The sequence below is a fragment of the Agelaius phoeniceus genome, chromosome 2 (genome assembly GCF_051311805.1).
Source record: "Agelaius phoeniceus isolate bAgePho1 chromosome 2, bAgePho1.hap1, whole genome shotgun sequence".
NCBI lineage: Eukaryota > Metazoa > Chordata > Aves > Passeriformes > Icteridae > Agelaius > Agelaius phoeniceus.
The window spans coordinates 90,075,890-90,187,875 of NC_135266.1; the positions used below are offsets into that span (position 1 = coordinate 90,075,890).

A 111,986-nucleotide genomic window follows, 5' to 3' on the forward strand; every position below is an offset into this window, starting at 1 on the left:
CACTCCTGTTTGAGTGAGGATGATGGTGGAGGAGCAGGTCTGACACCAGTGGGGCCCACACCTGTTGCCACAGCTGCCTGGGGCTGTGTCCTCACCCCAGGGCTTGTGGGCTGGAGGATTCCCCGGGCTCACAGGTGCTGCCTGGGCCTGTCTGTTGTCTGTCAGTAACAGCGTGGTGCTGGCGTGACTGACACACAGAAAACCCCTCCTCCAGCAGCAGCAGGCATCCCTCTAAGGGTCTTCACCACAGGGAGCCCTTCCCACAGCCAGTGCCCCTCTGTGCCTGTCCCCAGCAAGGCCAGCACACACAAACAAACCAGGACTGCAGCCAGTGACAGCTGTAGGACCTCAAGGCCTTTTTGACCTGCCACTAGCAGACAGACAGTGGAGTAACTTCTATAAACACAAGACTTCTGTGTACATATTTTAACAGCATTTTTTTTTCAGGACATTCTGTCATCTCTGCAACATGCTTTTAGTTCCATCTGAAATTTCCTGAGATTTTCACTCCCTCTTCTCATCTCCTTGAGCCAAAAAAAAAGGGGGTCATTTGGTGAGAAACAATCCCAATGGCTTTCTCAGAAGCATCTGCTTTCTGCACTCTGTGTGGCTAGGCAGTTCAAGGCTGGTTTGTTCTCCTAGGCAATTACTTTCTCATACCATTCCCAAACTTACCTTCTAGATCAACATACAGAAATTCTTCAGGCTCTGACTTCCAGATCTATTGGTATCCTGGGCTGCCCTTCTGATAAAATTAGTTCTGAATTATCCCACTGATTGTGCTGGTTTTACTTGTTTGTTAGCTTGTTATGGGAGAGGTGAAAGCTACAGGCTGACAGATAGATATGGGGAATCAGATATGTAGGTCTAGGGGTAGATATGTAGGGCACAGAGTGCCCAGGAAAGGCAAATGAGCATGGACAGAGAGGTTTCGCAGACAACAAAGAGCCAGCGCATTAAGGAAGGCTCATGGCAGCCAGGGAGGTTGGACACAGTGAAAATCAGCATTTCACATCCTAGCAGGAAAGAGAGAAATGTGAATTTGAACCAGAGAAGAGTGCCTCAGAAAAAATGTAGTCCAGCTTGCAAAAAATAACTCCCAACCCCAAAGTAATTTATTGTCGCTCAGGCAGATAAAAGAAGCGCATAAAATTGGTTCCACAAGAAGGTCAAATTAAGTACATGAACAAAATGCAAGCATATTATATATATGTGTGTGTGTATATATACACATATCTTCTGTTCAGCATCTCTCATTATAGAACTGAGGATCAATCATAGCCCCTCAGGGTTTCTTGTCTGGTCCATTGGCTCCTAGCCAGACAACCTCCCTCCATGGCGTTAGACTGGGGGAACGATGAAGGAATAAAGAATTTCATTAGAACAGGAGAATGGGAGATGGATTCACAGAGCACTGTGGGCTGCCAGGTGGTTATGTACAGGCAGAGACTTCATCAGTCCTTGTGATGTCAGTGCTGCAGTGTTACTTTCTCAGCCGGCTGCAAGAGAAAAGTACTACATGAGTACCACCCCCCACTTGTTTTTTGCATAGAGAATGACTGCCTGCCTCTGTGGCTGAGGATGCAAACAGTTACTTGAGCATCCACACGGATGCAGTTTAGGTTTCAGTTACACTGAGCTGCTTACTTGGCAAAGAGAGTTAGAGAACAACTGTATCAGCACTTGTACTGCACAGATTTATCTAGATTTTGATGTATCTGTACAGACTTTGTCCTCTCTTTATGGGGATCATTTTTTAACCTTGATAAAATGTAGGTGAAAACAAGGTGAAATCTCTGACACGTTATGCTCTTCACCACATATACATCCCAGCTATGATGGAGTATTTGCCAATAAACATTCTCACTGAATTCTTGGTGACAGTGAAAAAAAATTAGGTGAAACTCTCACAGTTTGCCAATGTCACTGGTGAAAATTAAGCAGAAGTCTGGTTCTGTACCCAAACATTCATTGAGCTTGTTCATGCAGCCATTTATACTTCCCTTCATGCTCCCCTTCCAGTGACAGAATGGCTGTCAGTGTTCCCAACTGCTGTTTCTGCTGCCTGATACCATATAAGCTTAAAGACATGGAAAAGGGTAGCTTCTCTGCTGAGAAATCCTTGCTCCCATGAAAAGGGTCATGACACAATGGTGTATTTCATTTCACATCACCCAAGGCCTTTAGGAAAGGGTACAAATCAGACTGTTCTGTGATTTTTTTTCCCCTCCTCTTTTGTTACTCCTGGAAGGTTATTGGCAATTTTCACCAAAAGCAGTCCAGCAATGCTCTAGCAGAGCTGGAATTAAATTATGAACATCATGGATTTTTAAAATTTATGTTTCATCTTTGTGCTTGGTTTTGTGCCTTCCACCTCCACAACCTTGATATCCAGATCTCAGATTCACTGTGGACCCTACCAAAGGACTTTGGGACTCCTGCTTGGGTTTGGCTAACATCTCTCACCACTAAGATAATTTGAGTGAAACAACTCTGCTCAAAAGTTTTCCAGCACGATGCTACCATGGGTGTGGGATTTAGCATAGCTCATAACTCTTAAGCAGGATTTAACATGAGTAAGAGCTGAAAATGCTGAAATGCAGCTGTACTGTTTCACCAAAGAGGCTCAAGTTCAGTTCCTCCCTGCTCAATCATCCAGCTCCTCTCTCTTGAAAGCAGTCTTTGCCCATTCTGGGTGCCCTCATTGTCACTTACTGTTGACACTGACATGTCTTGTTTTCCAGCAAGTGTTGTCTTGCTTGTGCCATCCTTTTTGCCCGTTGCTGCCAGGAGAGAAGGGACAAAGAACAATTGGATATTTTTATGCTTCAAATGCTTTCCTCTGAAGTGGTAGTAAAGTGCTGACATCTGCAGACTGCCCATCTCAAAAACTTGCCTTGAGTCTAAGGATTGACTCTTTGTCTGTCCTGCCCTGCACCCAGACAGGAAATCTGACTCCTCCTGTGGTTTGGAGAGCCAGTAATCTCCGCACCTTTCACAGGGACCGTGGCACTCACCCTTCTCCGCTGCCAGCTTACACCACTGATGATGCACAGGCACCCAAGGGCAAACGCCAATAAACTGCCTCCAATGCTTGCTCCAATTATCACATTGTTAATCCAAACAGAAGCTTCTTCTGTGGGACGATACAAATATTTAGACAGAGAAACAAATAGAATTTTATAGCTTTAGGGTCGGGGCAGGGATGTGATGCTAATTTCCATACCCACGTGGTAGTGAAAGCTGATCTTTTTGTCACCATCTTCTATGAGGTGACAGCTCCACAGCCCTGCAGTGCTGATGTTCACCTCCAACTTTACTTCACGCCGCTTTGAGTTCTTAATGTCCATCTTGGTGCCATTCGCAGGTTCCCAGCTCAAGTAGGCATTGGGTGCGAGTGGTCCAGAGACTTGGCAGGTCAGGGTCACACTGGCCCCTCTGGAGAGTGGCCCATCAGGGTTAGCTGAGACTGCAAAGGCAAGACAAGGACATGTGAGTGAGGGGATGGGGAGATGGGGCCATCCCCATGCTTTTGGGGCTTGCAGGTTTCTGTAGCTCCTCCTCTTCATGACCCACTTCTCTTCCTTCCTCTCACCTTTCATCACCACCAGCTCTGTCTTGCTCTGTGCATGTCTTCTTTCGTACTCCAGCTGGCACTGGTACTGGCCAGAGTGATTGAAATGGACTTTGGGGAGCTTCACTTGTATGGTACTTTCAGGTTTGCTTTCAGGTATCTCAAACAACAAGTTGTTGCTTTTTTTAGTCTCATGCAGCTGTCCTTCTGCTGTGATGCTGAAATTAAGCAGCTCATGAGATTCTACACCTTCCTGTTGTTTCCAATTCAGCTGTCCTGTGAAACCTTTTTTCCATTTTATCTTCTGGGAATTCAGGTCCCAGGACAAGATGACAGGACTATCAACAATTGCATACTTTCTTTCCAAATCTGGATTCTGAAAACCTGAATTTAGAAGAGACAAGGAATACAGAGGCAGGAAAAGTCATGGTTACGCTTCCCCATGTCTGCCTTCGATCCAGAGTGAGGCACGCTGCACTCAGTTTAAAAAGGACTTGGAGAAAAGCCATTACATCCTCCAGGAAGGTTAAACAGAGAAAGAATAAGACAGCAGAAAGATCCAAAGCTCCCAAGCACAGCAGAGCTAAGAAGAACAGACCCCGAGGAAAGGAGAATCTTCTCCTCACCAAGCCTGGAGAGAAAAATGAGTGCAAGAGTGAAACAGAGCTCAGGAAGCAGAACAAGCCCCAAGCTCGTTGCTGGAAGCCCTGGGAAGTCAACCCTAGGGCACCAGTGCTTGGAATGTGGAGATTAAAAGTTAAACTCATGAGCTGAAGGGAGCAGTGGTTCCCAAGCCTGTATGTGAGTTCCATTTCTGTTGTCACATACCTAACACCTTCACTGCAAAGGAGATGTTCTGATTAATCAATGGAGAGTCTGAATGGATCTGACACACCCAGGTCCCGCTGTCCATAGTTTTCAGTTTCTTTAAATTCACTTTGTATTTTTGACGGCTCCTGTTTTGTATTTCTGGTGTCACTCTGTTATTGTTACTGTCAAACAATGTGATGCTGAGATCGGGTAGAGGACTGGATGAATTTTGAGTTAAAATCAGCTCAGGGACTTCATTTTGCAGAAAATGCCCATCCAAAGAGATTGTCACTATAAAAAGAAAATGCACAGGCAGTAAGTAAGTTTGTCTTCCTGGAAGAGAGACACAAGTGTTACAGCAAAGAGAACATGGAGACACTGTGCTCTGGAGATGGAGGAGAAATGAACCGTGATAGCCCGGGACAGAAGAAATGCAGCTGGATAAAGAATCCCAGCAGAGAGGTCTCCCCAAGCTCTATGGTCCCCTCCCCTCCTGATGACCAAAAGCCCTACACTCACTCACAGTTAACGATGTGCAGCGAGGTGTGGGCTTGGTAAGTGCCGTATTCACAGGTGTAGATGCCGGCGTCGGAGAGCTTCAAATCCCTCACGCTCAGTTTGTATTGAGTCTTGATGTCAGACCGGCCAAAGATGAAAGATGGTTCTTTTGAAAAAATAGGCTTGGTTAGGAGGAAAGAGGTTTCTCAGCTGCGTGAAGGGAGAAGGGATAATGAATCGGAAGCCTTACTTCTCCAATATCTCTGATTATTTTCCATACGCCATAGAAGAGTATCAGAGTACTTCCATCTCACAACTGAGTACTGAGGTAATTGTGATTCAGGAAGTATGCCTGTGCAGTTCAGGGTCACCTCCCCTCCTGCAAGCCCAGTCTGGAATTCATTTTTGTGATCCATACTGGAGGTCAGGCCTGAAAGTCAATACCCATCCAAAAAAAGGCGTAAGTTTACTTTCTGAAGGGTGGCTCAGTAAACCCTTCCCAGCCCTCCAAAAATATGTTGATATTTTTCCTCCCTTTCCCAGACACTGAAATTATCCTCAATTTCTGAATTTGTCACTCCTTTATATCATCAATCAAGCAATCAATCAATTGAGTTCTTTTATTATTGGTTATTCTCTGGTTATTCTCTTTCACATACATTCAGAAAAAAAGGAAAATACCAATAGTTATGGTGGACTGACCACCATTCATAATTTTGAAATGTCAACAATTTTACTGAGACAACCTTTTTCCACTGGATAAGACTTAGTTATTCTACTGGTAGCAACTGAAGGACAGCATATGTCAGCCCTCCTTCACACACTTGATGCAGCACTGACAAATTTGCTCACACCTTCTTCCAGTTTTGCATGGATGAAGATTGAAAATACCAAAAAATGAAGAAATAATGTAAAAAAGAAAGAAAGAAGGCTGACCAAATGTCAGGTTCCTGTTCTTGGGAGGAGGGCTATGTGATAGTAAAAGAAATAGGTTGTATAAGGTTGAAGAAACATTAGGAGTTGTTTCTTGGGAGAATAATTTCCTTTCCTTCACTGTAAAGAAGGTTTCTGCAGGAGACCTTAAGAAAGAGATGCAGTTGCTAGAGGTAAGACTGGGAATAACAGGATTGTGATCTCCTGCCTCGCCGCTGGTAAGCTCTTAGAGATGCAAATCCCTGAGGTGACCTGAGTACTGAAGAGCTATAGAAGTGTAAAATTAAAAGTTTACATGAGTTTAATGTAGGGTCTGCCAGAAGTTACATCCCTCTAAGAGGTCACCTGCAACAGTACCCATACAGGTTTTTGGTAATTGCACATTGGACTACAAAAGTTTATTATTTTGTCTTTAATTGTGAAATTAGAAATGTTATTAATAAGAGTTGGTATCTTTTGCTTTTAATTTGGTTCTAGGATGCACAAAAGGTTTCCAATCTTTCCTCTGTGACCAGAGGAATCAAAGCTGAGTATCTGAGAATTGCAGGCTTGGCCTTATTCACTGTCTTTCCTTTCCTGGAAAATGAGCACTAAAAAATCCACCAAAGCTTGTAACATTACCAGTCAAGCTAAGCAAGCCAGTAGCATTCCATTTGCAAGGGCAAATCTGTGATGAGATTCTGAAGATCACATCACAGATGTGGTTACGCATCACAGATATGTTTTTGCCCAGACAGCTGGAGGCAATGTGGAGGGCATATTTTCCACTCTGCGTGGTGTGTATCCTGGTTCTCACAGGACCCCCACTCCCGCATCTCTGTGGGGCAGCTCCCCAAACCCTGGTTTTGGCTGGCAGGCTCAGCAGGTGGGCTGGGAACAACCTGAGTCCCAAAGCTAAACCATGTGAGGAAACTTATACAACACATCAGAAAGAGCCTAGAAATACACCGAGGGTTGTGAGGCTTGTGAAAAGGCTGTGAGAACCATGAGGGTTTGCTGGGCCCAGGACTCACCCAGATGCAGAAGCAGGAGGGCAGCACACGTGCAGCTCAGGGCTGTGCGACTCGACTCCATCACTGGGAATGCTCCTCCCCTCCCAGGAGAGCAGGGCTGGAAATGCTGCCACCGCCAAGGGATCTTATCCTGGAAGACCCAAATGCTCTGTTAATAATGTTTGATTATTCAGACCTGGATGGATGGGACTTGTTTCCCATTCAGCTCCCACCATCCTTCAGCACAGGAAAATGGAAGCTTATTGGGAAAGTCACCAGAGCCTTTTGTTTCAGCAAAGAATCCATCTGCAGCATGCCCCTGGAGTTTGGTAATAAACATTTCATTTTACTCATCCCTAGGTTTCTGGCATTCATCAGGCAGCAGCTGTTTATACTGCCAAGAGTTCTGTGCTTTTTTACTTCTCTATGGTGGGTTATCATCACTCTTGCAGAGATTAAAGCTAAACACATACAGGGCTGCATTAGCAAGAGCACAGCCAGCTATGCTGGAAGTAGAGTGAAGTAATTATTTCTCTCTCTTTGGCACACCTGAGGTCTCATCTAGGATACAGGGTATAGGTTTGGGCCCCCAGTACAAGAAGGGTGCCAACAAACTGTATGGAGTTCAGTGGAGGGCTGGTGACATGGTGAGGAAGTTGGAGCACCTGACATACAGGGAGAGGCAGAAAACTGGGCTTGACAGGGAGAAGGGAGCCAAAGTGGGTTCTAATTTCAGTTTCCCATCATCTAATGGATATTACCTAGAAGAGTAAGTCACATTTTCTCAGATGTGCACAGGTGAGGAGCAGGAGGCAGCAGCCATATGTTGAGCAGGGAAATGTTGACTAGATAGAAGGAAAACTTTCTTCCCACTGAAGGTGGTTCAGCAATGGAATAGATGCCAAGTGATTCCACGCAATCTCCACCATTGGAGATGCTCAGAAGTTGCCTTGTCAAGCCCTGAGCAACATGTTGTAGTTTTAGAGTCAACTCAGCTCTGAGTAGGAGAACCAACTGGAGACCTCCCAATGTCACTTGCCATCTAAATATTTCCGTGTAATTTTGTGATTCTACGATTACAGCCATGTATTATTAGTATTTTTCTTCAGGTTTGGGTTTGTTTTTTTTTTAACTTCTTACCTTAAAAATCTCAATAACCAGCAAGTCTAATTTGGAAAGACCTGCTTGGATTCTTAGGACTATTCAATGAAAAGTATGGGGAGAAGGGAGGAATGAGGTCCACAAGAAGAAGTTGCATTAATGGTAGCAAAACCTTAAGTGGGAACTGGAAGCTAATGGTCATGCTAAGGTGAGTTATCAAATTAGATGCAGTTTCTGACTGTAGCAAAGGCCAAGTGCTGGTAAGAGCTACAGCTGGGTGGGGTGACAAGGTGAAGGGGACCATGGCTGCTGGTGCAAGGACACTACTGAGCTCTCCATCCCTAAACAAGGCATAAACCACAGACGGGAAGCCAAGCAGCTGAAATGCCCTGGGGAGTGAGCAAGCCAGTGAGATGACCTCACTTCTCTGGAAGCAGGTAGTCCCCATGTCAGGCGTGTGACAGACTGAAGGCTGGAGTCTTAATGGGATTAGACTCAAAAGAAATGCATTAATAATTTTCTACAGTATTTATATGTACGATGTGCAATATTAAGTGTAATATATTCTATTAGAGGATAATTTAATACTGAAATTAATTTAATGATCAGAGCATGTGAAGCTATCAAAGAGTAGATGAAAACATCAGCACTACATTTAAATGGAGATCAGGTCAGTACAACATCTGACATCCAGACCAATGTGCAGACATGCACAGATGAAAAATATGTGTGCAAGAGGGAGACAGCAGCCATATGCACCATCATAAGAGAAACAGGTGGCAAAGACACAGTCAGAGGAGACTTGTGGCTTGCCTCGTGCAAAACAAAAAACCCACCCCAGGCCAGGAAATATTTGCATGAGCTGTTTTCTGCGAAAATTGTAAAACAAAGGAGCGAGTGCGGATGATTGGAGATCACTCCTAACAAGATGCAGAGGCAGTGATGAAGCAGTTTGCTGGGTTAAGCTACAGAATAAAGAAAGGGGCACTAACAAGGCATCTGTATGCATCTCACTCCGAAGGAACATCCATAACTGAGAACTGGCACGGGGCCCTGAGTAAGATCCATTCCTGAGGTGACAGGAGGAACCTCATCCCTGCTGTGAAATCTTGCATCACCTGTTCCTGTGGGAAGAAAAAGTCAGCCCCCACTCTAAAGTAGTATCTGTGAATTAACAGTTCAGTGATGGGTTTCAAATTTTTTAAGTCATTAAACTTTATATAAAACCTGAAGGTAATGGAACAAGTAAAAATTAATGAAATCGCTGAGTCACACCTCATAATTTTGTTTTGACTGGGAATCTCTATTCTCCTGTCATATGGCTTCAGTTTATTCTTTGTCTTCTTGCTTCCTGGTTATTGAGCAAAACCACACAACCAGAGCACTGTGGGACTGGTGAACTGCTGACCTTGTGCATCTTGGTAGATGCAGATTGATGCATCTTTGTTCTTCTGGTTTTTTTTCTTGGTTTCACATCTTCTGCATTCCCATTTTGTTCACACTAATCTTTGTATTTCTGTGGCAGATCTCCACAGTGTGATGTTACCACCTACATGCTACAAATCAGTGGGGAAAATGGGTTGCCTTCAGCTAGGATTTCTTTTACACACTTTCCTTCTCTCCCTGCTTATTTCTACTTCTCATGCATGCCACTTCCTATTCCCCCCTGCCTTTCTATCTCCTTCTGCATCCCTCCAGGCCAGATCCCAGGCAAGGCTGCTCCGGAGTTTACAGATCTCAGAGAGCGAGGCTCCACTGTGTTAAGCGAGCAAGCTGCTCTCATTAGCGGATGCTCGTAGCAGACCCACAGCCTCCTTACAGGCAGCCCAGCTGCATCTTACGGTGGTACTCATAAATTAAGCGGTGTCACAGAATGTCCCCAGGCACTGGAACATACTCATCAGTCCTGTTAAATTGCTAGTACATTTCCTGACACATTTTTGGCCGGGGACAACTCTCCCTCTCCCGAGCAACTCTTGGGATGCATTTAGGTGTTAGCATGGGCCAGGGACCTCTCCCATTAGGTGGCTGGCATGTGGCCAGTTCATTTTGGAGGTTAAGTGAGTTTAATAGCCCAGACCATCTCATGCCAGCTGGCCTCTGTGCCAGAAACAGTCCAGGCATACTTGATTTATTAGCACATCTAGCAACGGAGGAGCAGGGCTCCCTCCCAAGTGAACATTGATTTCCTTTTCATTTTAACTTCCCCCTCTTATTAAACTGGTTTAATTTCCTTCTTGACTTATTTTAATGATCCTTGCTTCTCTGAGGTATAGGAAAAGGAGAGCTGAGGTAGTGAGTGAGCTTGCTTCAGAGAATGATGCCTGCAGGACCAAGTCATGCCTGGAGAACATCTGCTTGAGAGCAGGGCTGGCAGCCCATCAGTACTGAACCCCAGTGGGTGATGGCTACAGAGACGTGTCCACAGGCTGGCACTGGCATGACACAGGAGGAAACTTAAATTAAAAAAACTCCAACAAATAAAACTCGGCAACAGCTCCTGGTGCAGAGCAGGACATCTCCTTTTCTCTGTGTTTTCCTGTGTCTCTTTCTTGCAGTGTGGTTTTGGTTTCTCCTCTCGCTGTTGTTTGTGGCTATGCTTTTGATCTGGCAGCAGCTCGTTGTGTCAGGGTTGGGGGCCCCCAGCCCTCCCTCCCTCCCCACAGGGCTCCACACCTCAGCTTCCGCTGCGGCATTTCCCCTGTGCTGCCTGCCCGGCCAGGGCTCAGGGATGCAGCTGCGCCTTGCCCTGCTCGAGAGTTAGCCTCAGCTGTGGGGCTCTGGGCTAAAGGGCTTCACCTCTCTTCTTCTCAGTTTAAAAATCTGAACCAAAGCTGACTTGGCTCTTTTACCAAATAGTGGTTTCTTTGAATTTACTCCTTGACGTTAAAGCAAACGTCAGGCGAGCAGCGGGCAGGGTAAGAGACAAAGTGCAATGAAAATAACCAGCAGAGAGCAAAATTATGACAGCAGTGAAGGTCATTTCACAGTCCCTACTGTCCCCCTGGACTGTTTGACCCTCCCTCCATTTCCTCCTGAGCATCTCTGCTCATCCAAGAGCAGATGCCACCCTCCCATTGGAGCTCCTGGGAGAGGAAGGCACCGGATCAGGATCCATGGGTCACACAAGTTAAAGCCTAGTACTTAGAAAAGCAGGAATTGAACCTACACTAGAGGAATCAAAACCCTCCATACTTCCTTTATATTATTTCTAGTAGGGTCAGCTAAACAAGCTATCGGGCCCATATCCCAAAAATGATGGTTCAACTCCTTCCCCTGCTTATGAACGCCCAGGAAAAACTAATCTTTATTGCTAGCTTACTCCTAGGAACAGCCATTACTATCTCAAGTAACCACTGAATTACGGCCTGGACCAGCCTTGAAATCAACACACTCGCCATCCTGCCATTAATCTCAAAATCCCACCATCCATGGGCCATTGAAGCCGCCACTAAATCCTCCCCAGGAGAGGTCCCACCATCAGGACAAGGAGGGTGCTGAAGTCACTGTGTCAGCACCAGCTGAGCTCCCCTCAGCCATGAGGTACCCCATGCCCAGTGACATGCCTGGAACCACGTGGAGGCCGCAAGAAGTGGCTCCATCTCCACAGCCCAGGCTGCTCCCTTCTGGCCAGAGGGGAAGCAAAGACCTGCCAAAATCACCAGAGGCTGTGACTAATCAAGGCACTGTGAGGCACTCTGAAATCAGCTCCTTCATCAGCCTTCCCAGCCTTGTATGTGCTTGGGATGACATTTGGGTATCATCCCTCCTTAATTTTGCTCTGGTGAATACAGAGTCCCCACGAGAGGCTGTGACAGATCAGGTGGCACCGTCCCTGGGCACTCAAGAACCTCTAGTGGGGATGAGGTGGATGCTCAGTTTGGATGAGCCAAGCCTTGCTGTGCTGCAGGCAGACATGTTTGTGAGACACTGGGGAGGACAAAGGAAAAGCCAAGGGAGACCTCATCACAGCCTTTCAGTACTTAAAGGGATCTTATAAAAAAGAGGAAGAGTGACTTTTTAGATGATCAGATAGTGGTAAGAGAAGGAAGAACAGTCTTAAACTGAAAGAGGGTTGGTTTAGATCAAATGATCAAATGTGTTATGAAGAAATCTTTTACTCAGAGACTGATGAGGCACTGGAACAGGTTGCCCGGAGAAGCTGTGGCTGCTCCATCCCTGGAAGCATTCAAGGCCAGGCTGGATGGGGCTTTGAGTGACCTGGCCTAGTGGAGGGTGTCCCTGCCTGCGCAGGGGTGTTGGAACGAGATGTTTTCTAAAGGTCCCTTCCAACCCAAGCCATCCTGTGATCCTATGATTCCAACCTGCACCAGGGAGTGTTGAGTTCATAGTGGAGAACACTGAGCAGTAACCTGAGCTCAACCCTCATGTGGAGGAATATCTGAGGTGGGTGACGGAGGCTGAGCAGGATATGCCACCTGAAAGTTGAAAAATTCAACCAGAAATTAAACTCCTGCTTTCAACAGCACAGCAGCCCATGTGAGGGGGAAGCAAATCACTTTTCTGTTGTCCTGAAATTGCAAGGATCCCTCTTTTTCCAAGAAATCCTGCTCACTCAGCCCTGAGCTAATGGATCAGGCTGCATTGGCAGCTAGTGTCAGGCAGTGAGCCAGTCAGCCTGGATTAGCAGAACAGACCCCTCCAGTCTCAGCACGTACAGATGTAAGTAGACATCCTTACTTAGCTAGAGACTGGCATCTTCTTATTTTTGCAGGCTTTTTTTAGAATAAAGTTCCCCTTCCTGCAGGGTACGTGGAGAAGGTGATAGCAAGTGGCAGCTGGTAGAGGGCTGCTTCCCAATGCATTTGCAGCCCTTGGGGATGTGCAGTCACCAGTGACAGGCCCTCATATAGGACATATTTCCCTATATATGGGTTTAAAAGATCCATGAGATCCCCAGGCTCTGAGCTTTTTGTAACTCCCTTTTTTTATGCCCCTTTCAGCGAAAATTCCAGGGAGTCAAACAGTTTTTAGTTAAAATTAAAAGGCCTTGGAGAATTGCAGAGCCAGAAGTATTATCAACTCAAAGGTTCAAGATGGTTTTACAACAGACCTTTAAGTGGGGCAAAACCAATCCATCCGTGCCGAAACAGCAACTTGAACGCAGTAATAAAGTTCATAGCATTAAAAAACCCGAAAACAGGCTGGCATTTTAGCAGAAGAAAGAGTTTCCTTACCTCTTTTCTCTCAGCCTCTGTGTTTCTGTCTCCTTGTGTTTGTCACCTGCCGTAGTTGATCTCACCCAACTACAGCTGAAACAAAAGAGGAACGAAGTTGATGTTCACGAGCAGATGTAGGGCTGGCCTTGATGTCTCCTCCTCTCCAGCCAGAACGACAGCAGCAAGGTCTTACTGCCCGTCCGGGCTCTGCCGACACCCGCCAACTCCTCTGAGCAGATGGTGATTTTCCAGAGGCACGTGATTTCCACTCTGGGTGTGGGCAGAAATGGACCTGAGCGGAAGGCGAGCCATGGCAGCGTTGGGGAGGATGAGTGTGCGGAACAGAGAGAGCCTATTGGCCGTGGGGCAGCTGATGGAGGCCCTGACGGGGCTGAAACCTCAACATGGATGGCTGGGAGCTGGTTGTGCTCTGCTGAGGAGGAAAGCTGACAAACAACAGGTTAGCTGAGCAGATCCACACCCAGCGCACGCCTCCCGCACTCTGCAAGAGCCATCTGAGCTCCATTTCCCAGCCTGTCTCCTGCACCACCACTAAGAGGAGGCACCTCTGAGGCTGACCCCAGCCCCACCTGTCTGTGGAGTTCGTCTGAGATTTAGGGTGAGATGAGAGAATATTTTCTTTATAGCAGTGGTGGCTTTTCCTTGGCTGTCGGCCAGCACCCACCCAGCTGCTCTCTCATTCCCCCTCCTCAGCAAGGCAGAGGGATAAGATGTGAAAAACCTTCTCAGGTCAGGATAAGGACAAGGAGATCTCCCCCCAGCTACCGTCATGGGCAAAACCGACTTAATTTGGGGAAAGGTTAATTTAATTTTTGGCAAATTAAAAACAAACAAATAGATTTATGGCTAATTAAAAACAAACAAACATAGTGATCAATTTTTAAAAAACCCAACAACTTTAAACAGCTTCTCCCACATCTCTTTTCTCCTCAGGCTGAACTTCACACCTGACTCTTCTACCCCTCCTTCCTCCCCCAAAGTGTCACAGGGGACAGGTCATAGAAGTCGTAGTCAGTTCATAGCACTTCATCTCTGCTGCTTCTTCCTGCTTATGTTGTTCTTCTGCTGCACTGTGGGGTCCTTCAATAAATGCTCTGATGTGGATTCCTCCCATGGACTGCAGTTCTTCATATTGAACTTGACATTAGAAAGACCTTTTTTACAGTGAAAACAATCAGTCACCAGAACAACCTCCCCAGGGACGTGACAGAGTTGCCATTGTTGGAGGCTTTCAGGGTGTGATTGGGTAGGGTGCTAGATAATCTCATCCGGGACCCCACTGTGAGTCCTCCATAGGCCACAGCTTCTGCCAGAAAACCTACTCCAGTGCAGACTCTCCATGGGCTGCCAGGGAATCTTGGCTCTGGCACCTGGAGCACTTCTTGCCCCTCCTTCTCCCCTGATCTTGGTGTCTGCAGGGCTGTTTCTCCCACATATTGTCCTTCCTGTCTCCCACAGGTGCTGTGCACAGCTTTTTTCCCTTTGTTAAACACACTGTCACAAAGGTGCCACCAGCATCACTGATGAGCTCAGCCTTGGTCTGCAGTGGGTCTGCTCTGGGGCCGTCTGGAGGTGGCTCTGACGGACATGGGGCAGCTCCTCACGTCTCACAGAAGCCGCTGATGCTGCCCCTCCAGTACCAAAACCTCGCCCTGTAAAGCCAGTGTAAGGTTACTCTTCAGTAACCTGTACCAACCTGCACCACTACTGAATCTCAGCAGTTTCCCTTCTCTGTGGGGTGGAGGAGGGGGCTTTTGTGGTTTCCCACCCACATTTGGTCTCTCTCTCTCTCTGAATCCCAGCCTCAGCCAAGGTGGCGGAAACCCACTGAGCCCCAGACATGGCTGAGATTTCATCTCTGCGCCACCCACTCTCCTCCTTTTGGCAGTGACTTGCCCCTTTGTGTGAGGATGGGGCTGAGAGGTGCAACCTCACAGGCTCTGGGGGCAGCAGGACAGACAGCCACGGCAGCGAGGCTCACAATGTGCCACCAGCTGTGACAGGAACAGCTGTGACCAGACCTCCAGTGCAAGGGCTTCTCCATTGATTGGGACTTTGGAGAAAGATGATGTCCTGCTTCAGAGAGGAAGGCATCTGCACGAGACAGGAACTTCCCAGTGTGGGATACAAACTGGGATGGGATGGGATGGGATGGGATGCAATGCAATGCAATGCAATGCAATGGGCACTCTGCTAGTGTCCAGAACTTGGGAATGTCCTTTTCTGAGACACTCTGAGCTGTCTGGCAAGAACCTGACATATCCCATCAGCATCTTCAAAACTCTCTCACATGTGTCAAATAGAAATGTCCTTTTGGTCCCCAGCTGCCAGAGAGGGGATGTCCTGGGAAAAAAAAACAGCGTTAAGAAAACTCAGGTTGGGATTGTAAGGCTTTGGCATCTCAGTGCTTGGGGATCTGAGGCATTGAGCTGATGCTTCAGTTTGTACAGATTCTGGCTCGCGTTTTGTCTCCCCAGCACGCTGTAATGCAGAAACACTGGCTTGTTTTTAAACAGTTGGTTTATGTCACTGCAAATATCTACCAGAAATAGCACTCCCTGAAGGGGTAAAGCTTGCAAAATGCACTTGAACTTGCTGCAGAGTTGCAAGGAGAAGCAGGGCTGTGGTCTGAGGTGACAAAGCCTCAGGCCTGTGACGTTGCGAGAATGCCTGTTCTGGATCCACTGTCACCCTAGGGTGGGGATCCATCTCTTGGAGCTGCTGCAGTTGTGTGGGGAACAGGTGCCTCTGGGACCAAGGGTCACAGCGTGCAGTGACGTGTTTGTATCTCTTTCATCCAAGCATCTCAAAGCACTTTGCAAGCATTAATTAAACATCAGAATCCAGAAGGGATGAATAATATTAGCCAGTCAGTCTCTCTTCTGAATGTAATATTCCTCATAAATATTTAAGTGGTTTTTAGGTTCTTGGCAAGTCTGGTTCTCACCTCGCTGGGGCAGTTGCTGTACTGCACCCCTGGGGAAAGGGGGCTCATCCAGCATCACACAGTGACCCCCGAGCACAGCGAGAACAGCCTGAGCACTGCACACAGCTCTGCCCCCACCAATCAGGGGCTGTCATGTTTCCCTGCTTTATCCCTTGCAGAGACACTCTGCGCTGTCTCTCTTTGCTCTAATCCCATCACCAGCAATATTTTTGCAAGCTCGTGTTGGAGAGAAACAGATCCTCTCAGCGGAGAGGAGCAGCTTCCAGGCTGTGCTGGGTGATGATCACAGTCTGCAGAGACACTGAGGGTCTCCAAGGAAGTGAGAGATAAAGGGAGAAAAGGGCCTCAGAAATCAGATGTTGAGAAAGACCTTTTAACTGGCTTCACTGGAAAGCCAAGATGCCTCCAGAGATCACCTCCTTAAAAACCAAGTTCCCTGCACATCATGGGGGCTCTCAGTGTGCCTCTGTAGACTGAAAGATGAAAGATACCCAGATGTGTTGGAAAATTAGTGATTGCCAAGTGGTACTAGAGAGAAGGAAGGACAAGTGTTTGATGCAGCATAAAAGCCAGATCTTGAGGCACCTGACTATCAGCAGCTTCAAAGGCCAGGAGCGTTCTCTTTGCAACAGAATAGCTGACACCTGGTGAGCCTCTCGTGGGGCATTTCTGGTGCCTGATGTGGGAGCTAGAAACAACAAGCTGGCTGCTGAGGGGGCCAGTGATTCACCCCAACACAGCTGTGTTCCTCAGAAATGGGGAAAACTGGGGAGAGACACCTGTCTGCAGGAACTTGGAAGCCTGAACTGGGAAGAAAGGGCTCTCTAAGCAGATATCATAAAGGTTCATGTGCTGATCACAGTGGAAAATCGGGAACCCTCCAGAAAGGTCCTTCATGAGCAAGGGGGTCCCCTGTATTTAGTCAGGAGGGGTGGAGCCTTATGGAGCAAGACGAGCCAGGTGTGCTGGGAAATTAGGGACTGCTTGGAGGGCACTGACAGAGGAATCAAGATTGCAACCTGCAGAAATGTGTCACCAAAAGTGACAGAGGGTAAAGCAAGCCTAACCAAGACCAAGCCCATGTTAAGGACATGTGAGAAATGCAACAGGCAGGAGGGGGGTGGCTGGAGGAGTTTTTAGGAACCTGTATAGGATGCATATCGCTTTACTATCTCACTATTGCTGGCCTTGGCAGAAGCGAGGGGCAGAAGGTGGTGGCAGGGGTTGTTCGGATGCGCAGCTGGAGGTGTTTCAGCAGCGCAGAATCCCGCGCACAGTGCACTAGATGGCGGCATTGGCTCGGGACAAGGAGCTGGGAGGGACCGCGGAGCAGCCGCGGTGTCCCCGCAGAGCTCTGCCCGCCCTGCGAGCCCGAGGAATCACAGAGGGGTTTGTGTTGGAAGAAACCTGAAAGATTCCTTCTGAAAGATCATCCACTCCGACATCCTGCCGTGGGCAGAGACACCTTCCAATAGACCAGGATCCTTGAACACTGCCAGGGATGGGGCATCCACAGCTTCTCTGGGCAACCTGTGCCAGTGCCTCTCCACCCTCACAGCACAGAATTTCTTCCTAATATCTCATTTGAGATTTTGAAGGGCTGGGGAGTGCCTGAGCACAGGGTCCTAACTGAGCTCCTGACAGCCCCCAAACTCGTTAGGGAGTTTGCTGGTGTGTTCTCCTTGGTCCAAAACCTGTGTCATTTTACATACAAAAGGGGCAATGCTGACCTGGTGACAAGAAAGAAGACACACAGTGCTTGTAAAAGAAGAGGAACCTCAGTAAGAATGAGAATTACCAAATCCTTGCAAAATCTGCCCTTGTGTGTGACTTCCTGTGTTTCTGGGCTCCAGGAGTGTCCTATGTCCTCCTGCCATGGGACCCTCTGAGACCCCTCTGTTCAGGTGGGAGCGACCCCCTTTTCAGAGCACATCATATGACAGCTCTTGGAGGGAGAGGCATTGAACTGGCAGGCCAGAGGGATGGAAACCTAGGAGAGAAACTCTTGGGCATGATGGAATCCACAAGTATGAAAAGACTGTCCCAGATGCTTTGGAACTTAGTGGGAGGCACAAGATGCACTACCCACAACAACAGCATTCCCATAAGGAGCTTGGTTTGACAGTTTGGCCTTTAGAAGGCAAAAGGAAAACCCTACATATTTTGGGTTTATTCATCAGGGTTGAAACAACAGAAGCAGAGTAATAAGTCATAGATTTTTTTGGATTGGTGCTGATATTGTTCCAATAAATTTGCCAAGCAAATATAAAACTCAGTATGCCTTAGTAGCCTACATAATTTGATATCTGGTTTTAACATTTTATTGTTTTTAAAAGGCTGTGCAGAATGCACAAAGACCACAATAGATCTATTTTTCTTGTTGCTCTTTTGTCAGATTATGCTATTTGCTAGAATTTAGCCTCTCACTGTAAATCCCTCAGAAGTCTGGGTTGCAGAACATCTGGACCTAGTTATGATTTTTTCTAATGATGCTGATCTTTCTTACTGAAAAAAGATTAGTTTGGGATTAAAGGTTGTCTTCCAATTCCTTTTGGAGGAGTCCTACGCAAAGGAATCTGCATGTGTAACGCTTTCTTTGCATTACTTAAGCCCTCCTCTCTGCTAAAAGGGAATCCACTGGATTTCCTATGTTTTTTAAAAGTTTCCATCCACTGTGCAATGAGTTTTTGTGGCAAGGTCTAGATAGTTGGGGAGCTACAGAGTTGGCTTCTGTGAGAAGCTGCCAGAATCTTCCCCCATGTCTGACACAGCCAATGCCAGCTGGCTCCAAGACACTGATGGCCAAGGCTGAGCCACCAGTGATGGTGGTAGAGCCTCTAGGACAACATGGTCAAGTGGGATGAAAAGAACATGAACAACTTCAGCCAGAGAGAGGAGTGAGAATATGTGGTAGGAACAGCCCTGCAGACACCAAGGTTGGTGCAGGAGGAAGGGCAGGAGTGCTCCAGGTGCAGAGCACAGATTCCCCTGCAGACACCAAGGTTGGTGCAGGAGGAAGGGCAGGAGGTGCTCCAGGTGCCAGAACACAGATTCCCCTGCAGACACCAAGGCTGGTGCAGAAGGAAGGGCAGGAGTGCTCCAGGTGCCAGAGCACAGATTCCCCTGCAGCCCCATGGTGCAGGCAGGACACTCCTGCAGCCCATGGAGGTCCATGGTGGAGCAGAGATGCACCTGCAGCCCATGGAGAACCTCAGGCTGAAGCAGGTGGATGCCTGATGGAGACTGTGACCCCATGGGAAGCCCACACCAGAGCAGAGTCTTGGTTGGACTTGTGGCCCTGTGGAGAGAGAAGCCCACGCTGGAGCAGGTTTGCTGGTGGGACTGGTGACCCCAGAGGGAACCCATGCTGGAGCAGTTTGTGAAAAACTGCAGCCTATGGGATGGACTCAAATTTGAGAAGTTAATAGAGGGCTCTCTCCTGTGGGAGGAACCCCACACTGGAGCAGGGGAGAGTGAGGAGTCCTTCCTCTGAGGAGGAAGGAGTGCCAGAGATAACACCTGATGAAGTGATTGCAACCCCCATTCTCTGTCTCCCTGTGCTGCTGTGGGGAAGAAGGTACAGAAAATTGGGAGTGAAGTTAAGCCTTGGAAGAATGGAGTGGTGGGATGGAGGTCCTTTAAGATTTGAGTTTATTTTCTCAATATCCTGCTTGGATTTGATTTAATTTAATTGGTAATAAATTCAGATAATTTCCCCATGGTGAGTCTGTTTTGATGTGATGATAATCAGTGAGAGGTCTCTCCCTGTCCTTATCTGGACCAATGAGCCTCTTGTTATACTTTCTGCCTCCCATCCAGTTAGAGAAAGGAGTGATGGACCCAGCCAGGTCAAATGACCACATTCTGGTATGTTGAAAATATTTTTTTTTCTATTTGAGTTTTGCACCTGTGGCTGTATCCTTATGGAAAAGCATCAGGTCTCTTTCTGTCATATGTCATTTGCTTTATTTCCTGTTTCTATTTATTGACACAACTTGAAACAGGTTTCCAAATTTGTTTGCTTTATTGTGCAGACTCTTGGTCCTTCCACCTCAACTCCACCGACTTGCCTTGTGCCATCTTGATTTGGAAATATTTTCCTATATATAGGAATAGTTTCTAGGAAGGAAAACTTAAACTGCATAAATACTTCCAGGCTTTTTCTCACTGTAACTGCACCATGTCAGGCATCTGCCCATCATGACAGGCACAGTGAACAGCTGGCTACAAGCTCAGTGTTGTTCAACTTCTTCCAGAGAGGCAGACAAAACACGGAAGGGCTGGATGGAAGTGATGCAGAGAAAGGCTCTGTGTCTCATGTAAACCAGCACTGCTCCCCTGCTGGGCTGCTGCCTCCTCTTCCAGAGCAAAGGGCCCGAGCAGAGCTGACTGTGCACAGAGCTGGGCCTGCCCAAACTGTCAGAGAGAATGTCCCAAAATCTGGGATTTGTACCTGAAAGGCAGTGAGTCAGGAGGGGATGGGGAAATAACAAAAAAGGGGCTGTGATAAAATGTGGTAAAATAATGGCCATCCAAGGTAGGATAGATTTGGGAGTCCCTCTTTTCCCAGCCTTTGTGATGGGAGAAAAGAAAATGGTGAAAGTGGAAAGCTTTTAGTTCAAAATGGAGAGAGGAACCATTTTCACACAGTGAATAAGCAGATCTGAGGATGGATTGCCAGAGGAACTCAGAGAGTACAAGGAAACAGGGAGGTTTAAAGAGAGACCAGGCACACATCTGAGCAATGAGAACATCCAGGCTGGTCACAGGCAGTGCTGAAAGTGGTACCCACAGGAGGAGAGAGCATCCCATTGTGTGTGAGAAGAGAGAGCAAACCACTGTCAGGCACTGAGAGAATATGATGTGATCCTGGTGGATATTGGATTGCCCCTCAGCCCCACAGGGGTTAACCAGCCTTTTCTCTACCTCCAAAGCATCTGGCAGACAGAGGTGATTGAGCTAGACAGATCACTCCTACCTGAAAAAAAAATGGCAGCATTATCATTTGCCCAGGAAGATGCTGGTACCACGCTGGACTGTCTTGCCTTTTGTTGGTTCTGCTCCAGGGTCTGACTGAAATTGCATGGGATGGCTGAAGCAGACAAATCTACCTCACAGCTCTGCTGCACTTCTCTAGCATTCAGTGGAGAAAGAGGTGTCATTTTCTTGCCTTTTGTTGGTTCTGCTCCAGGGTCTGACTGAAATTGCATGGGATGGCTGAAGCAGACAAATGTACCTCACAGCTCTGCTGCACTTCTCTAGCATTCAGTGGAGAAAGAGGTGTCATTTTCAGTAAAATACATGGATAGCTGAGTAGCTAAAGAGCTGAGAAGTCCAGATATGCTTCCTGGAGTGGGCTACTTGTGAGTAGCTACTTGGGGTGTTGCTGTGCTTCCTGCAGTCTAAGGACACCCGAGTGCATTCACTACCTGAGTGCCTGAACCTTTTGGGGAGGGAAGGTGGGACCCACACAGTAAGAAGGTCTATTCATGTGCCTGCTGAAATAATAAAAAGCTGTTCTGGCTGTGGTGACGTTCCCTCAAGTCAAGAGAATCTTCCATCCTGAGCAGGGAGCAGCCTCAGCGTGGGGCCCATATGGGAGAAATCCCATGTGTGACTCTCATTATTAAGTGTTTCTTCTGGAGCTGCATTCAGTACCACAGTCCTCCATGGCTGCTCAGAGGGGACATGAAGAGCATTCTGTGACTGCATGAAACCTAAACACATTGAAGGTCTTGAGAGGTGGGGCCTGGCAGACTCATGCTTACATTGCTAAGTACGTCCTTAAAGGAGCCATAATGTCGCTTGTGGATCTTTCAGGAAAATGTGAGGACTAAAGGAATAAATGAATGAATGAACAAGGACAGTCAGATGGGAGAAAAAAAAGAAAAGAAGGCTCTGAAATGCAGCAAAAAGGAAAGACTGAACCTGTGATTCTTCCTTCTCTAGTGGCATTTAATTTCCCCTTCCTCACTGTGAAAATGTCAGAAACGAACAGGAACTTCAGTAAAACAGAACTGAAAGAGAAAGAGAAGGCAGCAAAAGCCTTAGAAATGGCTTCACACAGGCAGAGGTACACCCAGTTCTGTCAAATAGGCACGTTCCTCCACAAGCACACACAGGGGTCAGTGGGCTTTTTCATCACATGAATTTATTTTAAGTTCTAAAATGATTTTCTAATAAGTTAAAATGCTCAAAATGTGCAACAGGGCAGTGAGCTGGGCAGTGCAGGGAGAGGGAGAGGAGAAGAGAGTCAGTATGGGGGAAAAACATTGTCAGACTGCAGGGGAGATGGATTCCAGCCATGTCCTCCATCCAGGTGTTCCACCAGAGAAAGCCTGAGAGAGAGGCCATGAAGGAGGGGCAAAGAGTGGGACAGACATGTGGCACTGAAGCAGGCAGTAGCTGCTGGCTCAAATACTCCCAACAGCTCCCAAGCATCTCTGCTGCTGGCCACCTGACTGCAGTGGTGAGTCTGCCTCGCCCTGGCTGCAGCTTCCAGCCCCTCTGCAGGTACAGAGCTCCCAAGGTCCCCAGCATTGCTCATGCCATCCCTAGCCCCTCCTGCAGAGAGGGGTCTGCACGGTGCCCATCTCTCTCTCTCTGTGTGTGGCACACAGAGTTTCACCCTGCCATGCAGACCGGCCCCGATGCCCTGCATCCATCAGCACTCCGTTTGCTGGATCTTCCCTTTCTGCTTTTCCTCCATGGGCTTCCATGGCACACTGGCTGCAAACATCCCTTCCAGTGCTGGGAAGGCAGGAGCCTGTGCCTGAAAGGGAAGCAAGAGGCTACATCAGACATGGGAGAGAGACTGAATGGCACAGGTCTGGGCTTCTCCCTGCCATGGAAGACAATCCTACTGCTTGCAACCAGAAGGCTCCCATTCCCTGCCAGAGCCAGGGAAGGGGACATGCATGACTCTCTGAGACATGCAATTCCTTCTGGGGAAGGCTGGCTCAGCACAATCCTCTGTGGTGTGATGGGCATAAGGAATAACAAAGACAGGACCTGGCTAAGGGAGAGCAATCACTGATCTGGGCAATGGTCAGGCCACTGTCAGGTTTGATGTATCTCAGATTGTACAACACCTTTTTGGAGAGGTAATAAAGGCATGAAGGCTTGTGCAAAATGAGATAAGAACAAATTAGAGAGAGAACCACTATCACAAGTGAAAAAGAGGTCGATCTCAGGGCTCCTGATAGCTGTATAGGGTTACACACAGACAGTACAGCAAGAAGGATGAGATTAGTTAGAGAATGGCATGGTAGGTGTGATCTCAGCTAAGAGGAAGGGACTGGGGTTTGCTGACAGGTTTCTGCCAGACTGAAGGGAAATGAAAAGCACAAGTCTTCAAAGACCAGTCATTATTGGCACAGAGAGTGTGAAAGTGCTAATGAGTTAGGCAGCTGATAAAGTTGAGGAGCCTCATTTGGAAGAAAGAGGATGAGAATATCATGCAAGACACAGATATTTTAGGAGAAGGCAGCACTAACCTGTGACAGGATCAATGAAATGCAACAGTACTGATCAGACATTGATAGGATCAGGGGATTGGAATGGGAATTCCTAATGTGTGGGCAACAGCCCATCGGGTGTGCACGATACACCCCTGGGAGCATCCAGTTTCCAACCAGGGCAGGAACAGCAAATGCAGTCTCAGAGGATGCCAGCAGAGAGAGAGAGAGAACCAGAGAAGAGCTGATATCTCTGCTCCAGGAACCACCTCATCTGCCCTCTGAGGGAGGGTGAGCCCGGCGGGGAGCCCGTGCAGGGAAGGGTGTGAATCACAGAACCAGAGGGTGGCTGGGGTTGGAAGGACCTTTGGAGATGATCCAGTCCTGCTAAAGCAGGGCCATCCAGAGCTGGCTGAGGAACACCCATGGATAGAGGAGCTCTGCTGCCCCACGGGAGCCTGGCTTGCTCAGCACAGCAGGGCCATGGGGGCAGATGCAAATGCTTTGGGGTGCTGAATATCCTGGTGGGATGGGAGCTGTTTAAGCAAACAGCTAGACACCCATTTCCTGCTAGCTGAGGCTTTACAGGTGCACTGTCAAGGGGTTCCAGTCTAAGGTTTTGGGCCAGAAAGGTTGGTTCTGATCACCTTGCCCTGGACTTGCACTCTTTAGAGAGTCTCACAGAAAGTGTAAATTTCTGCCTCATATTATCCTTTACCATCAGTGCTGATTAAGGATGGATGACAAAGAACCTGTCACGAGCTGCTCTTGCACTACCCACAGTGGTTTCTTTAAAATTTCCATCTTGCTTCTTTTGTGATGCTGCCTGCCTTCAGTCTCCAGCCACTGGGACTTACTAAGACTTTTCATCAATTTTGTCACATCCCTCATGTTCAGCTTGAGGCAGTTTCAAGGCTCCCAGCTCTTTCACCAGGGTAAGCTCTTCCAAACTCATCTCACTCTCATCGCCCAGCCCTTTCCCCACCAGAATTGTCATCATGGGCCCTTTCCACACGGCTAAGTAGGAGGCAGCTGCATTAGCTACTCCCTTGTTGCAAAAGGAAACCCTGAAGGATGATTTTGCCACGTTATTAATTTGCAGAGCAATAATATGAAAACTTCAGAGAAACAGTCTGACTTGTTTGCACAGTTTTTTCCAGTGACGTGCTGGGGAGGGATTAGTCCTGGTCTGGTCTTGGGGGATCATAGAGGGAAGGTACAAGGCAGAGTTTTCAGAGGACAAGATACTGGAAGAAGCTGAGCAAATGAAGGGCATTAAGTTACAGGAAGCTGAGAGCTGAGGTGTGAGGGCTGAGCCAGAAACAGCAGCCCTGCATCAATATCTGTGTCTGGGCACCAGCAGGCATTGGTACAGAACAGGAGATGGTTACATTAAGGCATCCAGCTAAGGAATGAGAGAGAGGACATCTACAAAAGCCTGGCAACTGACCCTCCTCTACTACAGCATGGCTTGATCTCTGGGGGAATAAACATGAGGCTTTTCAAAGCTTAGGAGGTTTTCTTCCTTCTCTGAGGTGTCTGAGCTGCCCCTAAGGAATGCTGTGGTTAGCCAGACCTGCCAATGCCCAGGTACAATGTGCCAATGCCACAGCTTTCCCAGTGTGTCCATGAACCATCAGCAGGCTCCTCCAGCCCCACATCTCCTCTGGCCACTGTGTCCCCAGAACCTTTCACTGCTGTCTCTGGAGTAATCTAGGGAAGGTCAAAAAAGGGTGGATGTACAGGAGAGATAACAGAAGTGGGGTGATGGACACTTACCCTTTTTTGTAGGGCCAGAGCCACAACACAAACGGCAAGCAGGAAGAGGAGGGTGAGTGCGAGCCCAAATGTAATCTGCCCACTAAAGATGGAGGGAGCGCTGGAGACCTGGGCACCTGTGAGGAGGAATCACAGTCAGGAAGGAAGGGATGGTTGATTTTGCACCAAGGAAGGGGTGGGACTGCACAGCAACAGGCAAAATATGAAAGAGGTAGGTGGGGAACTGGAAGGAGCAGCATGAGGAACTGGTGAAAGATAAGAAGATGGGATCCAAGTGGTCCAAGGGGAGAAGGACAGGATGAGGTTGAGAGAGGAAAGGGCACCAGAGAGCTAAGCAGGGTGAGGAGAAGAAGAGGTTGTTTGCAGAGCCATGGGGGACAGTACCTGTGATCTGCAGGTCATACTCCACTGCTCCCAGTCTGCCTTCTGGGCCATACACGCTGCATTCCCAGGTGCCCATGTCCTTTTGTGACACTTGGGGTATTTCCAAGGTCGGTCCTATCCGGGAGCTGTGGCCCTCCAAGCCACGCGGAGTAGCCACAGCCAGCTTGCTCTTAGTGGGGGCTGAGTCAAGGTGTGTCCACTGGAAACGCTCATGTCCCTGGGAGTGCGTGAGGCTGCAGATGAGCAGCAAACGATTCCCCTCAGAAACTGGTCCTTGGATGCTCGGAGTCACTGTGCCAAAGGGAAAAAAGCAACCTCAGGAAAGCCTACAGGCATGTCCACATCTCTTCCTCGTCCATTCTTCTGCTATTACATCTTTTCTTTATTACTTCCTCTAAATGATTTTCTTTGTCTTTCTCATTCTTAAGAGGAATAATCAAGTCACCCAGGAAAGCCCCCCATTCCAGCAGAGTCCAATGCAGTGCAGTGCCCTGAACAGAGATCTTGCTTCCTGCCCCCAGGGTGGGAACCCATGACCAGGAGCTACCCATGCTCACTGCACAGACATGTGGGGATGTTTGTCTGCAGAGAGGGACCCCAGTCTCTCCTCTCACCTGTCAGCAGGGCCAAGGTCACGTCCCTGCTGATTGTCCCGTGTCCCACCGAGACAGCGCAGCGGTACTGCCCTGCATCGCCCGGCCCCACCACGGGGAGATGCAGGGGGAAACTTCTGCTGCTCAGGTTCTGGGAGATGCCCCTGTCTTCCAAATGTCCTCCTGCAAGATGGCTCCAGTGGGCTGCCACCACCCTCATCCCAAAGGCCCTGGGAAGGTAGCTCAGACTGCACGGTAGATCAGCTGCAGAGCCAGCTGCTGCATAGACCACAGGGTTGGTTGGGCCATCAAAACCTGAGCCAGGGAAAGAAGGCAATGTGGGGTGGTGCCTGGAAAGAGCTTCTCAGGGAGGTGACTAACCTGGGAAGTGAGGAAAGGTGGGAGCTGGGGCCATGGGGGTCAGTCAGTCACATCAAACGGATCAGGTTAGGGATTCTGGGGTATCAACACACAGGCTGAGCTCACCTAGAACTTGCAGGTTGAAGGTGGCAGAAATGATCTCTTTATCAGAGTACCGAAGCTGGCAGCGCCAGGAGCCCGCGTCGCTCATGGCTGGATGGAGGATGGAGAGAGTCCCAGACGAGGAGCAGAAGGTCCTGGAGGTGGGGCCCAGGTGCTCCTTGTGGAACCAGCATGTCTCCACAAGGCTGGCCCGGTGGCTGGAGTTGCAGCTCATCAAGAGCAGTTCACTTTCTATCACAGGGTTGGGTGGACTGAGGGTCACTGCAAAAAGAAGGGTTTGGGTTGGGGGTGAGCTAAGGTCATAGGGGAGCCACCAAAGCAGCCCTTTGTGTCTGTGCTGCCCTAACTTTATCCCTTAGGCAGCTCTCCCTGCAGAGCTGAGGGCAGACAGCAGCAAACTGCCCTTTCCAGAGGGTGCTGCCTGTGCCAAACACGGCCCTGCCAAACACGGCATCCCCACCCTATCCACCTTTACAACCTCCCCTGCCCTAAAATCACCATTCCCCAGGTTTTCCATCCTCTCCTACCTGTGATCACCCCCAGCTCCACATGGCAGCTGTGCACCTCTGTCCTGTATTTCACCTGTGCCTCGTAGAGCCCCACGTCCTCTCTCCGGACGGGGACAATCCGCAGGGAGAAGTTGCCATTGCGTAAGGCGGAGTCCTGGAGCGACACCCGGGGCTTCATGCGCTGGGCTGTCTTCTGCAGGCCCGAGTAGCCAACCTCCAGCACCACGTGGGGCTCCTGGTGCACGCTGCAAGCAGGACAAGGGAGCAGCTCATGCCAGAGGCAAACATGAGATCAAGGGAGGGGGCAGGTAGAAGGGAATATGGGGAAGGAAGGAATATGGGCAAGGAGGGAATATGGGAAAGGAGAAAAGGGGCTCAAAGAGCCTCCAGCCCCCCCATTCCCCCAGAAGGACTTCGTGTCTCTTGTGGCCCTGGCATACCTTCCCCCATGCCTCTTCCACAGCACAGATATCTTGTCAGGCAGTGGCTTTGAGCTCTCCCTTGTCTTTCTGGGGCTCAAGTGGCAGGGCAGCACAGCTGAACTCCCCTCTCTGACCCACACTTTCTGCTCCCTGCTTCTCCCCTCCGATAATCCTGGTAGGATGTGGCCAGCTGTAACAAGATGGAGAGTTGAGCAGAGAGTGGGATTCAGTATTATCCCACTCTGGGGTGGGGATGCCATCTTTGCCAGGCTGGGTTAGGATACAGCATGATATCTGGCCACCTTCTGTGGAGTTGGAAGGGCAGAATTTTTCCCTTCCAGCCTTTGCAGGGATCAAGTAACACTCAGACTCAGATTTCTGAGCTACTCTGCCCTCCCCAATATTTTCAGCCCCTCTTACCAGTGAAAGGCAGCAGAGTGAAGATGAGGAACAGCAGCAGGGACACCAGCCTCATGGTGGCATCCAGGAGAGGGGCTGCTTCTCACTCAGCTCTGTGCTTAAGGAGGTCCAAAGCTTGAAGAAATCAGCAAAGATGAGGCATGGGCAAAGAAGGTTGTCAGAAAGGGTGGGTGAGCATAGGGGTCAGTGGGATGTGCTTGCTCTCATGCTCTCTCTCCCCCTCTGATCAAAGCATTTCCCTCAATGCCTTTATAGTGCAGGTGGGCAGCGAGTTTCCTCGTATCACTGAGAGGATGCGTCACGACCAAGAAAGCGGCAGGAGCCCGGGGCACGTGAGGGCAGAGAGGGAGGGACCAGAGACACTGCTCTAAGCATCTTTTAGTGGAAATTCTTTGGGTCGCTGTTGTTTTTCTTACACGTTTCGCTTCTATATAGCCAGTGGAAAAAGTGTAGAAGACACTTCCCAGCAAGTACCCTTCATGTTTTTCTTTCATCTCTTGCCTTTTTTGGTTTGATCTTCCCGTCTCTTACAGATTCTCTCTAATTCTTTCAGGGCTTTTGAGAACATGGTCGTCTTTTTTTCTGCTGTTCTTTCTTTTGTTGGTTTTCTTATTATTATAAAATTTTTTTCCTCCTTCTTTAATCTTTCCAATGTGCTGACTTCTTGGCTTTTTCTCATTGGTCAGTTCACAGGCAGCATGAGGAAAGGCTAATGCTCCATGCTAAGCTCCAACAAGGATATATGTGACCCATCAATCTAGAGTCCAGGGATAGCATGGGACACACCTGAGGTGGTCCAAGGAGACAGAGGGGAGAATCCAGAGGGAAAAAATAAGCACTGAAAAGATGAGCTGCATGCTGTGGCACTCTGAGGAGTGTGAGGAAGGAAGCCTTTTGCTCCAGCAGCTTTGGGGGAAACCCACTCGAGCTCATGTGCTGAGGGGGCTCATCCTGGCCCTGATGCAGCTGCTGACCTTTGCACAGGCCAATACATTTCCATCCATGTGCCTCATCCTGGGCCCCCTTTTTGTCTCAGAGAACCCCCATTGTTGTGGTTCACAGTTTCCAGCTACCCACTGGCTCTGACTCTTTCAGATTATCAGCCCTTTGTGATGAGTGTCAGACAGCCAAGCCCCTCGGTGGCTCATCCACCAAGGGCTTGGGCTTTTTCTGAGGCTGAGGGAAGGGAGGTGACTCATAGTGGCTGCTCTTGACTGTAGAAGGAATTCTTATTTGCTCTCTGGTTTTCCTCAGCTGTGTGGTGGAGGTGGAGGATAAAAGAGAGCCAGCGCTTTGCTTCCCCTCAGCAGAGCTCTGTTGTAGGGACAGCTCTCAGGTCTTTCATCCCACGTGGCTCCTGAGCCTCCTGAGTAGTGGGACTGGTGTTCAGGTGTGGCCTTGCATGCCTCCATGGCCCTGAGGGCAGCTCTGCAGTGGCCCTTCATGCCCTCTTGTGTGACACTGCCCAGGGGATTGCATGAGAGAAGAGGAGACAAGTGAAGATGGGGGAGAACTTGTGACAGTTGTCAGGAGGTGTTTTTTCCTCCTGTTCAAGAAAAACAGTTTGTGGTGACCAGTTCAGGCAGAAAACATCAAGTTCTCTTTCCCTTGAATCAGCAGCGCAAGAATGGTGTGAGTGTGTGGGTGCAGATGAGAGAGAGAGAGAGAAATTTAGGGGGGGGGGGGAGGGGAAGCTGAACTGTGGTGGGGAGACACGTAGGGCTCCACAGTCCAGCAGCCTCTGCTCCCCTTCTCCTGGATTTTTTCAGGGGACACACCAAGCTCACTGCTCTCCCCTTCATTTCAGCCCTCCCTGCACTCGTAGCCTTGGCACCCTGGCACTGCCCCACTCTCGCCCCCCAGACCATCCTTAGTGAAATCTGTACTCTGGGAAAAGCTTGTCTCTTGTAAGGACCAGCAAAGGAGAGGATGTGCCTCCATCCCGACAGGCGGTCCCAAGGGACTGATGGACAGCCCTGGAAAATGATGGGCATTGCCTGGCACTGGGGGGACATCTGTGGCTCATTGTGCTGAGTGAGCACGTTGTGAAATGAAGGTTTTGGAGGCACTTTTTTACTCAGCACCAGGCTATCTTTAGCAGACATACGGTGACGTTTCTGCCTAACGACCCACTTTAAATGCTGACTCCTCGAGTGGCATTTTCGTCATCTCCCAGAACAGGACCCCGGCGCAGAGATAACAGTGACCGGAGGAACATCAGCATGGGAACCTCTTCCCAGAAGTGCCCGTGGGGGTCCCCTGGGCAGAGAGGCTGCCAGGCACCTGTGGGACTCTGCAGAGCCATGGGAAATGACAGGCAGGCTACACAGGAGTGCCAGGAGCAGGGGGACGGGAGCCCAGTGCACCAAATGCTCCTTCAGGAGCAGTGCCAGGCATTAGGAGCTCCAGCCAGGTGTGCCCAGAGCAGATCTCGGAGCTTTAGCTGGTCAGAGTGACCCCGAGATACGTTAGAAAGTCTCTTTTCCCAGCCTGGCAGTCGAAGGAGTCAGAACTCTTCAGTTCTCATTCTCAAGGTTGTTTATTGTATCTTATCTATAAAATTCTTTCTCCTGACCTGCTGAGGTCTGCTCAGCAGGACAGACAAAAGGCTCTGCCTGCCCCAGGGCAGTGCTATCTTTTTATACTAAAAACTATGTGTACACTATTTACAATTACTTTCCAATACCTATCACCCATGTTAGACAGTGAACTTCTACTCTAAACCAATCTAAAAGTGCCAACATCACAGCAGAAGATGGAGGCCAAGAAGAAGGAGAAAGGCTGGACACTCCCAGATTCCTCCATCTTGCCCCCTGAACCTCCATTCTAAGAACCCCCAAAAATCTATTTTTCACCCTGTGACAAACTAATTATTATTCTACTTAGACTTTCATGGCTTGCAGATCTTCATATAAGGTTGGTAATTTGCTCCATGGGTCATAATCAAAGTCACAGGCATCTTGGGCTCTGTGCCAGGGTCTCTGAGCCCCCTGTCAGGGGTCCTGGCAATCCAGGACAGCCAGAGGGATGTCCTGAATTCCACCGAGCAGACACCTTGTGCACAACCTTAATACATGGCTTTTCTTGTCTGTCTTGGCATGTCTCACAGATGCAAACCACCCTGACCAAGAAAAGGAGGAGTAGAAAACACTGTTCTGAAGTATCATCGAGTTAGTGTTGCTGAAGGAATTTTTGGTCGTGCTTCCAGATTGCTGTGATACCATATTTTCCTCTGAGACGTTTCACCTTCTCCTTTTGGTCCTTGCAGCATCAAGTGTGAAGCTGGTCACAATCTTCTGCTTTATGCTGACTTTGTGAGGTGCTGCAGAATTTATTTGCACGCTATAGCTGATCTAAGGAGCCACGCCGTGGCTTGTAGCCTGGGTTATCAGCTGGCCTGGGTGTTCCTGAGATAGAGCACCCTGCAGAAGGAGCTTGTGTAAAACATCCTGACTGCTGTTTGCCCAGTGCAAAAGCAAACACAGCAAGCAAAAACAAGTTACTTACTAATAAGAGATAACTAATAACTCCATGGCAAGGAACTGTAAACAGAAAGCAGCCACACCTGGGGAAACAGAAGGGAAAGTCTGGCAGGGACGTGGTGTGAGCAAGAGCTGCCGGGCAGGTTGGTACTCAACAGGCGCCTGCACAGGCAGCAGGGTTCCAGGGATCAGGCTGGGATTAACTGCAAGACTTCTGGCACTGCCTGGGAAGCTTAGGGGGCTAAAAGACATCTGAGGTCAGCTGCAGAGGGGAAGGAGTGGAGCTGCCCCTCTCTGGGCACTCAGGACAGATGCAGTGGTCCCCAAGCCACCACCCTGCTGCAGCGGGGCCAGGCAGCAGGACACTGAAACAGAAAGAGGCAGTGCTCACATCTTTGCAGTGCCCACGTCTTTGCAGGCTTTGTGTGAAATGCAGAGTGTGGAAACATATCAAAATAGCACCCCTGGGGTAGAGGGGCACTGAAATAGCACCCCTGGGGTAGAGGGATGCAAGCCACTCTATCCACACAGAGAGCCACGGTGGTTTCCACCCAGGCACCAACCCGAGATGCGTTCTGTGTATGAAATTAACTTGAGGGTGGGCACAAACTTCCTTTTTTGAGGGAGGAAGTGGCTGCCCCAGTCTTCCTTCTGTCCCTCTGTGATTCCTGGAAGCAGTAAATTATTCCCCTAGGGGTGGGATATACCACATGTCAGAGAGATCCACTCATCCGGGGTGAGGGTGCCAAAAAGGAGTGAGGAGGATTGGAAAGGAGAAAGTTCACATCCCTCAGCAGATCTGGGTGAAACCAAAATGTGCCCCTGCAAAGTTTTTGGAATAAGAAGAGTGACTGGGTGACTGACTGGGAGGCTCTTCTGAAAAGGGGTTTTTTCAGCTTTTTAGAGGGTTTGCTGGATGGGCAGTGCCTGAGTCACCACAGGTCTCTGCTGTGGTGCTGAAGAGAGTCTAGCAGTGGCCTGCTTCCCAGAATCCCACAGGAACACCTCTAGGAAAGCATAGCTTTATGGGGTTTTTGGACAAATCTGCAGCCTCTTTCTGCAGTGCTATAGGGCAAGCACCCTTTGTATGACAATCCTCAGTAGACAGCTGAATATCCCACAGAAACCTGAATTAGAAAGTCAGGAACAGCACTGGGAGGTGCTGGCTGAAGCCATGGGCTGCATTTCTGCTACAAAATAAAAACAACTGGTGATTTAATTACTGAAGAGAATCTGCAGCACTCATGGGCATGTTTGGCAGCTGGCAACTTGTATCTGGCCAGCATTCGTTGTGGAGAAGTGTGAAACTATTCTCTTTCAAAAGACCCCTCCTGCAGGAAAGATGGGATGCTGCAGGATCCCCTTCAGTTGTCCAAAATTACCTGTGGAGATGGTGAGGGCTCATCAGTACCTTGGCCAGTATCTAGTTAAGTGATGTCTTTGATGGCACAGCCCCTGTGTTTTGCAACACAGAGGGTGAGGTAGATTAACTACAAAAATCCATGCAGCAGGCTGGGTTACATTTTGACTCATCTGTCATTGCAGCATTCATGCTTTTAATGCAATGGAAAAACATGCAATAGCCTCCCAAACATCCCAGGGCTGCAGTAGGTTTTCTCAAGGGCAAAGAGGTACCCAGGAGCTCAACATGTAGTGGCAAGGTGGTGTCAGGACAGGCTCTGAGGCTGATGCTGGACAAGCAGTGAAACCAGAGCACCCAGATTGCCCCAACAGACTGCAAAACATCCCCTTAGGTGTGGCTTCTTTGCCTTTCAGTCTCTTCACAGTTTTGCAGGGAGACTGTACAACTGCTTTTCCTGGAGATTTTTTGGCCTGTGGGGCCTCCAGAACAGATGTGGCTTGTGTCTGCTGGCCCTAAGACCCAGCAGCAGATCTGGGGGAACAATAAATTTCTCCTGAAGCCAAGAGAGAAAGTTTGATCCACAAATTTCAGGCTCATATCCCCACTGCTGCTGTTTCTCTCAACTGAGAGTATAGAATTCCCTCAGAGAAAAATCACCACAAAAGGATGTGCCTTCTGCTCCTGGGGCTCAGATCCTTTCTGTGCCCTGCTCTGGGCAGTACCATGGGCCTCTCCAACACAGAAGAGGCTCCTTGGTCATGTCTCAGATGCTGCTGCTCAGGGCACAGAGGGGTCTGGCTCTGGGCTTAGCTCCATGTGTGTCCTGAGGAGCTGTGAAAAGTAGATGTGATCCATGTGCTGTGTTTTCATGGTGCATGGTGGCAGGAGAACAGGAGCTCATGGTGCACTGCATCTCTGGAAGCTGCAGGCAAACTTTCATAAATAGTGAATATGTTGTTTCTTTCTTAGTGGGAAAGCTAGATATGGAAAGTGTAGGGTAACTAAAGGAGCATGTGATGCTATGAGAAATCATTTGCAGAAGAGTACAGCCACGGGGAAGGTTGCTGTGGGTGATGGCACAGCAAGGAAGAGCACAGCAGTGCTCCAGAATAGTCCTGAAGAGAACAAAGTCTCTGATTTGGTGATCCCCAGCAATTTGGCTCTGAACAAAAAATTGCTAGGGAAGGAGATGGTGCATTTTTAAACTCAAAGGGCTCGTTGTAAATCAAAATGGATTTATTCCTTTATAGTTTAGTTTTCAGCTGGATCAATTCTCTGCTGCTCATCAGTGTTGACAAAAGAGAGGCAGCAGGAGAGATGAAAGGGAGGATGGGATTGCCCCTCTCTGCAGCACCACACATTTGTGCTGGGTTAACAGGATGGTGTGCCAGACTGCAATTCAGAGGGTGCTGGCAGCTGAGCTGTTCTTTCAATTTCCTCTCCACTTGGCCCCTCATGGCAGGTAGCACCCTGTATACTTCTGTAGGATATCTCCTACTGCCCCACTAAGAAAAAGGTCCACAAACCCAAACAAACCCTCCTGTTTGTTAGCCACAGCATCACCGGGAGATTCAGGGAAGGCACCTCTGGGTCCCCACTCCACCCCTCTGCTCCCAGCAGGGCGATTCTCAGACTAGACTGGGTTGCTCAGGGCCTGGCCCAGGTGAATCCTGAACACCTCCAATTGTGGATAATCACTGCTTGCTGAGCTCTTGCCTGTAGCACTGCCAAGAGACCTGGCTGGCTCTGAGTACCCCTGTATGCTGGGAGAGGACTGGCACTAATAGGACAGGCTTTCCTGGTGTAAGGGCTGGCCCTTACTCACCCTCAGAGGAGGCTGGGACCAAAGAGTTGGAACTATGAATGGACTTGAAAATTCCCAGGGAGGGGTGGGGTCTCCTGTGTCACTATGAGAGATCTGGGCTCCCAAAATGGAGAGCAAAGTGAATATTAGAAAGTTGGTCACTGAGGTGCAACTGAGGAGTAAACATGGGTTTAAGCTTGACCTTTTTTTTTTTTGTGCCATTTATAATTTTTCCTGGTTCTAAGAAGTTTCTGTTTGCAGACATGAGATCCCATTCTCTAGAAGAAGAACACTCTGAGCAACATTCTCTCCCCTGTGACAGGTTTCTCTGCCAGGTTTTCCTCTGAAAGCCCCAAAAGACCCAAGGACTCTCTTTAGCTGCACAGCGTGTGAGAGAGTAGAAGATAAAACAGCTAATGCTTTTGTGGCCTGTGTAAATACTTCAGACCCTTTGCTGAGGAGATGAAAGTGTCCTGGAAATTCAGACTACGTGAGCTTCCAGTGCTAGGCTGCACAGGATTTGTTCAACATCCAAATGCCCATGGATGTCTTATACTGCCAAGACATGGTGAGGAGGCTTCAGAGCCCTGCAGGTGAGACTGTCTCTGCTGGCAGGGTGCATCTATTTGGCAAGGTTCAGGGGAAGCCACTGCCTCCGAAGACCCCTGGTAAAGTCACACTTAGAATTCAAACATAAGGTTCTGTGTTGAGGAACAAAGTATGTGGATCACACTTCCAGAAGAGAATACAGAATCCTGGGGAGACAAGACTCCAGGGAGGGAGATGGATGATAACATGCTGTATAAAATGGGATCTCAGAGAGTGAACAGATTGTGTTACCTCTGTTTACAGCACAAGTTACTGGAATGTGTCCATATTTCGAAAAAGGATGTGGAGAAATGGAAAAGGGTTTAGAAGATTGGTACAAAAAAAAAATCTCACTTGAGAGCCTGGGGATCTTGCTTTGAAACGAATGAACTCGAGGTGTTTGGTTTCTTCTGCCTAATCTGAAGAAAACAGTGGTGAACTCAGGCAGCAACTTTACTGCAAACAAAACAAAATTAATGTTATGTGTCACAAAGACTGTATAATTCTTGTTAGATAATGATGTGGAGGCCAGGAGTACAAATGAGTTCAAATACAGATTGGGTTATTTGTGGAGGATCAGTTCCTCTCTGGCTTTCAAATATGCTGACCTGGTATGAGTGGCAGCTGAGGATGTCCCTGACTCTTGCACAATCCATCTTTGATATTTTTTTCCCATGAGCAGAAGATGTGAGCAAGAGGCAGGCTCTCCACTCCAGCAGAGGAACACACAGATGACCAGAAGCTCTAAATTGAACCCCAAAATCTGCCTGGAAAGGAGGTCCAGGAGGTGAGGAGGTTTCTCACAGAAAGGGACTAACATGGGAAGAACTCTTGTCGTGGCCTCTTCACCACCTGCAGATGGTGAAGCACCATGTTAACATTGAACATGGTCAGTGGCATCCCCTTGCTCAGCTCCAGGATATGGGACTCTGCAGGATTAAGGAAATTGAGCCAGACAATCACCACCATAAGAATAAATCAGTATCTACTCAGATTTCTCCAGGATTTTCCCTTACTCACAGCCCTGACTGGAAGGGCTCCCAAAGAGTTGGTGTGTGCCCTTTTCAAGACTCAGAAGTAAAAGCCAGTTTGTCTTGCTCTGCAAGAAAACTCCAGTGGAGGGAAACTGTGGATGAGCATGACTGCTGAGCTGAGGCTCACAAGGCACAGGGAAAAGGAAGGAAAAAGCTCCTGGACTCAGATGAAGTGAGGTGGTGGTGGCATGTGGGTGTGGGGACTTTCCTCTGAGTTTGGCAGGGACTGCCTGTTTTTTCCCTAGCTACAGGTGCTCAGAGGGCTCATTTGTTCCAGCCCTGAAGGAGATACAGGGTTTCTATGTTTTCTTTTATTTTTTTTCAATTGCTATAATTTTCTTCTGTGTGTTGCTTATTAAGTCAAAATAAAAGTCACTCTGAAGGACTGCTAACCCCAAGGGCTCTGTGTGTCCCCTGTCTGAACTGTAAAACTAGATCAGCTTGTGCAGAGGAGGAAATACAGGCAAAATGGTCCAGCCATGAGCCAAGGTAAAGTTTAGAAGCCTTAATAATGGAAAAGGAGGCTACAGTCATACTGGCACAAGTGTAGTTATTCAAAAGGGGAAAAAAAAAATAAACCAAGCCAAGAGCAACAGCATTTCCTGGTCTGTGAAAAACAAATATTTGGGGTCAGTATAAAAAAAACCAGGAGTCCTCAAAGTGAAGTGGCATACTCATTCAAGGGTCAGAAGATGATCTGGAAACCTTCCCAGGTTCTTGAGGGTGGGATTCCACCTTACAGGTGTTTTCATGAGGAAACAGATCCAAGAGATGCTCTTCCAAGCTTGCCTTCCTGTCTCAGTGCCACAGGGAATGACAGCCCCTGGCTACATATTCACTGCTCCTGGCACAATGTCTGATAATATGGTCCTTCACGGGGTTCTAGGACAGACCAATGAAAAATTTTGGTTTAAAAGGAGGAGGAGGAAAAAAATGTGAGTGTGTAACTAGAATAGGGAATAACTAAAATTACTCCCATGGCATATTCCTACAGATTGGGCACAGCTGAGTGGATGATAAACTGTGCTGAGGGTGGAAAGGACAGAGAACTTTAAAAATTCTATTGCTGCCATGTAGAACTGAAGCTGTGGACAGTGGGAAAACCAGGCCCTACCTCCAAAGGGTGGGACAGTCAAATCCAATGCTCTGCCCAGGGGATCCAATAAGGGAAGGAACACTTCTGGGAAAGGGTCCAAAATCCATATGTGCCTTTCTAGTGGAGGTCCCTTGGGCTTACCTTGAACTGTCTATAGGCAAAGGACTGTGCCTTCTGGAGCCAGAGGGACACCTGTGTGCCTTCAAACCCTCCTGGGGACAGCAGCCAGGACCAGTCTGACCGTGAGTGACCACACAGGGACCTCTCAGCTCTCCAGCTTCACCGCTGCTGAGTGAGCAGAGCCATTCCAGCTCCAGCCCGCCCCGTGCCGGCATTTCGGGTTCAGGGACACGGGGACGAAGCCTGCTCCGGTCGCGCACTCAGGGACACGCCGGGCTGGGTGCCACCAGGGGGCCCTTGGCAGGAGGGAAAGCTGCGCTGCAAGGGCTCCAGCCGTGCCTCTCCTGGGATAAATCTGTCCCAGAGGAGCAAGAAAAGCAACATGAGGTGAGCCCTCCACGCTGAGAGGTCTGAGCCGTGTTTGGGTGTGCTGCTTGCTCTCCCAGGGTGCTGCTCTGCTTCAGCACACACAGAGGGTTTGGGAAAAGAGATTGGGGCTCAGCCTTTGTGCCCCGAGTTCAGGCAGAAGGACTTGGTCCTGCTGGAGGTCACCCCGGAGCCCTCAGGGATAAGAACATGTGCAGCACTAAGTGTTGTGCCGTGCAGCAGCTGGGACACCACAGGTGTCACCTCTCTGTCCCAACCCCATGGCTCCCCGTCCTCCTTCCTGTCTGCAGCCTGGGATCCCATCTGTGGGCTTTTCACACTTGGAAGGAAAAGCATAAACAGCCCTGGGGGATACTGGGAACACCCAGAGGGATCCTGCCACAGATTTGAGATTTGATCTGGAGTCAGGATTTGATCTGCAAGCCCTTTAAAGCATAGAGATACTGAGGCAGAAGAGGATCCTCTCCCAGCGAGGAACTAGAGTCCGCATGGCACACCATTAGCAATGCCACAGCAGAATGCTTATTTCCACAGCTATGGAAAGGGATTCACAGACCCTGAAGCAGTCTGTATTTTCTTTAGTTATGAGCAAAACCTCCTGACTCATTTGAATTACAAGGCTGGCTTTTCCAAACATCCCCACTGAATCTTCTGTGAAATTTACCTTGTGAAGAAACATCAAATTCCCAGCTCAAATCTGGATCCATATTTACCATGCTGCTGTCCTGGAAGCTCAGGAGGTTTGTTGGAGCCATATTCAACAGCTTCAGCTCTTTTCAAAACTGGATCTGACACAGGAAAATATTTATAAGTACCAAGAAACTTCTCAAAAGAAAACAGCAACCTGGTATAAGTTTTCTGGTGTGCTGATGGACAAGCCTACCTGAGGTCATGCTGGGCCTGTGCTGGGAAGTGCTGTCCAGCAAAGACCTTTTTGTGCTGCCCAAGGATGCTTCAGGCAAGGGGCTTTGAAAGTTTGCATTACAAATTGTGCAGCCTAGTAAATGCATCCTAAAATGCTGCATGAACTGTTGTAAGACCAGGGAAAGTCTAAGCCATGACCCTACCTCAGCTGCCAGCGAGGTATTGGCAGACGCAGGTAATCACAGGGCTCTGGAAACCAGCTAGTTTTGCTTAATCTTGCACCTTTTACTGGTTGCAGGATCTTCTGTCGTGGATGCAGGGAGCCCTGGTAACATTTTGTACTTAGGGACAAGATCCTTCACTGCAGGACATGTAGCAAACACCCTGCTGACATGACCCCACTGCGTGGCTGAAGGGACTGAACTGAGAATAAAGCACCTTGTACCCAGACAGGACACTGGAGAGGCTGACCTGGATGCTTTGAGATGCAGAGTTTAAGATACTTGGTAGAGAATGGGAGCAATAAATGTAATTTCAAAAAGCACCAGAGGTGTATAGAATGTGCAGCTCCTCCAGCCCCCTGGTGACAAGCAGCATCAGTCAGATGTCACCCACAGCACACACAGGAGTTGTGTGCTCTTCTGAGGCAGGAAAGCACCTTCTGTGTCTGATAGGATATATCTCCCTCAAAAGCAAAGCTGTGCTTGGTGGCACCACGCTGGCTGGGCCCATGTTGTGTGGCTGAGATCCTTGAACACTTAGAAACCTTAGGTCTCTCCTCACCCCTGTGACTGTCCAGGCTTTGCTAAAACCATAAAAGCTCACCAGGAAATAGTACTGGGTTTGCATGGCAAGGTTTTAGTCATGGAGGGGCTCCATGGGGTGGTTTCTGTGAGAAATTGCGTGTGATGAACTGGCTGCAAATCCCTGCACTGCTGGAGGGGAGGAGATGGAGAAAACTGGGAGTGAAACTGAGCCCAGGAAGAAAGGAGGGGTGAGAGGAAGATGTTTTAAGATTTGGCTTTATTTTCTCATCATCTTGTTCTGATCTGATTATTAATGAATTAAATTAAATTTTCCCCAAGTCAGGCCTGGTTTGCCTGTGACAGTAATTGGTGAATGATCTCTCCCTATCCTTATCTTGACCCATGGACCTTCCTTGATGTGAGCCTTTACTGTATCTTCTATCCCCCATCCTGTTGAGGAGGGGAGCATTAGAGCAGCTTTGGTGGACTTCTGGGGTCCAGCTGGGGTCATCTCAGCACAGAAGGACACCCCAAATTCACCCACTGATGAGACATCTGCAATCTGTCCTGAGCCTGAGCCCACACATGCAAACACAGACTCCTTCCCTGAGACAGCAGACTGGAGCAGCCACGAGCATGGCTGTCTTTGACTCTGTGTCTGAAATAAGGGAGAGAGGTGGGAGGGAAAAGTACACGGGCTTCCCAAGGATCTGGGAAGGCGAGCGCTTCCAGCTTCCCATATGGCATTTGGGACCTGGCAGAGCAATGTGTCCCCTAACCAGAGGGACTAAAGAACCCCTGATCCCAGGGGGAGAGGAGGAATGATTGGTCTTCACTGGTTTTTTAAAGCTAGTGCAACAAGGTGATTGTGGACTTTCCTGAAGCAAGAAGGGTTTTCCTCCCCGGCCAGCAGTGCTGGAGGGCTCACTTTTTCCACGTCTGAAGGAGGGTTCACGACTCTGCCCGTGTGATGGTTTTGATTATTCCACTCTTGTATCATCTGTTGAGATAAAACTGGTGTGAAAGACAAAGAAGCTGGGCAGAGAGGATCATTTGCCTAAGGGGAAATGAGAAGGTGATAGCTATAAGATACAAAGAGCATTTATTTCTGGGCTCAGCACTTCAAAATATCTTCAGACTCAGCTCACATTTTCAATGGCAGGCCTCTATTTCTTCATGTATCACAGAAATTGGTAGGTGGAAAGGGACATCTCAAGATCCCCAACTCTCTTGGTCACATCAGAGCTGATTCCAGAGCTACAGCTGGTTTTATTCACCCAACAAGGCAGCATTGTTGGTCACCTGCAGCAGCCAGAGCTGTCCCCATAGGTTTGGCACCCCTTTCACAACCACAGCAGCCCTCAGGAGGTTTGCTCATCACTCTGGTGGGCCCAGGTCCCACCTGTCCAGTGACCCCTGCCGAGGAACAAGGGATTCACTCACTCATCCAAGCTAGGACAGGGACCCAGCTAAGACCTCCTCACAGGGGGCTCTACCTGCTCTCTGCACTGGTGCCAGCGTTTGCTTTTCCAGACCACACCAAAGGGCCATCAGAAGCAGAAATTGTCAGTCTAGAGGGAAGTTAGCAGAGCCTGCAAGAGCACGACAGCGACACCTCCACAATTCCCTCAAAGCAAGCAGACCTGGAGGAGGAGGAGGAGGAGGAAGAAGGAAATCTCCGGCGCTGCTTGGCTGGCAGGAGCAGATCTGCTGTGAGCTCGCAGCAGGTTCCATGGGAAGCAAGGAGGGGACAGCTGAGGGAGTTCTGCCCCCAGCTGATGAGGTTAACAGATGGCCACAGGAATTAAATGAAATGAGCGGAGAATTAGCACAGGGACGAGGAAGGCGAATAAGGCCCCGAAAAGGCTTCATAATTTCTGAGGAATCACTGGTGAACACAGGCTTTGTTCTTACCCTGCTGACACCAGCACCACACGACTGATCTCATTGTGGAAGAAGAATCAGGCTGAAAGATGGACAAACCTGCAGGCTCGGACACAAACCAAGCACACAGGCAGGCTGGAAATGAGGCACAGTGCAAAGCCCTGCATCCTCAACTCTTACTGGAAACCTGTGCCACTGTTTGCTGGGCTCACTCTGTCAGCCAAAATACTACTGGATTCAGCATGGATCTTTGCAGATCTACAGGAAAGGAACAAACTGTGTGATTTTCCACTGTGTTATCTGTAGCCCTCACCTCAAGTCAGAGATGATGCCCTGCAGGTCACCAACATGAAAAAAACCCAAAGCAGATATTTTTCTGTTTCTGTATCTCTAGCTGTATCTTCTAACTATCCACAGACAATGACAAAGGTGTTCAATAAAAATGAGTTAGGCGGAAGAAATAGTAGAAACTGGGGAGCCAAGGGGCCCATAGAGACATGGAGAAGCTGTCTGGCAGCCCTTTGTCACTTCCCTCTGTCCTGCAATATTTCCCTCAGAGGAAAGGAAGGGTGGCTGCTCACATTGCTAGTGCTGGCCTAACAATAAGCTGCTGCCCCACTTCCTTCTGGATGACTGCCTGGATAGAGCCAGTGGTACTGCTGTTGCATCCATATAGGAAGCAGAGATGGAATTATGCTTCCATAACTTCTCATTAGCAAGCACATTTTTCACTACCCCCAGCCAGGCGCTGCACGGGTGGTGGGGAGGAAGTATGAAAACTCTAATCTGCCTGTGCAGAGATGCTATCACCCACTGATAATTCGGCTTCAGCACTGAGCAGTAAAAGCTGGCTACCAAGCAGAAAGTTTGGGGAAGTCCTGAGGACTTGCCCAAATCTGGAGCAGAGACTAGAATCTGTAATTTTTTTTTAAATGGAAGGACGCTGGGCATACCAAATGGCACCAGCGCGGCTCCGAGGTACGCAGGGGCTGGAGCAGCCCATGGATACCAGGCGGTGCGGGTCCCTCCTGGGCTGGAGCAGCCCACGGATCCCGGCGGGAGCAGGGAGGGGCGGTGCGGGTCTCTCCCGGGCTGGAGCAGCCCAAGGATCCCGGCGGGAGCAGGCAGGGGCGGTGCGGGTCACTCCGGGGCTGGAGCAGCCCATGGATCCCATGGATCCCGGCGGGAGCAGGCAGGGGCGGTGCGGGTCTCTCCCGGGCTGGAGCAGCCCATGGATCCCGGCGGGAGCAGGCAGGGGCGGTGCGGGTCTCTCCCGGGCTGGAGCAGCCCATGGATCCCGGCGGGAGCAGGCAGGGGCGGTGCGGGTCACTCCCGGGCTGGAGCTGCTCTCGGACCGCCGTTCCCGGGGCAGGGAGCCCCCGCTGGCCGCGGCTCCAGGGCCGGCAGCTCCACCGGGAGCGGGCTGCGGGATGCAGGGTGACCCCCCGGGCAGCGGAGCTTGGCAGCAGCTCTGTCCCTCTGCCCAGCCCCGCACCGGGAGAGAATGCCGCGGATGCTCTGCCCCTCTGGAGACGAGCGAGTGTTGTCGCTCCCAGAGGCGACCCGCCGCCGCAGCCGGAGCAGCACAAAGCCGCTGACGCCGACACAAAAGTTGGGATTATTTACAGCTCCCGGTGGCTCCTTGCGCGGCTGCCAAAGCGCGGGTTCAAAGAGAAGAAACACGAACGGCAGCTTTAAAGGTCTGCTCAGATAAAAAGACAAACGCTTGACAGCTCTCCCCAAGGCAGGCGGTGGGACAAAAGCGAAGCTGCCGCCTCTCGGAGCGCTCCCGGCCGCTGCGGCTGGAGCCGGGTGAGTCACGCCTGGAGGCCGCCAGGGCAGGGGCCACGGGCAGCAGGGCCGGCCTGCAGCCAGCAGCCACAGCCTGCTTCCCTTCCCAAACCCCTTCTGCCCAGCAGCACTTTCAAGAGACTCAGGACAGCCCCGGAGCCTCGTCCTGCGTTTGTGCCGTGCCCTCGCTGTGGCCCCAACAAGGGGCCCCTAAACACCCAACACACGCCCCTTGATCACCCTCCGGCTCCCCTCTCCACCCACTGCCGGGCTGGCCACCCCCTCTGCCCACAACTCCCACCGAGCCCTGCAGGATGTGAACGCACAGCCATGCACACCAGCAGTTTGAAACATTTTTAAACGCTTTTATTTACAGTGCTTGTTGAAAACAATATATATATTTATATCTATCATCCTCGTGATGTCTGTGCCATAGAAAACGCTGTGGCTATACTGCCTTTAATTTACAAAAAATGGTCACAAGAAAAATCTGAAGGGAAAAAATGGAAATCAAAGTTTGGTCCCCAATTGTGTCTCTCTTGATTTGTTTTAAAAAAGCCTCCAAATTAAAAAAATACACAGCTCAGATGAAATTCATATATAAAAGCAACCCTTATCTTCCGAAAAATTCACGAGGGCCAGCTTGCTGTCATGTAAACTTGGAAAAAAAAAAGAAAAGCTTAAAATAAATCCTGTCTCCATGTGTTGCTTAATACAACCATTATTTGCTTGTAATATTCTTTGTCTCTCAGGGTTCAGCGGGAAAGCTGCAGGATGAGAAGAGGCCTGGGGCTGGGGAATGCACCATGAGATCTGTGCCTGCACCTCCTGGCTCAGGGAGGAGCTCTGGCAGCAGGGCCGGGGGGGCGGGAGCTCTCAAGAACCTCACACCAGTGACAAAAACAGGAGGGCAGGTGACAAGGGGACAGGTGACAAGGGGATGGGAGGGGCTTTGCCACGTGAAGCGCCTGGCGAGGTTGTGTGCCCAGGAAACTATGAGATTCTTGAGGGAAGAGGAGCACTGGGAAGCAGGGTGCAGTGAAGGGATGCAGGGACAGGGATCATTCAGCTGGGGAATGATACCATGGACAGGCCAGGTCTTTGGGTGAGAAGGGAACTGCTGTCTTCCCCGTCTGAGAGCATTTCTAATCTTTCCTCATCTGAGATTGTGTGAAGCCAGAGGCTAACGGGCAGTGCAAGCACAGGCTGGAATGGAGGAAGAGAGATGGACGGAACAGGGGAGATGGGAGGGGAGGATTCAAGCTGAAGAGCCGTTTTCTGTCTTCTGTCTCTTTGGATCCACTTCATCCTGCATCAGCCACAGAGAGGAAAAAGAAGGAGTTACCATCAAACAGTCAGCACCCCAAGGTACATAATTTCTCCACAGAATTGTTAACTGCTGCTCTCTTTCCTCCATATGGAAATCTCTGTTAGGCCCACCCCAAATCCACTCCCCTCTAAAGCACCCTGGAGTGCCTGACACAGCTGTTCTGTTGGTCGTGGTTAAGATGTGGACAGTTCCATCCAGAGGGACACCATGCCCATGCTGTTACTTCCAGGAGGTGTAAGAAACCGAGGCTCACACCACTCCAGACAGACCTCAGGGTCTGCCCTTAATGTGGAAGATCAGACCCTTCAGTCACCACACCCTTACAAGTCCACCTCCCGGCCTGAAGCCCTGAAGACACAGGTAGTTCAGAGGTCAATGCCAAGCGCAACCTCAGCACCTCGACTCTCTCACTTTCTCAGCACCACAACTGCTGGTGCAAGGACCTGGATCCTACAAGGAGCATCCACCAATGATTTACAATCCCCTCACCACATCAGATTTGTTTACCCATCTGCTCCTGAAGCAGTGAGACCCAAAGCCTATCTGAGATTCTCAGCAGCAGCATCCACATGGATTTGCTCAACAAACAGCAAGTAGCCCCATTCCCTCTCCCCTCCATTATTCTCACACTACTGCTCACCTCCTCCTCCTCTGCAGATCGTTTCTCTGCGTGGCCATCCTGCTCCTGCCCATTCTCATCTGCTTCTAAGCACAAGCAAGAAAGGAAAATCAGGGTTAAACTGAAGCAGCATTTAATCTCACAGTCAAGAGGGATCAGAGAGAGAATTTCCCTCCACAATCCTCTATTCCTCTGCAGCCTCCTATTCCTTCAACTTTCCCTACCTTCATCCTCATCACCACCTTCTTCTTCATCCACATCATCAGGATTCTCTTCATCATCCTCGTCAGCTCCGTTCTCCTCATCCTGAATGAAACAAACTGGTCAGAGCAGAAACTGGTGCCAGGATGACATTTCCACGTGCTCTTTGCTACAAGCACAACAAGTTCCAGAGCTCCAGCCACTCCAGGTATGCATTTGAGTGCATTGTTGCCCTGACACCGTTATTCCCACCACCCTTGCTGTACACTCCTCCCAACCAGCCTTCCTTCACAAAGCCAATCCTTCCAGTCCATCCCCAACAACACGAAGCTCCTTGTCTTACATCCCGATGAGCTGCTGCCATCCCTCCCAACAACCACAGCATCCCTCTGATTACAGGCTAATGACTTAGCCGAGGCTCATGGTACATCTGCTTCCAGATCCCTCCCAACCTCCATCAATCTGTGCCTTTCCTCACTGCTCCTCCCCTCACCTTCTCCAACACATGCTCCTTGCGCACCTCAGGATACCCCAGTGGGCGCAGGACCACATCTCCCGTGCCACATTCTCCCACTTGTGCTCCATTCCCTTCTTTGACCTTTTTTCTCCCCCATGGGCCGTGCTGACTACACCATGTCCTTCAAGGCCCATTCTCCACAATTATCCAAGAGCTCACTCTACCTCTTATGCTGGATCTCTCTTTGCCTGCTCTCTTTCTTCATCTCCCATATTCCCTTCCTATTCGCTACCCACAGCGAGCACAAAAACCTCCCCGACGTCACCAAATCCGTCCCTCAGAAGAGCCTCACCTCTACTATCTCCTTCTTCTTTTCTTTGTGGACTGCTTTCTCTTCGAGTTTTTCCTTCTTTTCTTTCCTTTCCTAGATATGAAACGAGGTGCGGGGGGGAAGGGGGGAGGGAAAACCAACAACATTCCGGCGGTCAGCGGCAATAAAAGAATAAAGGACGAGGATGCCTAGACAAAGAAGGCTCGGAGGAGAGGCGGCATAGCGGGAGAGGAGAAGACATATTAGGCGTTAAATCCGCCCGCCTGACAAAGGAAAACAGCACAGCGAACGCGCGTCACAGCTACTTTTAGCCCGCACACGCGTGTGGAAACCAGAAGTGGCACGGAAGAGTTTTAACGATTTATTACCAAAAAAAAAAAAAAAAAAAGGCAACCTTGCCCGTAGGATCGAGGCGTTTCCGGACCTCTCTCTCTCCATCTCTCCATTCCACCCCTCCCTCCTCCTTCCCCCGCCACCCGAGGGCCCGCGCTTTGCTTTGTGTCCACACAACTTTCCCCCTGCTCCGCCGTGACACCGCTTCCCGCCGGCCCCCCCCTTCCCTCCCGCCGACCCCGCTCCGATCGCAGCCGAGCGGAGCCGAACCCAGCGCGCGCTCGCGCCGCCCGGCCAATGGGGGGCGGGGGCGGGGCGGGGGGCGCGAGGGCCCTCGGGGCCCCCCCCCGCCCCGCCCCCGCCCCCCATTGGCCGGGCGGCGCGCGCGAAGGGGCCGCGCGCGCCCCCCGCCGCCAGGGCACCTCACGGAGCCCTCGCGCCCCCCCTCCCCCGCCCCCCCCCGCCGAGCCCGCTCCCTCCCCTCCCCTCCCGCCGGGAGCGCCGCCGGTTGCGAGGGTGGGAAGAGGGGAGCGGGAGGGGAGGGAGGTGTCTCACCTTAGCGCTCAGCTCCGCCGGTGCCTCCTCAACGCGTTTTTCCGACATCCTGGCCCCCTGGTTGCGAAGGGAAGAGGCCGGTGGGAACTGTGCGAGGGAGGGAGGGCGAGAGCGAGAAGGGGTCAGCGACAAAGTCCCAGCGGTCCGCAGACGGCGGCAGGATCCCGCCCCGGGGGCCAAAGTACCAGGGTCTCCCGCGGTGGGGGGATCCGCCGGGGCAGGGGATTTATACAGCGCCGGTGACGAGGGAAGGAGGGACCTGGGGAGGGAGGAGAGAGGGACGGGAGGCGGAGGAGGGAGGGGAGAGGGACGGGCCGCTAGAACAATGTGCGCTCAGCTGCGGCCGCCCGGCAGCGGGGGCGCACCGCGGGTCCCCGCAAGGCGCCGCACGGCCCCGTCGAGGCCAGCCGAAAGCCCCGCTCCGCTCCGCGGTGCTGCGGCTCCGACGGGAAGTGTCCGGGGAGGGGAAGGGAGCCGAGCCCTCTGCCCGCAGCACGCCCGGGGAGCCGCCCGTACAGGCTGGCTGGCTCTCCAGGAGAAATCCGGGGGAGGCGAGAAGCGGCGCTGCGGGGCCGTGTGGGAGGGCAGCGCTGGCGACACGCGGCCTCCTGCCTGGAATTTTCCACTCCAGCTGCCCGCCCTTCCTCCGCTGGAAGCGCTCCCGGCGGCGGGGCTCCTCCCGCCCCTCCCCTTCTCCCCCCCGCCTGCCCGCCCAGCGCCGGGCGCTTTTCCCGCGCTCTGAGCGTGGCGGAGGGAGTGGGCGGGGCCTCGGGCAGGGGTAGGTGGTGCTTCGCGGAGGGAGTGGGCGGGGCAGCCGGCGGCGGCGGGGGGGCGGATTAGCGATCGCATCCCCCGGTCCCCATATAAGGAGGGGCTGGGGCCGGGACGCCTGATTGGGCCATTCAAATGAGCTGTCTGCCTGGCAACAGGTTTCCTATTGGCTAGGGCGGCGGGCAGTGGGGCGGGGGTGCGGGGCCCTTTGGCGCAGTGCGAGGCGGGAGGGGCCGCTGGCACGTGGGGCAGCGGAAGGCGCGCGAGGGCGCGGGAATTGTCCCGGTGGGCTCGGCTCCGCCGCGCCCGGCACCGACTTCCCGCTCCCGGGCACCGGCCGGGCAGCGCACGGCGGACTACACTGACCCCTGTCGCCCGCCTCGGGCCCGGAGTCCGGCAGACGTTCTGCCGGGGCCTCTCTCCGGGCTGGGAAGGATCATCTCCCGACTCCGGGTCTCTCTTTAGCCAAAGGTCCTTCCTGGGGAACCGCAGGTGGTGACTTGAAACTGCAGGGATTTGTTGCTAATGAAACAGATGTTCCTGTAGCCGCTCTTCAGGCCTTTGGTTATCAGCTTGAGCAGACTGGGATGACTAAATTCCCTTCACCTTTCCCAGAGGGTTTATATTGTCCCGCTCTTCGTCACAGGCTCATACAAAAGAAAAAAGAAAATAAATCTGCACAAATTTGCAGGCCTACCTACATACAGAACTGAGCGTGTACAGATGTACGTGTGAAAAATGCCAATCACTTGTTTTTAAAAGTTTAATAGTAATAAAATGGTTATAAAAATAGCAATACAATTAGAGTAATAATAATTTGGACAATTTGAATTAGGACAATATGAGACAATAGAGACAAAGAGTTACGGACGTCCGGGTACTCCGGGTACCTTTTTCTGGGCAGCACGACACACGTTAACAGAGGATTAACCCTTAAAAACAATAGCCTGTTGCATATTCATACACCTCATACATGATGCATAAATTCCATTCAAATACGGGATTCTGTCTGGTCATGGTCAACTTCTTCCTCTGAATCCTAACAGTGCCTTCGAGGCAGGAAGAAGTTCGTTTCTTCTGATAAGAGGGCAATAAATTCTTTTTCTCTGAAAGATTTAGGTGTCCTGTGGCTGCTATCTCAGTGTAAGTCCTTTCTTTACAAAAAAAAGTATCTTACATAGCATAGTTTCTATTTTAACATTTTTAATAGCCTAAAACTATATTTAACACACTACTTAAGAGAATTAATACAGCATTACTTTCTAACACAACACATATAATATTCATTTTAATATTTGCGAAAAGCCAATCATTAAATATGCACTTTTCACATACACATGTACGCAGTCATTCTCACAGGTGCAAGGCAAGGTTATTAACGCATCTGGTTGGAAAATGTATTGAGGTGCACAAGCCCTTCTTGTCCTCCAGATACAAACTCAGCCTCTGTGCAAAGTCAGGATTTAGAGCTGATGCTCTTGAGTTTAATCAAATGTGTCTCAGTTAGAGCATTTAACAGCAAAAGCCATTGGTATTCCTGGAACACAGCACACTGAGTACATATCTCCTGAAGGAAAGTATGAAAGAGATTGGATAAATTGTGATCTGTGTGACAGGGAGGTAGAAGGTCCCCACCTTGCCATCTCGTCTCCTCCACAGCTACAGCTGCTTCTCTCATGATCTGACTAATTGACGTTCTTCCCGGCTACACACAGCGCAGAGTGCCTGCCCCAAAAACAGTCCTGTAACTCTAGACACACACACATCTAGACTAGTACCAAAATAAACCAAATTATGAAAATGCATGAACTAATTTTTTTCCCCCTACTGTTTCACAAAACCCATCTGGCCAATTTCTCAGGTCTAGCTGCTATCAGCATTCCAGCCCTGGTTTGGCTCAAGTACCCCTCTTTCATCCTTCTCTTTTGCATGAAGAAAATCTTAATTTCTAGATATACACCTAAAAATAGGACCCTAAATAATCCATATAGTGGCCAGATGTTGTTCCTCTCCGCTTCTGTTTGTCACAAGGTGTGTGGTTCATTGCTCTGCTGTTTTCCTCACCGATCCAGGATTTTTTTTCCAGGATCCTTTTCCTTTACACACTCAACCACTGAACACACAAAATTGCATTGACACATATCCCTTGGCAAAGACATCTTCACATTAATGCACAAACAGGCCTTGACACAACATCCTAGAGGGGAGAAAGCAAAGGATTATGTTCAGAGATGTTCCCGTGCCCAAAGCTCCGTGTTGACACAGACTGCGCACCCACGGATGCAAACAGACAAACACCTGTTTGTGCAAGGGGAGCTTGTTTCCAGCAACCTGTGGGATGGAGCTGTGGGGTCAGCACTGCAAGCTGGCATGGCAGCAGCGAGCTCTCCTTTCCTGCCCAGCACCTGCAGTCTGCAACCTCACATTGTCCCTTCCATGCTCCCCACCCCATCCCCTTTGCAATTTTTCCCTCACCCGCTGCTTCTTGGTATTTGTCTCCTACCTGTGTTCTTGGCAGCACTCTTCCCATGGCCCTCTCCCTGGCTTCTCTTTGTGACATCCTGTATCTTATGTACAAAATTCATCTCACATCCCCTCCTTTGTTTTTCTCATGTCCCATTTTGCCCTGCATGGTTGTATCAACTATGCTTTTCCCCTTAAATCCAACGTGAAATTCTTCTTTGTGAAATTCTTGCCTGTTTCTGCATTCTGACTCTTCCTGCCCTTTGGATCCCGGTGGTGAGATTCCCTGGGCTTCTAGTGTGCAGCTGCTTCCCTCAAGCCCTGAGGGTATCCACTGACTGTCTCACCTAGCTCTTCCCTGTGGCTCCTGCTCCTCCACCTGATCTGTGCCACTCTGCATTTCGCCTGCCAGATCGATCTGCAGCTTTCCTCTGCTCCTCTCTCCCATCTGTGCTCTCCCCTTTGTTGCAAAGGCAAGTACACTCATTGTGCGCTCTGCAGATGCCAGTCCCTGCTCAGTGTGTTCTCTAGTCTTTGTCTGCAGTTGCTTTGCCAGCTCAGCAGAATATATTCCATCCTTTTCGGGGACTGAGATCCTTAGACAAAATGAGGGAGGTGCAGAAGTTACATGACAGATCATTGTGTGGAACAGACACTGTCCGTGTCTGCCTGCAGCGCAGACAACAATGGGAATGTCATTTTCTCCGTCCACTGTCACAATTTCAGTGCTGTACCCTGTTTGTGCTTGGTGTTTATGTGGGTGTGCGCGTGTGTTTAGGTGCAGTACATACCTGTTTGGGTACGGAGGGGATATTTTCCCTCTGTTACATTCTCTTACTGCTGTGAGTGTGGAAAGCATGGTACTTTTCTACTGAGGCGTGCACTGAGCTCGCCAGCGTGTGCCATCATACGTGAGCACGTGGCTGAGATGTGTTTGGGCTTTCATGCGTGGTATCTATTCTTCTGCTCCCAGCAAATGCGGGGTGAATGCACCTAGAAGCAATTATTTATGCATTTTGGTCTATTACCTTGCTAGTCATGTCACTGTGTTCTGATGGGGGCAGACAGGATGGTGACTTTTGTGTTTATTTTGAAGGCTGAACTACCTAACTGCGAGCCATTTTCTGAGCAAAAGCAAAACACAATAACTGGGTATTTTAAGAATTATATTTACTGAGCTAACTCCTAAGTGGTTCCAAACCACTTCCAAACTGTTTGCTGAATAACAAAAGAGCAGGAGGATGTGAATTTGCATTAAATTTTCTTAGATTTACATAAATACAAAATATCTGTCCTTTCACTCACAGCAAAAGTAGCAAAATCTCAGTGTGCAGAGGGAATGTGTTTGAATGCATTTATGTATTTAACCCACGCTGTTCATCTTGCTGTACTGTGTCCATTAAAAATCCCGGTAGATAATCCGCTTTGTTCTTCTTTCACGATGCCCTATACCGAATTTAAGAGGAAATACCCAAGAATTCGACCACGGGCCAACTTTTCATTGGGAAATGGCTTCCTGAGAGGCAGCATATTTAAATAAGCCCTGCAGGAGGGCTGGGAAACAGGGTAGGTAGGTAACAAGGAGAAGAAGCAAAAGGAGGAGAAGGGAATGACGAGGGGTGACACAGCCTGTCAGAAGACTAGAAAGAGGAGGGATGTTTTCAATCGTGATTTTTTGTGAGCCTCTCTTTGCTAACGCAGCACAGATGGAGGTCGTGGTTCTCGCTCACAGTGTGACAGACACACTCTTAACACGAGCAAAATATTCTGAAAGTAATCGCAAGCTGCAGCCACCACAAGCTGGCTGCAGCCTCCCAAATACGAATTTTCACATTTGAGGATCAAATCAGAGCTGTCCTTCACTCAGGGTGCCCTTCATTGAGGTCAGAGTTGCTTGTTGGGTGAGGATTACGTAAGAGGCACAGACGAAGGGAGCCAATGAGGAGGTGGCTGTGGGCAGCTCTGGCTTCTGCTAACGAGGATTTCTTTGTCTTGAGGCGGCCACGGGGCCCCCGCAGCTGTTTCTGCCTTCCCGGCCCAAATGCTGGGTCCGTGCCGGCAGCAGGTACAAGGCTCGGTGTCCCACCCTGCCTTTATTTGCCTTCCCCACTCGGGATGACGCTCGGTTCGCTTTCCGGGCCGGCCGTGCCGCCGGGGGGGCCGCGGGCGAGGCGGGGCGGGGGCAGCGGCGGCGTTCATCGCTTCCCGCTCTGCCCTTCGCTCGCCTCCTGCCCTTCCCCCGCCCCCAGCACAACCTGGGCAGCTCCAAGGGGAAGAAGAGAGAGAAAGGAAGCGGAGAGACATAATGGTTTTGATTCACGGTGAAAAGAGGAGCGGCCTGACTGGAGAGTGCGAGAGGAGCAAGATGGGAGCCTTGCTTCTCTTTCACATCCCAATGGCCATCCCCTTGGAGCACATCGGGCATAACGCGGTGAGTGCTGGGCAGAAACCTTTCCTAGGAACACTGCAGCCGCAGATCCTGCATTCCTCAGACCTTGTCCACATTCCACGAAAAGGTTGCCGTTCTAATTCCTCCTTCCAGGGTTTCGCGCAGCGTTTGCCACCAGCGTGACTCTCTGCAAGCAAGGCTCCCTCGAGGTTTGCTGAACTGGCAATGGCCCCGGAAATGCAGCCTTTGGTAAGGTGTCCATCAGGGGTAAGGAGTGCCTGTAAGGCTGCAGAAATACCCAGGGAGAGGCACAGCCTCAGCCCCCAGTCTCACAAACCCAGCCCTTGGGTTGCACTTGCAGAGGAGCAGCATTAGGGACAGAAAAGGGATCTGCAGAGCAGTGTTTGTTCCAGACTCTTTTCTGTTCCTTTCCCCTCTATGTTTGAAGGCAGCAATGCCTGACTTATAATTTGGAAAAACTGAGAGAGCCCTACCATCTCTGGGACATTGCAGGAGTGGGAGGATCACTGGTATCCAGGGGACAGCAATTTATTTTATCCCAGATCTGGGGAAAAGAAGAAAGAAAGAAAAAAAAGAAAACTGAAAGAGATGTTTACATTCTGCCCTAGAAGATCTTTACCTCCCTTTGCATCCTGACACTGGAGGTCAACTCCACACTCCAATCAAACACCAAGAGCACCTCAGAGCAAAAAGGAAAACACACCAGACAGGAAAGGCTTTCCAGACTGGAGGTCTCTGAAGGATGGTTCAGGTTTGCAGAAGCAGCATCAGAGAGGTTGAGGCAGTGCCAACAAGGGCTTTGTGTGAACTTCAGCACTCACGGATGAGCTCTGAGCTGGTGACAGGAGCTGTTTCAGCAGCTCACTTGTGAACAACCTCCCTCCAAGAGGTTTGGCCCTGCTTAACCCGTGCCCTGCCCATAGGACTTGTGTCCACCTCATGATCCTGCACCATTGTGCTGCCGACAGTTCCCCTATTGTGGATGTTTTGGTTTCAGCCTCTGCAGAATGCAATTACTGTGCACAGAAGGGACTTCTGAAGAGCCTTCTGCATGCACAAAGGCAGGGGCCCTCCCGTGAGAGGTTTCTTTCTCAATACCAAGCAGTTCTGAGACCTGCTGGAGCAAGAAGTATTGCCAAGTCCTCTATGCATTCTACACGTGAACCATGCTACTGGGTCATTTTCCTCTGTCAGACTCCAAAATCCAAGGACATGGCTCCTGCCACAACTCAGAAGCTCAATTTCTCAACCACTTCTTGCAACCTGCTATTTCCAGTCCTCTGGCACGGGTCCAGCCTGGCTCCTGCACACGGTGGGCCGGATGCAAGAGTCAACAGTAAGCAGCACTGAGGAAGCGTGCCCTGGGCTGGAGCTGGGATGAGTCACTACTCCCTTCCCTGTAATCCAGTGGGGCTGAAGGCAGCCAGCATTCCCCAGACATGGTGACAGAGGTGCCATCCCCCAGCTTTCTGGGGATTCCCCACCACTGTTGTGGGTGCACACAAATACCTACTCTTTGCCTGTGATTCCCAGTGGCTGTCCAGGATCAGTGAAGACCCACAGCTGGCTCACAAAGTATCCTGCCTGCTTCCACCAGCAGAGCACTGCGTGCACTCGCTGTCCATGTGCTCAGCGCGGCCCAGCAGCTCTGTGGGTGCCTCCTACATGCCCATGCCGTGCAGGAAGCCTGGATGATAAGTGCTGCCTCTGCAGCAGCTGGGCAACGCTGTGGACTCTGGCCGGGAACCAGCTGGCCACAAGCCACAGGGGTTACTACAGAATCACAGAATATTCTGAGTTGGAAGGGACCCATCAGGATCCTGGAGTCCAGCTCCTGGCCCTGCACAGGACCATTACCAAGGGTCACACCATGTGCCTGAGTGTGCTGTCCAAACACATCTTGAACTCTGTCAGGCTTGGTGCTGTGGCTACTTTCCTGGGGAGCCCGTTCCAGTGCCCAGCTACTCCCTGGGTGAAAACCTTTGCCTGATATCCAGCCTAGACCTCCCCTTACACAGCTTCAGGCCATTCCCACGGGTCCTGTCACTGGTCCGCCGAGAGAAGGGATCAGTGCCTGCCCCCGCGCTGCCCCTGCTGGGGAAGCTGTGCGAGCGATGGGGCCTGCCCGGTACCTCTGTTACCATCCATTGCCGTTCCCATTCCCGTTCCCATTCCTATTCCCATTCCCGGGCTGCCCGGCAGGAGCTGCGGCCTGGGGGCGCTGCCCGCGGGGGCCGCCAGGGGACGCTGTGCCGGCGGCCCCGCCCCGCCCGCGCCCTCCCCCGGGGCGGGCGCGCATGCGCGGCGCAGGCGGGGCGGGGGCAGCGCGGTCCGGGGCGCGATGGGCGCGGAGGCGTGAGCGGCCCGGGGGCTCGGGCTGCGCCGAACCGGGACCGCCGACACCGGCAGGCACGGCGAGGTACGGGCGGGCCGGGAGCGGGGGCGGGGGCGGGGGGGGAGCGCTGCCATCACCTGCCCGGGCTAGCGGGGCGGGGCGGGGCGGGGCGGGGGCCGGCTCCGGCGCTCCGCCCCTGCCCGCCCTCAGGCCGGCTGCGCTCACCGCCCTGTCCCCTCCGCAGAGGCCGCCCCCGAGCGAGGGAAGCATGTTCCGGCTGATGAGGGATGGCGAGCCGGAGGACCCCATGTTTGCCATGTGAGTCGGGGCGGGCATCCTGCGGGGGGAGCGGGAGGGAGGGCTGCGGCACGGATGGTCCCCGGGGAGGCGTGCGCTGCTCCCGCGTCCCACCGGGCGGGCAGAGGCCGGGCGGGCCCCGGGAGCGCCGCGGCGGCGCGGCTGGCTGGGCACAAACACGCACATCCTCCGGAGGGACAGCGCCGCGAGGAACAGGGGTCGCGTCCGTCTCGTTCCTGCGATATTGGAGCGTGGTCTTGGAGCGAAGCGCAATAAAGTAGGCCAAAAGGCATCGCAGCTGTCTGAGAGGAAGAGAGGGCTGGAATAATAACTAATCTTTTTCTTTGCGCAAGGATTTTTTTTTCATTATGCAAAGTAGGGTTGCAGTTGAGATAGATAAAATCTGCTGCTCTGTCCAGTGTTTGTTGCTGTTCTGCACAGGAAGTCATTAATGGAGCTGGAGAAGGCTGCTGAAACAGTTGTCAAGTTGTGAGGAACAAAGTAAAGAGAAAACAACGAGTAGTTTTGAAACACGAGTATTGAAATCTAACAAAGGTCCCAAGAACTCTTCCTGGGATTCCTTTCACTGAATGTTTTTGTTTCCATCCTCAGTACAGAAATTGGATGCTATTGATAAATTTTGGCAGTGACACTAAGTTGGCAGCCCTTGCCAAAGTGGATAAGGAATAGAGTGTAGTACAGGAAGAATTTGATTATGTTAGACAAGACACTACTAGAAATTTGGTGAAATTTATGTATGTAGAAGAATAGTCAATTTTTTGCTTATGACATCAATAGTAAGCCAGAATTTTATGAGCTTTGAGGAGATTAGCAGGAGAGGAGACCTTGATGTCCCAGTTACTCACCGAATGACAGCGTGGTCTCATTAACATGGCAGGTATGAGTCTAGCTTTTATTATGGGAAGCATTTCCAGTAGAGACAGAAAAGTATTGGTTTTAAGTAGTGGGTCCTTCTGTCATCTCAGGAATAGCCTGTGCTATTAATGCTGAAGAGGGATAATTGCAGGCTCCAGGATGTGCAGGAAAAAAGCTATGGTATTTCCTAGAAGTTTCTTATTGTGGCCACCCCATTCTGTGACTCTTTATCCTTACCCTCCTTTTCTCCTCTTGCTTCACCAACCTGTGTGAGTGCGTGCAGCCCTCAAAGTGGAGGCTGCAAAAGAAAGGAAAACCAGTTTGGGATCCCAGTCATTGTCCCCTTTCTCCCTCAAATCTGGAAAAGCTGTATGTGGTCTCAAACCCCGGGGGGGCAGAGGGGTGTCAGGCCATGCAGTCCAGTGTTTGTGTCTGTGTACATGGAGGGGTGAGAGGATGATATGCAGGATCTCCTGCTCCCTGATCCATTAAGTGTAGCCAGGCAGGTCTTTGTGCACCTCCCTACAAAAGGTGTTAGAGCAGTGAGGTTCTGGAGTAGCCTTGGCCACACTCAGTTCCAGAGCAGTACTGAAGCAGGACACCAACCTGCTTCTGAGCAGACAGAAATTAGTACCTGAGAGGGCTTCTGTGCTATGAAACCTTCTCTCACAAGAAATGTGATGGGATCCAGAGATCCCTTCCAGCCCCAGTAATCACCATGGACAACACAGACCTCTCAGGATTCTGAATTTTCAGCTTGGGAAGGGACGCGCGGTTGTGTAAGAATAACACAGAGCTGGGAGGAGCGGATTAGATGGGGCTTTGTCCTGACCCTTGTTCTCTGCACCTCTCCCAAAGGGATCCTTTTGCCATGCACCGGCAGCACATGAACCGCATGCTGTCCGGGAGTTTCGGGTTCGGGCCGCTCCTTGGCATCACCGACGGCACCACCCCTGGCGCTCGCCAGGCTGGCCGCAGGATGCAGGTAACACAGGGGCTGAGTGCAGCCCAGAATCTCTCACACTCATCTCTGTTTCTGTCTCCCACCCTTCCTGGGCTGGGCACCCCCTCTCCTCCACACCGCTGGTTTTATCACTGCCTAAATCTCCTAGGCAGTGGTGTTCTGGTCCTCCTCTTTGTTCCACCTGTATTAAGGTGTTGAATGCAACTGTGTTCTAGGTTGGACGGGAGGAAGGGAATAAATATATGTTGTTTATCAAGGATGTGAATTCATACAATGGGGAGAAATTTAGGAGCATCACCTCGTGTCTGGTTCATTATGGGTGATATGGCTCGAACCCCCAGGAATCCGTAGGGTGCTTTTTTTGAGCTGTTTGTAGAGCCTGAGTGTTCCCAGTTCTGTTTCTGAGAAGGATTACTGTGTTCTGATGGGGATCTAGTGTTTGGCTGCTGCAAAGTCATTCTCTGTTCTGTTTTTCTGTTCTCCTGGCAGGCAGGAGCTGTTTCACCCTTTGGGATGCTCGGCATGGTAAGTTTTCTGTTTTTCTGGGTCAGATTAGAGGCTTTCCAAGTAGTGGCTCCATACTGAGATTCATCAGCGCTGTGTGCAACCAGTGCTAAAATGTAGCCATCTGTGAGCATGACCAGCTATCCTAGCAGGTAGGGAGGATGGGAATGTCTGAGGAGACCAGGATGAGCTTTAGATTTATAGTAAATGGAATAGGGAAGAAGGTATTGAACTGAAACTGGAAGCATCTGGTTTCTCCTGGATCTCTCATTGAGTTGTTTTATTACTTCAGGCCTTTACCTTGTTTCCCCTCTAATGTTTTAATCCTGTCTGTGAGCTCTGTGTGTATGGGGAGGTTGTATTTGTACCTTGACCAGAGAAAAGTCATAAAGCTGTTATAGTACAATATTTCATGGGAATTGGGACAGTTAATATCTGGGAAGAGCAGGTAGTCCCTTAATAACCTCATATGTCTGAAAAGAAGCTGCAGATCTGGAGGTAATGGAGGAGCTGTGAGGATGTGAGGAAAGGACTTGGCCATCAGTAGGCAGAGGGGATTATTGCACCTCCTTTGCCAGTGGAGGAGGCTGGAGAAGCCAGCAGAATTCTTCAGGTGAACAGGGCTGGAATGAGAATGGCTGTGTGTACGTGAGAGCACCGCGCTCGGAGCGTGCTGATCTCCATCTTCCTCCAAAATAACACAGTGGAAATAGGTTATTCCAGATCCAGCAGCTTCAGAGCTGTCTTGCTCTGCACAATTGCCTCAATGAAAGAGACTCCAGTGTCCCGGAATTTTTGTAGCTCAGAGGAGGATTAATAAGACTACAAACACATAGACTTCAAAGCATAATAACATTGTGTGTGAGTACTGCTCTGCTGGAAACGAGAACAAGAGGCTACTCGAGGAAACAAAAAAAAAAGAAATCAGCAAGTTTGAGCTGACATTGTAATTTTGTTTACATATTGCACAATTAACCTGTGAGACCTGCTGGCCCAGGGTGTTACTGCAGCATTCAGGTTTACAGGATGGAAAAGGCAGGTGTTTGTAAGGCAAAGTAAGCAAATTTGTTGTTATGCTAGAAAGAAAACAATCAGTGGAAATTTTCTTATGATCACTGTTAGTGCACATGCTGAGATTTCTTCTCCTAACTTTGCTGAGTCCCCAAGCTCACAAACCCCAGTGCATTGGCAGTTGGATCCAAACTAAAAGAACAGCCTTTGCCAGAACATGGGCAATGCAACTTGAGAGAATGGAGAGAGCAACAACCCCAAATTCTGTTTTGGTTTTGTTTTCTGTGCTACTGAAAGAATGTGAAAAAAAAAAAAATCAAGGTTCTTCTTCTTAGGCAGCAGGTTCTTTTGCAGACAGTTTGTTGTTCTTTCCCCATGTCTCTTCCCAGACTGACTACTCTTGTGCTCTCTTTTCCTTTTTATCAGGCGGGTGGCTTTATAGATATGTTTGGGATGATGAACGACATGATTGGAAACATGGTAAGAACCCTCCATGACCCGTTCTGTATTGAGGGGAGTGCTGAGGATGCTTCTGCCATCCCATCTCTTATCTTACTGTGCTGCTTGGGATGGACTGAGCCACACCTGCCAAGGCTATAAGCTTTGCTTCATCACTGGGAGTCAGTGACAGAGCTTGTTCCCGAGTGCAGGGAGAGGAGAGGGGTGAGGAAGGAAGTGTGTGGGTGGACATGTTTAGCAAGAAATAAGTATTAATTTAACAGGAAGGTGTATTCTCCAGAAAAAGAGACCCATGGGGATTATGTTCATCCTATTGTAACTTCTTACTTCGTTGTAGAGCAGGAACTAAATGCCATCTCTTCTTCCCTCCCATCCCTTCTTTCCACCATTCCCCATTCCTTCTTGCAGGAGCATATGACAAATGGTGCTAACTGCCAGACATTTACCTCCTCAACTGTCATCTCTTATTCCAACCTGGGGGATGGACCCAAGGTCTATCAGGAGACCTCAGAGATGCGTTCAGCACCTGGCGGGGTAAGGAGGAGGCTGCTGGCTTTGCTCTGAGAGGGAGGCTTCGTTTGGTGGCTTTGTGGGTGGCCACCTACAGCACTTTGGCTCCTCAGTCAGCTGCAGTTCAAGGAGCACATTGTGCTCTTGTGACTCACTGAACCGTGCCAAGGGCCCCTGGGAGGAAATGGGAAGAGCTGGCAGTGGGGAATCCATTCTTCCCTCTTTGTAACGTTGTGTCTGACATCCTGGGAGGGGTGGCAGTGCAAATTGCCTGAAATACTGGAGGCAGGAATCAGGGTGCCTTAGGGGGCCAGGAAAAGGAATGAAAATGCTGATTCTACATGGGAACCTGCCCCCAGATCCGTGAGACAAGACGAACTGTAAGGGACTCGGACAGTGGCTTGGAGCAGATGTCCATCGGACACCACATCAGGGAGAGGGCCCACATCATGCAGCGCTCGCGGAACCATCGCACAGGTGACCAGGAGGAGAGGCAGGACTACATCAACATGGACGAAAGTGAGTAGTGCCCGTGTCCTCCTCCTCCTGCCAGCCAAGCCGGGTGCTGCCTCCCCCCCTGAGCCGGGTGTGTCCCTGGCAGGTGACGCGGCCGCGTTTGACGACGAGTGGCGGCGAGAGACGTCGCGGTTCCGGCCGCAGCGGGGCCTGGATTACCGGCGCCACGACGGCAGCGGAGGCCGGCGGGCTGAAGGGACTCGTCTGGCCATCCAGGGCCCCGAGGATTCTCCCTCCAGACAGTCCCGCCGGTACGACTGGTGAACTCGGAGCAGACCTGGTGGGGGGTGCGGCGTGGCCACCCCCAAACCTGCCTACGCGCTCTTGTAAGTCTTAACAAGTTCCCTCCTTGTCTTCTGCTGTGTGGTTGCCTCTTACAGCCATAGGGTTATTTTTTTTTTTCTTTGCCCTAATCTTTCATTATTTTGAAGTTTCAGTTGCAAAGGGATTTTCCCGCTTTGAGAGAGCAGGGGAAGGTGTGAATGTGGAGAAGATGGAAGCTGTTTAAGTTTAGCTTTGTCATGAACAAAAGACCTGTGGTGTCAGCCTTAACTGATGGCTGGAATAGTGTGATGTGATGTAGGATTGCAGTCTGTGGAGTGTTTATATTGTCATTGTATAGAACTTAGAGACCATTTGCTGTCCATCCAGTTTGAAATATAAGTAAGTGCAGGTGTCTGCTCTCCTGTGCTTTGAATAGGGCTCACTAGGATGTGAACTAGTGCTTGAAAAGGGACATTTTCCCCTTTTTTGATGTCTACACATCAGGTTTAAACATGTCTTTATCTGTCTTCTGCTTTCTAGGCACCACTTATTATGTTTATGTCTTCTATTCCCTTTCCTCCCAGGTACAGACAGTGAAACTCTGAAGCCCCTTCAAAGCACCACTTGGACCCTCCTCAAATTTAGTATTAACCTCCCTCCCACTTAAGAATTGAAACAAAGCAACTAATCTTCTGCATTGCTCTATTTCACCCCATTTGGGTGCTGCAGTGGGGCATGGGGAATCTCACTGATGTGCAAGGAACACATTAATTGCCCATTCCCTCTCTGCTGTCCCTTGGCTCTGTTCTTTCTGCCAGTAGTGCTGGGCATGAGGAGCTGCCACCTTGCCTCTTCCATCCTTTCCACTCTTTCTGTGCTGGGTTGGGCTGGTTCTGAAGTTTGTGTTTAGTCCCCTGTGAAAGGAATATGAGGGAATTCTGCTCGAACCTCCTGTCAGTCCCCTCACCAGGACAGAGGCTTCGATTCCCCTGCTGCTCCTTGGTGCATCTGTGGAGAAGCAGAAGGATGTGTGCATTGGAGAAGGGAGGAGCAGAACAAAAGCTGGATCAGCCTGTGGGCCCCCCGACCCCTCTTCAGTCAGCTCCCCCACTTTTTTAATTTGTGAAACTTGTAACTAGATGTTTACTGAATAAAGAAATAAACTGTAAAGAATTGGTGGATCAGTCTTTACCTTCAGCTGACCTAACTGTGCCTGCTGTGGAATTAAGGAACCTCTTTCACATCCTTGGAAAATTGCTGAGGAGAAACTTGGTGTGAAATTCTCAGGCTTTTTCTTATAGAAAATAGCCTAACAGCCTTCCCATGTAGTCACAGAGTGAGATGATGCTCAATATGGAAATTGTGAAAGAAGACCCAAGAACTCACCATTTGCAAAAAATGCCCTCTAATTGCTGTAGTTTTGCTGTGCACTCAAGGGAAATTGGTTGGTCTTTCTTGCTGCCTGGTAAGCTGTGCAGCCCTGAATTGGGCCTCTGGGCTTCCTGCACAGACAAGGAATATTTCCATTATTTTCTTATTATATCACTGCAACCCTGGCTGACGGTATGAATGACCTTTCCTTAACTTCTTCAGTATTAGGTGAAAATTGAGAGGCATGAGGAATTTAGGACCAGGGAAGGTCTCCTGGGTTCTTGGCCAATTTTGTGCACTGGCACACACTCTTACACAAACCTTTTCATCAGTTTATTTGGAACAGAAGGCAGGAAATCAATTAATGACTTACACTTGGAAGTGGTGTGCTGCAATCTTGTGGTGTGTCCCTCTGTTGTACATGTGGGCCCTAACAGAGACACACCTTGCTGGGGACTGACTGTCCTGCCCTGAGAAAAGGATGAAGCATCCTCTGGAAGCTCAGGGCAGAGTTTGCAGTGTCCCACCCTTCAAGGAAGTGCAGAACAGAGCCATGCCTGGAGCCCACTTCCCCGTGCCGTTTTGTCCCATGGGAAACCCCAGTAGGAGTCATTGAATAGTTTGGTTTGGAAGGGATTTCAAAGACAGCAGCCTGCTGTCCCTGGCAGTGGAGTGACTTTCTGGAGGTGTCACAGTCAAAGCAAGCCCTGAAGAGAGCAAGGCTGAAGGAGCAGCTACACAGAAAAAAGCAGGGCTTGGGAGAGGTTTCGTGGAAGTCATCTTGGGGTTGCCAGATTGTGAAAGAAGGGACTGCAACAACAGCAGCCCTCATCTCTGGCACTCTTGAGCCAGCAAGATGTGGCAGCTGGTGCTTTGATCCAGTGAAGAACCAGCTGAGCTCAGAAAGGTGCTCACAGGATGGAGATGGTGGCAGTAACCAGCTGCCGGATCCTGGCCAGGTTTTGAGGTGATGTCTGAGATGGAGAACAGATGTTGCATTAATAAGCAGAGAGGACTCCATTTCTTCATGCAGAAAAGCCAAATCTTTATTGTATAGGTCATATTTTATATGGATTTATTGTATAGGTCATATTTTATAGGATTATCAGGAGGCAGTGTGTCAGATCTTAGTGGTGGAGAATACATTCACATTTAGTTCATTGGTCAGTACATGGTATTTTGCATGTCTATCAAACTTTATAGTTACTTTACATATTTTTTTCTCCTGATTCTCATGAGACAGATCTTATTGTTTATGCAGGTGCTAGTTGTTTTTCACTCAAGAATAAGTTGTTGTGTTAACGAGCTCTCATACCAAGATTGTTTTCACATGGGAACTTGCAAATTACTTAGCTGCACTTAGAAGAAATTACAGGCTAGCTATTAATTTAACAGAGCAGGCTTGATTTTATGAGGCCTTTCTTTTATAATTCTTCTACCTGTCTACAACAACAGGAAGGTGGCCATGGTGGTGGTGGGGATTAACATTGACCTTTGATCGTGAGGATCCATTCCTCTTTGGGCATGGATTTCCTAATCTTGATCTAATCCCAAATCCCTTTATCTGGATTCAGCCTTTGCTCCCTGTTGGGTGCTGTCCTGATTACAGATTTAGGTAGGACCCTTGCGTGCTCTTCCACTCGGCAGTGGGAGGGTGATTACCTGGCTGCTGAGCCTTGCTGAGTGCTGCACAGTCATTCCCAAGGTCTCAGCCTCCTCCAGGGCCAGCAGGGCACTGGTGGCCTGGGAATATGGGAAAGCGCTTCAGTGAGAGGAGAACTTTGTGTTAAGGCAGGAGCCCAGGGGAGAGTTTTAGAGATCCCAAACCAGAAGTAGGGGAAGTATATTGAGAGGGTGAGCCCTTTGCCTGTGCCAGGCTGACATGGTACCTGCACTTCCACCGGCTTCAGAAAGCAGGAGGGTTTTCTCCAAAGGAGGGAACATACCTACCTGAAGTTACTTTTTTCCTATGAGTTACAGTTTCAAGTGAAATGTTTTGCCCTTAAAAACAATCTACCTCCTGTATCAGGGCACAGGAAAGGCTGGGATGAGACTCTTCCATTTCTGCAATATCTCTGACACCTGTGCCAGCAAGCTGGAGAAAGAGAAGGCTGGATGTTCTCAACACAAAAATCAAACAGTATTTCTTTCAGATGGGCAGGACGTGGTTCCAAGTCATCCTTATCCATCCAAGGGAGACAAAATCCCTTCTTGCTCCTTCTCCCATAGCTGTCACCTCCAAATTGGATGAATTGAAGCACCAAATCGGGGCAGTTCAGTGGTACTACTGCATCTTCCTCAGTAGGACACCTGAAGTGAGACAGAGGGAAGGGGAGGTGGGTAGAATGAGGTGAAAATAGGCTGGAAACACTAATGGGAAGATGGATAGTATAACCTTGGATGAGAATGCACTAGCTACACACAAATAAACCAGAAACTTAGGTGGTTTTGTTGTTGTATATTCAGTTTTCCATAATTGAAAATATATCTTGAAAATAAAACCCATTAGGGCTAGTGGAAACTTTGTCCTTACATGTTTTTGTGGGTAGCCCTGAAGTTCTGTGCATCTTTCACTCTACTTTTTGAGGTATTGTAAAATACTGGGGGAATTGTAGAATACTGGGGAGAAAGAAGTCTGGGAAAGTTAACCTGGTGTCAATACTTGTAAATAAAAAATTAGATTATACCCACACCTGTAAACCAGGCAAACTGACATTAAATCAAGATGAGATGCAAAATACATTAAATTAAAAAATAAGCATTTATGTTTCAGTGTTTATAATATGTGATCTCACTTCTCAAAATTATTCCTGTCCAAAAACTGTGATAATTTCTGATTAAATTATGGGTTGGGTTAACAAAGGCACTACAGCAACTCAGAGTCAGAGGTTGCAACAGCACAAGGCATTTTATCTGGCCACACAAGACTGTGTTCTGAAGTAAAACAAGTTAGTAATTATTAAAACAACAAAAAGGCCAATATTATAAATTTTAGTTCACTGATAGATTTCAAGTAATGAGGGGGAAAAGAGAGTGTAGAATATGAAATTATTTCCAGTAGGATGTTGTTGTGAAACTAATGCTCATTAGTAACTTGATTAATGATCTGAAAGAAGGTATTAAACCAGTGCTGATGAAGCTTTCAGAGGATCCAAAGAACAATGAAAGTAATAAATGTTGGAAAAAGATGAGATGTACTGAACAGTCAGTAACTATTGGTGTGTTTATTTATAAACTGTAGGTATTTTTGGCTGCACTGAATGCAGAAAAGACATTCACCCAGGGACATAAACATAGTCTGTGCTCTTTCAAGATGGAGAACTCCAAAAGGAATTGGGATTGGAAGACAACCAAGGAAATGAATGGTACTTGCATAATTCTTTCTCTGTGCAGATGGGTTACACTGGGATGCATTAGCATGTGTTCACCAAGCACAGAGGTAAAAATTCTCCCCTCTGAAGAATCACAGAATGGTTTGGGTTGGAGGGGACCTTAAAGATCATCCATTTCCAGCCCCCCTGCCATGGGCAGGGACACCTTCCTCTAGAACAGGTGGCTTAGAGCTCCATCCAACCTGGCCTTGGACACTGCCAGGGATGGAGCATCCACAGCTTCTCTGGGCAACCTGTGCCAGTGCTTCACCATCGTCACAGTGAAGGATTTCATCCCCATATCCAGCACAAACATACTCTCTTTCACTTTGAAGCCATCCCCCTTCTCCTGTCACTACATGCCTTGTAAATAGTCTTTCTTCATCTTTCTTGTAGGATCCCTTCAGGTACTGGAAAGCTGCAATTAGGTCACCCCAAAACCTTCTCTTCTCCAGACTGAACAATTCAAATTCTCTTTAATTTTCTCAGCCTTTCTTTATAGGAGAGGTGCTCCATCCCTCTGATCAATTTGGTATATCAGAGTAGTGAACCAGTTGTGGGAAATCTGGGTATTGGACACTAAAAATGAAACCAAAGAAGACTCAAGAAGGGTGAAACAAGGATGACTTGAAGCCTGGAAACACTGCCCAGCACTACAGGTTAACGTGAACTGAACTCCTGTGTCTGAGTTCACTCCACTGGAGCACAGGCTGGCATTACCTAAACGGTAACGAGGTTTCTGACAGCAGAGGGCTCTTCAGCCCAGCAGGAAACCTGCAGCGACCTCACCATGGAACTGGGAATGAATGCAGACCTTGTCAGAGCAGTAGAGCACACCTCTGTTTCCCAGCTCCCCTTACTCCAAACCCCAAAAAGAATTTGGGGAGTGGGCACAGGAACGGGGCGAGGGAATTCTTGGCCACTTGAGAAGCCAAGCAATGGGATTATACCAGTCCCTTTGGGCTTCAAAAATCTGTGAGTAGGAGAGGGAAACAGACTGACACAGGGCTAGACTGATGGGAAAGGTGGGAAGGGCAAAAAGAGACCTCTTGACTTGACAAGGGCTTCAAAGCAGGTGGGACCACAAAGAGCTGCAGGAAACAGACGTCTCTCTGGGCACAATGGTTTGCTCAGGAAACAAACAGGCACTGCCATGGAGCTGGAATGTAAAATCCTACAGGCTCCAGTGCTGGAGAACAAAAGGATTTAAAATAGACCTCAATCCAGTGTATAACTTAAAACTGACTTGTTTGATTTGCAGTATTTTTTTACTTTCCATAACACTCTAAAAAATGGACTTGATTTTATATTTCAGCCCTGTCTTAAATGTAACTAGGATTTTTTTCCCTCCTGGGAATTTTCCTTTTTAAAGACAACACTTCAAAAACTGTTTCCATGGGGAAACTTCACTTTGGTTATTATTACTTCCACCATCTCCTCACATCTGGATGGCTTTTTAAATCCTGAGGGCACTTAATACAAACTTAGCGTGGGGGGAAAAGGTAATAAAAGGAAGGGAAATAGAACAGACACTACCTGTCTCCAGCTGCTGGTGATGTAATGTCCAGAGGTAAGCTGGGAGATTAGACACTAGCCTAACCATTTCCATCCCTTACTAATGACAGAAAAGGAGAACAAAGATTGCAAAAGAATAAATGCTTGAGTAAATAAATAAAACCCAGCAACATTGCCAGATTGGATGAGGGTATCATACAGGAGGACATAGGTGGCCTTGAAGGTGTCAGTAACACCAAAAGGGCTAAAGTTTGTAGCACAGAGTGAAAGGGAAAAGGACCATAGGGCCTAAAATCAAGATTTTGGCTATAAAATGGAACTTCTTTGATTATAACCATCAGAAAAGAAGAAGGACTCTGGATGACCAGAGGAGAAGACATGCAATCCAGGAGGCATTTCTGGTAGCTATAGGTGTGTGTTACTGTGCCTGTGAGAGATGCTGATCACACTCCACCTATGGAAGAGAACTGTGCTCATTTCTAGCCAAGAAAGCCTAAATTGAAGTGCAGGTAAGAGAGCACTTTTGCACTCTATTTGAAGAGCAAGTAAGAGAGTAAGGAGAGCTCACAGTGCATGAGGGGGCTGATTTGGTTAGTTAAGCAAAGTGAAGTCTGTCCTCAAGGGAAATAAACACCAGGGAGGAAGAACAGCTTCAGCTAGAGCCAGGCTGGCACAGGCACAAGAGAATATCAACTAGCTGTGAATTCACTTAAGCTGGAAATTAAAAAACTTTAAACCACTACAGCAGTAGGGTTCTGGGGCAGCCTGCCAAGGGCACCAGTGGGGACTATAAAATTTACCAGTTTGGGATTGGCACCTGAGAAGCTTTTGCAAAGGATTGTGAGACCACAGTGGTGAGAGATCACACTCGGTCACCAGGAGCCTCCTTGCATTTGCTCCCACCAAAGAGATCATCCATCTTCCCACATCCTGAAACCAATGCTAAATGCTTCAGAGGCAGATACAGGCAAAGCCTCCCCAGAAACATTTTCTCCTGATCTGAAGGGGCTGGGGCTTTACTTGTCCTCAGAACAGGAGGGTGCAAGGCAGTTTTTAACATGTGCACAAGTGCTACAGGAATTCTGAACATTCTTGCTACTGTAAAAGGGTCACAGCTCTCGAATCCAGCTGACATTTTGCTGCCTATTGAATTCATCACAACAGGAATATAATTGCACACTGCACAAAGAATTTTTGCAAATGAACTCTTTTCCTTGGCAGGAGAAGAGCCTGCCACCAGCAGAGGAGCCGGACAATAGTCCAGCCTAGTTCCACACTGGATCAAGAGGGGTGCTCCTGGAAAACTGCAGAAGATGAGAGAAAAGCACCCAAAAGATGGGGTGCCTGTGGAACCAGCAGAGAAAACAGGTGGTTTTCATATGAGTATCTCAGTTAAGCAGTGACTAGTACTAGGAAAAGGGATGAGGAAAGAAGAGCCCTGCAGGTGGGAACACAGACAGGCTCCCATGGAGAGGATGGCAAAAAGGGAAAGGGGTCACAGAAGGAAAATGAGCAGCTATTCCAGGGCATACAAAGGAGACAAGAAGGATGTCAGAGATCTGAGAGACACATTTGCAGCAGCTGACATGAGCTGTGAGATTCTTCTGACTACTCTACCTTGCTCTGCCTCAGAATCTTGCAGAGGCAGGGCCCCATCCCAGGAGGGATGGCTCAGCTGTGGCAAGCAGCAGGCACAGCCCTCAGTGGCTGCTGTTAGGGGGGTCTTTGTACAAAGGTACAGCCCCACAGGCAGCAGAGGGGGACACACATCATCTGTGCCAGCTCTCCCCACAGCCCAGACTGTGGGCACCCACCTGGCACAAAGGGTCTTCAGGGGAGCACCCTGGTGGAGGAGAGGCAAGGCATCCCATCCCTGCATGGAGCTCTGGGGACCACACAGATGTATGATCACCCTGCAGACCAGCAGATGCCATCTGGCTGGCATGGCCACAGCCTCTGCAGCACCACTCCTAGCTGGCACCAGGAGCTTACAGGAGGATGGATGCAGGTGATGGGCACATGTCCTGCTGCTGGGCAGGGCTGCCATCCTCTCTGCTGCCCCAGACAGGCCTGGGGGAAAACCTGCTGTCCATCCAGAGATGTGCCCCCCAGCCAGTGCCAGTGGTGCAAAGGAGGCTTGGTAATGTGTAACAGTACTTGGGTCCACACCAGCCCATCATTCTTCAGGGACCAAAGCACCCTGCCAAAGGTCTCCTCTGGAGAACAGAGGCAAGGGCAGCCTCAGCAACCCCAGTAAAGAAAATATAGACTCCTTCTGAGCCCACAAGGACCATCTCTAACTCCAGAGGTACCTCGGCCAGAGCAGTGCAGGATGGGGAGTACCTTAGAGAAGTCCTGCAGGGTGTCTGCCCAGCTGTGACACTTCTCCCCACCCTCCAGGTATGGCTGGGCACTGCTGCAGAAGCCAAGCTGCTGGCAGCAGCTGCCCAGCACCTTCACCACCTTCAAGAAGGGGAGCAGCAAGCTCCCCAGAGGAAACTGTATTCCAAGAATGCAATAATTACCAACATTAACACCAATCCCTGGTTACCTCTTGCCACGGGGCAGCTGGAGGTGGCTGCCAAAAGTTGGACATCAGTGATAGAGCAGTTCAGGTCCTCTCCTACCTCCTCCCTTTTCTGAACCCATGTGAAAGCCCCATGCAGGTACTCAAAGAGGGTTTGCAATGAATCACTGTGCAAGAGCTGTTAGACTTTCTGTGCTGGGGATGGCAGATCTCCTGCTCCTCATTTTGGGATGGACATTTCTCTGTACCCTCTTCTACAGCCCCCTAAACCTGATTCCTTTGCAGGGCTTAATGTGTCCAGATATTTCTGTTCTTCTCTACTCAGGTCTTTTCTTTGGAAAAAAATGGGTTAAAACATAAAGACATTTTAAAATGAAAACTTATAATGCTCAGTACTTACCTCACTCTTGCCATCTTCAAAGTGATTTATAAATGTTAACTAATTAATTAATCTTCACATCTTCTCCAACTGAAATTCAGAGTCACGGCTGAAGCGAGCAGAAAAACAGAACCTGTGGTTTTCAGGTGAAGGGCAAAGGCAAACCTATGCTCCTGCCCTCTGTTTGCCATCCAGCAAGGCAATTTGCAGCAATACTTTCATTCTGCACTGCAACCCTCTCATTTATTTTTCAGTCCTACCAAAGGTCTGAAGTAATCTTATGTGCTACCTCCAGGTTTCCTTTTCTTAATGGAGGTCTTAAAAGGTGCTTCCTTTGAAAAGTAAACAAAATGGAAGACTTTCAGAGCTGTGTTTAATCCCAAACTCTCCTAAAATCCATAGCACAGGCAGCCTTGAGAGGGGGATACAGGCAAACGGGAAGGGGGAGCAAAGCCAGTATATGGCAAATGCTGCTCCCAGAGGATGAGCTGACCCTGGGACATGGTGAGGAGGCCATGGCTGTCAAATAACAAAGTTATGGCACAAGGACAGAGCCAGGCTTGTGCCAGCTGGGACTGAGCCGTGAGGATCCAAGTCTGGGGCTTCAGTACAGCCTGGAGTGGTGAGCCCCACCAGTCCCACGCTGGTCCACACACTGTCTGCTGCCACCCACATGGGAATTGGTGCTCCTAAGGCTGATGGCAGTGAGTGGCACAGAGCTCGGGCACTGCCCTGCCCGGCCTTTGCTGCACAGGGCGTCACACAAGCACTGTCACACACAACCAGCCTGCAACTCTCAGTGCTGCCTTCCAACTCCACTCCTGGGCTCTGCAGCCTGGATTTAAACTGGATTCAGGGCATTGAAACAGAACCTTTGTGTCTAAAAGCCACAGTTTGGTTAAAGATAGCAAAGCCCAACAGACCAGAGAGGAGATGAGACATTCGGGGCAAGGAGCTGTTACAGCTGCTCCTCCTGAGCAGCAGTTTCTTGTGGGACACAAATATCCTCCTGCAGTACTGGTAACTTCAGCTCTCCCTGGAGGTGACACTGCTCCAGCCCAGCTCCCGCTGGACGCCAGCCAGTGGCTGTTAGGACATGTGCTGTGTCCGGCTGCTCAGCTCCATCCAAGCCCATTCTCATCACACCCCAATGGCTTTGCAAGCAGCAAATCCTTCAAAGGGTGTGAGGTGCCAGACATCTGGCAGGTGCTTGACAGTATCTCCTCAGCTCCAGAGCAGCCCTTCCCAGGGAGCTGAAGATCCGATACATATGGACATTTTTGTTCCTGCAGACAATCACAAACGCAGCGAGTGCCGTGCCTCTGCTCCCTGACAGAGACAGATGAAGGTGATGTGATGCAGAAGGAAAAAGGCTCAGGTGATTTAAACAAAAGCTGGAAGCTTTGTCACAATCCCTCCCAACAATTTATGGAGTACAGGATTCATCAGGGAGACTCCCAAATTTGTCAGGCCTCTCTAGGTGGGCATACACAACCCAGGCCCAGCTATCCCCTCGTGCTCCAGCAGCCAGATCTGTGTCTCCCATCTGGACAACTTTGTACCAAAACTCTCCCACTTGGCACTTCTGGGCCAGGCAACTACAGCCAAGGTGCTCGATGCCTCGTGCAACAGAAGGGGGGAAGGTGTGGGGCTGCCTGAGCTCTTGGGAGACGCCAGCCAGTGAGAGCCATCACCCCAGGAGAGCTGGCATATCCTGTCCCCACCAGAGCCAGCTGGTATGCCCAGCCCTGCGACCACACACAGAGGAGCAAACAAAGCTGCTGGGAAGTTTTAGGAGTTCATGGCTTCGGGTGACAGGGCTTTCCCACTGACAGTCAGGGCTGTATTACAGCAGCCTGGAATTAGCAAAGCAGGGATATTGCATTGAACCTGCATTTTGTGGGGTTTGAGATCTGAGATGGCACCTTGTTACCACCGAAACAGGCACAGACTCACCCCCCTCCCTTCACACCTACATTGCCTTGGCTCCAGCTCTCACCTGTCTGCACAGGGAGCTGACCCAGGAGAAAACCCACCCCAGCCAGTGAACCCAACAAGGCCCCATAGAGACAAAACTTCCAGTTTCCCTTCACTGGATTATTTTTTTCCATGGTTTGCTCACACACAGGAACACAGGTTCAGGGAATCAAATTTTAGTCTTGGCACAAGGCACAGAACCAAGCGGGGGTGGGAGTCATGGTGTCAATTTACATTTACATCAGCTACATGTCATGGAGAGGCAGTGTGACACTGACACCCGTCTGACTCGGCTCCAAGCCAGCCTCGAGGAGGCATCCTTTGAAGAATCTGAGTTAGGTTTTTTCCTGGGCATCTCACAGGAGTCACTTTCACTGATTTGGATTTTTTTTTTCCAACCAGACATCACCACCACCCGAGAACAGCTTGTGCAGCATCTATCCTGTGAGAACTCACACATGTGGGCATTGACTCTGTTACCTCCACCTGTCAGGCAAGTCCCGGGATCACAAGACACACAGTATTGACACAAATAAGGACTTTTTCTTCAGTCTCTGCACTTTCCTCTGAGACTACCTGAAAATCACCTTTTGAAGAGTCTAGAGGAAAATCAACCACACAAGGAACACTTTAAATAAGATTTATGATTCATTTCTGTTTTATGGACTCTCATCCCAACAGAGATACTACCTTTGAGAAGGGAACCTTTGAGAGGATATTCCACCCCAAAATGGGACAAAGGCTCTTAATGTCACAACTTATTTTGGAACCTCAAGAACTGGTGTACAATGCAAAGAGATGCCACCCACAGGAGCGCAGGTTTGTATAGATATGTCCATAGATCTATATTTTTATTGTTTTCTATATATTTATAATATATTTATATATTTTTTAAAAGAATCCCTTCAAAAACTACCCTCCCACCTAGCAAAACAAAGATTAAACAATCAAAGACAGTGTCCTGGAGCAAAGTATCCCAGGGGGTCTCATGGAGCCAGAACAACTGCTGCGCCCCAGCACCCTCTTCCCAAGCTTTTTGATGCCCTGGGGGTGCCAAGGTGACTTTCACACCTTTATGGCTCCTGAAATTGGCCTGTCAAAAGACAGGGAGAGAGAAAGAGAGAAACACGTGGCCGTGGCGACGGGGGCTTGAGCGGTTGGGGAAACAGTAATGCGTACAACCTGAAGCTCAGAGTGTGAAATGCTGCGATGAAAAGGAGGGAGACGCTGCCTGCAAGGTCGGGAAAGGAGAAAGAAAAGAGAACAAACATGCAAGAGAGTTAGCTGGCAAGATGGATCTCGGAGAAGAGCTCAGAAGCATCACACTTGGGAACCCTGCTACCCCTCCATCCCCCAAATCTCTTCCTCTCACCCTCCCAGTTGTGAAGAGAGATCCAGCTAGTTTGACTTAGACCAAATCTTCGTGCTGCCCCGGAGCCTGCGGGCACAGGGAAAAAAAAAGAAAAATAAAAGTTCAAAGTGGTTCATATCTCACTTCCCTAAGTGCACAGAGAAAAAAGTGCACTGATGTTCCCCCACACACTGCTCACCCCTTGGCTTTGGAGGTTTTCTTGCTCGCCTGGCGCTGGTTGGTGCCAGGGGCCGGCTCCCGGAGCTCCGTGAGGTGCTGCTCTGGGTCCTGGGACGTGGCTGCTGCAGCGGCTGCTGTCGTCACTTTAATGGTCTTCTTCAGGTTTGCCACCTGCAACAGCAGCAAAGCAAGAGCCAATGGGTTTCCCAAAGCTGGAGATTTTTTGGCTATTTCTTTCTAAAGAAATAGAAAGATTGCAAGCTCCCATCAAGCAAAAGAGCCAACATCTGTCCAGGCCCCTGCACTGCAGAGGAGTATTAAGCTGATTTAGGACTCTTCTTCAGGCACAAGTCCCTGGGGGGTCTGGCCTGGGGAGAAGGCAATGCCTCACTTCAGCAAAGACTGTAACAACCACAGCATAGTGGCTCTAGCTATTTTAAGGCAGGGGCCTTTGGCTGCTCCCTGCTGCAGGCACTCACCTCGCTCTCGATCTGCTGCTTCAGGGCCAGCTGCTGCTCCTTGTGCTGGTTGGCCCGGCTGACCTGCTCCTCAATGCCCGACAGCACAACCTCACAGCCCTGGCACCTGGAGAGGAGACACACCACTGAACAGGCCAGGGAATTGGCACGGCACAGACACAAACGTGACAGACAGCAGATTTCAACTCCAAAAACACTGGGAAGTGACAGCTATGCCAGGCAGGGAAGATACAGGGGCAGGAATCTGATGTAATAACGCAGGAATTATGTCATTATCTGGGAGGGGGACACGTAACAAAGCCATGCTGGGTTAAGAACTACAGATAAACACTCAGGAAGCCTCCTGCCAGCAGCCAGCGCTGTGCAAAGGCTGCTGCGTCCCCATCACCCCTCCAGACACAAACAGGAAATTATTTTTGGAAAATTACTTTCCATTGGAGTATGGGAAAGGGGATCGAGTAGGTCACCTCCCAACGCCACCCACCCTTAGCAACACACAAATGATCAGGGAAGCCACCGGCTACTCCTGCAATCTTTTTGGGGTGTTAGTACTGGGGGCTTCCTCCTCACCACTCCTGCAATGTGCGGGTGATGGTGCTAAGCTCCTCCCTCCGGATGTCCCTCCCAATGCTGTAATCCACCTCCAGGCGCTGGTTCCGTTGATCCAAGCTCCCGCGCAGCACATCTGCATACACAGCCTCAATCACCAGGTCCTCCAGCTGCCGCACATTCTTCAGCTGCAACTGCTCCAGCAGCACTGAGTAGGGGATGCACTGTGGAAACATGATGGTAACTAGCACCAGACAATCCCAGTGGGAGGAGAATTCAGGAAAAACAGGGCCACTACCTTGATCTTGGCAGCCAGAGTGACGACTGACAGGTGCCTCAGTTTGTTCTTCTGGGCCTCTGTCAAGGGAGGGAGGTTTGCTGCTTCAGCTGTCGTCAGGGGAAAGAATGGGATATTAGAATTTATGCCTCGTTTCCCAGTTCTGCACAGAAGCATCTGTACCACACCCGTCTCTTAAGACGTCTGCACACCAATCCCCCAAGTGGTGCTTCGTCTTGCCAAGCCATCCCCATCAATTCTCAGCTCAAAAGACCTTTTCTGGGCAGCCTTTCTTCCTGCCACCCTCAACTCAGCCTTTCGAGCTGTCCCATGGTTATTTATGCGGGTCTGCCCATCCCAATGGATATCCAAGTCTCTCCCCAGCCCCTCACAAACGCCTCTGTCACGATGCTCTTTGCCAGGTGGCAAATGGCAGCATCAATCTCCGCCAGGTACCCCGCTAATCTGGGGCCCAAAGCACAACCGGGCGTGTGTCGGGCCGGGGGCTCAGCCCTGGCTGCACGGGGGTGCTGCCGGGGGAGGGAGGCCCCTGCGCCCCGGCTCCCCGCGCGTTTCCCGCCCCGCGGGATCCCCACCCCCGGGCCGGGGGGCTCGGGGCCCGGCCTCACCCAGGTAATCCGCGTAGGTGCCATAGGCGAAGATGGTGAGGAGGCGGAACACGGGGGAGAACTCGCTGTCGGCCAGCTGCGGGGACACAGGGTCAGGCGGCGCCGCCGGGCCGCGGGCAGGGCCGGGCCGGGCCCGGCGGGGCCGCGGGGCGGGCGGCTCTCACCTCGCGGACGGCGGGCATGTCCAGCAGCTCCCCGAACACGTAGATGCCCGGGGCCTCCAGCACCTGGTGGATCAGGCTGGCGAGCGCGGCGCCGCGGGCCGCCTTGGCCAGCAGCAGGAACTGCTCCTGGCTCTGCCCCGTCACCTTGCCCTCGGCCGCCATGGCGGGGCCCGGCCCGGCCCGCCCGGCCGTTCGCTCGCCCCCCGCAGCCCCGGCCCGGCCGCTCCCGGCCGGCCCCGCGCAGCCGCCCCACACCGCCGGCGCACGGCGGCCGCTTCCGCGTGTGACGCGCACCCGCCGCCCATTGGCGGAGCCGGCGGCTTGTCCCGCCCCCACCGCTTCCCCATTGGCCGGGCCGGGCGCCGCGCGGCGGCGCAGTCCCGCCGCCAGGGCGCCCCCCGCTGGCGGGGCTGAGCGCTGCCGGCCGCGGCGGCGCCTCGTTCCTCCGCCGCATCCTCCGGCTAGCCCGGGCCATTCCCGGCCGGCCCGGGCCACTCCCAGTCTCCCTTGTCACCCTGCCATGGCAGCGTTCATGTCCCCGGGCCAGCACAGGCTGCGGTCTGCCTGGGCACACAGCGGCCACCGGCTGGTCTCTAGCCTTGGCCCTGCTGGTCCCAGGCACCAGCCAGCCCTCAGCTCCTTTCTGCACTGTTCTCATGCCCTGCCCTGCTCACCAGCAGCGTCTGCTCACTGCTCTCTTATTTTTCATGACCCATCCTCTGTCGAAACTCCCCCAGTGAGATGTGTCCCAACAAGGCAATCAATGCCAGATGAACATCCATGTATTTATGGGTCTTGCCAGTCTGGTGAATATCTGCTCTTCATCCCTACACCTGGAAATGTTCAAGGCCGGGATTGATGGTGCTCTGAGCAGCGTGGTCTAATAGCACACCTCCCTGCCTCCAGCAGGGGTGTTGGAACAAGATGATTTTTAAGGTCCCTTCCAACCCAAACCATTCTGTGATTCTATGATTAATGTTGAAATAACTGGTGAGAAAACAGATGCACTACTATATGGCACGGTGTTTTTCACATCTCAATGATCTATTCTATAAGCACCACACCAGAATTAAAAGAGGTGCATGGAATACCTTGTGTGTGCCCACACATTGCTCTCGTTTTTGCTTTCACACCATTAAGATCTCACTATTTTGGGGATATGTAAATGTAAAAAATCTTATGTTGCAAATCACCATACTTATGTATTTAAGCTGTGCATTTCTTAAATCCCTGCATGCCTCCCCTCCTCTACTGCATTAATTTTTACCAAAAAAATGACTTTACTATCTGCTGAATCATTAACCATCGCACTTGTCAAGAAATGCATCCCTGATGCAGGCAGGGTATGGCCATAAAAAGATAGTTTAAACGCTCCACAAGGATAGAAATGTTTCTAGTGCACCTTAAGTACCTCTTGGTGGGTGTATGAGTTACAGCAATGCGGTCATTGCTGAGGGCACGCTTCCCTGTGCCAGGTGAGAGAGAATAGAGACTGGGGGTCATCTGGGGAAAAAAACACCCACACCTTCAGAGCTCTTCTCATCTTGTATAAATCACACAGTGGGCAGAGGTGAGTTGTGAGGGGACTGGGAGGAGTGCAGTCAGCGTGCATTTCAATAAGCAGTATTAAGCTGTTTGGCCAAGAGTTTCCAGTGCATCACCAATTTCCTCATGGCTGGCTCCTTCAGAAACCCACAATGATTTTCCATGAAAGAAAAAGAGGCTACAAATTGATGGGAGCCCGATACAGTCTATGCACGTAGCATGGGTTTAAGATGTTAAAATCTTAGAGCCATCAGGGCAAGTTTGCACTCCAGCACATGATTGCCAGCAAGAGATTTGGGCTTCAGCTGGATCAGTTTAGCACATATTAAAGGCAGTTGACTTGTGCTTTGCCAGACTTCTGTAAGTGCAACATCTTGAAATAAATGTAACATCTTGAAGTCTTCATCTGGGTAAAGTCTACGTTTGTTAAGGTTTTACTTGCCAGTATCAACAACTCTCTTCTCTTGCTTTGACTCTAGTTCTTGTCACACAGCTGCTGTGGCTGAGTCATGGAGAAGGCTCCTTTGGGGTACAGTTCTGCTCCAAACACAATTTCAGAGCTAGAAAACATAACCCATGGCTGCCTTGGGGAGTTGGATCGTTGTCTCCCAAGCTCATTTGTACAGCTCAGGGTCATCCTCTTCAGTCCCTAAGGCTCCTTTAGTGTTTGGTCTCCTCCTCAATGAGGCTACTGACAGAAGGAGGGAACAGTGAGGAGAGCCATGGTCAGTGTGAAAAACTGAACCTGTAACATTAATGCTCGTGCCATGAAGATTATGTGGACATCCCTTTAAACTAATTCCAGGCATAAGGAGCAAAACAGGTCTGAGTGCTGGGCCAGAGAAGCAAACGTGTGCCCTGAGAGGGGAGGGCACCCAAAAACCTTCAGTCCTGCTCTTGTAGGGCACATTTTCATTTATGTGAACCATTTTCATTTATCTGACCATTTTAGCTTTGAGATGTCGCAGTCTCCTTTACCTCAAAAATCTGAACCTGAGCAAAGAAACTTCTCTGATCATCTTCCACTGGTAACTGAGCATGGGCACAGTAAATGAGCTCTCCCAGGAAAGTGCCTCACACCCAGTGGCTCAGGGCATTGTTGGAAGCTACCCTAGGTCCTCAATGAACAGAGCAGTAAGGAGCATTTCCTATGCTCCAGTCGGTAAAATGGGACCAAGACACATTTTACCCAACAGGCATTTCTTCAGGAAGATCATGATGACCCAGGGAAGCAGGAAAGTCTATCTGTATTCTCAGAGCCAGCAATATTTGGCTTCTCCATGCAGCAGGATGAAAGGAGAGGCAGGGCAGGTAATGTTGGCTGAGAGCTGTGAAGGCAGGTTACAGGGCAATATTGACAAGGGCACCATCTCCTCCCTGCTTTTCCCTCCCTGTTTCTGTATTTAGCCTTGATTCACCGTAGCCTCACACCTGCTGTCTTCACTTACACCAGTGCAGGGTGCATTCAAATCAGGTTCAAACGTAACCCTGCTGATTTGTAGTGTTTTATTACTCTCTTCCCCACCCCCTTGCCGGCTCCTTCCATCTCAGTTTTATCTCTCTATTGATCTGTTTCTCTCACACTCTCTGACACGCTTGCTGCCTTTCATTATTAGTTAGATAAAGCCTGGCAGCCTGAGCATCCTAGATTACATGATGCTCTCTCTGTCTCCTCCTCCACTTTGGCCCCAATTCCTATGGCCTGTGTGCTGGGTCCCCATATTTTTGTCTGCTTCTTTTTTATCCTGCATCAAGGGCAAAGACCAGAAGGTCCTTTAAGTGACTCAGATCCTGCGCTCTCCAAATGAGAAGGTCATCGTCTTCATGAGTGCAAAAGTCACGGGTAACATCTCCACAACTTAGCAAAACTTTGGCCTCATCCCTAGATTGGAGTGCTGGGTGTTGAAATTAAATCCCAGCCTCCTAGAGGCAGTAACTTCTGTGCTTTTGCTTTCCTCACAAAGCAAACACCTATCTTTATGGTCACAGGGAAACTGTGAAATGTGATTTTCATGTAACCAAAAGAGCCGAAAGTAGGAGGCGAAGAGTGCAGATGAAAGCAAGTCTGTACGACATTTCATAATTTTAAGATAAATCTTGTGACATGGAGACGTTCTGTGTTGTTATTTCGGAATGTTTGGGATTTCTGATCCTAGCTGTAACCACCCCCTAGCATCATCCCTCTCTTCTGATCTCGCTCTGATCTTTACAGAAAGAAACCTCCAATCTCTTTGTGCTACAGATCCACTTTCTTTCCTCTCTGCTCCCTGTCCCACTTTAAAGCTGTAGAGCTGTACGGGCTCATTCTGGGTTCTTCCTTTCTTTACCACCACAGAATCCAAATAACTTGTCAAAATGCTGAAGACATTTTTTTTCACCAGTCCCTCTCCAAACATAGCAGAGTCACATCTCATGAGACGATTTTTCACAACTGTGTGTAACACGGACTCTGAGACAAAAACACTGTAAGGACAAGGGAGGCTGGCATGACTCTCTTGGATACCAACATGATACAGAAGGCTTTTAACCCTTTAGTTTGTACTGGGCGAATGCACACAGGGGTTACACTTAAAATCAGCCCAGTATCAGCTGCTTGAGGGTAGCTGCATGATAATTCTTCCTCTGATCTGCTCTCACAGCCCTCAGGATTCTGCAGACCAGGAACTGTCTTCCAGACAGGCCTCCGGTTGTGATTCAAAGACTCCAGAAGAGAGAGGATCCTGCACTTCACTAGGTAGTTTGTTTCTGTGATTAATCACTCTCCAGTGACTGGCTCTTGTTATTCTCTGCCAGAATATTTGGTAGACTTTTCTCCAGGAAAGGAGTGATACTGCAAGCAAGTCATGTCTCATTCTGCTTTTTGATATATTAAACAGGTTGACCTCTTTAAATTACTGAGATCTCCAGCCTTCAGATCACCTTTGATTCAAAGTTATTTTTAAAATATGGAGCATAAAGCACTGAACAGTTTTCCAGCATGAAAACTGTCTTACTCAGACAGAGAGAGAGAGAGAGGTTTAATTGTCTCCTTGCTGCCATCCTCACTTCTGTCCTTACACAGACAGGAATCACTTCAGACTCATTCCAGCAGCCTGGACCACTGATTCTGTGTTCAGTTTTCTGCCTGTTACAATCCCCACACATTTTTCAGAGCACCTCTTTTCAGGACTGGAAGTTGTTCCCTGTAGACATGGGCATTTTTTTTTTCCTGTTCGTGGCTGTACAATTTGCTCTCAACATTCTTATAAGAAGTTTTATGAGAATGACCACCTTACTGAAAGGGGCAGGTCACTCTGTCCTGGTCCTATCCTCATTATTTTTAAGACTCTAACAATATTTGTGCCCTCAGTAAATTGTGTCAGAATGAACTATATCTGCTCACCAAGCACTGAATAAAATGGTGAGTCATACCTGACCCGGGACTCATTCCTGGGCATCCACATGAGAAACACTGCCACTCAATGGTGGGCTTCCAGGGATGACCTCCTTTGTGTTTACAGGGCGTTAAATGGAGTTAACCAGCTCACTTAACCTCCTGCTCTGTTAATGTTGCATAACGCTTTTTTTTCTTATCAGCATGCTTTGGGAAATTAACACTTCCAGAAGCCTGGATAGATCTGAGCCATCACCTTTCCCAAACAAACCTGTAGTCACATCAAAGACTGACACGAACAAAACAAGTTTATGCAGCAAGATTAGTTTCCTCCAAACCAGGCTGATTGGCATTAACTGGAGAATCTCATATCAGCTCTTTGTTGCTTTGCCTAGAATTTTTCAGGTCTTCTGTTTGCTCTTTACAAATATTCACAGGGCACAGTTCTCTTCCAGTCTTCTGGGATGTCTCTGATATTCCAAAGCTTATTAACCCCTTGTTTGGTGAGCAGTAGGGCAGAGGAAACTGGGTTCTCTGTGGACTTTTTTCCTTTATGTTCTGTACTTTCCACTACCATACCTTCAGCAGGGGTCTCTTGATGAAACCCCTCCCATGGCTTGCCACATCTGTGAGGGGCAATTTCTTCTACAGTCTACATCACTGGGCTCCCCCACCACTCTCTAACATTACATAGCTTTTTTACATAGCTCAGAGCTCTTTGTTACATTTCTAAAATGACACAGCTTTCCCAACATTTTCTGCTTAATTCTTTTGGCCTGCTGGATGGGCTGCTCTGACCTGTGGGGCTTTGCCCAGCAGCATGGTTACAGGCTCTGTTCCAGCACAGGCATTGGAAGCGTCTCCTTCCTCTGTCAGGCTGCTGGTTTTCATACAATTTGTTGGAGCTTATTTACCTTCTAGAATCTCGTCATTTTGTCAAATCCATGGCAACTAACAGACAGACAGACAGACAGACAGGATTCTGCAGGTAGCAAGGCAACAACATGGGTGTCTCTTCCCTTAAGAAACATAAGGAAAACCAGCATCAGTGGCCTGCCTGGGCTCAGGACTCTTGGGTGTAAATGATCTGTACGTGATCACTGCCAGACAGAAATAACAGCTAGTAACACCTGATTCCATCTCTCCCCTCAAATTTCCATGTAATTTTACATTAGCTTTCCTTTGAAAAGGAAACCAAACAAGCCATTCCATTTATACCACGTAAGAGTGAGGCACAAGTGACATCAGCCCTTGAGCTCTCTGTTCCCATCATCTCGACAGCTTTCCTGACTCCCCCCACCACATCTACCAAGGTTTCCTTGGTCCCTAAAAAAATCCTGCTCTTTGTCCTCTCTCATATTTCTGACTCCTTTTGCTGCCTTCTGTAGTTTTACTCTTCAGGGGGATTTTCAGTGCTTGCGTCATTTGGATTTTCACCCTTTAGCTGACCTTTCCCTGTTTGAAATTTCTCTTCTGTTTTGTGCTTCCCAATTATACTAAACACATTCGTCAGGATTTGAAAAGGTCAGAGAGAGCCTGTGTGCCTGATGTAGCCCCTTCCAGAGCTTTCTACCTTCTGCTACTTCCAGGTGAGAAAGCAGGGAGAGAAGCACGGAGAGCGAGACAAGCTGAGCGCTGACTTGTGCTGCTCCACCATGTCTGCACAGGGGGTTTCTTGGGATGAGACAGTGAGGGATCACTGAGCAAGGTTTGTGCAGATGATTTGTACAAGTCCTGGGAGAGCTGGAGATGAGAAGGCTGGAGTGTGACAGGAGCCTGGATAATCTCTGACAGGAAGCCCCATGTACATGAAAGGGACAAAAGGTGGGGGGTGTGCAGCCTGGTGACACACAGGGCTGCATCTGACACAAACCTCGGCTGTGACACCGCTGCCCTCCTCCCACACCACGACCTCCTGGTGACAACAAGCCTTAACACAACCCCATCCTGATGCTGATCCTCCAAACAGACCGACATCACTCCCAAACATGTGAAACCTGTTGACTCTCCTAAACATGCTCACAAATTCACACACAAGACTCAAATATCCTGTCATGGAAAGCTCGGAGCAGCCTGGTTCATTGGCACAGGAGCTCGCAGGAAGCCTAGTGAAGAACTGACTCAGACCCTTCAGATATGTGTCCAAAGTTGGCACAACCTGTTCTGGCCATCCTGCCATGCTCAGGCTTGGTACTTTGTGTCCATTTGTCACCTGCTTCCATCCCTCATGCAGTGGCAGGTTGCTTCACAGCTCAGTGCTGTCTCTATTATTTCGTTCTCGTATTTTTTTTTTTCCCAGGGTCAGTCACAGTCTTTCCTCATCGCTTTATGATGAAAAGTTTGATTGTTTTTGAGGATCTGAGGAAATTACTGTCTTGCTTCCTCATATTTCAGGCCCTGGAGTGGAAACTGTCTCTCTGTCATTGACTTTCTTCTCTCGCCCGTTGGTTGCTCAGCTGCTCCCTTCTGATTTGGTCTGAGCTTTCTGTTTGGTTCTTGATGGTGGAGGGAGATGTTCCCTGTGAAACACTCGGCCCCTCAAAGGCACATCAGCTTCTTTCTTTAATTTTGCTGTCACATCCCTTCCATTTCCAGACGCATCTCATCGATCCCTGGCAGAAACGCGCTTGGGGACGCGCTCAAAAGAGCCGGGTGATCCCTCAGCGGGTAAAACACACCTTGGAAGGATCCCCCTCCTCCCCCCCGCTTCCCCATCGCTCCTACCTCACCCATGTGTCCCAGGGGCTCTGCCCGTGAGGCTCGACAGAACCTCGCCGCCTGCCCCGCCGGGGGTGCGCCTCGCCGGGGCCACCCGTGCGTCTGCCGCCTCCCCCCCCCCCCCCCCGCCCGGTACCGCGGCGGCCACGGGGGCCCGGGGGCCCGCAGCCCGGGGATGATGGATGCGGGGACGGGGGACGGGGGGCGGGACCGAGGGGTGGCATGTCCCCGAGGGCACTGCTGCGGGGCGGAAAGGCGAGGGGCGGCGGGGATGAGCCCCGGGGGGCGGCCCGGGGGAGGGGGGATCCCAGGGGGCCTCCGCCCCCAAGGACGGACCGGTCCGGGGGTGGCATTCGCCGGAGCGAGCTGGAGCGACGGGTCCCTTGGAGACACCTCTCTCCATGGCAACCTAATCGCTTCCTGTGAAGATCCCGAAATAACCGACGAGCCGGGGGAGCGGAGCCGAGCGGAGCGGAGCCGAGCGGAGCCGAGCCGGGCGGGCAGCGGCGGGGAGGCGGCGGGGGGCAGGTCCGGCGGGCAGGGAGCGGGGCTGCGGGAGCGCGGCGGGGCGGGCAGGGAGCGGGAGGAGCCTTGGCCGCCGGGGCAGGGGGCTCCGGGCCGGCGGGACGCGCTGCCCCCGCCCGGCCGTGCCCTGCCCGGCCGCCCCGGCGCCCCCCGCGGGCTGCAGCGGGGCCACGGTGCCGGGCGCGCCCGTGCCAGCAGCCATGGGGTTAACGGGAGGCAGCGAGCGAGAGAGACAGAGACGGAGAAAGAGGGGCTGGACCAGTCCTCGGCAGCTGTTTATTTCAAGGCATCTCTCGCTCCCTCTCCCTCAGCCAAGGCTCAGCCTCAGCAAACCTTCCTCCTCCTCCTCTTCCTCCTCCTCCTCCTCCTCTCCTTCCTTCGTCCTGGCCATGAGAAGCACGGGCAGCAGCAGCTGTGCTCCCCCAGCCCTGTGCTCCGCCGCCCCGGCTGCGCCCCACTCGTCTCCCCGCAAGGTAAGTTCATCCTCTCGGCCCGGGCTTGGGGGACAGAGTGGGGACGGGGCTGCAGGAGCGGGGGGAGGGGGGCTGCATGCCCGTCTCCAAGTCATCTCTCCCCGTCTCCTTCCCTGTGTCCTTTCTCCCCCTTTTTCTTTCCCCTTTCCCGATCTAGGTGCTCTGTCTCCTTCCAGCCGGCTGTCTCCTTCCTCCCCCCTCCTTTTCCTCCTCTTTTAGTCGGGGGCAGGGGATGCCTGAGGTGCCGGGAGGGAGGGGGCACAGCCGAGGGATCGCTGCCTCTTACCCTCCAGCTCCGGGCTCCATCACAGACCTGTTGTGCTGGAGCACTGGAGCCTGCGCTGAGGAAGGCTACTTCAGCCAAATTGGCGCAGCTGGAGAAAGAAAACAGAGGGGTCAATCCCACCTCCTGCCTGGCCAAGGGTGCACCATGCAAGAGAGAGCAATTCAGATGTGGAGACTCAGCACTTGGAGCACTTGGATACCCGGGAACAGTAGGAAACTGGGAGGCAGAAGATTGTCAGACTCATGACATGTATTGCAGGCAGGCACTAGATGGCAGGGGACCGGCATCCTAGAGTGCTGCTTGGAATGGGGCCACACTCACAGTTCCCAAATGCAGGGAGACTTGAGCTCAGAGGACCATTGATGGGCTTCACACGCCCATTCCCTCGCTATGAAAACACCCAAATGCAGCATCACCCTTCCAGCCCCGCATTCTGTCCCAGCCTAGGATCGCCATTCCCAGCCCATAAGAGCTCACCCTGGCAGCCTGGCACGGGAATTCCTATCAGCAAGTCACTGAACGCTGCAGGACCTGCACTGACTCAGGGCGAGCAGTGTCAGCCCCTCTGGGATCCTGCTGGATCCTCCTGGGTGCTGCCACCAGCCCTCTCAGCCACAGACATCAGCCTGACGTGAGGCACTGCATTCCAGCTGCCAGCCCCCAAATTCAGCCAGCTCTGGGAGGTGCTGCCCCCAGCCCCATGCATAGCAGCAACTCTTTCCCTGGATGGGCTTGGCATCTCCACCACCAGCATTCGGATTCACAGTCCCAGCTGCCAAAACTCCTTCGAGTACAGCAGAATTGTCTCCCTGGGTCATCTGCTCTGGGATTCCTCCCTTTCCCTGTCCCCACCCAGCCAAATCCAGCAGGGCATATACATAACCCCTTTCCACCAACACCGGGGCTCCTGCTTCCTGCTGCCAGACCAGGAATGATCGCATCTCTGCCTCTTGGACCAGGAACTCCGGGGTGTTCATGGCCACTGAGAAAAAGACAGGTGTGGTGTGCCCAGGGCATCACGCAGTGTGGGGGGGTCTTGCTGCCAGTGCCTGAACTCGCTCTCCTCAGTGCTTGGAGAGAGCTGCTAGGTTCCGTGGTCCCAGATCACAGACTCCTATCAGTAGCTGTCACCACAGCCCTTGGTGCTGGCTGGGAGATTAAAAAATTACAGCCAACCGAACATTCCTTCTCTGTAAGGAGGGCTGGGTCCTCCTCAGGTTTGTTTTGATTTTTTCATCACTATTTTGAGTGGAATCGTTGCAGTGGGGGAGCTGGGCAAAGCAAGGATTTGCATGAAGCTCTCGGTGCTGCGGGGTTGCTAATGGTGAGCGTTATTTCAGCCAGCATAAGTTTCATAATCTTGGCCCAGCTCTTGTGAATGTTCCATTTTTCAGGGTCATGAGCCTCTTTACCCTTCTTCCATCCCTTCCCCCTCTCCCCAAACTGGTTGGCAATTTCATTGTTCCAGTGGAATATATCCGTCATGTGAGGTCATCGCTGCATAAGGAGGGGTGATTGATTGCTTAGGTCGCTGGGGCCTGTCCCATGCTGGGCTTTGAGTGCTGGTTTGGAGACCTTGAACCGGACTCTGTGCTCAAAGGCGAGGCGATGTGGGGTGCAGAGGGGCACGGTGATGCATTCCCGGCAGCTCGAGTCGCCGAGCAAACAGACTGCTGCATTCTGAACTAGCTGGAGCGCTCTGAGAGCAGACAGCTTCATTCCTAGAGGCACAGTATCACAGCAGTCAAGCTCTAGATGTTACAAAAATACAGATAGATCATCATCTGCCAGCTGAGCCAGACAGAATCGGGTGCAACTCTTTTCCCATCCCCGGATGGAAAGAGCCTCTACCCGCTCCTCACTAACGCGGCTTGTGTGCGCTTGGCTTCATCCAACTGCTCTCCAGTCAGAGCTGATCTCGGCCAGGCATCGAGAAAGCTGTGAGATTCTCAGATTTTAAGGCCAGAGGGACCATTTTGATCATCGAGACTGACCTACAGCAGAGCACAGGCCAGAGAATTTCACCAATTTAATTTCCTGCGCCAAGCCCATAACTTCTGATTGAACTGTAGCATCTCTTTTAGGAATAGAGCCAGGCAAAGGCTGCAGGCAGTAGGGAACACACCACCTGCCTAGGTGAATTGTGCTGGTGTGTGACCCTCTTTATTAATAGTATTGTTCCTCATTTGAATTTGTCAAACTTCAGCATTTTGTAACAGAAGGTTACAGATTGCACTTGATGCGAGGGAGCTACAGCACACGGCTGGCACCTTGGTTCTTTTATTCCTGTGATGCCTTTTTTATTTGGATAGGATTTCTCTATGACATTAAGGTGTACAAGAATCCTGAACACGGAGAAGGAATAAGCGAATCCTAGGGCTTTCCTGGGGCATAGTAGTATCTGAACTCCCGAGCTCAGGGTGTCACATTCAGGGTTTATTCAGAGCTCCCTGCTCTGAGCAGGAGTGCAGCAGGCTTGCTCCTAGCCATTAGGTAGGATGTAAATTCTCAGCCCCTCCTTAGTGAACTGCTGTGTATGCTTTGGGGCATGCCTACTGAGATCTGCTCTCTCATGTCCCAGCTGTGGCCGGTCCATGCTGCAGGAGACTCACAAAGAGGGAGGAAGCACAGATGGGTGTGGGGAACGGCAGCAGGATTCATGCTTCCATCCTGCAATTGCATGAGAGCAGCTCCTAGCAGATTAGCCCCAGTCTGGAGTGATGGTGGGGTCCATATTCAGCAGCAAAGAACAGTGTAATTCTTACTCACTGCTTTCAAGCACCAAGATTCACAAACTGAGCTCAATGAAGTGCCCCGGGGAAATAGCTTTGTCATTCACACTCTGTCATCTGTGCATCACAGGACCGGAACGCTGAGATGAAGGCTCTGTACCTAGAGTGAAAGTATACAGCTTTCCTGTTCAGATTCTGGGAGTAGCCCTGTCCAGTTTTATTGACATTAGACCTGGGAAACACATATGAAAGCAAGAGCCTTGCCATGAGGTACTGGTGCAGAAATTCAATCTCTCTGCTCTGGCACACAAAGGCTTCTTAAATGGTATAAGGTGGGATTTATACTCCCAGGTAGTGAGAGCACTGGCATCCCCTCTGCTCTGAAGGTCTACCAGTTTATTCAGGATCCACACAGGGAGCTGCATCCAGAACTGAACGAAGGGCATGTGTTACTCTTGCTGTCCAACACAGCAGGGTCAGTGCCCAGGACACAATCCAGCTGCCGGTGGCTGACCGCAGAGTGCCCCAGACATTCTTTGTCTGCCTTTTAGTCAATAATCCACAGGGACATCCATGCTCCATTTCAAACATAAATGCTCCAAGCATGCTAGAATCCAGCCTGCACTGCCTGGTATTTTCACCTGAAACATTCCTTTGCTCCTACACCCTCCATGGCATGGGAGACACCTCTGTCCTGCTCCCAGCTCCTCCACAATCAGTCCAGGGTGCAGGACACAGTCTTTGGCCACAACCTCATTAAGAAACCAGAACGTGTGGATGGAGACCAACCAACTTTGCATCATCCCTGCACTCATCTGGAGCCACCTCTGGGGTGGGGACATTGGGAATCACCAGCTCTTCACTCTAAGCAGCAGAACCCATGCACAGCAGTGTGAGGCTGGCACCCCATGTATGGGCTGTCCCCTCCCTGGCATCATGTGCACATGAGGCAGTCAGTGCTGGGGCTCAGCCCTCCTCAGCTCACTCCATACGTTATCTGCTCCACAGGCCTGAAATTGAGACAACCATGTGTGAAAGCCATCCAGGATTTAGCTCTGTAGGGTATCTAATTCCCAAGTTTTCAACCCTGGAAGTCCATAGACCGGGCTGTCATTGCTGGAGCTCACAATCTCAGCTTAGAAGAACAGCGATGTCTCCATTATGAGATCTCCCAACAAGCGAGGAGAGAGAGGAGAGTGCAGCAACCCCAGCATTCCTATCCCCAGGCACATTTCTGAGGGTAGAGCCATCTGTTAGGAGGAGTGCTAGAGCTTATAGGTGCACCACTACTGTGCCACACTTCCCTGTGGGACTGGCACTGAGGTCTGCCTGCACCTGGAGAAGGTCACCCCTGCTGGGATGGCACTGCCCAGCCCCACATCTCCTGCTTCCCGATGCAAAACAGGCCCCTGCCCCAAAGACTTGAGCTGTGCCACAAGCAGGGCAGGCTCTTCATCCGAGGGAACTGATGTCCTGTGGTGAGTCCCAGGCATGGCCCCAGGCACTCTAAGCCATCTTCAAACCTCTCCTGCAACTTGTGTCCCCTCCAGCCTGGGGATTCACACAAGGAGGTCCTCCATGCTTGGAATTCCTTCCCTTTCAAAGTCCAAAATAAATTCTGTCATGGATTTCTGTTGCCAGACATGATCTTCCACGGCATCGTGATCATAATCCAGATGGCCAAGATCTCGCCAGTATCTGGGTTCAGAAGAAACTTGCTCCATTCTGCTGCCTCTCTGCAGAGCTGCATCTTAATACTGAGTCCCCTCCAAGGCTTAGAGGTTCAGGAGCAAAGAACAAAGAAATGCTGAGAATAGCTGCTCTTTTCTCCTCATCTTCATCTCAGGATCCCTCCAGAGACGGATCTTGCCCCGGAGGGAGGGGCAGGGCACATTAGCCAACAATTCTTTTTTTTTTCTGTGAACTTTGTTTAAATATTTAACAGAAGGAAACTAAAAATATCGCCGGTTAATGCAGCAGGAGCTAGACAGCTACTTAGTCTTGGGTGCCCTTCCTCCTGGCCCTTCTTCTCAGGTGTACATCACAGCAAGCACTGGGTTCTTCCCTTAGGAAGAGGAAGCCTCCCACGCAGGAGGGGCTGCAGGTTTTGTTCAGGGCATGGGGTGAGCCGGGGCGGATGGCAGTAACCCTTTGGAAGCCGGGAGGTGCAGCACAGCTGGCTCAGGGCTGGAGGGACAGGCTTGGCCTCTGCATTGACTCCCTCAGCCAAGCATGCCTGTTTCTCCATCCCGGCAGCCACAGGAGGGCATGACCGTGGGCTGTCGGCATTCATGCTCTCCTTTCCACGATGAAAGAGCAGGCTGAACATCTCGCATGATTTTTTTTCGTCCTGTGCGTGCGGTTGCAGAGAGGATGCGGGGTCAGGCACACAAGAGCTCACCGGGGAAGGGCCGGCACGGCGCTGTGCCCGGCCAAGGGAAGGGGCGGGAGCAGCAAGGGCAGCAGTGCCGACACCGGGCTGATTCCGGACGGTGCTGAGCGTCCAGGGCAGAAATCCGGCTGAGAGGACCTGACCTCACTCCGTGCTTGTGTTGCTCAGCCGTGGGAGGCGGGAGAGAAAAGGGAGGAATAGGGGAGAAAGAGAGGGATGGGACAGCGCAGAGGACATTAAGACAAGGAGTGTGGGAAGGTAATTTCATGTTAGCTAAGAGGAAAGTAAATACTAAATATTTGATAGGCATATTTTTTCTCTTAAATTCTTTAGTGAGGCTGGACTTTTTCTCGCTGATTCACTCTTTCTCAGTCGTCTTGGTTTACCACTCCCATGCTTCCCTTCTCGCTCCCTCGCTCTGGCACACAATGAAGAGGCTCTTTTTTAATAAATGGATTACACACTCCACACTATAAATAAACACAGGAATTAAGATTCCAACTTGTTCCAGCGATAAGCAAACAAAGATGCTGAATCCCCCTCTCGGCCCTAAGACAGGAGAGTCCCCGGGGAAGCTGCGCATGTGCCTGGGCACGTGTGCTCCGGAGATCGCTCCCTGCTTTTGGGAGCATACGCTAAGGCATGTGTTTCTGGGGGGACATGGCATGGGGATGGGGACCATGCACCTCCGTGCATGAGGGGCATGGGAGCAGGAGAGGGTGCACGCGTGTGTGCATGGACTCCCCTTATCCTGCCAGCCGGGAGCTCACCTGGGGTGGCACACACTGCCTGCAAGGAGAGAGCCGTCACCACTGCGTGGGGGGACACTGACAGCCCTCCCTTTTGGTTCCCAGTGAAGAAGATGAGACAAGATCCTGACTGAGCAAAGACACTGTTGCATCTGAGATGGAGCCCAGTGCCTGGTAGGTTCACAGCTTCCCACACTGGCAGGTGAGGCGGGAAGAAAACAGGAGTGTGGGTGGTGGGCTGCTCCCGGCTGCTTGGCCTTTCAAAGGAGGAACGTTTAGATCAGGCTCTCTTCTTCTTCCCCCCGCCCCGCAGCAGGATGCCTCCACTCCTCTCCCGCATCCACTCCCTGCAGCTGTGGCATCTCCTCCTCGTCGTCTTGGCCGTCCCTCCTCCTGGCACATGGTCTCTTCGCTCTCGGGGCCCCGCAGCCCCTCGGCCTCTTTGCACCCGCCGCAGCCCCTCGGCCCCACGGTCCATTTGCATCTGGGAAAGGACCTCACAGCCGGAGCGGGATTCCCGCTCGGATTCCGGCTCGGATTCCCGCTCGGCCGTGCCGCGCCAGCGGGCGCTGCCCGCGCGGGGAGCGGAGCTGCGGCACGTGGTGCGGCTGAGGCGCCAGGCCGCGGGCGCCCGGCCCGCCACGCCCTCGGGCTTCGAGGACGGCATGCCCTCCTCCCAGTACCCCTGGGCCATCGTGTGGGGTCCCACGGTGTCGGATGAGGACGGAGGGGACACAAACTCAGCCAACCCGGGCTTCCCGCCGCTGGGATACACCTTCGTCTCGCCGCACGGGATGGCAACGGCGCAGCCCAACTCCCACTCGCTCCTGCACAACGCGGGGCTCAACCTGCGCGAGACCCCGGCCACCTTGCGGCCCTTCCTGTTCGGGCCCCGGGGGGAAGGTAAACCTGTACTCTGCTTCTTTCACTCCCAGTCCCCTGCAGGAGCAGCTCCTTCTGCAAAACTCATTGAGGACCTCCCTTGCCCTGCTGCTCCCTGGGGATCCGAGGGAGCGGCCATCACAAGCCCCACTCCTCTGTCTCGCAGGTGTGGACCCCCAGCTGTACGTCACCATCACCATCTCCATAATCATTGTCCTGGTTGCCACTGGAATCATATTCAAGTTCTGGTGAGTGGGGTTAGGGCCAATGGAGGCTCTCACTGGGCCAGTGTCCATAGGAAGACTGTGGGCTTGGGACCCATTTGTCCCAGCGTTGCCAATCTGGTCCTGCAATCCCTTGCAAGGTTTGGCACTCGGCTACGCTGGGCTCTAATGCTGAGTGTAGGGGGGTCCATCCCACAAACCTCTCTGTCATCAAGGGCTGAGGCTTGTCTCTTTACCTCACCCCTTGTTCTCTCCAAAGCTGGGACCGAAATCAGAAGCGCCGGCGTCACTCGGGGCAGCAGAGCAGTGGGAGGCAGCAGGAGAGCCAGCAGCCCCTCACAGACCTCTCCCCCACCACCGTCAGCATCCTGGGGCCCTACGGCGACCCCCTGACCCCCACACCTGAGACGGAGGAGTCCAGGCAGGGCCAGGAGGGTGCAGAGAAGCTGGGTGGCCACGGGAAGAATGCAGCATTCCAGCTCAACCGGTGAGTGGCCAGTGAGCTGGGGCAGGAGGGGCTGGCAGGAGACAGGGGGACAGGCACACCGAGGCAGGGCAAAGGTGATGTTGGCTAGTGGGTGGCGGGGGGTGTTGGGGCAGTTTAAGCACTCATTAATTTCCAATTCCCTCTTTCCCCCAGAATCCCACTGGTGAACCTGTGACACTCCCGGGAGAGGCTGAGCTGGCTCCCCCACCCTCTGTCACCGCTGGCGAGCGCGGACTCTCCCCGCCTCTGCTGCCCCAGGAAAAAAAGCAACCTCCTTGTGCCACGGCCCACCACCACCACCACCTTTATTAACTAACCCCACCGGGATGTGCCTGGGCAAATGGACAAGCTGGGCCTCCCTAGCCTCCTGCTGGGGACCCACCCTGCCCACGTGGGACAGGGTGATGAGAGAGCAGAATGGTGGGAGGGAAGACAGCTGGTGGTGGTGTGAAATCTTGACCTCCCCAGCCCCTCTTCTAGCATATGTGCACAGACACACTTGGATCTTCATGACTCTCTCACCAGTGCATGCCTGACATCGGGGGTAGGCAAGGTGGAAAGGCGTACCCCTGTCCCCGTGGGCCCTCACCCTCCGTGTGTCCCTTCTCATGTCGTGTGCTTTGCAGTGAATGTCTGGAGTTCAGTGGCTGCAGGATTGCCCGCCAGGTGACTCGGATGGTGGCAACTTCGTCTGTTCCTGAGACCTTGGCCCTCCTGAGAGTCCCAAGGGTGGGTGAAGCTTGGGCAGAAGAGGCTCACAGAGCACGTGGGCCCTCTCAACAACCCATTCCCTTGAAGGAAACATTATCTTCCCCCTAGATGGAAGATATTCACATCTTTCCAGTTTCTTTCTGCCTAACACTCCTTTGGGTTTTTTTCTCTTCAGCTTGTATCTTTCTTCCTCTCTCCGTCCACAGTTTTTCCCCTCAGTTCCCACCCCCATGCCACATCTCTTGCCAGTTAAAGTTGAAAATTATTCCTTTAGCTTTCCAAATGTTTTGATCTTTGAAAGCCTCCTTGCTGTCCCTCTGCACTCCTTCAGCCTCCTTCAGTAAGGTTTTTCTGAATAATACCAGTCTGTGATGAGGCTTTCCAGAAAATCCGAGGTGAAGCCCTCTGCTCACCGTGTTTCTTAGCAAGTGTCCTGCACACAGCTAAAGCATGGAATGCAGACATTGCTGGGCATGAGGAACTTGAATTTTGCTGGGCTCAGGAAGAGATTTGCTTTCGGATACTCCTGGCACAGGCAGCAAGGCAGCAGCCAGGACTCTGCACCTGGGATGACCAAGAGCAGTTTAGAGTTGATCTTGGGAACATTGGAAGGGTTGCCATGTACTGCTACTAGGTCTCTCCTGGGGTCCAAGGTGACTGGAAACCCACGAGGCAGTGCTCACCAACGGCATGACAGAGGCGTATCTGGGCTCCCAGATGAAGCTTCATTCAGTCCTCCAGCTGGTTAAAAACTGAAAGCAATGGCACAAGTCATCTGTCCAAATTGGTTGCCTGCACATGTCCTTCAGGGCCCTGGTGGTCTGTGGGGCTGGCAGCCACACTGTCACTTATCTGTGTGAGCAAGATCCATGCATCTCCACCTCTTCCTAGGCATGGACACATGGGTGTCACTTTGAGGACGTGTGAGATGGCAAATTTCAGCTTAATGACAATAGTTCCTCTTAGCTTTTATGGACAACTTCAAATCAATCAAAACCCCACACTGACAACCACTGAGGTGAAAAGATGGACATTTAGATAAGGCTGCCCCTACAGTGTACAAACACCTTTAGCTGCTGGACTGATGTGGCCAGATGCAGGAAAATCACCCACAATTTGAAGGCCTTAATGCACTATACAAGGTCTCTGACAAAAGTGATCTTGGAGAGAGGGAAGCAGCCTTTCATCCTTTATCTCTGCATAAAAAGCCTGTTCTTTATAGGACAAAGCACAGGGAATTTCATAAGAGGCCTGGTTCTGCCCGTTTACCCAGCTGAACCATTAGGTGTTCTCGGGTCCCATCTGACTCACTGTGAAGGGCATTTAAATCAGAGTGTAAATTACAATAAGCTTCCCAAAAACAGTAGAGATTTGGAGAAAATGACAGGTCAAATAAAATTACTGGCTTATTAAAAGCACAGAGTGGCTGAAAGATGTAGGTGGAAAAGGACTCTGGAGATCTCTAGTCTAAGCACAGGTTGATTCTGTGCTTACAGCAGGGGATATTAGTGCTTTACCGTAGATCGATCTGTTACTGAGCCTGTTCTTATTCAGGATCCATGCAAGGCTTGGGTGGACTGGACTTTAAGCTGCAGATGGATCTGGAAGGACCAGGTGGCAGTTCCTGCTCGCTGCCCCATTCATTGCTGTTCCCCCTCTCCCTGGCACGTCCCTGCTGGGGAAGGACATCTGCAGGAGGCTGCACTGCTGATTGCTGGCAATTTGCAATACCTTGAACTGGTTTAAGTAATTTTCCAGACCAGATTAATTAGATTGTTCTTTGATCAACAGCATTTGTTGAAACAAGGCCAGAGTTTAGACTCTTCCACTTCAATGGCTGTCCTTGGACTTTCCACATGCTGCATGGAGAGAAGGTTTGTAAGAAAGTGTCAGGGGACCACAGGAGGCATAGTGAGAACATTTTCCAACACTTGATGTGGGGAAGTCCTGTGCTCTCCTGGGAAGGCTTTTGTAAATTCTGTAAACAAATCAGATTTTGGTGGTTTGGGTTTTTTTCCTCCCCCTTTTACATGTCTCTGGTTTTGGTAAAAGTATCTCCAGGGAGAGAAACCTTTCGTGGATACTGTGGTAAGGGGAAAGCTGGTGAAGCTGTGTAGAGAAAACTCTTACAACAACAGAGGCTTGGGTATAATGAACACCTTTTGTAAGAACAATTTTCCTAGCCAAATATGTTTTTATGATAGTCATTCAATTCTCACACAAAACAGGTTAGATATAGGGAAACTACTTCATTGTTCTGCCCAAGCATTCATTGCTATGCTTTGTCCCTGGAACAAAACACTCAGAACACATGTGGACACACAAGCTTCTTCCAGTTAATAAATAATCTCACTGGATCTGTTTTCCCCATGACTGGAGCCTTATAAACCATCTTCTACACAGACTGGAGCCAGAGCATGCCTGAGGTCTTTACCCTGGCCCAGGGTAATATTTTGTAGGATGTGCACATGGATGGGTTGACAGTACCAAGCCAGGGCAGAGGACAGCACCTTCTTAGTCACAGCCCATCAGGTTTCCCTGTCTTCTACATTAATGGAGGAGAAAGATTTTTTTTTCCTTTCCATTAGGAACAGAAAGTTTTTTCTTTCCATTAGAGAGAAAAGTGTGCAGGGAAACCAACTGGAAGTGTTCATAGTCTTGGGCTAATTCTGCCCAACATTTCTATGCTATTGAAAGGGGACATTCAGGTGGGCCAAGTAAGATGAAGTGACTGTGTCTCTGCTGAGCTCCTGCAGAGCCTTGGTTTTTTGAACACAAGGGTGGTCTCTCTGTGAGCACAGTGGAAGGGAGGGAAGTTCCTGCTTTGAAGCAGGAACTAGAGTCTCCTTCTCTTTACCCAAGAGAGTGGTATGACCACAAGGCCAAATCCTGCTTGGGCTTTCCCATCTGGTTGGTTGCAATTGGTAGGCAGGGGAGCAGACCTCTAGTGTGGGTTTCCACACCTCTCCTCCAGTCACTTTCCAGGGGCTAACATCCAGCCAAGCATCCCAAAATTCAGAGAGGGCTATCTACCTCTTCCTCAATGGCACCCAAGTGCCCTTGCAAATCTGGTCCCTTCATTTCCCACTCCACTTCCCGATGAAGAAAAATGCTTGGAAAGGAGTGGTTTGTTCATTCCCTGCAAGTTCTCAAACAGGACCACCTTGAGACTGTTCTAAATTAAACTGTTTTGTTTTTCACTCTGACAAACCACATCTGTGGCACAGCCTTAGAGCTGAGACCTGCAGCACAAAAGTCCTGGGTCAAACTCCAGCTCCCCAGCTGCATCCCTGCTAATGTCCCACTGTAGTCCTGGCCCTACCCTGGCAGGACCATAGAGAGAGGTCCCCTCCCTTCACCAACTGCTGGCTCTCTACTCCTCTTTTCCTGTTGTTTTCCCTCTCCCACTGTTTTCCCTCTTCCCACTCTTGTCCTGTACCATGGTCTCCCTCCTGGTTCTCTCTCCCTTCCTACTGTTTCACTTTCCCTGCTCCTCTCTTGTTGTCCCTTTGCCACTCGGTCTCGTTCTGCCCCAGCTCCCATCCTCCCCTCCAGCCTCCTCCTGCTCCTCTGCTCAGTCTCGCTCTTCCCCTCCCCTGCCCTTGTGCGCTGTGATATATATTTTTGTAGGATTTCTCTTCTCCTTGTGGTGAAATATTCAAATCTTGTGGGATGTTAGTTTCAACATTTTTAAATAAAACTTTGCAAAATATTGAAAGCAGACCTCTTTCATGCCACACTGGAAAAGCCAGGGCGGGATGAGAGGTGCACCCGGGGCAGATCCCATCGGGATGGGGGCTCACACTGCTGGCATCCCACATTCTCTTCTTGGGAGTAGAGGGGGCAACTTGGCCCCGCGTCCATCTTCCCTCGGTCTCTTTGCCGACTGAGGGGGCCCTTTGGCCAATGTCAGGCATTTCCATGGGAGGTGGTGCCTGGTGGAGGAGGAGCCCTTCTTCACTCCCACCCCAAGCAGCTGTCCTGCCTGCGGAGCTGCTGCCTCCCAGGCACGGCCTGGGGCTGCTGGTCCCGCTGGGGGCCCGGGTGTCCGGGCGAGGTGACAGCAGCCGAGAGGAAGGGAGGGACATGCAGCCCTGCAGGCACACAAGCCTCCCTCACTCTGTTCCCCGCGGCTGCCTCCGCAATTTCTATTTACAGCCCTGCTGCCTCCCCTCCTGGCCACAGTGCTGCTGCTGCTGCTGCCGCTGCTGGTTTCCAGGGCTGCTCTGTAATTAAGCATCCTTGTCTCCTGCAACTCCTCCACTTCCAGCGGCAATCGGGGCTGGGGCGCTCCAGCCTTGATGGCTGCTCCAAAGGGCTGCTCCCTGGCAATGACTGGAAGACTGCTGGGGATGGGGATGGTTCCCATCCCCTGCTTACTCTGCCCTGTCTGAATCCTTTGGGCACTGGAGGACCCTGATCCTCTGCTTTACTGTTGGAGGAAGGAGCAGGCTTCACAGACCAGACCTGGCCTGGCACTCTGGGGTTTCTGCCCACTGGAAGGACCCTTCCTGCTGCAGGGCCAGGCCCCTCCACATGGCACCCTGCACCCTGGATAGGATCTCTGTGGCTGGTGGTGGCCCCAGGCCCATAAGAGAGCAGACAGACTCCTGTGGTGGCTGTCCCGGTGTACAGGCACACAAGAGGCTGGACAGCCCCTCTTCTGCCCCTGTGCTGAGTGTGCGAGGGTAGAGACTTTCACCCTTGTTCTTTAGTGGAAGATCCTCTCCAGTCAACAGCTTTGGGGCTGGGCAAGCTGGAGAGACTTGACAGAGGTGGTGATGGGTTCTCATTGCGCTGAAATTGCACTATGTACTCATCAGTGCACTGAGATGTTTTGCACAAACCTCATCTGCTTCCAGCCAGAGCTTCAGCCCTTCCTGCTGACTTCTCTCTGTCATCAGGTGCTTTTCCTCTGGTGCCCTCTCTGCACAGGCTGGGCTGCAGGCACTCAGCCAAACACACCCTTTTTCACCAGGACTCACTCTCTGACTCACTGGAGAAGCTCCACAAGCTGCCCCTTATTCTTCTGGCTTCCTGAAACACTGACTCCCTGGTCTGGTCCCCTCCCCTCTCATCACCACTCCCCACTACATCACTCCTATCCACCTGTCCATGTTGACTTCCCACCCTTCCAGTCTGGTCCCAGCCCTAACTCCTTTTCCAGCATCTCCATTCCTTTCCTGTCTGCAGCCTTGCCTCCTTCCCTAGCATCTCCCCCACATCCTGTTCTCCAGCAGGGAGCTAGCACTGGGAGTTGCATTCTGAATGAGGACAGCAGAGATGGGAGGAATGAATGCCATCATTTAAATCAAAGAAGAACATACAAAACCTTTACAATGACTTCAAGACACATAAAAATCACCCTAATGAGTGGCCAAAAACAAAGCATGAGGTGTTGCTGACTGCTGTGATTTCCTGGGAAAGAGAGTAGTTCAGAAAAACATTTTGAAATCATCTCCAAAATCTGGGATTCCCTCCAGCTGAATGCCTTCTATAACCTGCTATAAATTATCCCATTATGGGGGGGAAAAATCAGGCATTTGTCAGCTGGAAGAGTCTGTATTGCAGGGATGTGGCAGCAACCAACAACACTTGCTTACCTCCCCTGCTCAAGGACCTTCTCCAGAGTTGTGGCTGGAAGTTAGGAGCCCATGTGCTCTGACTCTGCCCCCCTCTCCAAGCCTGTGCTGCTGGATGTCATTCCTTAGTGCTCCTTTGCAGCACACCTTGTGAGAGAGCCATCCCAACACTATGTGGGCATGAGGGGAGTGGTGGGAAAACACCTGTGGAGCTGTGGGCATCCCTGTGCTCCTCGAGAAGGGTGTGGAGCAGGCAAGGCAGCGTGGAGAAGCTGTGCTAACTCAAGTGTGAGCCTTTGTGCAGGGCGAATGGAGAGCTTCAGTCACAGGTAGCTCAGCACTCTACTAAAGGGACCTGCCTGTGTGGATGGCCATTTAATTAGGAGAAATGCACAACTTGAAACTGCCATAAAGAGTCGCCCTGAAACAAGCAATCTCTCATTTCAGCATCATGTAAAAGAGTTGAGTAGCTCCCTTGGTTCATTCCTGCTTTGATCCTCAGAGGCAGAATTGAATCTTTATTGAGGGCTGCTGTGTCTCCGAGTGCACATTGCGCTCAGTGAATAATAGGCCATTCAGTGACGCAGTCCACATTGATCCAAAGCCCAGCTTTCTCTGGGAGTGACCAGAATGCAAGCAAAACCATCTTCAGCCTCTGATCAATCCTCACAAGGGATCTGGCAGGGAAGCAAATGCCGGTTCCTGCTCCAGGGCCCTGTCCTGCCTCTCTGTGGCTCCTAGTTAGCGCTCCAGTGGCAGGAGAGCAGATGCTCCAGGGCAGCCAGTCTAGTTTGAAGCTCAGACTTTGTCGACAGCTGGACATACCACAAGGGTTCAACAAACAAGCAAGTAAACAAGCCTGGGGTGACTTGTTTTCTATCAGAGGAACATGGTGTGATGCCTACAGCATGCACTGGTCAAATCTGAGTTACAGCATAGCCTGGCTAGGGAGCCAGTTGGTTTCCTTGTTAGTTTAACTATGAAAGGATGCACCAGAACCACAGACATCGTGATTCTCTCGGGTGCTCTCTAAGCCTTGGTAAAGTGACACAGACTGTAGAAGCTTTCAGAGCTCTTCCCAAACCAAGGGGCTGTCAGTGGTGGGTGTCCTCTGCTAGTGTCAGGGGAGTCAATCTAGCCAGGTTAGGACACAGTTTTGCCTGAATGAGTTCATTAACCAAAACATGAATGCAGTGGTTAAATACACCTACAGTGGATGTTTGTGTTGGTCTTATTATGTGGATTCAGACACATTTGGCAATACCAGGATGAGTTATCTAAACCTGAAGTGGTTTCTCTCCTATGCCTTTTTTTCTGCTTGGCCAATTCTTACGTGACATATTATACAAATCACACAAACATCACATAAATGAGATCCAACACTCTGTGCACCCTGCCTTGGCTGGATACACAGCAGGAGCCCTAAGAGATTCCTTTATAATGAGATTTCTCTTATATCCAGCATCAGGGCCTCCATGACAAAACTGAAGACCAGAAATACTGTCCTGGATAAGTGTGGGTTTCTTGTATCTACTCACATTGGCCAGCTTACCTGTAGCTCCCTATCCAGTGCAGTAATTCTGAGTACAGGATATGGGGAAGAGACAGATTTTTCCCCTTGTACCTGCAAGTTAGAGGAGAGCTGGGACAAAAGGGTGACTAAGCATAACACTGCCTCTTTTGGTGGTTTTGGTGACAGTTCTTTGTTCCTACTCAGGCAGTCCTGCAGAGAGGAACAAATTGCCTAACTAAAATATAGGGAGCTGAGGCTGTCAAGCAAAGGCCTAAAGAGAGGTATGAAGGAGCAGGAATATGAAGGAGGACAGGAAAAGGCAGGGGGAGGAGAGAGTGGGCAGAAGCAGAAATTGTGGCTAGGATTAAATGATGGGGCTGGAAGGAGAAGTAGGGTCAAAGCAGGGATCAGAATAGAAATGTAGAGCTAGGGGGCACTGAAAGCCCTGGGTAAATGAAGACAAGGTGAATGAAGCAGGGCTCTGGGAGCTCACAGGGACACCAGGGTGCTGCCAACACTGAAGCCCCAACTTAGCCTTAGCATTTACCCAGCTCTCCTGATCCTTCCAGCTGTTTCAGGAGCAGCAGTTGAATCCTCCCCTGCCTGCCTGCCTCCTGGGGAGGGAAGGGAAGGGAAAGCACATGCTCATGGGTCAGCCTCAGAGCTCAGCCTCACTGCTACAGTGCTGACCCAACCCCTGTGTGAGAGATGCAGCACTGTCACAAAATGTAGGTCAGGGGCCGAAAGTCCCTGAAAAGTCTTTTGCAGGTTTAAAGGTCTAAGCCCTCTGATGTTTGCTCCACAGGATGACACATTCCCACTTAAGGGATTCTGTTCCCTCTTCTTGCTTCCTTATCTATGTTAGTTGTCTGGCCATCATTTTCCAGGAGCTGAGATGGAGTCCACTTCATGTGACCTACAGAGGTACCCAGAACTAAGCCATAGAGATCATGCTCTGAACAACCACAGTTCTGAAACCACCAGAAATAGGGCTGTCAGAGTCTGCCCTTCTGCTCCCAGAGCCAGTCTTTTGGCCTCTGGCCTTTACCACTAAAGATCAAGGACAGTACCACCTGGAGCAGTGCCTGGTGAGGGGGGAGTCCTTCACACTTGGAAATCTATGCACTGGAAAGCCCAGAAAGAATGATGCATGAAGAAAGTGCTTAGCAAAGCTGAAGCCAAGGACTCAAATGTGAAGGAAGGAGTGAGTAGTGGTATGAGACAGCGAGCACCATCCTCTGCACCAGAAGGGCCTGCTGGAAAAGAAGTGTGTGATAGCCTGACTCTAAGCATCTATCAGGATGGTGGATGAAGGAAGAAGCTGTGGTGTTTCACAACTTCTGAGCTCACTTTGCATCCTGGGTGGTTGCTGCCATTTGTTTTCTTCTTTGGTGATAATTGTACGTCGTTTCTGTGCACGGTTCACTGCACAGATGATTTCACACACCCGCCCGAGCTGTGCTTTATTGTACTTCGTTTAAATATGCGAAATTGTATGCAACTCCATGTGACGTCTTATGCAAATTGCTTCTTGTGTTACTGTGCATATTTGAAATTAATTTGAGTATGATCACAGCCCTGACTCTGAAGCCATTGTTTAGACTGAGCACTCACCCAGCTCCCCTGATCCTTCCAGTTATCTCAGGAGCAGCAGCCTGAGCCTCCCCCGCCTGCCTCAGCCTTGATCCAGAAGCAACGTGCACTGGAGGTGACACAGCTTAGATGAAGGTCATGCTCCAGGCCTCTGCTGAGTTTGCCAGTTAGTGCAGCCAGAAACTGAGTATTTAGTGGGGAAGCTGGAGCACCAAACTCATGTCCCAGAAGGGTCTGCAGACATGTACTCATGGGGAGCAAATTTTAATCCCTGCAGAGCCAGGCTAGACTCTGCACAAGGACATGCTATCCAGTGGTTCAACAGCTCACCAAGGTATCCAAAGGCTTCTAGGCTTAGAACAAAGCACTGGTGTTACAACATCAGGAATTAAGGTGCTTTCTGGAGAAGCTTGTTAACAATCTGCCCCTTCTGGCAGTGGGTCTGCAGATATAAGGCAAATGCTCTACACACAGGGGTTCCATGTTTTTAAAAAGATCAGATTCCATTAAGAACATCTACTAAACACACCAGCCATAACACAGGCAGCAATATATTTTCTATGCTAATCTCTGAACAACATTCAAGCCATTTCAGCAACATTCTTCATGCTAATTTTCCCTTTTCTCCTCTTCTTGGTTATGAGTCAGCAGCTAGGCTTGAAACCCCTAACCTTCATCGCTGAGGAATGATGTAGACCTCACTCTGGCAAGGCCTTAATCATCTGTTAAAGAACAGAACAGAGACAGTCAACCACTGAGTTTCCCGTAACTCCCGTTTTATCCCCAGCTCAGATAATCCACTGGAATCTGGAGTGAAGTGTTTCATGCAAGGATTTCTATGCTGGGCAGTTGAGTGCAGGTGGGTGCTGGGAGGCAGGGGTGGCTGGAGCTGTGGCCACATCCCAGGGCTGCTGGTGTCCAGGGCTGGCAGCAGAGAGGAGCGAGGCAGGCGGTGCTCCCAGGCAGGTGCAGCTGCTTCACTGCAGCACCCAGCCTGCAGCTGCCCTGGGAGAGCTGCTGTCAGCTTTCCCCTTGACAGGTGCTCCTGGGGCATCCCCTTCTCTTGTCCCCTTTTCCCATCCTGTGCCAAGGTGGTCTCATTCAAGTGACTGCACACTCTGAAAGGGTGATGGATGGACTCTGGCCAGTAATCAGTACCCTGGCTGGGCACTGAGCCAGTGGGGGAGCTGGCCTCAAAGCCCCTGAGTGTCCAGCTCACTCTCCCCTGGGCTGCAGTGTGGAGGAGCCCTCTTCTGCTCATCAGAAATCCCCTCAGATCTGTGAGACACCCAGCCATCACTTGAAGCAATTGGTCTTGGGCCTGCCTGTCACAGACTGTCCCCTCCAATTTCTGTGCTTAGTTCTCTGCACGCTGGAGGCAGGAGGATGCACATCCTCACTCCCTGGGTAATTACAGCCCTACAGCACTCTGCAGTATCCCCAGGACACCATCCCACAGCCCCACTTCCAGGCAAGCCCCAGGTACCCAGCTTGGCTTGAGCTGCTTTGAGGGCAAAGTCGTTATGAAAATGTCCTGCAATTGCATAAGAAGAGAGGACTGGCACAGATCTCCTGCCCTGAGGCAGGCAGCCCCACTGCATCCTCTTGCTCAGAGACTTCCAGTCCCACAACAAGTCATCTCCTGGCCTCACTGCTGCTGTTGAAAGGCTGTTCCAGATCCTTGCATTGGCAGGTGGGAAGCTCCTTCTAATTTCCATCCTCAGTGTACCCACGGCCCAGCCTGTGATAACTCATTCTTGTGCCAGCATTGTCCTCAGGCTTAAATTCAATGTCAAAACCCTTTGTTAACACAGAGTTAATGTTGCTTGGTGATAGCTCATTCATTCCCAGAACATTATGTTCATCAAAACGCAAACTTGTGGAAAAACAGGGCATTTAGAGCTAAAGTACATGTCCAGGCAGCCTTACTTGTGCACCTTCTGAGCTGGCAGCTGCCAGAGGGACTGTGAGCTCTCTGTCTGCATTTACTGCGTCAGGTAGAAAGTGTTCTGTGATGATCAGTGGGAGCATTACCTGGGACCAGAGGGGGTGAGGAAGGAGGGGAGAGCCAGTCCTTTGGGGGCAGGCAGGGTGGGGATTTTGGCTGCCAGCTCTGAGATGAAAGGCAAAGTGTTTCTGCCCATGGGGTACTGGGTTCTTTCAGTGCACCGCTTTCAAGGACAGAAGGAGATTACGTGTGATTAGGACGTCCTGGGGTAAAGATTTCACCAGGCACTCCACTCTGCATCAACACCGAAGACAGCAACTTTCTGGCAAGCGACAGCTCATAAAAATGCAGCTGTGTGGCACCAGTGCTTTGGGAAAAGCACAGCAGTGCTCACTGAGGTCCTGACCCACTGCACTGCAGAGTCTCTGCGGTGGGGGAAAGCCATCTCCAGCAGCAAGCTGAGCTAGCCCAGCAGGTCTGGCACAACCACAGCTGGGGAGGGCTCCCGTGATGTTTGGCAGCATTGGGCTGTTTGCCCTTTTGTGCAGTTGCAGTCATGCTGTTTCTACCACAGAGGCTGCTGTGTCTAAGGTGAAGGATGCTAGGAGGATGCCACGAGCTTCAGCCCCATCCCAGGCTCCACATTAAGGGAATTCAGACCAGGATTGCCAGCACAGCTATAGAGCTGTACAGTGTACAAGAGCCAGGGCTGAAAATTTAGGAATTTTTAATACATGGTGATTGCATAAGTTTCAAGCACAGAAGCAAAGAATGGCCAGAGGAACTCCCTCTGTACACCACTACCCTGTTACCCATGCTGCTGCCATTTCCAGCTCACCTTTCTCACTGCATTAAAACATTGGTACTTTAGAAACTGCTAATGTTTAAAACAAATTTTCTTACAGTGTTTGCTGCTGGGTACGTATTTTCTAAAGAGTGACTTATAGGAAGTTCAACATGAAGGACAGCCACAAATCCTGCCCTAGACAGGCTGCTCAGCATCCAAGCATTGTGCTGGGCTCCTATCTCCAGAAGTTTTAGGGGAGCAAGTAGCATTTCTCAAATTTATTCTCTACTTTCTGAAGTTTTTTGTATCTGTAGTGTGTGCAGTACCTGCCTTCTTGCTGACCCAAAAGGACAGCTGCCCACTCTTGCCATAGCAAGGATGTGCAGGAAATGGAAGCTGATCTGGGGGGAGCAAAGGGCTGTCAGCTGGCAGGCCTGGAGGGCTCCACTCCAGAAAAAGGAGACAGGGAAGGAGCAAAGAGTGATTTCTCAGGTGGCAGCTGCTCCTCAGACAGAGCCAAGGCTTCTGCAACAGATGCTCACTCTGCCTGCAAGGCTGGAGGAAATGAAGCCCCAGGTGACCGTGGTGCTGAGAGAGTTCCTGGAAAACACAAGCATCCTTGCTAAAATGAGGCCCAGCAATGATGCAAAAGATTTTCTAGGAACTCTTGAGTATCTAGGTGAGACTGAGAACTGCCCTGAGGATGTGGAGATCATTATGCCAGCCTGTTTGGGAGGAGGAGCTCAGCCAGCTGAGTGGGAAGGAAGCACTTGAACCTGCAGAACGCTACTTGCTGCATCTCTGGACTCACCTGCCCTGATCCAAGGACTTGCTGCTTCCAGTGAGACACCAGGCAGGAAACAGGTGCCCTTGGGTCCCACATTCCTCCAGGCAGAACACCTGGCCACAGCTGGACTCCCTAAAGCCCTGTCTAGAGAAGTTTCCATGTGGAGAATCAATAAATAATCCAGGAGCTTTTGGGTCTAGTAAGAGGGCCTAGGAACAAGTTTGCAACTCTTGTGCACTCAGCTTGAATAGTGGAAAAGTACCCAGAAAGCAGACAGCTCTGTGGAGTGTGAGGAACATAAGGATGGAGAGTACAAAATGAGAAAAGGACAGTGCTCTGTCAAACAGGCAGAACACGCTTATGGATACAGGCAGTTGGATCTGCTTGCCTCTGAAACAGAAGAAATGCATCAAATCCTGATGGGGTTCACCCACAAGTGCTGAGTGAGCCAGCAGAAGTCATTGCAAGGCCACTGTCGATAACTCTGGATTGGTCATAGCACCTGCGAGAAGTACCTGACACCTGGGGAAAGGAAACATCTCTCCTGTCTTCAAGAAGGGCAAGAAGGAGGATCCAGGGTCAGTCAGCTTCACCTTGGTCCCTGAGAAGATGATGGAACAGGGTAATCCTGGAAATCATTTCCAGGCATGTGAGTGACAAGAAAATCATCAGGAATAGTCAGCACGAATTCAGCACGAATGCAGGGGAAGTCACGTTTGACCAACTTGATAACCTTCTATGATAAAATGCCTCACCTTCAACAGAGCTTTTGACACTGTCTCCCACAAAGTGCCCACAGACAGGTTGCTGATGTATGGGCTGGATGAGCAAACTGTGAGGTGGCTGAAACCTGGCTGAATGACCAGACACAGAGGGTGAGCAGGGGCACAAAGTCTAGCAGGAGGCCTGTACCCAGCATTGACTGCTGCTCATGGAGACCCTCTGGGTGATTCCTCAGCAGGGGCAGGCTGGACCAGATGACCTCCAGAGCTCCCTTTCAACCTCAGCCACTCAGTGATTCTGTGAAACCACTTAATGGAATGGTCTCTGATAAGTGCCACCCCAAGCTGTGCCTGGCTTTGCCTCAGGCAGCAGTAGCTGAATCTGGCTAAAACTGCAGCAGCTGTGTGACAGAACTGCAGCTCCCCAGCCTGCCCTGTGTCCCATGGCTGAGAACTCTGGCACAAATACAGTCATGTCTTCAGCAGATGGCAGGCTTAGCCTCTAACAAGGACAGAATGACTTCCCCATCCTAGAAAGAGGTGGAATGAGGGAAGGATGAAGCTGGTATGGGAGAAAGGGACACGATGGACAGGGAAACTCAGCAACTGGCTCTGCTTCTCATCAGAAGCTGTTCCCTCCTGCCATATGGCTGTGTGCCTTGCCTGCTGGGGAGAAAGGAGTGTCCAGGTGTGTGATATGGGGGAGAAACAGTGGCAAGTTTGCAAGATGTGCTGTGACTAGCTAACACTGCTGCTGCTGCTGAGCTTAGCTCTTTGTGAACTACAGCACAAGGAGGACAATGAAGTAACCCTGGGAGATAAGCTGTCTGCACTACAGTGAGAGGAAGCAAGGCAGCTGGTGAGTTCTCCCCACTGATGTTGTAAACACATCTAAAAAAGTACTTCCCTGAACATGATGTTTACCTGAAGCTTGGGAGCCTTGCCCAGAGGGATCTGCTCCAGATGCTGTGAAAACTCTGGGATACAATAAAGGCGCAAGCGCTGCTGAAACCTAAAAAGCCACCCAGAGTGATGCAGCCCAAGCCTGTTAACTCTGAAAACCTCTCAGCATGTTTTAGTCCATAATGAATTCCAGAGGGGTTCACGGTGCACAGACTTGGTGCATCTCTGATGTTACACTCTGTGAAAACACTTGTAGCAGACCGTCCTTCCACACTTTGCGGTGCTTACCCAAGGGGCTCCTGGCAGACTCTGTTATCCCTAGAAACCAAACAGCAGACTACTTGTCCTGGCTGGAATTGCCTCCTTCCCCTTCAGCTGGCCACAGCCCCCAGCCCCTCCACCCCAGCCTCTTTCTCATCCCTGTCAGGCAGCAGCTGCACGTATGAATTAGCTTCCCCTCCGATGGGCACTTCAAACCTGAAAAAACCCTCCAACTTCAATTCATCAGGAAGATCACATTAAGCCCATCTAATCTCGCTGTCTGACAGGGTAACTGCAGTGGCGGGCTGGGGGGTGTAGTAGATGTGATACGTCTTGACTCCAAAGCTTTTGATAGAGTGAAAAGCACAAACAGTGGGGAAAAAAACCACAGTTGGAATTTCCAAAAAAGATGCACACAATTGCCAAAAAGTATATACAGCTGGTTTGGGGAGATTGCAGTGTCAGGGTGGAAAGGCATTTTTCAACGGGGCTGTGGAAATCGGTAGATTCATTTTCATCACTGAGAGCTTAAGCTGTGTGGTAGAAAAAGCTTTTTAACTATCGAGCAATAAAATGCTGGACTAGATTGGCCAGGGAGCCTTGTCATTGTAGGCTGCTGAGAACAGGTTCAACAAATATCTGTCAGGAATGAGTTGTGCTTACTTAATCTTGTCGTCGGGTCAGGAGGCTGAATTACATGATTGCCTGAGGTCTCGTCCCAATTTCATTTCCCCCAATTAAATTAAATAAACCTCAGAAATCATTGTCAGAAGCAAGCTGCAGCAAGCTATACTTACTGCAACCCCCCACCCTCAGTCAAGTGTTAGATCAGCACTAATCCCATCCAGGTGTAAACCAGGTTCAAGACCTACCACTCTTTCTCCAACGTGAAAACCAGCACAATGAAACCCTTTCAGTTCTGCTGCAGGGGCATGTAGCACATTTACTTCAGACTGGCTTTTGTGTATTTCTCCAAAGAACCGAGCCTTTTCTGAGATGCTGGGTTTTAAACTTCCTTTCTGAGAGAGCTTATGGGAGCAGGCATTGTGTGGTAGAAGCACCAAGAAGTCACCTGCATAAAGAGTGCAAGACTTTGGACTGATCTCTTACCCTTCAAGGAAAAACTCTTTGGGGGATGGAGCAGAAAAATGTGGGCTTGTGGGTCTGTGTTCAGCACATCTTTTCTTATAATGCTGTGCTTGTCGTGCTAACCTGCTCTGCCTGCCAAGGAAGCACAGCAAATTGCAGGGAGAGGTAAATCTGCACAGCCTTAAAAAGAGCCAAACTCAGAAGAGAAAAGGACTGCCCAACTAAATCATGGCTGAACACCTTCCCTTCTATAATGGCTTATTTCACTGCCCACATCCCTGTGTATAAAATGGGTTTTTAGAGCTAAATTCATCCATTCCAGCCTTTTGCTAAGCTAAGGAAGGCTCCATGTCCACTCATATGGAGAGCAAGGGTAGGCACAGAGACAGACTCTGTTATTCCAGCTCCCCCACACTGCTGCCAGCCCCAGCCCACTTCTGAATGTGACTGACAAATTGTATATAGCATCCTAAATAAGATTAACGTAATGATCTCTTTAAGGCTGTTGTCTTTGTGATCGCGTCACATCGGGGCTTCATAATCACCTCGTGAATGATGAATGCACCCAGATCTGTCTCTTCCTCTGTCATTTCTAACCAGCGAATCTCTGTGTGTAAAAGACATTCCTGTTAGCAGGAGCAAAGAACAGGACCTCGCACTTCTCTGCTTCAGACTGTGAGTAATTCTCCTAAATGCATTTAATCAGCAAACTTCCTTTTCATGCTGCTTTTTGCTGAGCTAGAGCCATTACTGCAAGGAGAATTATTCCCAAGGCCAGTGACATTCCTCCATGGTGGCAGCTCCCTTTTGACTCCACACATCATCTGCCTCTCCCCGGCATTTTACCCACCTAAAATTCTGCTACTAATTCCTTTCACTTCAGCTTATCTAGCTGCCTTCCAGCCCTTACTGCAACAAATGACCTACTGAAATCCAACTAGATTAGATTTACCAATTTCTTTTTTCACCCAGGTAAGGGAAAGGAGGTAAAGAAAAGGATCAAGTTAAGGGCACACTGTGCTTTTGTTGATAAACCCATTTTGTATTTGATTCCATTTTCCACTTACTGCTGTAGCTTTAATTCTGTTTTCCTTCTGTAATTTGTTCTTAACCTTATACTCTGTTGAGACTAGACTAATGGGTTTGCAGCTGCCCAGAGTACTTTGTTTTCTCTCTTCCTGAAATATAGCTCCTTTTTCCCAGGCCTGACATGCTTACTCTGAAGTTGATGGATATGCTGCAAATCTTTGCTCCCAAAACTGCTGCTTCCTCAGACAGCTTTGAAAAAAAAAAAAAAACAAAAAAACACAAATATCAAGGTGAGATGGTGAGCTCAAGACTTGCTTTTTACAGAGCTTCTCAAGGTTTGCTTTTGCCTTAATACATCAAGTTACTGTTCTCCACCCTTTCTTCTATCTTCTTCTCCCACCTTTTTCAGCATCATCCTTCTTATTGAGAAATGACAGGAGGCAGTGGTAAAGACCCAGAGGTGTTTTAGCAGCACTGTGGTGAGCACTGAAGGTGGTGTGAGGAGTGCATCAGCCGAGCACCCACCCCTCTGCTCTCCTGGTGAGCTGAAAGCCACAGTTTAGCCTATCACAGAGGCAAGTTTCTCAAAAAGAGGGGGGCTGAGAAGTGGCGGTTTAACTTCCGAAAGGGAACAGAAATCCCCTGAAACTCATCACAGATTCTCTGACTGCAAAGCAACATGCAGACACCTAAACCAAGCATTTAAACCAGTTACTAAAGCCTCTCTGGTTCTGAAGGGGCGAGGGTTTTGTGTAGGGAGGGAACTCTTACATGTTGCAATATAGTTTTAAATGACATTTCAGCGATTGCTGCTGTTCAGAAAAACATGAGTGTCACAGCTTAAGGAGTCACCCCCAAACCAACCAGATCTTGCTGTTAGGAGATTCATCTGTAGTATAAAATGGGACAAGTTGTGCTACAGAGGGTGGTGAGCCAGCTGGAGAAGAGACATTCGTGCAGAAAGGCTTTACAGATGCTAATGCTGCTGTCAGCACAGATGCATTTCCACGGGGCCAAACAAGCATACTGACCTTCTGGCTCCCAGCATTGTGAAGACACTGAACATTGGCTCTTGGCAGATCAGCAGCACAAAAACACTGACCCACACAAAAAGTCAGGTGAGAAGGGATTTCTAGAAGTCTCTAGTCCAATTCCCTGCTTATAGCAGGATAACTCCAAAGCTAGGTCAGCTTGCTTAGTGCCTTGCTCACACAACTTCCAAACATCTCCAAGGATGGAGATATCCCAGTCTTTTAAGGCACATCTTCCCCTACTGAATTGCTCTCAAGGGGAAGAAATTTTTTCTTACACATGTTTAGAATTTCTTTGTCTCAACATCTGTCCCTTGTTTCTTGATCCGTGTTTGCTGAAGAGTCTGGCTTCCCCTTGTCTACAGCTTTCCTTTAGGTAGGAGAAGACAGCAACTAGACACCCCCTCGGTCTTCCCTGTTTAACAAACCCAGCTCCCCCAGCCTTCTCCTTGTGCATTGTGTGCTCTACCCTCCACCGTGGGGGCCTTTTTCTGGCCATGCTGCAGCTGGGGTGTGATCTTCAGGTGGGGCCTCACACCTCTCAGGTGGATAGGAATAATAATTTCCCTTGATCTGCTGACTACACCTTTGCTAATGCAGCCTAAGGGACCTTCATTGCTTGAAGGGCTCGCTGCTGAATCATGTTTGAAATGCTTCTTGATAACTTTTGTGGGGATCTAATAAAATACAGGGGTTATTGCCACAGAGAACTTATCACCCTACTGGAGCAGGCTTTGGCTGTGCCCATGTGCTGTGCTTTGGCTGTGCCCACTCAAGAGGGACCTTCTCAGGCACTTCTGATGTAACCGTGATTTTTGCCCTGTGCTGAAGGTCCTCAGCCATTCTTGCTGTCCTGACACATCTAATGAGTAATACTTTTTCCTCCTTCGAAATTATGAGATTTGTATTCATGGCACGTTGGCCAGAAGTTTCAGTAACTAACTGCCCTTACTACACTACAGTGGCCAAATGAACTCAGCCTGGAGCCAAGGCTGATCCAATCACAGGTTGTTACATTCCTGCCCAACAGGGACCCACCTCCAAGTTCCCAGTCCTCCCAGTTTCTTCCGGTTCCAGAGAAACTTACTTTTTTCCCTGAAAAAGGATTGCATTGTTGCTGCATGTGCTTCAAATTCCAGAGTGTATCCCAGGTGTGTGTTTTCTGCTCCTTGCCCTTAACAGAGCAAGATGCCACTATAATGAAATGATTCAAGCAACCAAGCATGTGCAGGATAACACGCATCTGTAACTCTCCATTGCTGTGTATTTCTAAAAGCTTAAACAACACTAAGCAGAAAAGTTACCAAGCAGGGGAAAATGGAATCTATTTCCATGCAGCAGGAGAAAAAAACAACAAACCAACAAAAAAACCCGAGCAAGAATGACGTGCTGAAATGCTCTCTGCTGTGTGCTGCCAGGGGATTTAATCAGCCGATTGCCAAAGAGATGTCAGTTCCCTGAAAAGAGTGAGGACAACACGCCTTGCTGAGAAATGTACTCTCAAGATTAAAATACCAGCTGCAGAATAAACCAAATATTGTCCTACAATCAGCTAAAAATTTGGGTGAGAATGAACAGCCGCCATCCTTAAAATGTGTGTCACTACATCATCACACCTTCCAAGTCTATCTGTCCATCTCTGCCTACTGGTCAGTACCCCCAACAAATTCAGGTACCACTTAAACCAGCTTAATGATGCCATGAGGCCTCATTAGGCCAGGTTTACCAGCCCTAGGAGCCAGCCCAGCAGGATCCTATAACACAGAATACCACCTATGTTACCGGGGCAGCCACGGTGAGCAGTGCAGTTTACACCCAGACAGCAAACAAAAGGTGCTCAAGCACAAGAGAGTACAGTGGCACCACGGGAGGATGGTCTGTAATCACAACTGAAGGGCCAGGGGTGTGCGCGTTGTGTTGGGGTGGTGAAAAAAGAGAGAACTGGAGAAATCAGGAGAGTAGATAAAGAAGGAAAGTGCTGAGGTGGGAACGTGACAGTCAGATGTGATTGTGGAGGAGGCAACAAGGATGGGAGATGGAACAGGCAGCCAGCGTGGAGGTGTGTGTTTGCCACCCTCCCGGGCCAAAGCTGCACAGCAGAAGTTGTTACAAAGGTTGTGAGAGCGCAATTGTCGTGGTAACCGGCTGGCTTTCTCCACACATTTTCTTTTCTGAGCTTGTCAGGAGCTGGTGCCCTCAGCAGGAGGTGGGAACCCGGCTGTGTTATTCACATGACTCTGCTCCCAGGAGGGAGGCCCCACTAACCTCCACCTACCACCTGCTCCAGGGCTCTGCTACCTCCTGCAGCCACTTGGCATTGCTGTTGCCTTATTTCCTTGCTGCAGAGTTGTGAACCTCTCTGTCAGCCCCCGCCCAGCTCCCAGCCTGGGCTGGCGCAGCCTGGCCA

At 50.3% G+C, this 111,986-nt stretch overlaps 6 protein-coding genes across 10 annotated transcripts; 2 read left to right on the forward strand and 4 right to left on the reverse strand.

Annotated features, from left to right (window-relative positions):
• Window positions 1–1,110: 1,110 nt before the first annotated feature.
• CD4 (CD4 molecule) lies at window positions 1,111–13,239 on the reverse strand. Its single transcript, XM_054655150.2, has 10 exons — window positions 13,107–13,239; window positions 6,829–6,958; window positions 5,133–5,312; window positions 4,908–5,048; window positions 4,403–4,675; window positions 3,596–3,958; window positions 3,227–3,469; window positions 3,018–3,136; window positions 2,716–2,783; window positions 1,111–1,499 (listed from the first exon to the last, which is right to left on the reverse strand). Exons 2-10 carry the CDS (start codon window positions 6,887–6,889, stop codon window positions 1,484–1,486), a joined length of 1,464 nt encoding a protein of 487 aa, XP_054511125.2. The 5' UTR covers window positions 6,890–6,958; window positions 13,107–13,239; the 3' UTR covers window positions 1,111–1,483.
• Window positions 13,240–22,298: 9,059 nt separating this feature from the next.
• Window positions 22,299–28,158, reverse strand: LAG3 (lymphocyte activating 3). Its single transcript, XM_054628357.2, has 8 exons — window positions 28,104–28,158; window positions 27,702–27,873; window positions 27,280–27,506; window positions 26,756–27,013; window positions 26,291–26,584; window positions 25,677–25,967; window positions 25,293–25,408; window positions 22,299–22,828 (listed from the first exon to the last, which is right to left on the reverse strand). The coding sequence occupies exons 1-8, from the start codon at window positions 28,156–28,158 to the stop codon at window positions 22,721–22,723; spliced, it is 1,521 nt and encodes a 506-aa protein (XP_054484332.2). The 3' UTR covers window positions 22,299–22,720.
• A 16,360-nt stretch (window positions 28,159–44,518) lies between these two features.
• On the reverse strand, window positions 44,519–47,720 carry PTMS (parathymosin). The gene is made up of 5 exons (XM_054654677.2): window positions 47,089–47,720; window positions 46,222–46,293; window positions 45,436–45,517; window positions 45,233–45,297; window positions 44,519–44,571 (listed from the first exon to the last, which is right to left on the reverse strand). The coding sequence occupies exons 1-5, from the start codon at window positions 47,134–47,136 to the stop codon at window positions 44,521–44,523; spliced, it is 318 nt and encodes a 105-aa protein (XP_054510652.1). The 5' UTR covers window positions 47,137–47,720; the 3' UTR covers window positions 44,519–44,520.
• A 7,272-nt stretch (window positions 47,721–54,992) lies between these two features.
• Window positions 54,993–61,641, forward strand: MLF2 (myeloid leukemia factor 2). The gene is made up of 9 exons (XM_054654328.2): window positions 54,993–55,151; window positions 55,312–55,385; window positions 57,099–57,225; window positions 57,694–57,729; window positions 59,146–59,199; window positions 59,587–59,712; window positions 60,048–60,207; window positions 60,290–60,530; window positions 61,053–61,641. Exons 2-8 carry the CDS (start codon window positions 55,336–55,338, stop codon window positions 60,466–60,468), a joined length of 732 nt encoding a protein of 243 aa, XP_054510303.1. The 5' UTR covers window positions 54,993–55,151; window positions 55,312–55,335; the 3' UTR covers window positions 60,469–60,530; window positions 61,053–61,641.
• Window positions 61,642–72,234: 10,593 nt separating this feature from the next.
• On the reverse strand, window positions 72,235–75,540 carry COPS7A (COP9 signalosome subunit 7A). Its single transcript, XM_054655079.2, has 8 exons — window positions 75,238–75,540; window positions 75,074–75,149; window positions 74,466–74,554; window positions 74,189–74,391; window positions 73,619–73,724; window positions 73,159–73,310; window positions 72,981–73,046; window positions 72,235–72,839 (listed from the first exon to the last, which is right to left on the reverse strand). The coding sequence occupies exons 1-7, from the start codon at window positions 75,397–75,399 to the stop codon at window positions 73,007–73,009; spliced, it is 828 nt and encodes a 275-aa protein (XP_054511054.1). The 5' UTR covers window positions 75,400–75,540; the 3' UTR covers window positions 72,235–72,839; window positions 72,981–73,006.
• Window positions 75,541–83,263: 7,723 nt separating this feature from the next.
• On the forward strand, window positions 83,264–96,052 carry PIANP (PILR alpha associated neural protein). Of its 5 annotated transcripts, none has more exons than XM_077174212.1 (7): window positions 83,264–83,401; window positions 83,710–83,871; window positions 90,136–90,232; window positions 90,344–90,933; window positions 91,079–91,160; window positions 91,396–91,623; window positions 91,777–96,052. In XM_077174212.1, the coding sequence occupies exons 4-7, from the start codon at window positions 90,348–90,350 to the stop codon at window positions 91,796–91,798; spliced, it is 918 nt and encodes a 305-aa protein (XP_077030327.1). In that variant the 5' UTR covers window positions 83,264–83,401; window positions 83,710–83,871; window positions 90,136–90,232; window positions 90,344–90,347; the 3' UTR covers window positions 91,799–96,052. The 5 variants fall into 5 exon arrangements, with proteins under 5 accessions (XP_077030327.1, XP_077030328.1, XP_077030325.1 ...); XM_077174213.1 differs by having other exon boundaries at window positions 90,347–90,933; XM_077174210.1 differs by having other exon boundaries at window positions 90,136–90,204.
• The last annotated feature ends 15,934 nt before the right edge of the window (window positions 96,053–111,986 follow it).

What these genes read in the sequence shown, in the direction of transcription:
- MLF2 (XM_054654328.2), top strand. Translation starts at nt 55,336, where the DNA reads ATGTTCCGGCTGATGAGGGATGGCGAGCCGGAGGACCCCATGTTTGCC. An exon ending in ACGACATGATTGGAAACATG is followed by an intron (nt 59,200 to 59,586) that starts GTAAGAACCCTC and finishes TCCTTCTTGCAG; the next exon opens with GAGCATATGACAAATGGTGC. An exon ending in TGCGTTCAGCACCTGGCGGG is followed by an intron (nt 59,713 to 60,047) that starts GTAAGGAGGAGG and finishes ACCTGCCCCCAG; the next exon opens with ATCCGTGAGACAAGACGAAC.
- COPS7A (XM_054655079.2), bottom strand. Translation starts at nt 75,399, where the DNA reads ATGGCGGCCGAGGGCAAGGTGACGGGGCAGAGCCAGGAGCAGTTCCTG. An exon ending in CTCTGGCTGCCAAGATCAAG is followed by an intron (nt 74,392 to 74,465) that starts GTAGTGGCCCTG and finishes ATGTTTCCACAG; the next exon opens with TGCATCCCCTACTCAGTGCT. An exon ending in ACCCGCACATTGCAGGAGTG is followed by an intron (nt 73,725 to 74,188) that starts GTGAGGAGGAAG and finishes TCTCCTCTCCAG; the next exon opens with GTGCCAGGGCTGTGAGGTTG.
- LAG3 (XM_054628357.2), bottom strand. Translation starts at nt 28,158, where the DNA reads ATGAGGCTGGTGTCCCTGCTGCTGTTCCTCATCTTCACTCTGCTGCCT. An exon ending in TGGAAGAGGCATGGGGGAAG is followed by an intron (nt 27,507 to 27,701) that starts GTATGCCAGGGC and finishes TCCTGCTTGCAG; the next exon opens with CGTGCACCAGGAGCCCCACG. An exon ending in GTATGACCTGCAGATCACAG is followed by an intron (nt 25,409 to 25,676) that starts GTACTGTCCCCC and finishes TCCTCCTCACAG; the next exon opens with GTGCCCAGGTCTCCAGCGCT.
- CD4 (XM_054655150.2), bottom strand. Translation starts at nt 6,889, where the DNA reads ATGGAGTCGAGTCGCACAGCCCTGAGCTGCACGTGTGCTGCCCTCCTG. An exon ending in CTTTGCAGTGAAGGTGTTAG is followed by an intron (nt 3,959 to 4,402) that starts GTATGTGACAAC and finishes TTCTAAATTCAG; the next exon opens with GTTTTCAGAATCCAGATTTG. An exon ending in TAAGCTGGCAGCGGAGAAGG is followed by an intron (nt 2,784 to 3,017) that starts GTGAGTGCCACG and finishes CTCTCCTGGCAG; the next exon opens with CAACGGGCAAAAAGGATGGC.
- PTMS (XM_054654677.2), bottom strand. Translation starts at nt 47,136, where the DNA reads ATGTCGGAAAAACGCGTTGAGGAGGCACCGGCGGAGCTGAGCGCTAAG. An exon ending in AGAAGAAGGAGATAGTAGAG is followed by an intron (nt 45,518 to 46,221) that starts GTGAGGCTCTTC and finishes TGTTTCATTCAG; the next exon opens with GATGAGGAGAACGGAGCTGA. An exon ending in GATCTGCAGAGGAGGAGGAG is followed by an intron (nt 44,572 to 45,232) that starts GTGAGCAGTAGT and finishes TGGCTGATGCAG; the next exon opens with GATGAAGTGGATCCAAAGAG.
- PIANP (XM_077174210.1), top strand. An exon ending in GTTCGGGCCCCGGGGGGAAG is followed by an intron (nt 90,934 to 91,078) that starts GTAAACCTGTAC and finishes TCTGTCTCGCAG; the next exon opens with GTGTGGACCCCCAGCTGTAC. An exon ending in GGAATCATATTCAAGTTCTG is followed by an intron (nt 91,161 to 91,395) that starts GTGAGTGGGGTT and finishes TTCTCTCCAAAG; the next exon opens with CTGGGACCGAAATCAGAAGC.